This window comes from Phalangium opilio, unplaced genomic scaffold (assembly GCF_054372755.1).
Source record: "Phalangium opilio isolate 3A_F unplaced genomic scaffold, DU_Popi_V2 ptg000054l_1, whole genome shotgun sequence".
NCBI lineage: Eukaryota > Metazoa > Arthropoda > Arachnida > Opiliones > Phalangiidae > Phalangium > Phalangium opilio.
This window is the reverse complement of record NW_028324173.1, coordinates 5,393,889-5,514,315: the sequence shown is the minus strand read 5'-3', so window position 1 is coordinate 5,514,315 and position 120,427 is coordinate 5,393,889. Positions and strand designations below refer to the sequence as shown.

At 39.3% G+C, this 120,427-nt stretch overlaps 7 protein-coding genes and 2 long non-coding RNA genes across 22 annotated transcripts; 5 read left to right on the top strand and 4 right to left on the bottom strand.

Moving 5' to 3' along the window:
• The first annotated feature begins 12,790 nt into the window (after nt 1-12,790).
• LOC149670969 (uncharacterized) lies at nt 12,791-22,047 on the top strand. Of its 9 annotated transcripts, none has more exons than XM_089840400.1 (10): nt 13,748-13,852; nt 18,655-18,961; nt 19,049-19,320; nt 19,391-19,605; nt 19,674-19,742; nt 19,799-19,894; nt 19,974-20,097; nt 20,149-20,278; nt 20,433-20,780; nt 20,925-22,047. In XM_089840400.1, exons 3-8 carry the CDS (start codon nt 19,315-19,317, stop codon nt 20,269-20,271), a joined length of 633 nt encoding a protein of 210 aa, XP_089696526.1. In that variant the 5' UTR covers nt 13,748-13,852; nt 18,655-18,961; nt 19,049-19,314; the 3' UTR covers nt 20,272-20,278; nt 20,433-20,780; nt 20,925-22,047. The 9 variants fall into 9 exon arrangements, with proteins under 9 accessions (XP_089696521.1, XP_089696526.1, XP_089696524.1 ...); XM_089840398.1 differs by having other exon boundaries at nt 20,350-20,780; XM_089840399.1 differs by having other exon boundaries at nt 20,344-20,780.
• A 20,176-nt stretch (nt 22,048-42,223) lies between these two features.
• LOC149670968 (uncharacterized) lies at nt 42,224-43,957 on the top strand. Its single transcript, XR_016367191.1, has 2 exons — nt 42,224-42,880; nt 42,981-43,957. It is a non-coding gene; the product is annotated as an uncharacterized LOC149670968 (long non-coding RNA).
• A 13,587-nt stretch (nt 43,958-57,544) lies between these two features.
• LOC149670967 (uncharacterized) lies at nt 57,545-62,713 on the top strand. Of its 2 annotated transcripts, XM_089840391.1 has the most exons (4): nt 57,545-58,093; nt 58,152-58,201; nt 58,265-58,899; nt 59,550-62,713. In XM_089840391.1, the coding sequence occupies exon 4, from the start codon at nt 61,304-61,306 to the stop codon at nt 62,372-62,374; it is 1,071 nt and encodes a 356-aa protein (XP_089696517.1). In that variant the 5' UTR covers nt 57,545-58,093; nt 58,152-58,201; nt 58,265-58,899; nt 59,550-61,303; the 3' UTR covers nt 62,375-62,713. The 2 variants fall into 2 exon arrangements, with proteins under 2 accessions (XP_089696517.1, XP_089696515.1); XM_089840389.1 differs by having other exon boundaries at nt 57,545-58,201.
• Nucleotides 62,714-63,734: 1,021 nt separating this feature from the next.
• LOC149670966 (uncharacterized protein F54H12.2-like) lies at nt 63,735-65,039 on the top strand. The gene has a single exon (XM_089840489.1). The coding sequence runs from the start codon at nt 63,735-63,737 to the stop codon at nt 65,037-65,039; it is 1,305 nt and encodes a 434-aa protein (XP_089696615.1).
• A 632-nt stretch (nt 65,040-65,671) lies between these two features.
• LOC149670965 (uncharacterized) lies at nt 65,672-66,511 on the bottom strand. The gene is made up of 2 exons (XM_089840488.1): nt 66,493-66,511; nt 65,672-66,411 (listed from the first exon to the last, which is right to left on the bottom strand). Exons 1-2 carry the CDS (start codon nt 66,509-66,511, stop codon nt 65,672-65,674), a joined length of 759 nt encoding a protein of 252 aa, XP_089696614.1.
• LOC149670964 (uncharacterized) lies at nt 66,498-68,629 on the bottom strand. Of its 2 annotated transcripts, XM_089840385.1 has the most exons (4): nt 68,510-68,629; nt 67,527-68,394; nt 67,120-67,440; nt 66,498-67,008 (listed from the first exon to the last, which is right to left on the bottom strand). In XM_089840385.1, the coding sequence occupies exons 2-4, from the start codon at nt 68,335-68,337 to the stop codon at nt 66,920-66,922; spliced, it is 1,221 nt and encodes a 406-aa protein (XP_089696511.1). In that variant the 5' UTR covers nt 68,338-68,394; nt 68,510-68,629; the 3' UTR covers nt 66,498-66,919. The 2 variants fall into 2 exon arrangements, with proteins under 2 accessions (XP_089696511.1, XP_089696512.1); XM_089840386.1 differs by lacking the exon at nt 68,510-68,629 and having other exon boundaries at nt 67,527-68,481.
• A 1,320-nt stretch (nt 68,630-69,949) lies between these two features.
• LOC149670963 (uncharacterized) lies at nt 69,950-73,143 on the bottom strand. 2 transcript variants are annotated; one of them, XM_089840388.1, is made up of 4 exons: nt 72,636-73,143; nt 72,528-72,577; nt 71,830-72,464; nt 69,950-71,703 (listed from the first exon to the last, which is right to left on the bottom strand). In XM_089840388.1, coding segments are annotated over exons 3-4 (681 nt in total). In that variant the 5' UTR covers nt 71,832-72,464; nt 72,528-72,577; nt 72,636-73,143; the 3' UTR covers nt 69,950-71,024. The 2 variants fall into 2 exon arrangements, with proteins under 2 accessions (XP_089696514.1, XP_089696513.1); XM_089840387.1 differs by having other exon boundaries at nt 72,528-73,143.
• Nucleotides 73,144-75,805: 2,662 nt separating this feature from the next.
• On the bottom strand, nt 75,806-119,058 carry LOC149670961 (uncharacterized). 3 transcript variants are annotated; one of them, XM_089840384.1, is made up of 6 exons: nt 116,409-119,058; nt 116,087-116,343; nt 114,626-114,880; nt 82,895-83,018; nt 82,616-82,833; nt 75,806-75,866 (listed from the first exon to the last, which is right to left on the bottom strand). In XM_089840384.1, exons 1-4 carry the CDS (start codon nt 116,670-116,672, stop codon nt 83,015-83,017), a joined length of 780 nt encoding a protein of 259 aa, XP_089696510.1. In that variant the 5' UTR covers nt 116,673-119,058; the 3' UTR covers nt 75,806-75,866; nt 82,616-82,833; nt 82,895-83,014. The 3 variants fall into 3 exon arrangements, with proteins under 3 accessions (XP_089696510.1, XP_089696508.1, XP_089696509.1); XM_089840382.1 differs by lacking the exons at nt 75,806-75,866; nt 82,616-82,833; nt 82,895-83,018 and having other exon boundaries at nt 114,508-114,880; nt 116,409-117,223; nt 117,344-119,058; XM_089840383.1 differs by lacking the exons at nt 75,806-75,866; nt 82,616-82,833; nt 82,895-83,018 and having other exon boundaries at nt 114,508-114,880; nt 116,409-117,426; nt 118,930-118,972.
• LOC149670962 (uncharacterized) lies at nt 84,470-84,777 on the top strand. Its single transcript, XR_016367163.1, has 3 exons — nt 84,470-84,496; nt 84,597-84,658; nt 84,717-84,777. It is a non-coding gene; the product is annotated as an uncharacterized LOC149670962 (long non-coding RNA).
• Nucleotides 119,059-120,427: the final 1,369 nt, after the last annotated feature.

Sequence of the window (120,427 nt, the reverse complement as noted above, 5' to 3'; positions counted from 1 at the left end):
GGAAAAATTATACGCGCCCCTCGAGCATTGAGGCTCATCTAAAAGCCACTTCCCTTGAGACATCTGGAAATGAGTTAACTGATAATGCAGTGAGACTACGATCACCTCTCGAACAATTTGACTTTAAGACCAACTGTTTATTTTGTGGAAAGATTTTACTTAGTGAAAGGCAAGAAAAACAGGAAATACGGTATCGCATACCAGTTTAAGAAGTGACAACCATAGAGATAGCTGACGCTATAAAGAAACGCGCTCTTGAACGAAACGATGAACTTGGGGAAATTTAGTTGCCGCAGAAGCAAAGTACCATAGGTTATGCAAGCTCAAATTTTTCTTGCAAGAAGAATCATCATGACATATAGGACGACCTGAAAACCCAGAACTAGGGGAAGCCTTTTCCAAATTATGTTCCTATTTGGAAAATAGTGAGATATGTCAATATTCCTTGGATGATTTTGAAAAAACATTTAAGGCATTTTCGCCTTCAAAATGCATGTACACCACCAAACATTTAAAAAACAAGCTGAAAGAAAGATACGGCGATAATATTACGTTGACTGATATGAAGGGGGCAACCTGTGGCGTCTCTTTTAAAGACTCAATTGGCATAATTCTACACGAGAACCTTGATTCGTATTTTCTGTGAATGTATACTCCACTGCAGTTGGCAGCTTTGGTACAAACGACCTAGGCCTGCATATCGATAATATACACTCCAATATTGCATGTCGTTGTCTCTTATAAGATCCAGAATCATTTCTCATCTTAGTTACTCGGTCAATTGAATCTTTAAAAGAAACGACGCATTTTGAAGGCGAAAATGCCATAAATGTTTCTTCTAATCATCCAAGGAATATTGACTATCGTCACTATTTTCCAAGTAGGAACATAATTTGGAAAAGGCTTCCCCTAGTTCTGGGTTTTCAGGTCGTCCTATATGTCATGATGATTCTTCTTGCAAGAAAAATTTGAGCTTGCATGGCCTATGGTACTTTGCTTCTGCGGCAACTAAATCTATCACCGAATTTACATGCGCATTAAAAATTTCCCCAAGTTCATCGTTTCGTTCAAGAGCGCGTTTCTTTATGGCGTCAGCTATCTCTTGGGTTGTCACTTCAGAAACTGGTATGCGATACCGTATTTCCTGTTTTTCTTGCCTTTTACTAAGTAAAATCTTTCCACAAAATAAACAGTTGGCCTTAAAGTCAAATTGTTCGAGAGATGATCGTAGTCTCATTGCATTATCAGTTAACTCATTTCCAGATGTCTCAGTGGAAGTGGCTTTTAGACGAGCCTCAATACTCGAGGGACGCGTATAATGTTTCCTACAGAAAGTGTGAACTGAAATACTTGCCACATCTTGTAGTTTTACATGTAATTGATCCTTCCTTTTCAAACTGCATTCGATTAATGTTTTAATCCCCCTTGTCACGATGACATTTTCGCCACTCAAAGGTTCAGAACACAAAACGCACTTATTCGCCTCATTCATCTTAAATTTTAACTAACGTTAGGTTAAATGGAATATTTTTCAAGTACTTTTAAAAAAATAGTGATGCTATAGACATAGCTTACGCTATTGGGAAATTGGAACAGAAACTAAAACTGAAAATCCACCCTGAAGCTAAAAGAATCGATAACGCTTGAGGCACCATGCAGTTCCATGAACGGCTACCAGGCTTAAATTACTAGACGCGCCAAAATGTGCGTGGGGTCTCAAACGATTCAATAAATCTCGAGATTAATTTGATTGATTTTAAAACAGAAAACTTAGTATGATTGAGCGTAAACAAATGTAAATAACGATGATTTTAGAAAAAATTAAAATACGTTGAACATTTAAGAATTTTGGAAAGCAAAATATTTTTGAATTTTTTTATTATGATAAGCGTGAACACCTCTGTAATAACAATGTAAGGGCTACAAAATTGCATCTGTTTGGATTGTAATCGTCAAAAGTCATCGTTTAAAACAAACTTCATGTAAATCGGTCTATTAGATCTCGAGATATAGAAACATCCGGTATGGCGGCCATTTTCCAATATGGCGGCGAAAGCCGGCACCGGAGGCTTGGGGACTTTTGGGACGTTAATTAGGACCATAAGCTCTTTGGATTCTGAAATTTTCAGCTTGGTCATATTTAGTTCCTTTCTTTGGCCAAAAAATGCGTATTTACCCTGTACTATAGTGAGCAGCGACGTTTGTCGAAAATGGAAATAATGACCCAGTGTAAAGTTTAGTTGATCTTTTTTTTTAGGTTTAAAAAAAAGTTATTTCCAAACCATGCGCCAGTACGCGCACATTTCATTGAAAGTTTGTGATTTAAGAATTTTCCCTTCTATATACTAAGAATCTTCATCAAAAATAGACCTCGAGCTTTCCAAGACTCGAACCTGCAGCGTTTTGCGGTTTTTGTCTCGAATGCAAACGCGTTATCCATAATGCCACATGCCCGTACTTCGTAATAATAAAAAAATATCCAAACATTGTATTTTTAGGATTATTTGTTTTACGATGTATAAAAGATCTGTAAAAATAAACACCGAGCTTGCCAGGACTCGAACCTGCAATCTTCTACTCCGTAGGCAGAGTGGCAGACGCGTTATCCTATGCGCCACAAACCCGTTGGAGGCTGAACGAAATGCAATGCAAACAGTGTAATAATGTAACGGTTTTACCATGATTTATAAATTTATTAAATTAAAATACTTAAACCTAATTATTTTTAATCAAACTTCAGAAGTTCAACATTGCATAGTTGCTTGATAATTCAAAAGTGTTACGAACCTTAACTTCGCAGTAGTTTGTGAGTTATTCGATGGAGTGGACCACCAAAAATCCCATGCTTTTTCTACGGCACGCTACGCCTAAAAACTGTGAATTATTTCTTTAACATTACGGGAGGGTGTGGGATATTATCTATAACGGTGTACCGCCCCTTTAGAATTACGACCGTGTTAAAAAATTCATAGCCGCGTGTATAGCCACTTCGAGCATTTTCGAAGATTTTTCAAACTTAGTTCGTGACAAAAACTTGACGCGTAAGCTACAATTATATAATTTATTTTATATTTGCTTACGTACTGTACATTCGCGAATGCATTGGAATTTTCTTGTGTTCTTTAAATATTTCTTTTACAACTAGCATAAGCCCGTCTTTTCAATATCTACCATAGCATAATCTGGTTTAAGCATATCTTTTAGGATAACTTAGTATAAGCCGACCTCTTTTCAAGATCTACTATAACATAACCCTAAAATTAGCCACGTGACGTCATCATCAAAAATCCACTACCAAGGACACTAAAATTCAAGTTTCCCGCCACAATGTCACGTGATACGTGACGTCATCAAAAATCCACCACCTGAGGGCGCAACAATCGACAACAATCAGATTTCCCGCCAACACCGTCACGTTACGTCATCAATCCCCACTCGCGAAACACTCCCCGCAACGAGTATGATGTCCCTGACGTTATACCCCCCCTCGCGACACCCTCTCCCCCAAAGCAAGGGATGTCCCTATAAAGCAGGTTTTACCCCCCTAAATGGGGGAAGAATGGGGGGTAAAACCTGGTTTATAGGGACATCCTTACTCTCTTCGGTGATTTGTTTCATTGATATTACGGGAGGGTGTGGGTTCTTATCAAGAAGCTTGCCTATCGGTCCTCTAGAATATGCTGGTATTTGTAAAAACAAACGCTTTGAACATCAATAACGACCCTTAAGGTCAAGACGTCAACTTCGCAATGCTAAAAGTATAGCACCAGAACATACAATTTATATCGACTCTACACCGTGCGTATTTTAAAATCAATAAATATCACCTGGCCTCTCTTGTAATCTGTCACGTAAAACGTAGTCTTTCAATAGTTGGGACTAATTGCCTCGCTGCTGGGGTCGAGTACCTTTCCCCTAATTGCGTGACAGTGTCAATTATACCCCCATGGTGAACATGTTTGCAGGGCCGGCGGATGCTGTGGGTATGGTGGGTAGGCCTATTCACCCGGGAAATTCCGGGTGGGTAAAATACCCACCCGGAATTTCACGGGAGTTATGTCAGAGAAAAAGCCGAGACTCTTGAGTATGTGTTTAATATTAAAAATACACATTTCATGAAATTTTTCAATTTATGTTTTTTTTTACAGATTTAGAATAAATCTCTTAAATCAGTAAGAGCGAATTATCAGAAGCTTATGGCATTTTTATACGATCGTTCTGTGGACTCCCTTACAAAAATCTTCTTAAGAACTCTTAAGAAAATTCCTTGGGAAAATTCTTTGGAAATCCTTAAGGCGTTCTTTAGGAAATTGGGGAATATTGGCCTCTTCTTTGGAAATTACTTTGGAAATATCTTTGGAATTTTCTTGGGAAATATCTTTGGAATTTTCTTGGGAAATATCTTTGGAATTTTCTTGGGAAATATCTTTGGAATTTTCTTGGGAAATATCTTTGGAATTTTCTTGGGAAATATCTTTGGAATTTTCTTGGGAAATATCTTGGGGTAATTTTCTTGGGAAATATCTTGGGGGAATTTTCTTGGGAAATATCTTTGGAATTTTCTTGGGAAATATCTTTGGAATTTTCTTGGGAAATATCTTGGGGAATGTCTTTGGAAATGTCTTTGGAATTTACTTAGGAAATGTCTATGGAATTTTCTTGGGAAATATCTTTGGAATTTTCGTGGGAAGTTTATAGAGAAGTGGGTAAATTAATTTAGCCACTTGAAACGAGGATAGTTCGCACATGCAGAACCATATAACAATACAGGAAGTGTAGTTCTTATATGGTGAACTAGACCCCTTATATAGAGGGAAGTTCTCGCATGCAGTGTGAAATTGCTTTTAAAGTCAGACATTTAACGACTTAAAAACATCCGTAAACGGCAGAAAGTTTTAACCTTGTGCAATTGTTTGGAGTACTAAGTGGGTTTTGGAGGCTTTAACGGCCAAGCAGTAGATACAGACGTCGTTGTTAAATTTAATAATGTATATTCACTGAGAGTTTTTCGAGTATCAGAAGCGCGTTTAACCTAATTTTCTCTACAATGTTTTTTAAAAAATATTTATTTTGGACTCTAATTACTCTCGAAATAAAGATAAAACATGCCATTAGAGAATTAAGCAAAAATTCCGACAGCTTAGATTCCGTGTAAATCTAAACATAACGATTTTAAGTACTCTTATTTTACTTTTAATCTATTTTATCCTTTACCAGGGATAGATTTTCCCTGCCTTTACATAAACACCTCACGGATTATTAAAGGCAAAAAAAAAATAAAAAATAAAATATAACATTCCATTTCAGTGCTTGCTGAGCCTTAGCTACGGGGACAAGCCTTCGTGAAACGTTTTTGCTTTCGCGATCTAGATCGTGAAAGGTTTGGTCTGATGCCTTGCGGCTGGGCGCCCCCTTCTTCCCCCTTTCCGCCCCCAATTTTTGGTGTAACCTGAGAGAATCCATCATAAATAAAGTTACTTTCATTTCAAACTTCCCGCTTGAAATTCGAACCTCAGCGACATCCATACGAGGTCCTGTAAACTTTTCGCTATTGAAGAATTAATTTAGTGGCACGGCCGGGATTTGAACCCGCCACGTCTGTATCCACACAGGCACCAGAGCCTAACGCCTTACAGACTGAGCTATTGAGGCTTAGTACCTATCAGCGATTTTCACCAACAGTATCTCGCTCTTCTCTCGACGGGCTTTTTGCCAGAGAGCAAGAGAGAGAGGAGGGGGACCACGTGACTCTCGTTACTAGAGTCAAGAACGGGCGACGGCTGCCGCGTCGCAATTTCTTTTTAGTGCAAGGGTGTTTTAAGTATTTATCGGCGGCACATAGCTGTTACTAGAAGTACAAAGGTTGTATGAGGCGTTAATATTTAATTTCGGTTTAGGGTTAGTCTGTAACGGAGCTATTTAAGCTAAATTTGTTGTACTACACTATGTTTCTTGAGCTATTTAAGCTAAATTTGTTGTACTACACCATAGAGAATGACTACACTATGTTTCTTAGCGCTATATTAATTGTTTTTGTTCAATCTGATTTACATCTCCTATTGTATCCTATGTTCGTACGTAAGCCACTCTGCTGGCTTCACGAACAGTGTGTTTAAATAAATAAATAAATAAATAAATAAAACGTAATCATAAGGTTAAGCGATTGCAGATTCAATTTACTTCCTTGCAGAGTGCAGAGTGCAGACGCTTTTCTATGCCTACTCTACAGAGCCGCAGTACCGTCGTTGCCCTATTGTAGCGTCATCTACGTACATACACTACTATTTTAGCAACAATTTCGAAGTAATAATTATTAATTGTTAACTCTATATTAAATTTAGTTTTTTAATTGTAAATTTTATGTATGAGCAAAAAAGTTGAAAATAACATTGCCATATGCATTTAAAATTAGGCCGACATGAATCACATGATGGCGCTAAATATAGCCTAGATCTGACCAGGGAGGAGGGAACTTTAGCTTGGTTTCTCTGCGTCTGCACTGCGAGGTACTTTTTCAAAAATAATAAAAAAAAACCGTTTTCCAAACCTCTGTGTTTGTGCGACAAGCGAGATTTTCTGATTACCCTGATTAATTCATGATTTAAATATTTTTCTTCAAGCTAAGTATATATTTTGTGTTTTAAGGAAAACTACTCTTTTTATATTTAATATTTGATACTTTTTTTAAAATACTAACTTTATGTTCTTTAAATAAGGGGTCGTATAATTACTTGAAAGCTTAAGCCTTTGCTAGATTTGGGTATCATTGTAATTATATCATAATTTATAAGTTAAACGAGTGCATGTTGCTTTTAGTTTTTAGTTTTAACTCAAGGTAAATTTTAGCAAAAAATCTTGTAACATAATTTGCGGGTAATTAACTCTCATTCAATAGTAATATTAGTAGTAAGATTTCACATACATTTGTGCATATTTTTCAAAATTTTAATATCCAAAGAATATTTTAATCAACAAACTTCATAGTTTAGAGATGGCTTCATATGTAAAAGAGTCACCGAAAGAAAAAATGAGAAGATTACGTCAAAATCCAGATTTCCGATTAAGAGAAAATGCACGTAAACGAGAAAGATACGCCGAGAAAAAAAGAAGTTGCGAGCAGTCCTTTGATGGCTTTTCTGCTTTAGCATGTCAAAGCAATTCAATGTTTCAAGGCAATTCAACAACTGTGAACCCTACATCTTTTGAGGGGTCTTTAGTTAGTCAGAACCCATCACATTTTGAGGGTTCTTCAACAAGTATGAACCCTACAACTTTTGTGGTTCTTTCGTCGAGTTTGAATTCATCACATCTTGAGAATCCTTCAACTGTGGAGGACCCTACATCTTTTCAGGGGCCTTTAGCAACTCAGAACCCATCGCATTTTGAGGATTCTTCAACGATAGAGGACCCTACATCTTTTGAGGGGCCTTTATCAGGTCAGAACCCACCATATTTTGACGGTTCTTCAACATGGGAGCACCCACCAATTTTTGACGGTGCTTCAACGAGTGAGAATCCAACTTTTGAAGCTCATTCAGCTAGTGAGGCTCCTAAAACTAGTGAAGACCAGTCAACTAATAATTCTGCTCAATCTAAATTGATAAGGGATAATGTTTCTAAAAAAAGAAGAAGAGAAAATGAAGAGTATGCTAGAAATGAGCTACAGCGAGACAATGTTACAAGACAAGTTCGACGACTTGATGAAAATTATGCTCATTTGGAGCTGATAAGAGATAGAGCAAGAAGAAGCAGTAATAAACAACATCCACAATATTATGAAAACATCTATCTCCAAAATATATCAGAGGGTCCAGATCATAAATGCGAATGCTGTTCTGGACTATTTTTCCGTACTTCTGTTAAAAAAACAGAGTCGGTTAAATACTTATCAGTTGAAGGAATAAATCATAGAGTGCTTCCGTCACTTATTTTGTTGTGTGCTTCTTGCTACAACTATGTTTCTCGAAAGAAAGTACCACCCTTGTCCCAAGAAAATGGGTTTTGTTTTCCTGATTTGCCTCTAGAGTTGAAAAATCTAACGGAACTGGAGTGTAGAATGGTTTCTCCTCGATTACCGTTTATGCAAATAAGAAAACTAGGAGTTGATCAGCAAAGAGGAATTCGAGGTAATGTCGTAAATGTACCAGTTTCAATCGACTCTTCGGTTTCTATTTTACCAAGGAATCCCACTGACACTCAAGTTGTTCAAATTAAACTCATGAGGAAGAAGGAATATCAACACCACTATATGTTTGAAACAGTTCGTCCCAGAAAAATTATGGATGCCTTTATTAATATTCGGAAGGATATATGATAAACAAGAAAAGAATAACGGCAAAAAAATAAGCGGGATTCATACTAGTTCTGTCCGCGTAATCTGGCCGATAGAAATATTTTTTAGTTAAAATTGAACAACACCTTGGGACTTTTTTCCTGCTAATGCTAACAGTGATCGATCTCGTTGTTAGTTATTTAAAATGTTAATACAAATATTTTTAAATGTCCTACTGTTTTCGACTGCCCTTCAACAAGTGGAACAAAAATAATAATTTGAAGTTCAAATTATAACAGATTGTAACTGAAAATAATCTTAGAAAGTGTTCGGTCAAAATTATCATTAAGTTTTTCAAACGGCAATAAAATATAATGTGAATAAAAAACAAATGCGAATATAAAAACCAATAACTGTACTTAATTAGTTTTCTTAAAACATTTGTTTTAAAAACCAAGTTATCATTAATGTTTATGTGAAAACAAAACCACACTAAATTAATTTCATTCATAATCGAAAGGATATTTAATAAATAAGAAAAGAATAACGCAAAATAAAATTTCCGGGGTCGTATCAGTTTTAGCCGCTAGAGGGCCCGCGAAAGCATAATCTGGCCGGGGCCATCTTGTTAATTCCCTAGACATTGTTTGGAAATTTATCTGTAGAATTCCTAAAGAATTTCTTTAGAAAATAATCCCAAGACATTCTTAGGAAATTTATCTCTAGAATTCCTAAAGAATGTCTTTAGAAAATAATCCCAAGACATTCTTTGGAAATTTATCTCTAGAATTCCTAAAGAATTTCTTTAGAAAATAATCCCTAGACCTTCTTGGGAAATTTATCTTTAGAATTCCTAAAGAATTTCTTTAGAAAATAGTCCCAAGACATTCTTTGGAAATTTATCTCTAGAATTCCTAAAGAATTTCTTTAGAAAATAATCCCAAGACATTCTTTGGAAATTTATCTCTAGAATTCCTAAAGAATTTCTTTAGAAAATAATCCCTAGACCTTCTTAGGAAATTTATCTTTAGAATTCCTAAAGAATTTCTTTAGAAAATAGTCCCAAGACATTCTTTGGAAATTTATCTCTAGAATTCCTAAAGAATTTCTTTAGAAAATAATCCCAAGACATTCTTTGGAAATTTATCTCAAGAATTCTTTAGGAAATTCCAAGGAAGTCTTTGGAAATAGTTTCTTTAGAAAACGATCCCTAGGGCTCCGTAAGGTTCCAAAGAAATTCCTTTAGAACTCTTAAGAAGATTTTTGTAAGGGCTAAACCGACTAAATGTATTTTCTGCATGGTATTTATGGGGCGCGTCACTACACCGACTTGAAACCTTTTCGATGTAGACAACCCTCTGTATTGGGGCATACTAGGGGTTGATACCCTGCCATCTCTGAGCATTCTCATGATTCAAAAGGGTTATAGCACCGGCGTCTAAAAGTGAAACGGAAAGCAAAATTTTAGCGCCTTGCATTTCCCTCTTAATTATATCGAAAGGGTCTATTACTCATTCTCTATTAATGTTGAGACGAAATTCAAGATTATATTTAATATTAAGTTAATATCATACATTTTCTTCGTTAGTTATTCACATCATTGTGCGTTACATCGTTTTAAAGAAAAACAATAAAAAACATTTGAGACACTTCTGTAAAATTGAGGTTTGAAGTGCAGCGTATGCCACTTATTTCGCCTCACAGAAATCGGTAGTATAAACGGGTTTCGAATCACAGCGAAAGGTAGCTATGGAGGAAACCCGCCATATGGAGACTAGATGTTTCTCATAACCATACCCAGCCGTAGAAACCAATCGAGTCGGGCGACGCGCCCACCCCGACTCGTCCATACCGCATTTTCTGGACCAATAGGTCGCAAGGCTTCCGTCCCTGCTGCCACCACCCACGGTGTAACTTTTGTGCATATTGTGTAACTTATTAATTCTGCTCCGCTCCCCCACTTTTTGGGAGCCGCTCTGATTCAAAAGGGCGTACCATTGTACGGCGATCAATTTAAAGGTTACGTCGGCGACGTTTATTACCGATCTGGAACGCTAGATGGCGCCAGGAGAAGACAGTGTTGTATAGGATTTCCAAAAAAGTCCATACCCCACGATTGGCTGAATTATATGACGTCATACAAAGACCCTATTCTGGACTGTCCAATACAATATCAATCATGGCTTGCGTAGGGCGTCCGTTTAGGGTATATTGTCGCGTCTTTTTCTTTCAGGATTCGGTTTCATCCGGTTTTCGCAACGGTTTTCTAAGTTTGAATTCATTCGGACTTTGCTGTCGTAGAGAGCTGTGCTAGTTAGTTCGTTACGAATATAAAGTTGACACGAGTTTGTTGCTGTATTTATAACTTTTTATTACGTTTATTATAATTTTCATAACATAATTTAAGAAATAATAGTTCTAGTGGCATTAATAACGCTAACTGAAATATTAGAAATTTTTTTGTAGTTTAGGAAAATATCACAGTGAAACGTTTGTTTTGACCAAGGCTTAGGAAACTTTTGGAAATTTGGCTTTGGAAATTCATTTATAAGTAAAGATACTATGGCGAAAAAAGGTAAAAAATTTAACAAAACCAATTACTGTCTGACAAATTAGAAATCCATTATGTTTTGCAGAACCTATCCATAGAATAAAGCTTAGTAAAGCAGTTTTTGAAAGATGGACAACGGAGAAGAATCGGTGGGGTATGGGATCACAAAATGATAAATTTGTGACATTCCTACTTGACAAACTGCAGTAAGTTTTTGAGGCCCCAAACCCTCTTTTTCACAGTAATTATTATGCTGTTAGCTAATATATATATATATATATATATATAATTTTAATGAAATAGTATAATTTTAATTGCAATTAGGCTTTTTTAATCATATAAATATAAATTAATATATTCAAAATAAAAATACGCTATAAATTCCTAAAGCCAGTTGCAGACTGAAAATTTGGCCTTTCAAGCCAAAAAGCATATGCATTTTACACACAAGTGATACATTGGTGTTAGGCGGACGACCTTGAAATTCATAAAATGTCTCAGTGTGTCACTGGGTTTAGAGCCTGAGACCAAAAATATTGTAGTTCTACCCCATCAGATTCCATCAAAAGCGTGGCTGTCAAAAAATGATGGGGGGGGGGCTTAGTCTGCCGGTCCCTTTTTGAAATTGGCCTTTAAAAAAATCCCTATGTTGCTGGGGGAGGAAAGCGGAGTTCATGAAAAGACTCCTTTTAACAAAAATTAAATTCTCAATTTTTTTAGCCCTCTTTTTGAAACTATTACCATGGATAAAGAATGCGCGTGAGGAAATTTGTTTTCACTCTACAGGATAGGCAACTCCCTATTTCCGACGGCAGCTTATAGGGTGTTTCCGCGAGAGTAAAAAGGGAGAAGAAATAGGGGGCGAAAACCGGTTTTCAGGGGATGTCAACATGGCGTCCTAACGTGGCCAGAGCGGGCAGCCGGCAAGGGGAGAGGAAAGGGGGAAGGTAACTTGACGTCACGCGCAAAGACCCTATTCTGTATATACTCTGTTACAACATCGGTTGTCAGCACGCGCAAACCCACGTCTGTATGTGACGTAGCTTTGTACGTGCTGTCAAGAGACAAAAACTTCAGGATCTAAAATATCCGCCAGTTTTTTTAGCTCCAGTGCACTCTAGGCCCTTGTTTCAAATACGTGTGAAATTGCCTACAGCCTATTACACGTATTTGAAACTAAGGCCTAGATGTCCGTGCACTCGTGCTAAAAAAACTCGCGCTTATTTTAAATCCTGAAGATCCTCAAGTTTTTTGTCTATTATCAGCACGCATAAACCTAGGTTGCATAGAGACCTAGGTTTGCGCGTGCTGACAACCGATGTGGTAACAGAGTATATACAGAATAAGCTGCCGTCCGAGATAGGGTGTTGCCTATCCTATAGCGTGAAAACAAATTTCCTCAAGCGCATGCTATTACTACCGTGAATTGATAGAAGGCCGGAGTCCAAGGAGCCTGTATAATAGGCGATTTAAAAAATGACGTTTCACATGGGGCGCGCGCAGAAACGCGGGAGGGGAAAATGCCATCCATCTCCGCTTTCCTCCCCCATTACATCATTTGTACAGGGAACTTTTTAAAAAGGCCTATTATATATCCTCCTTGCTGAAAGCTCTCTCTCCCAATAAACGTGTTTTTCCCCTACCAACCTCCCCCTCCCCAAAGACCCTTCGCTCGGGAGAGACGAAAGGGGAAGTAGTTTCTATCAATTCACTATGCCTCTGCATTCAAAAAGCCCGCGAAATTAAAACTACATTTCTTTCCTCTCTCTCCTCTCCGGGCGAGACGCCCGTCTCCCTCCTCCCCCTCTCACTATATACCAGGCACGGCAGGCAGGCAGGCAGTTCTCTCTCTACGTCGCGCTTTCAATTCGTTTCTCGGAGAGACCAAATTCTCCGTCAGCCCCCCTTTCAAAAACGTTACCAGTGCCAGTGGCTCTCTAAGAGCGTGGCGCACATGCGCAATCGGCGCAACCGAGAGAGAAAAAAGTCAGAGAAGTTTGTTTACATTATTACGCGGCCGAGGCTTGAGTTTTACGGTGTCGTGTCGGTGTCTCGGTGATACTCCGATACTCGAGCCGCTTCGCGAATCTTGCGTGCCGCGTGCGTGCCTACAGTGCTTCGGCGACGGTAATTATCAAATTTGTTTCTTGTTTTTAATCTACTGACCCTTTCCAGTGTTTTAGTTTTTAACCTCTCAATATTCAAAGAAAAATAATAAATATGGTTATAATAAAGTACTGTTATTACCGTGGCTGTCGCAATAATTCGAGGCATTGGACACTGCTCTGTTGTTCAAGGGGCGCACATGTGTCCTTTTTATCTTTTCCGTGGTTAAATCAGTTCTACCATACGAAATAATCCATCTTTACATAGGTCAAATCTAGTTTTATGTTTGGGGAATGCCGGAATGAAATGAATTTAATATCGGGGCTACAGTTTTTCGTATTATCGTTACAGTTTTTGTAACAACATTTCTTATAGGAAACCATTATTAGGCTTACAAATTATTAAAAATTGTAAATTAACCGTAGACAAAGCTACAGTAACCACGCTGAATGCTGATCTTTAGTGTGTAATGTTAGCTTCTCTCTAACCGCATTTTCGGGTTTACCCTTTTTGAATTTCCCTCTCAAAGGATCACGTGACGTCTTACTCCTCGGCGGTGCGCCGAGGTAGATGCGCGTAAGAGCCATGGTGCCCGGCCGTTATAAAGTACCTTCCCCCTTCTATCTCTGACTCTCCTTTGGATAATGTGCTCCCTGGTTTCTCTCTCTCCGTATCGTGTAGGCGTCTGGTAAAATAAAAAAAATCAGGGGTTGGGGGGGGGGTGGCGTGGGCGTCGGGTTTTAAAAAATTCCGAAAAATTATAAAAGAAAATGAAATTTGTATTTGGAAGGACGCTTATTTTGTAATTTTCTTCAAAACTATAAAAACGGTACAACTTTATGAATTCCGAACTACCCAGCAGCGGTTCCCACGGATGGGCCATGCCATTACAAAAGATGGGGGAGGGCTGCGACAGGATATAGGTAAAAAAGGGGGGGGCAGCTTTCGTGAACCTAAAAATTTTAATCTTTACCCGGGATTTGTTAGTAAGCATGGTGAATGATGTTCATTTAAAAATTTCGTAATGGCAGTTCTAAGTATGCAAACGTCACACCCTTCTATCTCTTAGCTCAGTGTAATCCCACTACCAAGAGCGTAAGTATCCACTCTCATAAATGCGCGCCCAGAGGAAGGGATACATAGTTTACACCCCCTCTCTACCGCCACTAGTCTATAGGCAAAAATGTTATTTATATAAGTGAATTGCAACAAATTTACAAAACCTGTATGAATTCAAATAAAGGTTTACTAAGAAATCATTAAAATTATAAACATATTTACAAAACATAAAAACTTTAAACATATTTACAAAACATAAAAAGTATAAACATATTTACAAAACATAAAAAGTATAAACATATTTACAAAACATAAAAATTATAAACATATTTACAAAACATAAAAATTATAAACATATTTACATAAATCTCCCTCTTTAACCTCCCCCCCCCTCAGGCAACTCTTTCAATTACCCCGGAAATCTTCCCGGTTGGAACCCTCGGTATTCCCCATCGGGGCTTGGAAATGATTCACGAATACGCCTTACACAACAGGCTGGCAAAACCATCCTGTTGCCAAGGCCGAGGAACCCAAACAGGGATAGACATAGATTCGCGTAAGCTTGAAATCTCAAGTTTGCGTTATCTATGTCTAAATTCCTCTCTAGGATTAACTCGCCCCTGAGGCGCATCGTCAATATGAGTACCATTGGTTCCAAACAAAATAATTGAAATTGTGGCCTGAGGGTTTCGCATTGAATGGTGCCCTGGATGGTACGACAGCACACATTCTCAAGCGCTGTTGGCATAGGCAGAACTGTTGCCCCTGCGCGGGGGGTGAGGAAGGAGGGGGACATTCCCTCAATCTATCGCTAGTTTGTGTTTGTGGTGCGTCTCCGAGGCCAGGGTGGTCGTTTTCACGTAAAACTATTTAATTAAAACATTGAATATTATCAAACATTCATATTTTAGGCTTTGCAACTAAAATTGCATGAAAGAAACATGGAAGTTTGAAACTGATTTTAGTAGAAGTGTGTGCGTGTTAGTTAGGGTTGGTCAAAGAGCGTTTACCCTAGGTTCGGGAACCTTATTCAAAGCAAGGAGGGTATAATGAAGAGGTGTAGAAGGCTGAGGTTGAGAGTTCTCGCTTTGTGCATTTTGCAGCATGCGGGCGTATCTTTCACTGCCCTCACATTGGTTGAAATGTAGTAACCGGGGAATTTTAAACTTCCCCCTCTAACTTCTGTTCATTCAGCACGCCATCGTTTTCGCCTCTCTCTTTCTCTCCAAATCGGCCACTGTCTTCCCTCTTAAATTTACCTTTAGCTTCTCTCTCTCCAAATCGTGCGCGCGTCCAGGAAAGGCCAGACGTTTGAACCCCCTCTTAAATTTTACCGTAATTATAATTCCGTGTAAAATTAAAAACGAAAAGCGAGAACTCTAAAAATGCCTTGTCAAAGCCGTTAGCTTCTACTTCTCTTCTTTCTATCCTCTTCGTTTAAAGTATAGGGTCCTCGCCTGTGACGTCATTTCATTCCCCCCTTTCTTGTCCCCTTGCTGTTTCCAGGAGTATGTCCTTTCAACGCCATATTCACTAACCCGTAAACCGGCTTTAGACCCCTACTTCTTATCCCATTTTTTTCACGCAAAGACCGTATACATAGTCGTGTTCAGTCAGAATGTTATATAGCATAGAAAGTAGGACTACTGAAGTCCAACTGAACACAGCTATAAATGTCTATGGAAAGAGACTTGGAAAGTCTCTGTTATTAGACAGTTAGAAAATGTCTTACTTTCTCCTAAAATGGCTTCCGTTTCTGGAATCAACCTGGCCAATCTTCGGAGAAGTCTATCTTTAGTGGTGATATCTAGACCGTCGATCAAATCCTACAAAAAATGTTGTTTACCTTTGAATTTAATTCAATATATATATATATATATATATATATATATATATATACGTGCATCAACGGCTCTAGATATATTTTCACTAATAGACGGCCCTGCCTCGGCAGGCACTACCAAAACCGAAAATGCCCCCCTCATCGCCGGGTCTTGCGCTTGTCGCACCCTTTTTAGAGCCGGTTGCCGTCTTGCCTGGGCACCGCGACTCCTACGTTTTTTAGGAGCAGGGGTGGGCTATAAAATTTATATTTTGTCCTTTACATCATATGAAAACTAAAAAAATGGGGCTGTCATTCAAATCACGCGTGCATGCAATATTTATCCTCGGATGCTTTATAAACTTATGTTAAAATGGTCTTTAAAGAAATCTGGCCAATGAACAAAGAATGACTTAGGCTGATTTCACGCTATGCCACGCTTGATGCGGCGGTCGCAACACTAAATGTCCCGGACCGTCAAACTGGCCTTATTTTATATTAATTTTAAAAAGTCAAAACCTAACCTCCAGCTCGGGAAGTTCTTCTGAGGAAGTATCTTCCTTGGGATCCTCATCTTGAGAATTCGAATCTTCGCTTCCTCTTTCCAATTCTTCGATGAGGTCCCGAGTTGGCTCCCCTACTCTTCCCACAATTATTTGGGGGTCTGGGGCGCGGGAGGTGCTAGGTCTTTGCTGGTTTGTGCAAACTAGCACCTTTTTGCCCACAAACCCGCAGCTACATCGATCGGTGCACTCGACACCATTTGCCCTACATGGGCACCCTAGGCACCCATGGGTTCGAGCACACACGGACCGACACGAACAACAATTAGAAAAGGGGTCGGCTGAACCCGATTTCATTGCAATTGGGAAGTCTTCCATATTTTTGAACCTTTGTAACGTTGCCCGGATATGTACGTTACAGGTGTCTCTACGAGCGCGATTTTAAGTAGCGAATGTAGGAGATGTTAAAAAGTGACTCTTCGTTTTGAGGGTAGAAATAGAACTGATATTTTATTATTCGGAACAACAGAATCCCCCAAGTCAACCTGTCATAAAACCATTCGGAGAGAGTTTCTTAACATCTCTCCGCCAAGTCCTCAAGCCATAAATTTAGGTAGATTATCGGAAACTCCAATTAGTGCCTAATGGCATCCTAGTCCGGGAGGTCAGGGTCACGAGGACCACCCCAGCTAAGATGACAATAGGACACCCTAAAGGCATAGAGGGTTGGAGAGTATGGAGACGCGCGGCTTTTAGCGACTATACGGCGAGTGAAGTAGCCGGCCGTTACACCTTCTACTCTCAAGAACACAATTTTTAAAATTAAATGAAATGGTAGAGTGTTGGTTATGCCTGATTCGGCTGTGGGAAAAAGTGAAGCGAGCAATTTTAGCATGTTGGCGTTAAAATCAAAGGGGGTGATCACTTTTGGTTTCGTGCCTAATAACCAATGGATAAGGAAAAAAGTAATCGTTGTAGACGCTGTACCTTTTACTACAATATAAGGATTATGCTTAACCTTTAAAGGGAGGGTGAAGTAGAAAATGAAGTGATTTTTTATCGATTCTTCTACCAATTAAAAAACCAGTCTGTATGGTGTAACATTCGGGAAATATTCCCGAGTGATTTTAAAATGAAAATTAGGTTCAGATTTTAATAATAATTTTAATTAAGGACGTCCGACCAATCGCGTAACGCCCTGCCTTTTTGTTAACCAAATTCTCGTGTCTCGCGCAACGATTGTCACGTCGCGCGGAAATTTTATCAAATCTCGTGATAAATTTCATTCGACACGGAACGTGTCACGAGAATTTTGTTAACAGAAAGGCACGGCGTTACGCGATTGGTCGGACGTCCTTATTTAAAATTATCCTTAAAACCTGAGCCTAATTTTAATTTTAAAATTTTTCTGATGTATTTCCTAAATGTTTCACTATGAAGACTGGTCTTATAATTTGTACAAGAATCAATAAAAAAATCACTTCATTTTCTACTTCACCCTCCCTTTTTAAGTGGCGTGCACTTGATAGCGCTAACATCCTTACATATAATACCTTTGAACACGAAATCTGATAGTGATTAGCCCCTCGATATAATTATAGTCAGGCTTATCAGCTCCTCTTGTTGGTTGCCCCAAGTTTTTATTGTTGTGCTAAAAGCATTCACTTGGTTATTTTGTATACGAGAAGCTATGGGAAACCTTTTACTTTTAGAAGGACAGGATGGTTGCAATTTAGGGGGGGGGTTACAGAGTCAGGACCAATAAACTTAATGACTCATGGGACAGACAAGGAGATTGGTTAAAGAATTTTTAGCTTTCCGATGCTTTTGAAATGAAAGCAATGTCTTTTTACTGTTTTTCTACTACAAATTCGTCATAGCGTTGGTGTTGGGTAAAAAACTGAAGAAGTACAGTCAAAACAAAACTGGAGACTTCAGTTACGGTTTTAATATCCATTAAAAGCACTCAAAACGGTGTATACGTCCCTCTAGGCGCCTGGTAGGGGGATGACACTGAGCTAAGAGCAAAGTAGTCCATACAAGAGCGCGACCAGAGGGAGGGATACACCGTCTACACCCCCTCTACCGCTAGTCCCGTTACTAGTCTATAGCCTTAGATCGTTGTTGGGTGATGTACAACCTTAGCGCATTGGAAAGCACACGGACTAATGCAAAATGATTTTTGCCTTGTTTGAGAATGATAAAATAAAGGGGCTAGATAAAATTCATCCCCTCTCACCTTTAGAGAAAACGATGTATAGACATGGAGACCGGGGAGTTCTCGCTAGCGAGCATATATCATTATTATTAAATTGGGCATGAAATTGTTTTTCACCATCAGCTATCAGCTTCATTTTTTGAAGCCAGCTGTTGATGTTTTCTGGGAGAGGACGCAAAAAGAAACTTTCGAAGAATTGTCGGGAAAAGAACTTGTAGTAGCTGGAGATGGAAGGATGGACAGTCCAGGGCATTCCGCCATGTTTTGCACGTACACTTTGGCAGGGGAAACGCTGAAGGGAAAAGCCCGAACATGGAGCTCCTGGCTTTCAAAGGTGCTTCCAAAGAGGTTCTGGAGCTTGGCGCCCAACACAATGTCAAAGTGCTGGAAGTCGTCACAGATGCTCATTCGGCAATTTCAGCTGAGCTAAGTTAGTTTGAAGCACGACATTAACGTTTGTCGATTTTAGAATGCATGGTATATTTATGAAAAAAAATTTATTTGCGACTATTCGTAGGGAAGGAGGATTCTTGTTTGCCAGGTGTAAAACACTCGTGGGACACGTGGCATGGTGGCAAAATAATATTAAAGAGATTGAACGAAGTAAATATGTTTCCATTTTTAAATCTCTTGTCACACCCTTTATCAAGTGAATGAAACAGAACGTGTTTCATGTAAATTGGACTGAAATCTAAAGAACATAGAGATTTATGTCACTGGGCTCCTCTACTACGTAATCATTTCTGGTGGTGCTCCAAAAATTGTCAAGGACAGGTCTTCACTATGAAGGTATTGTGCTATGATTACCTTGAATGAATCTTGAAGAACAGGTGGTCAATTGAAATCCAAATATTTATAGAGTTTGTGGTTGACTTGTCTCCACCATGTTATCAACGAGCATGAGTGGCACTTGGAGATAGGCATGTTCAATCATTGCGACCATGAACCTTTAACTGAAGAGCAGCTGGAAAAACACCCCTGGTTACAAGCCAACTCTCCCACTTTCTTAAAATTAAGAAGCGAAGTTATGAGGAAGTACCTCTTGAAAAATATGGGATACTTCACAAACTTTAGGTATGCGTGAGTACATAGAGAGATAAACTGTACCACCATTCATCACGCGCAAATCTTGTTTGTTACAGGCACACAGGCTTTCTTGAAAGTTACCACAGTCTAATTCTAATGTATGCCCCAAAAAGAATCGCTTTTGGGTATGTCTAACTTTGTTTCCATCGTAATCACACAGTAATTTTTGTCTGTGATGTAGCTACTGGGGCTACCAAATAAGGATTAAATTAGCCGCCATAGACCACAACAAGCACTGTGGAAGGCCTCGGGCTTATAGACAAGATGGACAGCCAAAGTAAAATTTCATTAATATACTTATTATAGCCTATGTGTTTGTGAAATAAGCATAACGGTCATAAATGTGTGGATTCCAGAGATACACGTGCCTACAGTAAACGAACGAATTCGTGGTACATTGTGCCAATATATGAGAAGAAAAAATATTCTTATATTCCGGAATTAATGCGGATCATTTTTGAACAGAGGGAAAACTTCAAGGTAAAAATAAAATCTGTTCTTTTTCAGCTATAAATTTATTATGATTTCTAGGGGTCATTGAAACAAAAAGTACCACTGGATGCTGATCACCCGTTAAGGATTGCCAAAACCAGAGGAATGGTAGAAGCCCCTTCAAAGGAGGAATTAAGAGAGAAACAGATATCTCGATTTTAAATAATAAGTAATAACTAAATTTCTTGGGAAATGACCGCAAAGCGACCCCCCACCACCCTAATAACTCGTAAGTCATAGGAAGGGAAATTTGCGGTCATCGTGCACTGTCAGTCCTTGAAGGGAAATGAAATCACTTTTCTAATGTCAAAAATAAACTTCAGCAATCCACGAAATAAGAGGTTTCGACAGTTGGAATGCTGAGGAATCAACGCTTATTAGGCTTGGGATCCTAGACATAAGAGACCCAACAAAGGCTTGGGATCCTAGACATAAGAGACCCAACAAAGGCTTGGGATCCTAGACATAAGAGACCCAACAAAGGCTTGGGATCCTAGACATAAGAGACCCAACAAAGGCTTGGGATCCTAGACATAAGAGACCCAACAAAGGCTTGGGATCCTAGACATAAGAGACCCAACAAAGGCTTGGGATCCTACACATAAGACACCTGAAAAATCCATCACCACCCTCTTCTTTGGACCAACGTTAGTCGTCCTCATCACCAACGGGTAGGTAAGATGGTGCCTGCATGACACAATCACTGCTATTTAGTATCAGTTCTGGCTTGATATTGATGGCCTGAAACTGACGAAACAGTTTGTTGATGGTCCTTGCAGGTCTTGAGCTAGGGACCTTGTTGATGGTCCTTGCAGGTCTTGAGCTAGGGACCTTGTAATGGATGCAGCGAGATGGCGTCATTTGGCATTAGTGACCTTTCATCCCGCATATACCCGCTTAGTCGGTATCAGTTAGGGACGGCATGGTTTGGGCTGACTTGGCGGTATACCGGTGTCTCCTTGGTCACTTAGATGGACAACACATCCCCATACGATAAAGGACTTCAACCGTTGAAATAAAAGAGAACCAAAGCACGTAACGTATTATTACTTATTAGACTCTAAACTTGGCCTTAATACATCAGTTCATATTTCTTGTTTTATAACCCTCAGTATCACCACCATGAAGGGGCCGGATACCTTCCCGCAATTGGAAGCGCCTGAGGAGTTACCCACATCGGAGGCATCAGCGCGGAAGGACCTGTATACCAATGTACCGTTACCATATCTGGATGAGGAATGTACCGAACGCCCTGGAAGCGGAGTCAACATGATGCGCCAGTATCGAACGAGAAGCCTAAGTTCCTGTGCCACAAGCAACCAAGAAAGAACCCGAGTCGTATTGTATCTTAAGCGATACAGGCTCGAGAAGAGATGCTGTAAAGGAGTTTTCCTCCGCGGTCTAACCCGGTTTCTCCTTTCCATAAAAACTTGTAGTGGTTAACGGTACTAGTTAGTATGCTGTGGCATAGGGGCTAGCCACCACCCCTCTATGCAAAGTAAAGGGACCCACCCTAAAACAAGCCACAGGCTTGTTTTAGAAATCCCTTCATAGACAAAGCCTAGTTATTATTATTAGTCCATCAGAACATATATATCAACCAATTTTTAAATTTAAATTAAATACAAAATTTTACTTCCTAATTTTTACCTACTACTATTTTGTTTAATAATTATATATTTGTTATGCCTAATAGGATTATCGATTGTAACATTTTATATTTCTGTATAATTATCATATGTGAATGTGTTTTTTGGGGAACAAGTAACGAACGCCGCCACGAGGCGTCGTTTTCCCTTTTAACCTTTGATCCCGAATATACGCGCTTAGTCGGCCTAGTCACTTTTCGTTAAGGTGCGGCATGGTTTGGGCTTAGTTGGCGGTATACGGGTGTCTCTCACTTCGATGGAAAACTGTTGGAATAAAAGAACTAAACGACGTAACGTAATATTTAATTATTAATTAATGGACTCTATAGTAGTAAGATGTTTTCTCTGGCCCGCTAACTAGCTTTAATGTACGGATTGTAGCATTTGGTCTGTTACAGCCTTACTGGGCTCAGCAGATGGGATATTAGGCTTAATAGACACCTGCATTTGATAGACGTTGATACTCATTCTTTATCTCCTCTTTGCTGCAGCTACAGTGAGGGTGCACAATATGTATTTGGCATCAGTGGTGGGACGTGACTCCTCCCAGAATAATAATGACTATAATTAAAGGGTTCCACATCCACAAGTCGCTTGGTAGGGATGAAATGACACTACCTAGCTTAAACCGCCCTAGGTGAAAGTAGCGCCATTGTCGCGGAGCAAGATTTTTCCAGTGGAAAGTATATAAAAGGAATGGCCGACTGACTTGTGCAAAGTGATAGTCTTCGGCACATATCAAAATATATTTCCACTGCATATTTTGAGTTTCTGTTTTAGAATCAGATACCGCGGTGAACTTCTTGCAAGGTTTTATAATAATTTGGAATTTTGAATTTGAATTAGTTTATTGCGTGCATAACAACATACATAAATGTACTTTTCATAGTTATACACGCGTTAAATTATATTAATTTAAAATATTTACTAGCTAACAATTATATTTTTATCCTTTTAAGACAAAAGTTATTCATTACATAAATAAAAGAATTATATAAAGTTTTAAAATCCTATATCTTTGACTTTCAGAAGAATCGTCAATAAAATGTGAAAATAATAAAAATTTTAATGTCAAAATTTAAGTTTTTAACAATCATGTCCGTGTCTAGCCTTCCAATAGGTATTTAGTTATTTAAAATCTAATATAGATCATTAGTGGCATTATAGATAAGAATAATAATAATAATAAAGGCTTTTTATTGGAACAATCATTAAGGTGGAGTCCTTATTTACAATGATGTCCAGAGTTAATTTAATAAATAAAAGTAATAGATAATAACTTAGATTAAAAGTATAGAGCCTGTTTACAGATAATTGCAGCCTCATTGGTCAAAGTAGTAGTTGTAGTCCGTGGTATTTATATTTGCGACTTCCGTCGCGGAGGAGTATTTTCGAGTATTGGATATAAATGTATGTATATTTTTGAAAGTAATTGGTTTATTTGTTCACTTTGTTTATATATTGGAAACAGTAAGTTGTCCCTTTGATTACGTGTGGCAGAATTGGGCTCAAACATGTTTATTTGCTATTACAATTATGAAACTAAATTAGTCAAACGCAAAGGTGAATCTATTTCTTTCCAACGTCAATAAAGGATCAATGTATTGTATTTGTGGTTTATCATTATAATAAGCACACAGTAAGACCAAGTGTAAGTCACTGAACTAAATTAAATACTTACTAAAATAGGACGAATGCATTTCAAGGTAGGATTGCACTTTATCTAACTAACTCAACTAACAGCAGTTACTGACTAATTAGACCTCAGGGAGTTCGGAAAAAATAGTAAAAAAATTCTAAACCCGCCGCAAGTTGGTCAAAAAATTTTTTGAAAATTTTAAAATTGCATGTACTTACCGCTATAGACTAAACGCATTATGCACTCAATCTTTCATAATATGCCGGGGGGGAGGGCAACTATAAGAACTTCAAGGACTAGAGACGGAAGTATAGCTATGGAATTTTTAAGACCTACTGAATTTAGCAAAACCATTAATTTTTGGTACTGTGATCGTAAAGTAATCTGAGAAATTTTCAAAATATTGCGTAAAGAAAAATTAGAAATGCCAAAAATAAGGAAAAGGAGAATATAAGCGAGAAATGGCGAAAATTACATTAGCGATATTTTAGTTTCTAAAAATAGCATTAAACTTTTGGGAAGTATTTAAAAGTTAACTAGGCCTAATCGCAAACAGAAATTTTGGAAAAGGTGGTAAATTAGCTAATAAGTAAGCTAACCTAACCTAACCTTACCTTTAATACCTTTGAATTATATGGTATTCCTTCCCCGCTAAAACTGTCACTGAATCCGCTGGCCGCCCCTTAACGCCTCCCCTCGATTCGCGCCTCTTCCCGCCTCGCGGGTTGCCATGGAAACGAGAACTTACTGAGCAGAGACTCGTTGATTTTCAACGTGATTAGACGGGTTTTTTTGAAGAGGCTTTCTTGAGAGATAATTATTACTGCTGTCAAATTATATTTTCTGGGGGTTTATTAGGTTTAATTTCTAAATGGCTCATGCTAATTTGGAAAACGAGGCGTATGAAAACCCAAATTTTGGGTAATGAGGAACATTTTTTTAAAATGGTTTCCTTGAAGAATTGGGGAGGGTTTTTTCCCGGGATGGATGATGGCCTAAAGGCGCGGTCAGAGAGGGATGCCATTGCCCTAGTACTTTCTTTGGAGCTTGTCCCGCGTCTTGAATCCTTCAATGAAGGAAAGACACCTTGCGGATGTGGGAATAAAAACGATGATGGGGAATTAAATGGATATCTTGTTGGGGTTGGCAATGCCCAAAGCCGATTTGGCTATTCGATAAGATGTTCCGCAGCCCAGTCTCGCGCAAGGCCTTAAAAGCATCCAAAAAGAAGGTACCAGAGTATTTGGCGGTCGAGTGCACGAAGGCTTTCGTCCCCTCGAAAAACACCTGGTTTTACAATCAAAACCTGTCGGTTACCGACAATCTCTTCCTCGTGTTCCTGTGGGTTTCCAAAATGAGCGTATCTGACGCTCTAATCCACAGTGAATGTGCCAGCCATACCGTCGTGGATTACTTTTCCATGTGTCGCGAGGTGGCTGAGATTGTCATTTCGAACAGGGCCGACAAGGTGCAGATTGGAGGACTAGGATTGTTCGTAGAGGTGGACGAAACATACTTGCACTCTAGAAAGTACCACCGCGGGGCTCAATTGGCCGGAGAGACCATTTGTATCTTTGGTATCTATTGCAGAGATACGAAAGATGGTCTTTTTTTGAAGGTCAGGAATAAGTCCAGGGCCGTTTTGTGGACCCAAATGGCGAAATACATAGCTCCGGGGTCAGTGATAGTGTCAGATGGCGCCCCGATGTACATGAATTGAACTTTGATGGGATTTCGGGAGCATCTGACTGTTTTGCATAAGTATGGGTTCGTGAATTCGGAAGATTCACATGCTCATACGAATAACATCGAAAACAGAAACCGACATTTGAAGGCGAGCATTAAGTCCTACAGAACTGACCGGGCGTTGAATAGTTATATGGCCACATATTGGTACAGGTGTCTTTTTTTCAAGGACCAAGATGGCAATTGGCATCCTCCTGGAACCAACTTCCGTCGGTTCCTGGAAGACGTCAAGGCATGCTATCCTGGTCCAGGGAAAAAAGGCCTTGAACTAATTGAAATTGGCGTGTCGGAGGAAGAGTTGAACGCTCTGAATCCAGAGACACAGCCGGCGTTCCTTATTGGTGGTCAAACCGAAGAAAACACGGTTGAACTCAGCGATGAGTGAGGTCGGTTTTCTTTGTTTAAGGCTGTAGGCAAGGGGATTCAATATCCTGGGGAGTTTTCATTTGGCAGGCCCCCCTACCTATATACTGTCGACCTCAATGTCCTGAGGAGTTTTGATTTTTTCAGGGCAATGAGGTCGACATTATATAGGTAGGGGGGCCTGACAAATGAAAACTCCCCAGGATATTGAAGCCGGCAGTAGGCAAGGGGACCTGCCATAAAAAACTCTCCATGAGAAACGAAGTGTGGCCACCTCCAAGTGGTGTTTCTCGGGTAACGCTAAGTGCCACACATTACTGCATAACCATAAATATATTTGGAATTTCTAATTGTATTTAGTTCTTCCCTGGTAATTTGAAACCCTTTCCAAAATATCGCTGTTTGTGTTTAGATATTTCAAAAAGAATAAGACGCCTTTTTCAAAATATTGCTGTAAAATTTGACGCCTTTTCCAAAATATTGCGTTAAAATATGACGCCTTTTTCAAAATATTGCTGTAAAATTTGACGCCTTTTCCAAAATATTGCGGTAAAATTTGACGCCTTTTCCAAAATATTGCCGTAAAATATGACGCCTTTTCCAAAATATTGCCGTAAAATATGACGCCTTTTCCAAAATATTGCCGTAAAATATGACGCCTTTTCCAAAATATTGCCGTAAAATATGACGCCTTTTCCAAAATATTGCCGTAAAATATGACGCCTTTTCCAAAATATGGCCGTAAAATATGACGCCTTTTTCAAAATATTGCCGTAAAATATGACGCCTTTTCCAAAATATTGCCGTAAAATATGACGCCTTTTCCAAATATTGCCGTAAAATATAACGCCTTTTCCAAATATTCCCGTAAAATATAACGCCTTTTCCAAAATATTCCCGTAAAATATGACGCCTTTTCCAAAATATTGCCGTAAAATATGACGCCTTTTCCAAATATTGCCATAAAATATAACGCCTTTTCCAAATATTGCCGTAAAATATGACGCCTTTTCCAAAATATTCCCGTAAAATATAACGCCTTTTCCAAAATATTCCCGTAAAATATGACGCCTTTTCCAAAATATTGCCGTAAAATATGACGCCTTTTCCAAATATTGCCGTAAAATATAACGCCTTTTCCAAATATTGCCGTAAAATATGACGCCTTTTCCAAAATATTCCCGTAAAATATGACGCCTTTTCCAAAATATTCCCGTAAAATATGACGCCTTTTCCAAAATATTCCCGTAAAATATGACGCCTTTTCCAAAATATTGCCGTAAAATATGACGCCTTTTCCAAAATATGGCCGTAAAATATGACGCCTTTTCCAAAATATTCCCGTAAAATATGACGCCTTTTCCAAAATATTGCCGTAAAATATGACGCCTTTTCCAAAATATTGCCGTAAAATATGACGCCTTTTCCAAAATATTCCCGTAAAATATGACGCCTTTTCCAAAATATTCCCGTAAAATATGACGCCTTTTCCAAAATATTGCCGTAAAATATGACGCCTTTTCCAAATATTGCCGTAAAATATAACGCCTTTTCCAAATATTGCCGTAAAATATGACGCCTTTTCCAAAAATTGCCGTAAAATATGACGCCTTTTCCAAAATATTCCCGTAAAATATGACGGCTTTTCCAAAATATTGCCGTAAAATATGACGCCTTTTCCAAAATATTGCCGTAAAATATGACGCCTTTTCCAAAATATTGCCGTAAAATATGACGCCTTTTCCAAAATATTCCCGTAAAATATGACGCCTTTTCCAAAATATTCCCGTAAAATATGACGCCTTTTCCAAAATATTCCCGTAAAATATGACGCCTTTTCCAAAATATTGCCGTAAAATATGACGCCTTTTCCAAAATATTGCCGTAAAATATGACGCCTTTTCCAAAATATTCCCGTAAAATATGACGCCTTTTCCAAAATATTGCCGTAAAATATGACGCCTTCTCCAAAATATTGCCGTAAAATATGACGCCTTTTCCAAAATATTGCCGTAAAATATGACGCCTTTTCCAAATATTACCATTAATTTCCAAATAATTCGCGTAATTTTCCATAATTTTGTCTTTACGTTCATTTGCTTCCCAAATTATTTGAAGCCTCTTGCAAAAACTAGATGATTACTTCATTTACAACCCAAATAGAATGCAACCTTTTCTGAAATATTTCTCAACTAAAATCCGCCTTTTCCAAAATATTCCCGTAAAATATGACGCCTTTTCCAAAATATTGCCGTAAAATATGACGCCTTTTCCAAAATATGGCCGTAAAATATGACGCCTTTTCCAAAATATTCCCGTAAAATATGACGCCTTTTCCAAAATATTCCCGTAAAATATGACGCCTTTTCCAAAATATTCCCGTAAAATATGACGCCTTTTCCAAAATATTGCCGTAAAATATGACGCCTTTTCCAAAATATTCCCGTAAAATATGACGCCTTTTCCAAAATATTGCCGTAAAATATGACGCCTTTTCCAAAATATTCCCGTAAAATATGACGCCTTTTCCAAAATATTCCCGTAAAATATGACGCCTTTTCCAAAATATTCCCGTAAAATATGACGCCTTTTCCAAATATTGCCGTAAAATATAACGCCTTTTCCAAATATTGCCGTAAAATATGACGCCTTTTCCAAAAATTGCCGTAAAATATGACGCCTTTTCCAAAATATTCCCGTAAAATATGACGCCTTTTCCAAAATATTGCCGTAAAATATGACGCCTTTTCCAAAATATTGCCGTAAAATATGACGCCTTTTCCAAAATATTGCCGTAAAATATGACGCCTTTTCCAAAATATTGCCGTAAAATATGACGCCTTCTCCAAAATATTGCCGTAAAATATGACGCCTTTTCCAAAATATTGCCGTAAAATATGACGCCTTTTCCAAATATTACCATTAATTTCCAAATAATTCGCGTAATTTTCCATAATTTTGTCTTTACGTTCATTTGCTTCCCAAATTATTTGAAGCCTCTTGCAAAAACTAGATGATTACTTCATTTACAACCCAAATAGAATGCAACCTTTTCTGAAATATTTCTCAACTAAAATCCGCCTTTTCCAAAATTTTGATGCTTACTTCTTTTACAACTCAAATAAAATGAGACCTTTTCCTAATTTTTTTCTCAATTAAAATCCACGTTTTCAAATATTATTAGCATAAACCTCATAATTTTTGTAGATTTACCTTTTCTTAGTAAGATCTAGAAATAAGCTATAACACTATTTTCGTCGCGAGTCCATTTGGTTAGATCGAGCTCGGCTGCAGACGACGGAGTTTGGTTTTTCTGGAATTCTCGGGGCCCGGGGTTATGGTAAATACATGCAATTTTAAAATTTTCAAAAATTTTTTTGACCAACTTGCGGCGGGTTTAGAATTTTTTTACTATTTTTTCCGAACTCCCCGTGGTCTAATTAGTCAGTAACTGCTGTTAGTTGAGTTAGTTAGATAAAGTGCAATCCTACCCTGTAGGGTCATGGAAAGAGGAACGTAATAAAGCTTTATAACATAATATTGTGAACGTGACAGTTGTTTTATTTTTCTAATCCGTGGTTGAATTGTTACAGATATTTCTGGAATTCTGGACTATGGCTCCGAACTCTTAACGTTTTGCCTCACGCTACTGTACTCAATTGCAATATGGCGCTGTGACTATCAAACTTTTGTGACAAATCATGTGCTAAGAAGTTATACAATCCTGCTTCTCATCTGGTCCCAAGCAATCTACTGGAGTGGGGTCTGCGTAAAACAGGTGTGCGGCAGTATAGTATCGAGACAACAAAACATGTGTGGTGTTTATAAATCGAATTGGTGACCGTGATCCAAAACCGTATGTGACTGTTCTACCATTATGACAACATTAAGTGTGCTTCAAGTTCTATCGTGGAACTTTGTGATCTGTTACGCTTATGGAACAGTCTCAACTTAATTGGAACACTTTGATGTCTTCGTTCTATCGCTGGAATAAATGGGTAAGTCAAATTTTATTTTATGCATGGTTAGATTTTTAAGATTTGTTAGGACGATAAGTCATATTCAGTGCACATTAAATGGTTTCAAATATTGTTTGCGATGACTAGAGGTTCCGAGTTTTTGTATTTTTACGGGAAAGGTTAGACTTTAAGGTTTATTGAGCTTGAATCATTAATTATGTAAATGGTGGGTTTGGTAATTAATAAGTGTCAGCGGAAAGCTACGTCATAGCGTTGCCTACGTTAATCAAGGCCTGTGTGGCGTGCGCCGATTTTTATTTTTATTTTGGCAATTTAAGTTGCCAAATTCCCTAACCTGAGGCGGTATTAGCTGGACCTAAATAATTTGAAATGTTAATCTTCTCGCGCGTGTCGGTCCAGCTATCAATAGAGAGTTTAAGCATCCCCTATACGCGTACGTGTAGCCACCTTTGACAATGCATTGGTCTAATGCACAGTGGAAGGTAGCTACACGTACGCGTTTAGGGGATGCTTAAACTCTCTAATGAATTCTCGCGGTAAAATAGGGAGAAAATATGAAGTCTCGTTTCTTAAAAGTCGCCCCCTTCGAGACTACCGCGCACAGGCCTTGATTAACGTAGGCACCGGTCACGGAGAAAAAGACGGGACTCGGTTCATAAGGTACTTACAGCTGGTTAGTATTGAGGGAAAGCGAACGTCCAGGGGCCATAGGAAATGCGTTGCAAATTGTCTCTTTTGTTACTAATTTAATTATGCTTGGAATGTAATTGCATTTTAATTTAATTCCCTAAAGATGGTCTACTTTCGCTGATACTTTGATTTAATCTCTACCACATTTAGTTTAAAAGTTAGGAACGTTTTTAGAATATAGTATTTTAATTTAATACACCAGTTAATGCATACTTTTATTTGATACTAATAAACTAAATTATTTTTGAAATCATAAAATTATAAGATATATTCCATAAGTATGACACTACCTATACTTCGTAATACTAGAGATTTACTAAGAGGTATTTTGAGAACGGCCCTAGAATCATGGATTTAGTATAGAAGCTTAGGTTTCATGGATATATCACTGTAGCCTTCGGAAAGGCAATTCGATTTTAACCCCATTTATGTCGTAAAAATTCGCGAGGGCAGGTTACAAGCACGCTGATGACGTCGAATTTGAGGCAAACTTCCTTTTTTTGCTTTGTGCACGAGCTATTCACCCAGTGGCGTAACGACGTTTGTTGGGCCCGCCCGCAGTTCGACAATTAGGGCCCCTTCTTGAGTGTCGAGCTTTCAAAAAGTATGAAAGCATCACGAACGTTACAACTTTTCCCTTTCATAATTTATAACAATGCGTCTGATTGCGGCTCTCGACTAAAATTTCTGGCACATACATGGCTCACTCCGCTAAACTGCAATGCAGGGCCTTAAAGTGTTAGTGACATAATTTTCGTCATCCACAAACTTAAATTGCGAAAAAAAAAACTTGAAAATTCTAGTTTATTATATTATATTTACTTCTTTATTTGGTTTCGTAGCAATTTAAAAAACTGCAATCAAAGCAAAAGGCCTAGATAAAATTTAGTTTCGTTTCATAACGTAGTAAGGAGCAATTTTCACTCTAGATGTCGCTTGTTAGTGTCTCAGCGCCGCCTATTCTATTCAGATTCGCGTGGCATTAGTAGACTCGGCAGTCTCGGGCGCTCGCGCTTGGCTTTCCCGCGAGAAGCCGTGAGTGACGTATCAAGGAGAAAAATCCGCCAAAAATCTTCTCCGCAAATTTGCTTTTGCCCCCCAAAATTTCAAGTTTTCGAAGTGTTTTTTCTGTGTTTTCCCTCATATTTAGATATTTATCAAGCATATCTTTGAAATCAGAAGAGTTGAAACTCTCAAAAAAGTAAGGTTTTCTTTAGATTTGAGATAATTTTTAAACCACGTCACTATTCCTTTAACTACTTGGGAGCATTTTTAAGACAAACAAGATGGTCTAGCCAATGTTTAAGCCACATCGTTTACGTACTCTTCCTATCCCTACTACAATAAAAATACTTCTAGTGAAATATCCCCTAATATACCGGTCAGGGGAATAATTTTTCAATGGCTTACTAATACTACTACTACCACTACGCTTCGGGTAAAACTATTAGTACCATCGATACCTTGTGGCTAAGAAGAAACAAAAAAGTTGCCAAAGCGCGCTGCTAGAATTCTCGGCCGCTCGGACCTGTTCTAAATCATTCCTCTCTCTCTTGTAACTCATGAGTCACTAAGCACAGCTCCTACATACATTCTTTCTCACTCCTACTATCTCTGCAACCCTCTTTCAACAAGCGGCTGTAGAGGAAGTATCAGGCTGGCATGCCGTAGGTCCTGGGTTCGAATCTAAAAATCGTTCAAAATAAATTATGGAGCCAGCGCCACCTAGAAGTAGTTCTACGAAGTACTATTTAAAAATAACGAACGAAACATCATCATATTCTTCTTCTACACACTATGTCAAACTAATAGGCCATCGTATATACGATGTGCCTAGAAAAAGGATACTCTTCGCAAAATTATAGCATTATATTGGACCAGGTTAATCAAATTGTAGTATTAAACATGACTCATAAGTGACATGATTTAGAGTGTAGATAATTTTATTTTATTGAGAACGTAAGATTCTTCAAATGAACGTATACCTCGCACCTAGATCTAAACAAATGCTAAATGGCTCACACAGACATACATTTTGATTTACTTGAAAAAGTGACAATTAAACTGTAAAAAGACCAAATGACCAAATCAAGCTATTTAAAAAGGTCAGGTAGGAAGAGAGGTTTTCAGAGAAAACAGATTTTCAAAACTATTTTTTACAATTAAACATATGAGCAATAATTCAGCGAGCGACGCGATTTTTTGATCTGACCAATTGAGATATCACTAATTCTGCGTTTAAAACGTCATACAGCTGTGATTATAAAAATTACTTTGAAATCTCAAAAATATAGGACTTTATTGGACGATTTGGGGAAGTATAGGACACTTTAAAAAAATGGGACAATCAGTCTATAAGCAAAATTTGGAAAGGGCCCCCAAAAGCCTTGGGCCCGCCCGCAGTTGCGGGCTCTGCACCCCTGTAGTTACGCCACTGTATTCACCCCCTAATCCTCTAAATTTGCTTCAAATTCTACGTCACAAAAGCGCGTGCCACTCACCCCTAATCCTCTAAATTTGCTTCAAATTCTACGTCACAAACGCGCGTACCACTCACCCCCTAATCCTTTAAATTTGCTTCAAAGAATGCGTCACAAACGCGCGTGCCACTCACCCCCCTCCTCCATTGCATTTGCCTCAAATTCTATGACACAAACCAGTTCGCGCCGAGACGAGAAATAAATGTCTTGCGTTTTTTAAGGTGAGTGAAATAACCATGAAACGTAAGCTTCTATACCAAATCCATGCTCGGTTTTGCAGTCCATCTTCCTATTTAGTCTTTAGTAAGCCTTTGACAGCGCCTCAACAGGCGTTTACGAGAATCACCTACGTCCCTTCGTAACAAACTCTCAATAACCAGTGACAAACTTATGGTACATATCTTATTAACTTATGTTGGAAAGTAATGGTATTTTAATGTAATAGGCCTATCATACATTTATTTATTTATTGAATGTGTTGTTCACAAAGTCAACAATGTGACGTATGTGTGATAGCGTACTTTCATTTGTTGTTTCCATATTTGGGACCGTCCATAAATTACGTCATGCCAAAATAGTATTTACTGACCGCCCCCCCCCCATCACGCTTCGTCACGTTTTCTCAGACCCCTTCTCATTTCTTTAAACCTCTCGAAACGCGCTATGATTTGTCTTAATTTACAAGTTTAATTTGATTAATCCACCGTATTCTCTTTCGCCGGAAGTTAGGCTTAGCTCTGGATTCATGGGGGTGAGTCATAGAGATACAAGAGGAACAGTTGAATTTTCAGCTTTGACTCGGGTTCAATGGAAGCGCCCCTTCGCGTGTGTGATAGGGCGAGTTGCTTGTAGCGCCATCTACATGCAGAGAGGCAAACTAAAATATTACTAACCCCATGTTAACACTCGAAGTTAAGCAGCTTCGAGCGCGGTCAGTACTTGGGAGGGAGACAACGCGGGTTCGAATCCCGCCGGGGACGTTTTAAATTTAATTAAGTTTTATTAATTTCCGTATTAATTAATGGAAGGAAAAGTGTCTGTAAAATAAGGAGATGTTTATTAACAGAGAATTAAAAAAATTTCAAGATGAAACATTACGGTATTTATTTTTTGTTCAAATTGAATAGCTCCTTCGCTCGCCGATAAGGGCGCTACGTATCAAAAACCCTATCACACACGCGAAGGGGTGGGATGGAAGTTTTCGTAACAGAATGTCGCGAGACCCCCTCGCAATAGTTTGTCTAGGTTCTTAATAGTGTTCTAATGTCTATGGGGTGAGTAACGGGAAGAAATTTTTCTGTCGTCTGCTACAAAAGCCAAAATTATGTACTGTAGCGGACAACAGACAAATTTCTTCCCGTTACTCACCTCCATGAACACCGAGCTAAGTCTAACTTCCGGCGAAAGGGAATAAGGTGGATTTGAAAAGAGACTCGAGAGAGAATTTTAACAGGGACCCCAGAGCCATTATGGTATGTTTTTTTTTACGGAATGAAAACTAAATAAGCCCTCCTGGTATGTATTTTAGCTCTAGTAGAAGGTAGCGTGACGTTGCATGACGTAGTCCCTATCCCGACGCGTACAAGATTTGGCGGGAGAGAAAATTTCTCAGCGTTCATGCGTAGAGAGAGAACAGCCTTCCTCGTAGGGCGAAAGAGGGGGGCGATTTGGAGAGAGAGATAGACGCGATCTTGGGAAAGCACCGGGGCCCGTGTAGAGCATGAACCGGCAAGAACCCAGGGTACAGCGTGCCTCCTATATATGTGAGACGGGGAAGAAAGGTAGAGAGAGGAAGGGGGGGCGTCCCGCTCTGAGATGAGAGAGCGGAAGGTAGTGTATTTCGCGGCCTTTTTGAAGGAAACAAGATTATAATTCTCCTAAACTTTGTGCACGTGATACATTAGATTACGCTGGATGGTTAGGTTATTTTTCGTTAAATAGACGGGACGGTTTTCGGTCGTAGTGCCTTCCGGTTTAGTGGATCGAGGATTTTGTGTTTGGCTTTTAAAAATTATACTTGAGTGGGGTCCACAATTTCGTTTCAGTAATGTTATTTGAGATGTGACGTTCTAAGAAATAATACTTAGGGGATACAACGATTGTGTTTCAAAGATGTTTTTATTTGTACGATTTATTTTAGTAATACCTTAGGCTTAAAGAGGCGCGCTTTATCGGTTTCGACATTGTCACACGAAACCTTAGTCTAATCGAGCGTGGGACTCAGATTTCAAAAATCCAGGGAAGCCCAGTGGTCCTAAATTCCTTTAAAACCGTATAGTTTTGAACCTGTCCTACATGATCCTATAATTGCATGAAAGGTCCTATAAAACCCTATATCTTTGAACCTGTCCTACATTATCCTATAATTGCATGAAAGGTCCTATAAAGCCCTATAGTTTTGAACCTGTCCTACATGATCCTATAATTGCATGAAAGGTCCTATAAAATCTTTTAGTTTTTATTTGTACGATCTATTTTAGTAATACCTTAACAGGGTTCATACAAACCTGGAAAACAGGGAAAATCAATGAAATAAATACACTGTTAAAAAGTGAGGTTCATCTTTGAATGCTTAGGCGTGCATAGCCCCGACACTGTGGTGGTACGCTTTAACGTTCAAATTTGAATAATTTCTTTGCGTTAAAATTTGAACAGAGCACTATTGTTTAAAATTAAACGCTCACGCACTCATATTTGAACGGCGCGTAAGGGGTTAGTATATCGTGTAAATTTAAGCAGAAAACCGCTCAAATTTAATTGGAAAATTAAACGTTTAATAGTGAATTTTTATGCATTCATTTTTGAGCAACATCGGAGAGTTTGATCAAGCGTTCATATTCAATTGCTTACGTTCAAAATTGAGCAATTCACCATTTAATAATACATGGTGGACAAGCGTTTGATGAAGTATTGAAATTTGACAGTTATAGCGTTGAATTTTGAATAGAGAAATTTGATTTCAAATTTCATCGCTGAATGCGTTATGGTAAGGCATACTATATTAAATATACGCACTGATAAGGAAGATATCTAATGTGCTTAAAGCTTGTACATCTTCTGAGGGCAGGTAAATTTGAAACACATAAACCATAACCGTTGTGTTAAATAATAATTCAGTTACATTAAGAAAGTCTGAACTTAAGGAAAGTGTTCATTATCAAGTTCTTTCCGATTATAACCTTGTAGCAATAAATTACATTATCAAACTATTTGAAGGCCTTTGTAAATATAAGGGAAAGGTGAAATACGCAATAATCCGTAACATTTCCTTTGATATTTGTATAATTATGATTATACAGACAAATATATATTAAATTCTCAGTAAATAAGCAAGTTATAGTAAATTGTTGAGAAGTTATTGTATTTTTAATGAAAGCTTTGTTTGTAGTACAAATTTACAGCAGCGGAATCAACTAATTTTAGGGCAGAATTAATTTTATTTTTCACACCTTTTGCGATTGAACAATTTCGTTCATATTTGAATACCCATTAAACCCTTTTTTCTTAGAGTGTTGTTTTAAAGCCAAAAACAAATCCATTTGAACGCCCATATCGCTGTCGTTTGAACGCCCATATCGCACTCGTTTGAATGCCCATATCGCGTTCTTTTCAATGCCCATATCGCGTTCTTGTCAATGCCCATATCGCGTTCTTTTCAATGCCCATATCGCATTCGTTTGAACGCCCATAATGCACTCGATTGAAAGTCAAAAAGTTCTTTTTTGAACGCCTAAAACGCTCTTCTTTTAATACTAATACTAATACAATTCTATTAGAACGCCAAGACTACCATATCTGAACACTTCATTAGCGCAAGGCGGTTATTCAAAATTGAATGGGATAAGGATTCATTTTTGAATGGTAATATATAAGCTGTTCAAAATGAATGCTAGAGTTAAGTTTTGATTCAAAAATGAATGCTCATGGTTGGGTTTGAACGCCTAAAACACTCCTTGTTCAAAATTGAATGCCTCTGGTTAAATGTGAACGCTTCAATACAGGCTTGTTCAAAATTGAACGGTCCCTATCATTTTTGAATGCCAAAAGCACGCTTATTTTTTCCAGTGTAGTTGACAAAAACCTCAGGGAAATTACGAATTTCAAGTAAAATTCAGGGAAATTTGCGTCAAACAGGGGCCGAGTAGTTAAGCGAAATGTCCGTGAACATACCCTCCATAGGATTAACATTACGCTATACTTTGGAGGCTCATAGCTCTGAGATACGGAGATGTCCTTTGAATATGTTATAGTCTAATTTGTCCCCATCCAACTTTACTAAGAGCTAGGGCCTACGACAAACAGGGGCCAAGTGATTAAGCAAAACGTAAACAAACACCCCCCTCCATAGGAATAGCATTACACCCAACTTTGGAGGTTCATAACTCTCGTTCTACTAGAGATACGGGGATGTCCTTTGAGTATGTTATAATCCTATTTGCTTCCCATCCAGCTATACTACAGGGAGCCCAGCGGTCCTATAATTCCTATAAAATCCTATATTTTTGAACCATTCCTATATTATGGTATAACTTCATGAAAGGTCCTATAATATCCTATATTTTTAAGTTTTCGTATAGTTTAGTCTCAAATTTTGCTGTTTTTATCGAGATCATATTTGAATTGAAACCGAAATTGCGGAGCTCGCTTAGGATTTTTTATGTGTTAGATTTAATTTTTTGTTGAGATTTTTCTACATAATTTAAGCCCCAAAATTGTTTTATATATGAGAAGGGATAGATTTAATTTTAGAAGTAGGAATGGAGAACAGAGTAACGTGGGCGCGCGTCCCGGACCCCCTTCCAATGGGTATTATCCCATTGGACCGAATCCCATTCGACCGAAACCGCTTTTTGGTTTTTTATGGAGAATATATTTAAATTTCCAGCCCAATGGCGGGTTTCTGCTGAATGGGAATTTATTTGAAAGAATTAGTTAATTAAATGTCTGTGAGGATTTCGAATCACCGCAGCAGCATGGTAGAATATCAGGCTTTTAATTCAGAGGCTCGGGTTCAAACCCAGAGAAGGAATTTGGAAGTTAAGTTAGGTTAGGTTAATAATGTTTTATAAATCATTTAACTATTCTACGCCTTTTCTAAAATATTTATGTTTAGCTTCATTGACTTCTCAAATAATATGCCTTTTCCAAAACATTACTGTTATGTTTGGTTAGGTGTGGTTTGGTTAAGTTAGGTTAGTAACATTTTATAAATCATTTAACAATGTTACGCCTTTTCCAAAATAATGATGTTTTATAGCTTCATTGACTTCTCAAATAAAATGCCTTTTTCAAAACTTTACTGTTATGTTAGGTTAGGTTTGGGTTCGTTATGTTAGGTTAGTAATATTTTACAAATCATTTTACTATGGTATGCCTTTTCCAAAATGTTCATGTTTAGCTTCATTGACTTCTCAAATAAAATGCTTTTCCAAAACATTACTGTTATGTTTGGTTTGGTTTGGTTAGGTTAGGTTAGGTTAGGGTTAGGTTAGGGTTAGGTTAGGTTAGGTTAGGTTTAGGTTTGGTTTGGTCAGGTTTGGTTAGGTTTAGGTTTGGTTTGGTCAGGTTTGGTTAGGTTTAGGTTTGGTTTGGTCAGGTTTGGTTTGGTTTGGTTAGGTTAGGTTAGGTTAGGTTTAGGTTAGGTTAGGTTTAGGTTAGGTTAGGTTAGGTTAGGTTAGGTTAGGATAGGTTAGGTTAGGATAGGTTAGGTTAGGATAGGTTAGGTTAGGATAGGTTAGGTTAGGTTACTTCTATTATTCGAACCTTACAGGAGGGATTTCTACAATTATAGTAACTAGTTTTATCCTTTTTCTTATTCAATTGAAACAAGTAGCCATTATTAATGTAAAGAAAGCCGCCTTTATTAGCAATTCTCTCCGTTATCAATCACTCTTAAAGTTAAATTTTGCATTTCAAACATCAATATATATACACAACGAAAACTGTAGGGTAAAAAAAATTCTTAAAAAAAGTGAAAACGTTTGCTTTTTAAATTTTGATATATATTTTCCCAAAACCGCACATTTGGGCTGTTTTCGGTTGAATGGGAAACGCGTCCGGTCGATTGGGATTCGGTCGAATGGGACACAAGCTTCCAATGGACGGAGGGGCACGAAAGAAGAGGCGGGTCATAGCGACAGAGGTAAAAAAGGAATTTCTTATTTTTCGCCGACCCCATCAGCAACGTCATCAAAACGTAGTTTAAGTGAGCCAATAAGATAATTTAAACTTTTTGTTACGTGTTGGAAGGAGGGCCTTTATACTGGGCTTTGAGTCGGACTGAAGTAAATACTAACCGTTCTCCATTCCTACTTCTAAAATTAAATCTATCCCTGATATTTTCCCATAAAAACACATTTTCTCCTATAAAATCCTATAATTACGGAAAAAAATTCCTATTTTTCCTATAAGCCGGGCTCCCAGAGTACCCATAATACCTATAAATGCCTATAATTCCGAGATAATCCTATAAAAACCAATATTTCGTAAATTTATAATATCTCTATACAGGGCTTTGAGTCGGACTGAAGTAAATACTAACCGTTCTCCATTCCTACTTCTAAAATTAAATCTATCCCTGATAGTTTCCTATAAAAACACATTTTTTCCTATAAAATCCTATAATTCCGGAAAAAAATTCCTTTACCCATAATACCTATAATTCCGAGATAATCCTATAAAAACCTATAATTCGTAAATTTATCCTATAATACCTATATTTTGGTTATGTTGGTTTAAAAACACTAAGAAAGTTAAAAACAATCGAAAAGTTTTGATTATTCTTTAAAAGAGGTGACATTTTAAAGGGAGGGTGAAGTAGAAAATCAAGTGAATTTTTATCAATTCTTTATAAGACCAGTCTGCATAGTGGGACATTCAGGAAATATTTCCGAATGATTTTAAAATTCAAATTAGGTTCAGATTTTAAGGATAATTTTAAAGAAGGTCCTCCGACCAATCGCGTAACGCCCTGCCTTTTTATTAACAAAATTCTCGTGGCGCGTTCTGTGTCGAATGAAATTTATCACGAGATTTGATAAAACTCGCGCGCGACGTCATAATTGTGGCGCGAGATATGGAGCGTGCCACTACAATTTTGTTAATATAAAGGCAGGCCATTACGCGATTGGTCGGGGGACCTTTAAAATTATCTTTAAAATTTGAATTTTAAAATCATTCGGAAATATTTCCTATGCAGACTAGTCTTATAATTAGTAGAAGAAACGATAAAAATCGCTTGATTTTCTACTTCACCCTCCCTTTAAACGCCGTTTCAGCGAGATCACGTTTGACCAGAAACCAAAATGGCGGAGCTCGCTTCGCAATGTTTTACGTTCAATATTCAAAAAGGGGATTGTTTGTTGTTGGGCCTAAACATGTCCTGGAAAATCGTAATAAAAGTCAGACAAAACCTGAAAATGTCAGGGAATTTAAATCTAAAAATTTCGTGCTTAAAGTACCTGAGATTTAAGATAATTAAACGAAAAATGTAAGGTAGTTAACTATAAAAGTTTCATGGTAAATAAATTAGTTACTACACTATTACCTACTAGTCCAAAGTAGATTAAATAATGATCTTATTTTTATAAATATGTTTAAAAGTTCTAGTCTACTCTCCAATGTATAATTTACTTCCTGTAAATTATGGTTTTCACTTGGCGTAAATCACGACTTTTCGCGAAAACCGCTTGAAATTACGTTGAGTGTGGCGATATTAGCTTTCTATTTTTTCGGCCGCGTTCAACGTTAACGCTCTGCGCGAGCCAATCAGCAATAAGCTAGAGTCGTGACGTCATTTTCGACCACGCGTGTTTGGAAAAACGACGTCTGAGGTCCGCCATGTTTTTATTTATTTCGTTCCTAATCGAGTCAGTAACTAGTACAAACCCCTGAGAATGCCGAAGTTCAATGCTGAAAGGTTTATTGAAGAGGTTAGGACTAATACAAATGATATTAGAAACAAAGATTGCAAAAAAGAAAGACAATAGATGGACCGCAATTAGTGCCGTGTTCAGTTTATCTGTTAAGCCTTGGTTCCATTATTTGCAAGAACTACGCTAAGTGAAAACGCTGTAACGCAGGGCGACAACGTAAAAAACAGATCTGACGTTTGACGTCCAGCTGCAAAGTAGTTTTTTCCGGCCAAGTGAAAACCATGCTTAAAACTCCAATAATTCGTAATTTTAAAAGTATAAAATATACATAAGTTTGAACGGAGCCTACGTTAATAACGTAGGCTACGGTTTGAACCTATAAATATCCTATAATTTTGGCTTTTTAGACCCATAATACGTATTATTTTTTGTGCAATAAACCCTTTGAGCCCTGTATAAGGAATTTAAATTTATGAATGGCGCCCAGCGAATGTGTTTTTTAATTAGTTACAAATAATTGTTCGTAGAACTTCGAAATTACCAAAAAAATTGGGAATAACATGGAATCTGGATAAAATTTAAAACATCGCATAATTTTGGTAAAACAAAATTTATTGTATTTATTTAGGCCTAGCTTAATTAGTTTCGAGTTGAATGACAATGGTTTACGCTAATTTTAGTGAAAAGGTAATTTTTGGCATTTTAGTTAGGGCCGCTTATATGGGAGGAAAATGGCGGCTATATAGTTGGAGATGCGCGCCTTATTTTTCTAACTCGAGAAGAAAGAGATTTGTGGAGCGAAAGGCAGGAAGGTGAAAAGGGCCATGGTAACATCGCACGTGACCCAGAGAGAGCCAAAGCTGCTGGAAAATCCGGCTTAGGGGATAGAGGAGGAAGAAATGAAATCGACCAATCGCGCATTCGGAATTAGCTGCCACCTTTTCCAAAATATCCTCCTAATAATTAGTTGCCACCTTTTCCAAAATATATTCCCGGTGTACAACACATAAAGCGACAAGTAAATATTTAAACCTTTTCTAATTTAATTTTAAGTAGCTCACTAAAGACTTAAGTTTTAGAAAGCGTTGTGGTATTACTAAGGAAATGCTTGGCTTGTTATTTTTATATATACACCACAAATTAAAATAATAAATACATCATTTAAAATTAATTTAACAAAATTTAAAATCCTCGAAAAATTAGATTCTAATTTAATAAATGGCATTCACGAATTTTTGAAAGAGCGTAGTATTATCGTAAACTTAAAAATTATGGTGTGAAATTTTTTACAAAATGTGTTGTGTTTATTTTTTTTCTACCGTTTAAAACAATACAAAATTTGAGCATCTTTGAGTTCATGTCATGAGGAATGAATTGCTAGGCTTAATTGAAAAACAATTCTTTAAATGGAATTAACAACAACGCCTAAAAAATCTTACATTTATATCATTGTGTAGAAATAAATACTTGTAAGCATATTGAATTAATTTGGTTTTATTTTTATTATTTTTTCCTTAGGTTTTTGGCACAGCCTTATTTGATAATTGTCGTTACTGTTTGGGATCGTAAGGATTCGACTTTTTGGAATTTGCTGCAATTAAAGTAAGAAACAATATATTTTTTTTTTAAATTGGTGATGGTTTTTCGAGGGACCAACGCTTAGATTACTTACCCCGCTGTCGTAGTCGTTATACCCATCCTGTCCCGGTTTTAATTCCTCTTGGAATGTTTTCATTTCGTGTCGACCTTTACCGTAAACCCTGGAAACAATGGTCCCGTCCCTAGAGGGTATACAAGCGTACGCGGCATAGGTTGACCCCGGGGTTATTGTTCCTGGTTCTTGGCACGCAAGGACGCCCGGTGGTAACATGGGTCGGGAATATAGACACACGCTCTATGATCTTAGTGCTAAATTTTCTGTTAGTTTCTTCAACTTTATAGTGACCAAGGGACCAAAACATGGGTTCTTTCATTGGACTAGCATTACGTAAGACCCTCTCAAAAATACCATATTTTTTATCATTCATATATACTCCAGAGATAAAATCAGACTATTTTTAGACCAGTTTGTATTTATTTTCCCATCTCTTACTTCGAAACTGCTTCTCTGCTTTTATACATAACGTTTTGGTTTTTAAATACATCATTAACCAGAAAAGTAAACCAAATAATCAAGCTGTGCTAACTTATTCAAACCTCTTTGTATGATTTAGAGATGGATCGAGGTCTACCGTAGTGTACCGAATATGCCACAAGTGACAGGTCATCATGCAAAAGCTGTGAAAGCAGCATAGCTAAGGATAAGCTAAGAATGGGGGCAATTATTCAGCCATTAGCTTTTGATAGAAAGGTAAATATCAAAATTGAGCATCTGATGACGCGAGTGAGATTAATTTCTTATGTGGAAACTGGTTCCAAATTGGTACCATTTTCGGTGCTTTTTCTCAAAGTTTAAAGTGTCAACTGAGGCTGACATCTCACACTTTGAGGCTTTACGTTGGGAAGATCAAGAGAAAATAAGGAGTGAAATTTCGAGTGGGTCTCAAGCAGCACCTGCTGCTTCAAGCAATACCCCATCTAAAGGAACGAAGAGAAAAAGCTCCTCCAATGAAATTCAAGACTTCTCAACTGAATATGCCTAAAGTAATCGGTCATCTTATAGAGGTTGTGAAGAAACAATCGTAAAAGATCAAGTTCGCATTTTAAATCTTGACAGACAGAGTGAAAAAGCTAGACGATTTGGTCCATATCCAGCGTGGTATCATGTTGATTGCTTTGTACAAGCGAGAGAAACTTTGGAGTTTTTTGAAGATGATTTTAAAATACCAGGATTTAAGAAACTCGGTGTTGAAGATCAAAAGGCGCCATCAAAGAAAAAAATAAAGAAAATAGAAGTGACTCCACTAAAGAAGATAAAGAAAGAGGAAGTCCCTAAAGAAGATCTGGGCGAGAAGAAAATTCTTAAGGAACAGTCTCAGTTAATTTATAAACATCGTGACGCGCTTGAAAAAAATCTTAAAAAAAAAGTAATGGTGGAACTTTTAGAATATAACGAGGAAAAAATTGCTACAGGAAACAGCGAAATTCTAGATAGACTTTCCGATATCATGACGTTTGGATCTCTTGAACCTTGCACAGAATGTGACAGTGGACAATTTGTTTTCTCAAATGATGGTTATCACTGTACTGGAAATGCGAGCGAATGTAACAAAACTACCAGCAAGAAAGCCTTTCCAGATTCCAGATGACCTAAAAGAGGAATATCCATTCTTAAACAGCTACAAATACAAAAAGCGAGACCGTTACTTTCCTACAAACTGCGTTCCTTGGTACTAATAACGCAAGCTGTAGTTTTGTCAATTTGAGAGACAACATTGCCTCCTAATCTCGCTATGGTTTTCTTCAGAGCATCTTTGGAACTTTTGAGATTACCAACTAACACTATTTTAGTATGGTCCAATGGTTGTGGCTTTCTCGAGTTGATGGCAAAATGTTTGGTGTACTTGGAGCCCAAGTACACCAAAAAACTTGCCATCAACTTCGGGTATCAAGATAAAGCCACAACCATTTGACGATGCTAAAATAGTATTCGTTGGTAATCTCAAAAGTTCCAATGCTCTGAAGAAAACCATAGCCCGATTAGGAGGCAATTGTGACAACGCAGTTTTAGTACACGTATATAAAATATTTAATCTTTTAAGGATTGTTTAAAGTGAAGAGTTTGAGAGATTAATAAGAATAAAATTTGTTGAACCTTAAACCGATCAAAATACATGTGTAGTAGTTAAGAGATGCTAAAAATGAGTGTTTTAATTGACCTTTTATTTAAAAGTGTATGGTTGATGTCAAGAGATGTTAAAAAAAGAGTATAAAAAGAAAATGAATGTATTAATAGAGCCAGGGCGAAATCAGAGAGAGAATGGAAGCGGAGAAAAATCGGAGAGCTCTTTAAGAAAAAAGAATGATTGAAATTGTTAAAATACAATCTCTCTGAACAGTTAATTTTTGAAATAAATGTTGTTACTTGTTAAAGAAAGAGTTGGATTTATTTTACAGGTCCATACCAGAGTCCTAGTAATCAAGTTAGAGTTAAAATAGGGAAGTTTTAATTGAAGTAAGATTACTAAAGTATAGAGAAAGAGGAAATAGAGTTACTTCATGGTGCCGAAAAAACGGGATCTGTGGATAAATCCATTTTGATTCTCTAATTAAGTTCACGTTATTTTTTTAAAACTTTTTGGGCCTATTTTTTGTCTTTCTAAGCCTAAGGTTAAATAAATAAGAAATAGTTGGAGAATTTTTATTTTTTTCACATGGTTTCAACGAATATTAGCATAGTGTGTTTTTATACAGAACATTGTATTATCCGACCATTCCAATTTCCAAATGTAAGTTACAATTTAGTGATATACTATATAATTAGTCTTAAAAAATTGGACGATTGAGTTTGACTATTCCAGAACTAATTTATTCCCAAATAAGGTTTCTCCCCAAAAAGGAACAGATATTATACAAAAACGAGTTTTGCTTCGCAGTCCTTAAAAACTGCATTTATACACAATCCGCGACACTTTTTCAAACCCACAAAGGGCCAGAAACTAGAAATTATTGTATGTATTGCAATTTGAAATGAAGTTTAATCGATATGAGAAATTTGGTTTTAATTGCGTAGTTCAAACATTTGTTATGAATCGAAATTTTACAACAAAAACGGGTATAAATGCGGCGTTTGATAAAGGGAACTTAGATTTTCACGTATGAAATTATATAGAATCTGTTCCCGTAAAAACTTATCCCTGTCAAATAATTAAGGCGAAAAAATACAAAATGAGCTTTTAGCATTTTAATTCAGTGTGGAACAGATAAGAAGAACACTTATTTCGAGTAAAATGTCGCTTTACTTTACTACTCCTAAAATGAGGTCCCTCATTGTGAATTGTGGTTTTAAAAGCAGTGTCGTATTTCTAACATTTATCATACATTCAGAAAACATGTTCATATGTGTGTTGTTACATCTTGTATAAGTTTTAAACTTCAGTTCAAACTCGAGTCATAATCGTCCTTGATTTAGCTTTTTGTTCCGAAACGCCGCATTTATACCCGTTTTTGTTGTAAAATTTCGAATCATAACAAATGTTTGAACTACGCAATTAAAAGCAAATTTCTCATAACGATTAAACTTAAAATTTCAATACATATAATAATTTCTAGTTTCTGGCCCTTTGTGGGTTTGAAAAAGTGTCGCGGATTGTGTATAAATGCAGTTTTTTAAGGACTGCGAAGCAAAACTCGTTTTTGTATAATTGACTATGAGACAATTGTGGTTGAAAGAATTTCAATCGCCTTTTATAAGTTTAGTTTTCGTTTTCTTTTAGTCCCCACTACCAGGAATACATAGATTAACTACTTGGAATCTTTAAGAGGCCATATACCCCACACAAATATCTGATTGACTGTGAGGGGAAGCGCCAAAAACCTTTAAACCGCCTGCTCCTCCTTCCTCGCGTCTCATTGGTTATGCGAATGTTTGGGACCAGTCTGGGAAATAAGGATATTTTTTAAACTAGTCCTTTGGACCAGTGACCACCCTAGTATCCTAAATGATAAACTGGTCTCAGGACTATTCCCCACCTTTGCTCTCCTATAGATTTCCAATTAATAAACTGGTTCTGAGGACCAGTAACCCACACTTTTTGAATTAAAAACTAGTTCAAGCATTAATAAACTGGTTTTGGGCCAGAGGAAGTGTGCTTTTTCCAGACTCTTTGGGACAGATCGAGATCATGACCTTTAAGGTGCCATCTGCATCAGTTTCGGCTCCGAAATGGTCAGGAAGTGCGAGAACTTGGAACAGTTTGACACTAACGACGTTTTTGAAGAGGAAATTTCTCTAACTGTAACTAAAGTCGACGATTTAGAAGTTTGTGTGCGGATTATTTTGAGGGGGCTAACTTTGAAATTTGCGGGCGCTATAGCCGCCATAAAAGGCCTAGCGACGCCACTCCAAGAGTGTCGCCTAACACGTTTCCGAGTGTCGCCTAAAGCCTGGTTTTCACTGGTCCAAAACGAAGGAAAAACCGCGTTCCGCGTCGTTTTTTTAGAGGTAACTTACCGCAAAGTTTCGCGTTTTCTGTGCGGCAAGCACGGATTTGGTTTTCTATTTTTCCGCAAATTTTTACGGAAAGGAAAGCGGTGGCCAATTGGAATCGACGAATGCGTGACGTCATAGGCTTGGTTTTGGTCAGCTCGCGAGGCTTTTTTTCGACGCCATTTTTTTATTTTCAAGGCGCTTCTGTTGTCGAGTTAAATGTCTAAAAATTTATAGTTAACGATTTGCTAAAGAAATTTGGCTTAATCGTTATTTATATGATAAAATTGAACGTTTTTACAAAAACAATTAAGTCTAAGAAAATAAATAGGTTGCTATTGGTGCATTTTCAACATAACAGATAAGCCTTGGTCTCCACGAAGTCGCACTCTTTCATAATTACAAGTGAAAACGTTTTGCCGCCGCTTTTTAAGGAATTTTCCGCAAAATTTTGCGGATTTTTCTTTTCTGTTCCGTGAAAATTTCGGCAGTGAAAACCAGGCTTAACACTTTTCAGAGTGTCGCCTAACACGTTTCAGAGTGCCGCCTAACACGTTTCAGAGTGCCGCCTAACACGTTTCAGAGTGCCGCCTAACACGTTTCAGAGTGTCGCCTAACATGTTTAGCATTGTTTTATAATGGTACAAAATTCCCTGATTACGAATTTCTTTGTTAATTTTTTTGAACGGATAAAAATATATTCTTTCAATAATATCATCTTTAAAAAATGTTTAACAATTAAGTTTTCAATATTTTTTTACTGTTCGGATTGACTTTAATATTAAAACATTAATGAAAATGAAAGACCTTATTTAAGAAACCCTCAGTAGTATCATATTCCACTTTAAGCCACACCGTATAATGAACATCACCGATGTGGGTCTTAGTTTGACCTGGCCTGTTGTTGTTGGTACCGCATTTGGCAGTATAAAATTTTTCGTTCGTCGTTGAAGGGAGAGTAAATGGGAGTTGAGTTTTACGTTTGCTCGATGTATTTAAAGCGAGAGAGCTTTACTTTATTGCCTTAATTTAAATGGAAGGTTTCCTACTCCCTTTAAATTTTCCGTCACCCGTCGACAATAAGGATTTTACGCTTTTAATCACGCTCCCCTATCCCCTATTTCAACATTCGAGGAAATCGAGGGAAATTTTGAAAGCCAAGCAAGTATTTACTGACGTTATTTTTAAAATGGTCCTAAGGCACCGGAATATTACAATTATTGGGTGTTTTACCGAATTCTTTCTCTTTCTAGCGCTTCTGGCCATAAGTTCATTTTAGAAATTTATAAGATGCGAAAATTATACGTCAGCATAAGTCTATGTTGTAAACTAAAACTTTCTGTACGTGTATTAATTGAACGTTAAGCACGCTATCATTTTAGCACTGCTTATGGTAACTCGATCATCGAGGGGGTAATCACTAAAACTTTATGTTCTTCTATTAAGGGTTACTTGTGTGTAGTCATTTTATTTATTTATTTAATGAAGTATACATATTCGCTAAGCCTTTTTTATGTCTAGGCTTCTATGCAAATAGGAAAAAACTTATGAATGAAAAATCATGTATTTAAGTAGCAAAAAAAAGGAGAGGGAGTGGGAGAACAAAAATTTTAAGAAGTTGAACTATAAAGAATAGAAAGTTTTTGACGAAACGTATGACGATTTTGAATTTGAGCTAAATTAGATGGTAGATTATTCCAGTCATGAATGGCAGTGAAGGTGACATGATTGAGGGGAAATTTGATTTAACGAGAGGCTTGATTATTTTGAGGGCGTGACCACGGGTGATGGTGGTGGGTTTGGTGAAAAATTCACTTGTCTCCAAATCGAGGCGGCCGTGGAAAAAGTAGTGTAAAAGGCATAGGTTGTTCACGCGATATCTTAAAGAAACTGATTGAATCCGCAATGCAGTTAGGCGATCGGGTGCGGGAAGTCTAGATAGGCGTTGCGGAAGCTTCTAAAAAGCATTTTGAGCCTTTTGCAGGATCTTGGCATCACCTAAGAGAGATGGTGTCTAAATCGGCGATGCATAGTCGAGTATCGGAATAACCAGAGAGTTATATAACCCACGAATAAGTTTCTCCGATCGATGGTGTATATTTCGTCGAACCAGTCCAGTGGTGGATTTGAGACGCTTGCAGACTTTGTTGGATTGGCTTTAAAATTTCAACTTCGTGTCTACAAGAACCCCTAGATCCTCTTCCGTCGCGATCGAACGAATTGGGGTAGAATTTATGAGGTATACGTTGTTCGGGTTATGACGACCAAGATGAAGAACCGCACACTTACTGGCATTGAAGCGCATATCGTGGTCAAGTGCCGAATTCGCAACAGCGTCCAAATCATCTTGTAGGAGGCCATATTGCGAATGCGAAAGGATAACTTAGTGTCGTCCGCGAATAAATGGACAAAAGCATGTCGCACGACAGATGGAAGCGAGTTGATGTAGATGTTGAATAATAGGGGCCCAAGAATGGAACCTTGTGGAACCCCGCGCTTCACAGCACCCAAAGAAGACATTTCGCCGTGGAGAACCACTCGCTTTGTACGACCGCATAGGTACGACCTCAACCATTCCAAAGCGTCTCCAGTGACGCCCGCTAATTCCAATGTATGCAGCAAACCAGTATGAGAGACAGTGTCGAAAGCCTTTGAAAAGTCCAAATATATAATGTCAACACGCGAACCATCGTCTAGCCATTTCGTCCACGTAGTGGTGGCAACGAGCAAATTGGTGATGCATGACTTCCGAGGAAGAAACCCATGTTGAGCCAGGCTGAAGAAGTTGATGGCTTCGAGATGAGCACGCAACTGAATGTGGACAAGTCGTTCGGAAATTTTAGGAATGTGATTCAGCACACTAATCGGTCTGTAGTTCGAGGGATCATTACGCAATCCATTCTTATGTAAAGGTGTGATGTTGGCCTCTTTCCACTGGTCCGGGAGAGTGCACGTAGAGAAGGAATGATTTAATAGCTGATGAACTGGTGCCAGTAATTCAAGTGCGAGACGCCGTAGGAGAAGAGGGTGAATACCGTCTGAACCAGGAGACTTATTCGTAGGTAATTGATGCAGTTCGACGAAAATAGCTTCAGGTGGACAATCAAAATGGGCCAGAGTACGGGTAGTAGTAGAAGGAAGCATAGTGCGGTCGACAAACGAGGGACAAGAACGGTGAACAGAATCCGAAACCACCGATACGAAGAACTCATTTAAAGCATCAGCCGAGTCCCGAATAGTAGTGGTTTGAGAGCCATCAGAACGAGTTATCTGCGTAATTTTGTGACGGCATTTTCTAAATCGATTTATGTAATTGTAGAAACTTTTTGGATTATCCTTTATACGGGAAGCCAACCTTGCAACCACTGCTATGCCTCGACGACCCTCTCTATCCGCTTCAGTTATCTCCAATATCGCAGATTCTGACCTCGATTGCACCATTATGACCCGGGGTCGGTCGGTTCGCAAGGCGTTGTCGTCCGTTAATTCCACGACATATACTACCACAAGCGACCATCGAGAATCTCTCGCTGCACTTCAAACTTTGTGTACCGGACCCAAATCGTGTTGGATGCAACGCATTTCGGCGGAGCTTCTAAAGCTATGGTTGTTTTAGAATGGTCTTACGGGTAATCATTTTGGCAATTTTAATGTTTCGTTTCTCTTTGTCCCACATTTTATAACATAAATAAATTTATTGAAGTAAGGATTACGGGTAATTATTTTAGCACTGTTTAACGGTATCAGGTCAAAATATCGTAAATAAAATGTCGAATGCTAAAATAGCGTGTTCATTTCGTCTAAACAAACAGTAGCGAAATGCAATAATAGCGAGAACAACAACTGTTAAATGCAATAATAGCGAGAACAACAACTGTTAAATGCAATAATAGCGATAGCAAGGCTAGCGAAGTTTAACAATATCGAGAACAACAACAACGAAATGAAATATTGGAGAGAACAACAATAGCGAATTTCTTACGTTACCTTAAAATATTTTTTACAATGCATACGCACTCCATACTAAAAGATAAAACACCGACCAGGGAATGCAAAAAAGAGCGTATACGGACCAAATACCCCCAAGACAAAAGACCCCCGGTCATAATTCCCCATTTTTGAAAACGTACAAAATCCCCGCTCTCTCATGACAAAATCCCCCAGTCATTTTTCCCCCCATCCGAGGAAAGAGAACAAAATCCCCCCACGCTCTAGACAAAATCCTCCGGTCATAATCCCCCCGACAGTGTTTAATAAAAAGGTCGTAAAAAATACAATATCAAAATTATCTAAAACACTAGCAGTGTCAGGGATCTGGTGGCGTAGTGGATAAGGCGTTGAACAGCGGAGTGAGGGATGGTGGGTTCGATTCTCCGAAGGTAAATAAAAATTATTATAATTAAATTTGACTTATTTCTAATTGATTTGTGACTTTCATTCAGTTCTAGGGCAAAAATAGGTTTACGTAAAAGTTATTAGCGTAAATATGGTGAAAATTTGCAAATAAGAAACAATTTTTGTTTGGATTGGTTAATTGGTGGTGTCAATGACATGCAATATTTACGTTCAGTTTGTCAATATTTTAAGTTTATTCGGGTTGGGTTGGGTTGGATTAGGTTAGGTTTGGTTAGTTTAGGTTAGGATAGGTTGTATTAGGTTAGGCTAGAGTTAGGTTAGTAATATTTTATAAATAACTTTAAAATTTTACGCCTATTCCAAAATATTGTTGTTCTTCTTCATTGACTTCCCAAATTAACATGCCTTTTCCAAAAATTTACATTTTGTATTTACTTCCGATATAACATTACTCTTTTTTACATAATATTGTGCTTTATTTTGTATACTTACTATAATAGAGATTTCCCTGCCTATCCATCACAGTTTGGGGGGAATTTGACCTGGGGCCGCGGGGAATTTGTCCTCGACATCCATTCGGGGGAAATTGTCCGGGGGATTTTGTCGCCTACGTGAGGGATTATGTCCATTTCTTCTCTGATGGGGCGGGGGGATTAAGTCCTACATTCAATAAAGAGCGTACAAATACATCATCAATATTACCTAAAAGTTAGCAGTTGCTTGCGTCACTGACATTCATTAATGCCTTTCAATTTTACAATATATTTATTCGTGTTAAATCAGGTTTGGTTAGGTTAGGTTAGGTGGAATTGTAAATACATTTAAATATAACCTTAGAATGTGAAAAATTGGTAAGGAATTATGGGAATGCATTTTTAGTTTTATTTTTGGTAAGGTTTGTTGTGTTAAGATTATTTATTTTTTAAGCATTCATAGATAAAATTTTTTTGCGGCCAGTTTAATTTTTTATTACAACCATTGAGTGGAATCGTGCATATCTAAAACAGTGCCTTCAAAAATCTTTCACTAATAAAAAGAAAATTCTATAAACTCAATATTTCAAGATAAAAAATATATTAGTCGCATTGCGTTGTTTCATTGTCCTAAAAACCAGAGATCAAAGGTTCGAAAATGCATAGCTATATATTTGAGGTTCTTATGTCAAAACGGCAGTAGTATCTTACGATATCCTGAATGATAGAAGGTATTTTGTAAGTTGAGTATGGCTTTTACGTTAATGAAAAACCAAAAGGGTAACAATTGTTTAGTGTTCGAGGGCTTTACTTTCCGACGTGAGTCATCGCGCAATAATGTCGAGTACTGGAAGTGTACTTATTATGATAAAGGCAAATGCCATGGACGAGTTAAATTGAAAGACGGGATTATTTCCTTTTTCGGAAGTCATAATCATGTCGCTGATGCTGCCGAAATTGAAGTAAAGAAGATCGTAAATCAAATGAAAGAACAAGTTGAATCTACGGAAGAAAGCACTCAAAACATACTTAGCAATAACATAAAGTCCATTTCACCAGCAGTAAGCGGCCAACTTCCATCCGTGTCCTGTCTTAAACGAGTCATTCGTCGCACTCATTATCAACGTTTCGGTCTTTTGCCAAGTCCAAAATCTCTGTACACAAAAACCTTGGATGGGAAACAGTTTCTTCAATACGATAGCGGTCCATCGCAATCAAGAATGATCATTTTTGCCACTGAAGACAACTTGCGGGTGCTGGAAAATTCCCTACATTGGTTTGCTGATGGAACATTCAAAGCAACGCCGCAATTATTCTACCAAATTTACACCATCCATGTCTTGAAGTTCCACACGGTCATTCCCGCCGTGTTTGTCATCATGCGGGATAAAAAGCAACAGTCATATGAAAAGTTTCTTGTGGAACTGAAACGCTTAAAGCCTTTGATGAAGCCAGAAACAGTTATGACGGATTTCGAACAAGCTGCTATCAAGGCATTTGAAACAAATTTTCCTGATGCCACTCAAAGGGGTTGTTTTTTTCATTTTTTCCAATGCCTTTGGAGAAAAATTCAACAAGTTCAAAGCGTGAGAGAGAAATACCAAAATCATGCGAACTTTGCCTTGGAAATTAGGAAGATTTGTGCATTGGCCTACGTTCCCGAAAATATGGTAATTGAATGCTATTAGGAACTTATAAATTCGTAATTTTACGTCGAAAATACGATTATTCTGGCCCCTATCTTGGAATATTTTCAGTCTACTTGGATTGGTTTTTATGATAACAAAAATGTTAGTCAAGCCAACCTTTCCCATTCAGTTGTGGAATTGCCATGTGGCGTCTAAAGCTGGATTGCCGAGAACAAACAACAACGTAGAGGGGTGGCACCGCGTGTTTAATGAGACCTTGGCCTGCTCTCGTCCAACTTTGTGGACGTTTGTAAAAGCCTTACAAAAAGAACAAAAACTAAACGAATTGAAGATTGTACAGTACATCGCTGGAATCGAACCCCCTGCGAAAAGGAAACGCTACAGGGACACGGCTACTCGAGTTGAAGGGCTTGTTTCAAACTTCCAAAATCTGGATAAGTTAGAATTTCTGCGTGTAATTGCCCAAAACTTCAAACTACAAATTTAAATACATTTTTGTCAAACTATTTAAAATTTCAATGTGTAAACTAACATGAAATCAATAAAAATAATTGCATTCAATTTGGTAGTTTTCGAATCTTTATTATACTTTATATTGGATTTCGTTGTAAAGGTATTTAGCTGTTATTAATTTCGCTAAAAATGTATTTAGCGCTTAAAGATTTTGAGGTAATTGTAATTCGCTAACTTTGTTCTCGCTATAATGATATTTCGCTATTTTTGCATTTCGCTGTTGTTGTTTTCGCTATTTTGACCGTCGATATTGTGCCTTCGACATTTTGCATTTCGCTATTTTGACCTACAAGCGTGTTCTTCAACGGATGGAGAAACGAGACCGCCGAAATCAACGCCGGCTGGGAACTTCAACAGGCGCCTCCATTTCAACTCCGATCATCCCATCAAGCCCTACTCTCGCCGAGGCCCCACTAGAGTCCGACTTTATCACCGGCTACATCTCCGACTCCGACGCCGTTAGCCTTCCAGACGACGAGCGGGTTCCCGACGCTATATCCGGCAAGGCCTACGCACCGGCCACCGATCGCCGAGGCACTCAGAAAGCATTTGATTAGGCGCTGCTCCTGCGCGCGGGGGCATCTACAGCGCCCCCCCTCCTGCCATCATCCCTGTGCCCAAAATGGTACCTGCGGAACCGCCGTCAAGGCACACGGGATCGGCCAGCGGGCCCGGCAACGCCCCTTAAGCAGGTGACAGAGGCGGGACACCGTCGGCGGCGAGCCCAGCCAGGAGGTGGTCGGTGACAGGGCTCGGACCAAGGCAGCAGAAGGCTCGAGGGGCCGGGGGATCGCCCTCCGAGCACAGCAGTGCCATACAGTCCAAAAATGTATCCGCGACCCCCAGAGGGTTGCCAAGAGCTGGGGATGAGCCATAGCAACACCTGGGTGGGGGCGAAGCGGCCGAGCAAAACGTTCGCGTAACGGGGCAGGGAAAGGTCCGAACCAAGGGCGAACCCAAGGAACCATCCTAACCGGCACACCGAACTCGGGCCCCCTCCGCCACGACAAGGCCTTTTGCTCTACTCCCAAGGGGGGCGATCGCCGAGGCGGCTCTTGTTCCGAGGGGGAGCTGTCGCGCTCAAGAAAGAACCAACATTCAAATATCGCGCCAACGGCGCCAAAGCACACCAACGCCATCCCGAGTAAGAACCAACATTCAAATATCGCGCCAAAGCACACCAACGAAATCTCACGGCCAAACACAGGATGGAAAACCCGACCCAAGAAACCAGCCTCTAGTCGCGGGGTATAAAAGGCGAGGAAAGGCCGAGAGAAATCGTATTTTCGCCTCGGAGCCTCATCCGACCCGGGATAGACTAGTAAAGCTGGAAAAGTTTAGCCCGCTAGGTAAACGAAACCAGGACGTAACTAGCTGATAAAGCTTGCCCTGGCTAGTTTAAGAGTCTCCCCGACGAATACTTCTCCGCTTGCGGCCGCCTAAACTCGCGTTCTCCGGCAATCAAGTAAATAATTTTATCTGTATCATTTTAAGTGAATAAATAAACCTAAGTCTTGTTCCAACCAAAGACCCTCTGTGTCATTTACTACTCTGACAATATTGATCCCTAAACACGTACTCCCTTCCAAAAATGTACTTGTTCTTGAAAAAGCGTAGATATGTAATTTTTTCCATTAATTTAGAGGGAATAGATTAAGAGTAAAATCAGTTGATTGAATTTAATATTGACTAAGGATTAAATGGATAAAAATAACTAAAATAATTGCAATATCTGAACTTCAGTCAAATGATAAACCTTACACATATCGTTTGCTTTTTCGGCCTTGGTCCAACCAAGACGTTTTTTATAATAAGATATACTGACTTATCATTATTATATTCACGCTAATTTATGAACGTACGATTCATCGTTCAGATAATTACTGTTTCCACTAAAGTAGAACTTAGAACAGCTTATTAAAATATTCAAGTTCCCAAAGGTAAATAATTGTCATAAATTATTAATTCACCAGTAAGATTGTTAATTTATTTATTTTAATAATGCTGGGAAAGGCGGGTTATTATGGCAGCAGAACAATCTACAGGCTACAGCGGGACCTCAGGCCTGGCTTTAATTGTTGTTTTGGTCCAGGCTTAGTAAAATCTAGCGAAATCGATGAATTTATAAATTATCGGCTAAATCCTACTTTTAAATAATTTTGTATAAAATTATAATAAAAATACTTAAGAAAAATTTTAAACTCAGACCTAATTAGAGAACCTTAATTTCGCGAAGCTTAAAAATGGCCTTTAAACCGGCAAACTGCCGTGTCCTACGTTACCTTCATACCCTTAACTAGTTTAAGTCAACCGAAACATGGATTTAGTATAGAAGCTTACGCTTCATGGACTAACTTTAAAACACGCACTACATTAAAGGTGGAATTCTTAATCAACGGACGGAATGCAATTAAGTGCAGGCAAAGGCAGGGCGTCGTGCGCAAACGTCCTGCCTTTTGCGCACGACACCCTGCCTTCGCCTGTACTAAATTGCGTTGCGTCCGACGTTTATGAATTCCACCTTTATACCTCGTCTGAAATGGCGCAAACTGGTTTGTGACGTAGAATTTGAGGCAAATGCAGTGACACGCGCGTTTGTGACCTACAATTTGATATATATTCAAAGGGGACGCGCCGAGAAAAAGAAAGTTTGCATTAATTTTTACGTCATCAGCGAGCTTGTACCCCCCACCCTCTTGAATGTTTATGACATAAATGTAGTTAAAATCGAATTGCCTTACCGAAGGCTAAAGTGATATATCCATGAAGCGTAATGTTCTATACTAAATCCATGGCGGTCGTCTCTATTTTTAGCCACATCGTAGTATACGATGAGGCTCTTAGTTTGACCCGAACCTTAGTATTAATAGTAGTCGTAGTAGTTTTGACCGGAGTTTTCGCTTTCGTTAGCGTTATTTTTAAGCTTAAAAGCAACTCTATATTACCACAACCCACCTATAGGGGCACGTCTTAATCTGTGGGGTCGGATACTTTTGAATTTTTATCTGTGGGGTCGGATACTTCTGAATTTGTATGTTTGGGGTTTTTAGCCACATCGTATCTTTGGGGTCGTATACTTCACCAGACTTCATTAATTAAATTGAAAGTGGCGAATTTAATTCTTAAAATAACCATTAATAATCTCTAATTTTTTCCTTCGATTCACCGGAATATTACAATTACAGCATAAATAAATTTATACGCTTATAATCTTATCGAGGGGCTATTCATTCTTATTTTATGCACGTAAATCATTTCAGCATTGTACTCATTAGGGTAAGGTATAGAGGGATTATCCATTCATTTGGGTACGGTATAGAGGGGCTATTCACTCGTACGTTGTGGCTACTATTACGAGCCCTTGGGTCGTCTTGTTATAATCTGTTCTATGATATGTGATAATACAACGTAAGTCCAAGAGTGGCTTTAAGCATGACTTAACCCATGACAAAACATCGTAAGTTCAATAGCATTTCATTTAGGGTAAAACAACGCAAGTCCGAGTATGTAATTAAAACTGTTAAAAACAATACTTAAACTTAATTGTTCTTAATGAAAACAAAATATTTGCCAACTCTAAAAATGAGGCTTTCATTCAAGGCTATTTTCAAATCTAAGAAACGTATTAGTAGGTAGAATATGCCGGTTCTGAAACAGTGGTATTCAATGGTATCGATCTGGGCGCCATTTTTTTCTGGGCGCCATCTTGTTTTTCTCTGACGTCATCGTTTCTCGGCGCCATCTTGTTTTTTCTCTGACGTCATCGTTTCTTCTCGACGCCATCTTGTTTTTCTCTGACGTCATCGTCTTTTCTGGCCGCCATTTTATCTCTGACGTCATCGTTTCTTTTCGACGCCATTTTGTTTTTATTTGGGCGAGAAATTTGAAAATGTTAAGTCTTATCTGACTTCAATCAAGACCAAAGTTCATTGCGATATTTAAAATCCTGAATTTGCTGATAAGGCAAGCAATCAAAGATTAGGTAGATATACTACAGTTATAATAATTTAGGAACTGAACGTCTTATATACTAAGATATTTTGAGAATGGTGACAGACGGCATACCCTCGAATTCAAACCTTAATATTAATTAATGTATACCATTTATAATAATGGTATTGACTTAACAGGGTGTAACGCACGCTAACGTAAATAATTGTCGAAGAAAATAATTAATATTAATTATATTTATTTAAATATTTAAGAAAAACTGGAAACTCAAAAACACTTTCTTCAAAACTTTGACACGAAATTTGAAATTGTTAAGCCTTTGCGTGGGTAATTTTAATCTCGGGTATAAAACCAAACCGAACCTAACCTATTCTAAGCCTATCGCACTGCGAATACTCTATTTAAATCTCTACACTTGATCCCTAAGTTGATATTTTCAAATCTCGCGCCAAAGCGGAAATGCGATCGGAATTCCTGCTGTCTGTCCAAAATGTTTGTTTAAGAGACTCTAGTCGAACTCGGGATGAAGCCAAGTAACTAATAACATAGATTTTAATTAAACCACATATTTTAAATTAAGCATAATTTAAGTGAGCGTTGCTTGTCTCCGAAACGAAGCACACGAATAATAAGAAAACTTGGTAAGAACTGGTTGTAAATAAAAGTTACAAGTTGAATATTAAGCCTCGGATCTCTATTTACAGTATACGCTAGCCGATATGCATCATTTCACCTATAAAATAAATTCAACTTACTATTTAAGACGAAGTGTATCCTTAAAACCATTCCGGAGGAGAATTAAAATGCTAAGACTGGTTTACACGTGGTGGTGGTTTGAAATATCTAGATACGTGAAGAGACACGTTGCCGGTGATAAACAAGAACCGATAAGAAATCTGGAATCTTTTATCGATAAGATATGTTTCCACGTGGTAGGAAAATTTCCAGATAGTAAACTAGAACCTAAACTAGAACCATTTATAGATAAGATATCTTTCCACGTGGCGGGGGTAAACTATAACCGAAACAAGAACTGTTTATCAAGCGGGGGTAAACCAGAACCGATAACCGATATCACCGATAACCGATATCACTTACGCTATTTCCAAACTTATCGATGCCTGCATCGAAACTAGAAATCTTATCGGGCTTATCGATGCCTTCATTGATACTAGAAATCTTATCGGTCATATCAAAGGTCTCCGGTTTATCATATATTAAAACTCGTGCAAGTGGTGATAAAATCATTTTACGGCTAACCAAGCTCTCTCCAGCAACTAAAGTACCACAGCAGCGGAATTCAGCAACTATAGTCCCGCAGGAAACTCTACGTTATAATGTAAGTACACTCTCTGGAGTTTTAAATTTTTGTTTCCATTATTCGGAATTAGCTATATATATATAGAGCATGATTATTGTTATTAAAATCATTTAAAGAGATGGATTTAACTTTGCAACACCCATTTACTGGGCTCGTAGCCGGGGTCACTGGCTGTGGGAAGAGTGTTTTTGTAGCTAAATTAATTAAACATCGTGAAATATGTATTTTACCGTCACCCGAAAGGATAGTTTGGTGTTACACGGAATATCAGTCGAATCTTTTTAATACTATATCCTCACATTCGCCGATGGTAGAATTTCATGAGGGTTTATTAGATGTTAGCATTTTAGACGCCAGTGTGAGGAATTTTGTTATACTGGATGATCTATTATGTGAAATTGCCAATAATAAGGATGTGACGAACCTCTTCATACGAGGTTCTCATCATAGAAATACCTCGGTTTTCATATTAATGCAGAACTTGTATTATCCCGGAAAAGAAATACGTACTTTAAACCTTAACGCTCATTACTTGGTTATATTTAAAACACCACGCGACCAGTCGGCCATTATTCATCTTGCGAAACAGATATACCCAACCAATAGCAAATACGTGGTAGACGCGTTTAAACAGGCCACCTCTGAAAGTTTCGGTTATCTTTTTGTAGACCTCAAAGCTAGTACCTCGGACGATCGTAGATTACGTACTGGAATATTGCCTGGAGAACAAGCTGCAGTTTTCGTCCCAAAATGACTGCCTTCATCGAGGTTAACTTCTTTCGAGTTAGAGGTGAATGGATAATCAAGGAAATGGCCGCATACTTTGAGGAGACGAAGGACTACGAGGTTTGGATCTTCAAATCACCTTGCCCCTTTGCTGATCTATCGCGTAGCGATAAAAGGCAATGTTCTTGGCTAACTCGGAACATTTGCGACCTGCGATTTGAGGAGGGTGATCACGATTTTGAGGAATTACCCAAAATACTTCGGGAGATCCGTGAACGAGCCAGCACCTTTATAACTAAGGGAATCGAGAAAGCGGCGGTGTTATCGCGTCTCTTAAAAACTGAGGTCTTGAACGCCGAAGATCAAGGGTGCCCCCGACTGACGTCTGTCGTGTGCTCTCATCCCAGAGCTTGCACTTTTCACCGGAACAACAATAATTGTACCCTGGTCAAGGTGTTCCGTTTGGCGGCATGGCTCCGTCACAGAGAGTGCGAAAGCATTTAGACTTTTTGAAATACCTTATTAGTTGCAACGCGTGCCAGAGGAACGCCGCAATTAAGCTTGCCAACAAGGAAGCGATAAAGGCCATAGCAGAATGTTGTATAAATGTTCTTAGGAATAACGTACCACTCTCAGTGAGTGAGAAGAAGAGCTTGAAGAAACATCGTAGTTCTATACGGAGAGTTGCCGATAATATTCCACATTCTAAAAGAAAGAAGATACTGACGCAAAACGGTGGTTTTTCCCCCTACTTCTGACCCCCCTTCTATCCATCATAAGTTCTGTCGCTGGTGCTGCCATAAGTCGAGCCATAAAGTAGAAAAATGGCGAAAAAAATGCTATTAATTTCGCAAGACGTGTACCAGAGACTGAATAAGGCTCAAAACGATTTCAAAATTGATACCACGCTAGAGTTGGAGAAGGACGATAAACTAAAAACCATTATCGACGATCCAAAACTAAACAATACCGAAAAACTCAGTAGATATAATCACGTCTTATCAAGACAAATACATAAAAAAGAAAAGAAAAGGAAGACCAAGAAGGTTAAAACGGGTAAAACGCGAAACTGGTCCGCCGAAATTGCATCATCGGTTCCAGCCTATACGGCGACTGATTGTTTAAACTTGTACAAGTGGATGGAACTAGCCTCCGATATAAAATGGACGGACGCCGGTGAATTAATTTATGAGAAGCGTAGAATAATCGGTTCTAATATAGTAGACTTATTAGCGTATACCGCTGTGAAATCGAGGAAAAAGACCCCCGTCTCTGGTTCTGACCAGTTTTACGAACTTTTATATAACTCTAATGTTCCAAGAACTTTAATTAAACTTAGAAAAAGTGATTTGGGCCCTCCCGAAAAGCGTGAAAAGAAGGAAGTTGATGAATTTAAGTTAGCTCCCGAGTCAATGGATGGTGAGGGTTTCAGAGATTGGATTTGTTTGTAGTATTTTTGCCATACTGAATAAAATATGTTTCATTTATGATTTTTGTTTCATTTGATTAAAGTATTAAGCCATGGAAGGTTGTGATAGCCAGGTGGCTGCTTTCAGCCTGTTAACTAGTTTACCCGAGTCATTTTTTAAATACCCTAAAGTCTTAAGCGTTATATTAATAATTTTTATTATAATAATTATAGAAGTTAGTGATTTTCTCTTCTGGCATTATCAAAATTCCCTCAATTGCACCTTTAATGGATAACTTAAAAGAGATTTATTCTAATGTGTCCGACCCGGGTTCCTACGGTAGCGTGCAGGGTTTATATAGAGCGGCTAAAGAGCAGGGTTTAAATGTTTCGTTGAAAGAGGTTGAAAATTTCCTGAAAACTCAAGATACGTATACTCTACACAAGAGTGCTCGGAAAAATTTTCCAAGAAATAGAACAATTGTGTATGGGATCGACGAACAGTGGCAGATTGATTTGGCGGATTTGAAAAGCGTAACTCGTCATAATAATGGTTTCCGATACCTTCTCTGTTGCATAGACGTTTTCAGTAAGTACGCTTTTGTGGTAGCGACCAAGGACAAGAAAGGGCCAACCATTCTTTCTGCATTTAAGGCGGTTCTAGAGTCTGGTCGGTCACCTAAGAGGGTGCAAAGTGATCATGGAAATGAGTTTATTTGCAAGGACATTCAACGTGAATTAAAAAGGAGAGGGATAGAATTCTTCGCCCCTGATTCCGAGCAAAAAGCTACGGTAGTCGAGAGGTTCAACAGGACTCTAAAGAGTCGTATGTATCGTTACTTTACGGAAAATAACACCTTAAAGTACATTGACGTGCTAAAAGATTTGGTGTGGGCCTACAACAACAATTATCATCGGTCCATAAAATGCAAACCGATTGAAGTCACCACGGAAACCTCGAAACGCGTCTGGGAAAACCTCTACGGGGGAGTAAACTTTTCACCCCCTTTTAAGTATCCCTTTGATGTTGGCGATGTGGTTCGGATAAGCAAGCATAAGAATATCTTTGAGAAAGGATATTTACCCGCATGGACGGAAGAACTCTTTAAAATAGTGGAGAGATTACCTCGAAGTCCGCCGGTATATAAGATCCATGACTTGAATTCCGACCCCATTACTGGAATTTTTTACAAGGAACAACTACAGAAAATTGGGAAAGACCTAAGTACCAGCGTGTTTAAAATAGAAAAGATCTTACGGAAACGTCGCAGACCAGACGGGACACTAGAGAGATTAGTTCGTTGGAAAGGCTATCCACCGTCCTTCGATAGTTGGGTTCAGGAAATAGATATAGCATGAGTTTTTACGTTACTCTACCTTCCGATTCGTCGATGGGATATTTCCCCGATAATACGAGAAGTAAATTTAGGACTTATCTGCCCGAACCAGTAAAATTACAAGGACCGTATGAGGTCGGCCTAGCGGAGATTTCATATCCACACACTTGGAATAACATGAACGTTACGTGCACGTCCACGCTCACTGGTATTGGGAAGGATCCGTCCTATTCTAGAATGGTGGAATTACCCGCAGGGTATTATGGAAATATAGAGGATCTCCTAGAACAACTTAATTACGACGAGGATGACGTTTCGGATATGACTATTCTTAAAAACCACGTCGGCGATGATGACGATATCATAGAGTCCGAAAGCCCTTCGATAGCCAAGTATAGTTTCAGTTACATTCGACGTATACGCCGTGTGGAAATTTCCGTGGCAGATAATTACATGTTAACTATACCGGGACAACTCGCCGTTATGCTGGGATTTTCAAAAGACCCATCGAAAACCTCAACCTTTGTTTACTCTAGAACAGCTACGTACCCCGTGGACTTGGACGCGGGTCTCCATTCTCTCTTTGTTTATTCGGACATTGTCGAAAGTAGACCGGTTGGAGATGTGCACGTACCTTTGCTCAGAATCGTGAGCATACAGGGTAATGATGGTGAGACGGTGGATAAAGACTTTCCCAGACCGCACTACCTCCCCGTTGCTAGTAACACTTTCCAGTCGATTGAGGTTAACATTATGAGCGAGCTCGGTATTCCCGTGCATTTCGAGCGAGGTAGACTTCACGTTACCTTACACTTTAGGCCTCGTAGAATGTGGGCGCCATTATAAATAGGAAAGTGACGGTGATTCAAGTATCATTTGCATTTAGAGTGTTAAAGGAAACGCGTCACGAGTACGAAAATGTCCCAATCGGACTACGATCATCATTTTCTGAACCAGATTGGGCATGGATCAAAAGTTGATTTCTATAAGCACTTTCACTCACAGCTGGGTGGTTCTTTGGCTGTGTACAGGGGCGTTCCATCGCAAAACGGCTATGGGTTAGGGAATTTTATAGCTTCTGCTTTTCGTCGAGCCATGCCACTAATTAAAAAGGGGGCTATATTCCTTGGGAAAAAGTTTTTAAATACGGGTGCAAAGGTCGCGACCGACGTGGCTAGCGGTATTCCTATAAGATCATCCGTAAAGACCCACGGTAAAGTCGCTGCGAAAGACGTAGCCCTCAGCGCGGCGGAAGAAATTCGAAAAATGACGGGAAGTGGTAATAAAAGGAAGCGCAAAACCAAACCCCTAGTCAGTTCAGTTGTGAGAAGGAAGAGGAAAGCATCATCTTTCAAACGGCCTGATATTTTTTCTAAAATATAATGGCGCACATTCACCCCGATTCGCATGGATCCGTCAGTTCGGAAGTTGAACTTTTCAACGTACCTCTAACCAATACCAGTATTTTGAGTGGAGAATGGGTCGAATACAGCCCAATCTCTAACATTAACGAAAATTCCACCATCACGTTCTCCGTGGCCGGCAGTACCGACGCTTACTTGGATATGTCTAAGACCTTAACGCATTTTCAAGTTAGGATCGTCAATCCCGCCGATGGAACTACATTACCGGCGGCAGCGGAAAATGTGGGACCCGTCAATCTGTTTCACCATAGTCTATTCAGTGAAGTACACCTTTCGATGCAAGAGAGATCCGTGACACCGTCACCGCAAAACTACCCTTACAAGGCCATGTTTCAAACGGCTGTAACATTTGGGGGGCCGGCCAAAACCAGTTTTCTTACTAGTTCTTTGTTTTACAAAGACACGGCCGGTAAATTTGACGTCTTTGCCGAGAACGAGGGTTTTAAGACGAGGGCGGCTTTCGCTAAAAATGGCACGATCGATATGATCGGAACTGTACACTTGGATTTGTGTCAACAATCACGTTACATTCCAAATATGACGGATCTTAAATTCAAGTTTGTTAAAAGTCCAAACGAATTTTGCATACACGCGGAAGGCGCGGTTAAATGGAAAGTAGTTTACGAGTTGGCATCTCTCTATGTACGTAAAGTAAAATTACCCTCGGAAGTACTTATAGCCCACGCCAAATGCCTCGAAGTGGCAACTATGAAATACCCCATTATTCGCACAGAGTGTAACTCCTTTTCTATTAATAGCGGTACAAAAATATGTGTTAGAGATAATTTATTCATGGGACAACTTCCTAAAAGGGTACTTTTCGCTCTGGTAGATCAGAATGCTTATTTGGGTGAATACAAAAAGTCCCCCTTTAATTTTAAACATTTTGATTTAAATCATATTGCCTTGTATCTGGACGGAGCTAGCGTCCCTCATAAACCCCTCACTCCGAACTTTGCTGGCGGTCAATATATTAGGTCTTATACCAATCTCTTTTCCCAAACCTCTCAATGGTTATTGGACGAAGGGAACTATATTTCGCGGGGTGAATACCCTAATGGAAATTGTATATTTGCTTTTGATTTGAGTCCCGACCTCAGTAGTTCGTCTTCACAATTTCAATTGATAAGAAACGGTAACTTGCGTCTGGAATTAAAATTCGCCCAAGACTTGCCCCAGACCGTCACGGTTTTGTATTACTCTGAGTTTCAGAATTTGGTAGAAATTGATAAGAATAGGACTGTTATTTACGATTACAACTAAATATGGACACTAGGCAATTAACTAGAATTATGCGAAGTGATAAATTCACCAAGGGGTTATTTCGCGGAGTATTCGCCGCAGATACTTTACCGAAAACCGTAAAGACTTTTCCCTCTCTGTATATTGTAAACACTGGATTATCAAATACCGACGGAGAACATTGGACGGTTATCTATTTTTCTCGAAATCGGAACACAGAGTTCTTTGACAGTTTCGGAAACCCTCCTGACATGTTTAAATTTAACTATTTCGTTGAAAGAAATAGCGTGACTGTAACTTTTAATTCGAAACAACTTCAAGACAATAAAAGTAGGACTTGCGGAGGTTTTTGTGTATATTTTGCTCTATATAGGTGTAGGGGTATTAAAATAAGAGATATATGCTCTAGATTTGGAAAAGATAAGTGTTTAAATGATAAGATGATATCGGAATTTATGTATAAAAGGTTTTCAATAAAGTTTTATTTTTAAAATTTGTTCTTTGATTTTTCACATACATAAAAATAAATAAATAAATAATAAGAAAATAATTTTGAATCGCGCGCGCCGCGTGTTGATTCGCCCCGTATTCGCGCCGCGTGTTGATTCGCCCCGTATTCGCGCCGCGCCGGGCAGCCTCCCCTCCTCCTCCGGTTAAATTCTGTAGTGACCGTGGGCATACGTTGACACCCCGTCGATGATATACCTCTTATCATCGCACGGGTTAAGGCAAAGTTTCATTTGCCTCACGGTGTAAAGTTCGTGCTTATTACTAGTGATGCGCTTCATTTCAGCCATCGTTAATTGTCTATTTAATAAGCACTCTTTATAATTAATAAAGCGTAGCTTATTTTTGACCACGCGTCGGCATATCCCCTTCGCGGTTTTCTTTTCTCCTTTGGCGGACAGGAGAGCGTACATTTTCGGCCGTAGCCCACAAAAATCCGAAATTGGGACGCCATCCAATTCGTCCTTGAATTTACCCAACACCTTCTTGTTTTCATCGCTGAAGAGGCGATGGTTTTTGGGGTATCCCGAAAAGTCGTACATGCTGCTCTTCTCGGAAAAGTCCTGGTAGAGGTCGGGGGTCTCAATGTGGTATGTCAACGAGTCCGTGTCCGTGAACAGCAACTTGGCTCGGTCTCCGTACTGCTCCCTGATTACGTCATAATGAAACTTGTACATCAACAGTTTTGATAGGTCGAGAACTGTGAAGCCGGTGTAGATTGGACGGTTGAGTGTTAGGGTCTTCTGGACTCGGTGAATGCCAACCAAATCGTTCTTGAAGACGGTGAATCTTTCGAAGGCAGGGGAACTTGACATCTTGATGGCGCGTTCGGGCGTGTTGACGAGGGTGAAGTCAATCCGACTTCTTAGATTCTCCATGGTCTTACCTATAAAGAAATAAATAATAGTACATATTGTAAATTATTGTTATTACAGGTTAGGTTAGGTTTGGTTTGGTTAATACATACCGTAGACGCTGTTGTTCATAAGTTTGAAAAATGACTTTTCAAACTCATTGGCTGCCTCTTTTCGCTTGTCAGTGTTGAAGTCGATGAACGGCTTCAACCACGCTCCTTGCTTGAAAGTTAGGATTCGGTGAATTCTAGCAATGGTGAGACCTTTCGCCAGGTAATATTTTAAGTTGCGGTAGTGCAACACGTATTTTTCCTTTCCATTCAACGATGGAACCAGCTTTGGACAGCTGTCCTTCTCTTTAAGTCCCAGTTCCCGAAGTTGGTCCTTGGAATACGGCGAAAGTTCATCGGTGGTTATGACTCGTTTTTCGGGTGCTAGAGGGTAGCAATTATGCACGTCATGTAGGTGTTGCGGGTACTCCAAGTCCACCTCTAAGATGTATCCGAAATCGCTGTCATCCGGATGGTTCAGAATTACTTCCTAGGTGAAATCGAGGCAAGGCCGAATCCACTTGAAGTCCCCCATTGGCAAGTAATCACACATCACCGTACCATAAAGATTGTTGCAATCTGGTGAGAGAGAGAAGAGATAGAAAATAAATATATGTTAGATTATAAATATATGTTAGATTATAAATATATGCTAGATTATAAATAAGACGCTAGTTGACTTAGTCTTACCTAGGTACGTGATGTAACTGCTGGGTTTTTCGTTGTCGAACGATTCCGGCAGATCCTTATTATTAGCCTGCGCTAATCTGTGGCTAATCATCGACACGCCCCCTCGTATCCCCTTCTCTATAAATAGATGCATGTCGGGGTCAACTAAGAGGTCCAGTTTCACCTTAGTCATAGCTAAAGCGCTCTCCCACGCAAAGCCGGGACCGGTAAAGGCGTGCGCGCAATCCAATTTATAGTAATCCAGGCACATTTCCCTGAAGTTTTGGAAAATGTCAGCAAGGAGTACAACGTCTGATGTCACATACAAATCGTGATAACCGCCTAGTGGGAGAAAAATACATATTTTTAAAACCAAACCCAACCTAACCTAAATCTAAGACCAAATAAAAATGAGACATTAAACTTACCGAGATTCTCGATTTTAAATTGATCCCACACATTTTGGGCGTGTTCGTAATCTTCCGCGGTAATATGCTCGTCCGTCAGGCTGTTGTAGAATTCTTCTTGGGTTGGGAGGCTCCTTTCGTCGAATTTCTGGACGTTGTCCATATAATTATATGGATAAACTTGCTTCCTTAGCAAAAGTTGAACCTCTTCAGGTGTATAAAGTTCTTTCATGCATCCAAACTTATCTATCCCACCGTTGGATAAGTTTTTCGCTAGTTCCTCAAGGGATGCTGGCATGAAACGCACAGTGTCCAAAAACCGCAGATTCCCTAAACTGAACGAAATGTACGTTTCCGAATTTGAGGGTATACACTTAATGTTTTCGTCTTTCACGAGTCCGATTTTTTCCATAATTAAATGGGCGTCATATCGCGATAAGTTGTGTAGAAACACGGGGATGAATTTGGGCGTCTTCAGTTTCAAATTGCAGACGTTGTGGGCAGCTCCCCGATAGGCTCCGCTCGAATGATCGTGGTCGCGTACTTTAACATTGTTGGCCGTAAATTCCCCACCGCAAATGTAGCATACTCTTGCCGAAATGAAGTCAGCGACGTCCCTGGGCGATAAATCCATAGGGGCATTTTCTTTCAGTTTTTCGGAGATAGCTTCCTGTTCAACTAGGAGACTTTGAAGGAATTTATCAGCGGCATCTTCTCCACGGTACGTGACGGGCTTGGAAGGTTTCCCATCAGGGCCCACGACCACGTAGCTAAACCCACAGGCGATATGGCTTGTTAAACGCGTTGTCGAAGATAGGGCGGAATCCGGCATGCAGGTGGCAATTTTTGGTAGTATGGCCTCGAAATCAGCAAAAATGACTTACTTCAACTGGAAAATAGTTTAAATATATATAAATTAGGGGATTTTTAATAACTTGATTAGTTTGATTTACAGAGCCTATAAACTAATATATTATGATAGTCAAATGCATTTAATATCTCACCTTTTCACGCCATCCGTAATTTTTGAACTCCAACACGGGATCCTTCGTCGGCATAAGGATTTTTTGCGGTCCATGAACACCGCAGTCGATAATATGTTGGTCCCTCCGCGTTTCGGAATCACGACCGGCAAAACGATGAAGACAGTACCGACAGTAATGAGTCGCGTGTTCGTGTCCCGTAATGCTGCCTAAAAGTCTACTTAAATTACGAATGAGGCAATAATGTCTGGTTTGCCCTTTCGTTAATAAAAGCAAGTCTATTTGGCGATTTTTCTCTACCCGATTTGTACTTATGTACCGTGGGAAAACCTCGTTTTCGTAGCAGAATACGTTTATGGACAAGTTATTATTTCGCTCAAACTTCTCCATTTTATCAACGCTAAGTTCAAAGGGAAATGTGACCCCCGTTAAATTGAGTTCGTCCTCAAACTCGGTGTATTTCTGTACACGGGAGGGGTTTTCGTTAGCAGGGTGTAGATGGGCTAGGATTGACCACATAAAGCATCGGTTATCTTCATTTTTCACATTTACCACAGCCTTTTTAACAGCGAGTTTCTTGGGTAGTTCTATAAAAGTTCCACCGACTAGCGGTAAATACGAAATGATGTTCACTTGGAGGAATAAAATCCTATCAAGAACCCAGCCACTGCCAGTGCTTTGAAACTCGTCGATTTGATTTTTTATAAACAACACACACGCGTCTAATTGTCTGGGTAAAATGTCCTCGGAAAGGGTTTGTTGGGTCCGACTCCTATGATACGCTAAGAACTCAACCTCTTGAGCCTCGTTCGCTAATTCCCGAGCGTTACGCGCGCGAATTGTTAGGTACCACTTGATCCCGTGATCTCGTGTTAACTTATTTTGCAAATAGTTTTCAATATTTACGCGGTGTCGATGAACTAATCCTTCAACGTCCGTTTCCACCGCTGATGGAGTTATCCTCGCGCAGAAAATCGCGTGTCCTAAGACTTCCAATTCCTCTATCACGTCGGGGACGGGGTTGTTTGGCGGGGTAGCGATGATCGGATCTTGCCGTTGAGCCTCTTCCGCTTCCTCGAAATTATCCATGAAAGCGTGCAGATCAGCGTTTTCCTGGGTGCTCAAGGGGTCCAAGGAGGGTTCCGGGTCTTGTTCGGATGCATCCATGAATTTATGAATGTCGGCATTTTCTTGGGTGCTGAGGAGGTCCAGGGTGAATTGCGGGTCTTGTTCGGTAATTCCATCCATGAATTTATGAATGTCGGTGTTTTCTTGGGTACTCAAGGCGGGCAGGGAATCATTTTGGACAGCTACGGGTTGTTCCGCGGCGGACGTGGAGGGTTCCGATGTAGAGAGCTTAGACCTTTTAACTAGGACATCTCTATCATCGTCAGCTCCACGCTTCGATCGTGAGGGGCGACTACTCCCTGCTTCAGACACTACTAAACTATGTTTTCTATCTACGTGATTTTTTAAAATATCACGTCTTGTAAAAGTTTGCGAGCAAACCGAACATGGAAAACTAAGTTTCTCATGTTTTTCACGTTTATGTCTAAGAAGACTACAATTCTTAGAGTATTTAGCGCCGCAAATATCGCACATAACCATTATGACTAGTTTAACTTTAGAGAAAATAAACTAAGAACTTACAATCTGGAGGAATCTCTCAGAGTCTGGTGGTATTCTGTCAGGGATTAGCTGAGGAATGGTATTGATGTATAAAATTCCCGGCTATTTATACTATTCTAATCTCTGTCTCGACCCTACTAAAGTTCACCAAACCCGAGTGTTGGTTTATTGTTTAAATAAAACAATCCCCATTTATATTTCCCAAGCACTGATGTTGACATGGGTAGTATCAGGGGTCACAAGCAAAAGAGTGCTGATTACCCCTACTATCATGTTTGATTTCTTTTTTATTGTTTAAATAGAACTATCATCATTTATATTTCCCAAGCATTGATGTTGACATGGATAGTATGAGGGGTCACAAGCAAAACCAGAGTGCTGATTACTCATGCTCGCATGTTTGCTTTCCTTTTTATTGTTTAAATAGAACTATCCTCATTTATATTTCCCAAGCATTGATGCCAACATGTTTAGTATCTTTAGTTCACCTCATGTTTGATTTTCTTTTTTATTGTTTAAATAGAACTATCTTCATTTATATTTCGCAAGCATAGATGACAACATGTTTAGTATCTTTAGTTCACATACAAGACGAGAGATTACTCTTGACTTCGCGTTTGTTTGCTTTATTGTTTAAATAAAACAATCTCCATTTATATTTCCCAAGCACTGATGACTACTATATCTAGGGTTCAGGACCTTTATGTCCTCATGGGTAAATACTTTGAAATAGGAATTTCACTATTATGGGGGGAGGAGGTTTAAAACTTACAAATATTTAAATAAGCCTAATTTTAACTAACCTATTTAATTTTCATTAATATGAAGAAAAACCCAAAAATAATTAAGTTGGCCTTACATACTTAAGTGTCTAAATGACAAGAATTAAATAGTTTTCCAGTTTTATTCACAAATCAAGTTTTGAATTACATACTACTATTGTAGCAATTCTTTTACAAAAATCCAAACTAAGAAATGTTGAATTATGAAACAGTTGAGTAATTAAATTAATATCCAAATTATTAACAGCATTTTCATAGTGAATATTCACACGTTCAGCCCAGTCCATAGTCACACACTCATGCTGTAGCTGAGATCCGTGGGATATAATACAACCATTGCAAGCATCTTTAATATATTTAGTCAGTTGCTGATTAACTATGCTTTTAACCTCAGTGGACACTCGTTTAGCCGCGTTTAAAAATGTTACCACTTGATCGTGCTTCTCTAAAAGTTTCTTCCAAAGTGTGGCTCCAATTGTGAACCCGTTCCTTGTAGGGTATAGAGTTCCATAGTTTAATCCACTGCCAGCCTTCATTTCACGAATGTTGAGAACTTTCCAATCTTGGTACATCTTCAGCTCGATACGCTTCAGGTTTGACTCCTCAAAGATCATAGATGACGGTGTAGCATCGTCATTCAGAAAGTAGTGGGTAACCCGTTCCCGCATTCCATGGAGTTGATAATATTCCACCTCCGTCAATGTGATCCCCATTGTACCGTCTGTTAGTCCTAGTCTAACCTTACAGTCAGGGGTAACCGAGACTGACTTTGTCGATGAGATTTCGAAAATATTGGATGTGTCCCTATAATTATAGAAATAAAACATAATTTAATATATATTAATTTAAGTAATTTAAATTACTATGGTCATGCACTATATGTATGTAATTACAAACTAAGAAATTTAAAACTCCAAAGAGTGAACTTACATTATAACGTAGAGTTTCCTGCGGGACTATAGTTGCTGAATTCCGCTGCTGTGGTACTTTAGTTGCTGGAGAGAGCTTGGTTAGCCGTAAAATGATTTTATCACCACTTGCACGAGTTTTAATATATGATAAACCGGAGACCTTTGATATGACCGATAAGATTTCTAGTATCAATGAAGGCATCGATAAGCCCGATAAGATTTCTAGTTTCGATGCAGGCATCGATAAGTTTGGAAATAGCGTAAGTGATATCGGTTATCGGTGATATCGGTTATCGGTTCTGGTTTACCCCCGCTTGATAAACAGTTCTTGTTTCGGTTATAGTTTACCCCCGCCACGTGGAAAGATATCTTATCTATAAATGGTTCTAGTTTAGGTTCTAGTTTACTATCTGGAAATTTTCCTACCACGTGGAAACATATCTTATCGATAAAAGATTCCAGATTTCTTATCGGTTCTTGTTTATCACCGGCAACGTGTCTCTTCACGTATCTAGATATTTCAAACCACCACCACGTGTAAACCAGTCTTAGCATTTTAATTCTCCTCCGGAATGGTTTTAAGGATACACTTCGTCTTAAATAGTAAGTTGAATTTATTTTATAGGTGAAATGATGCATATCGGCTAGCGTATACTGTAAATAGAGATCCGAGGCTTAATATTCAACTTGTAACTTTTATTTACAACCAGTTCTTACCAAGTTTTCTTATTATTCGTGTGCTTCGTTTCGGAGACAAGCAACGCTCACTTAAATTATGCTTAATTTAAAATATGTGGTTTAATTAAAATCTATGTTATTAGTTACTTGGCTTCATCCCGAGTTCGACTAGAGTCTCTTAAACAAACATTTTGGACAGACAGCAGGAATTCCGATCGCATTTCCGCTTTGGCGCGAGATTTGAAAATATCAACTTAGGGATCAAGTGTAGAGATTTAAATAGAGTATTCGCAGTGCGATAGGCTTAGAATAGGTTAGGTTCGGTTTGGTTTTATACCCGAGATTAAAATTACCCACGCAAAGGCTTAACAATTTCAAATTTCGTGTCAAAGTTTTGAAGAAAGTGTTTTTGAGTTTCCAGTTTTTCTTAAATATTTAAATAAATATAATTAATATTAATTATTTTCTTCGACAATTATTTACGTTAGCGTGCGTTACACCCTGTTAAGTCAATACCATTATTATAAATGGTATACATTAATTAATATTAAGGTTTGAATTCGAGGGTATGCCGTCTGTCACCATTCTCAAAATATCTTAGTATATAAGACGTTCAGTTCCTAAATTATTATAACTGTAGTATATCTACCTAATCTTTGATTGCTTGCCTTATCAGCAAATTCAGGATTTTAAATATCGCAATGAACTTTGGTCTTGATTGAAGTCAGATAAGACTTAACATTTTCAAATTTCTCGCCCAAATAAAAACAAAATGGCGTCGAAAAGAAACGATGACGTCAGAGATAAAATGGCGGCCAGAAAAGACGATGACGTCAGAGAAAAACAAGATGGCGTCGAGAAGAAACGATGACGTCAGAGAAAAAACAAGATGGCGCCGAGAAACGATGACGTCAGAGAAAAACAAGATGGCGCCCAGAAAAAAATGGCGCCCAGATCGATACCAACGATACCATTGAATACCACTGTTTCAGAACCGGCATATTCTACCTACTCGTATTGTTAATTCTGTAGGGGTAGTTACAAAATGGGTAAGTTTGGAAAATTTCCCATGTTATTTCTATGGTGATTTTCCAGTTTTTCGTCAAAAACTGTGATTAATTTTATGCAAATGAAAACCACCCTTAGCAATTTTATGGTTTATAAAATAAACTATTGGAAGGATCTCCTTGCAATTTTAGCCACATATTAGACGCCTGGATTTTAGTTCAATGGGAAAATTTCAAAACACTAAACATAATACGAAAAAATTACATCCAATCAGAAAACCTTCCTTATTAGAGATGGCCCATACCAGGCTTAACCCGATACCGATCGATACCGGTACAAACATGAACCGATACCGATCGATACCGATATTTACTCACTATGATCCAAAACCCGATACTTCAACCGATACCGATATGGTATCGGTTCATCCCTAGAGTAGTAGGCGCGTTCTAAGAAAGATTTTCGCTTATTAGTTGTTAGATAAACTGAATTCAGGTACTTTTTATATGAGAACTCGTCACGATGGAAATTCATAGAAATGAGAAATTATCACCATAATTACGTTAATAAAAGACCTAAAAATGTCATGTAGCGCCATATAACGCATTTTAAACGAGTATCGGTTTACTATCGGTATCGAACAAACCGATCCGATACTATCGGGAAACCCCGAGTATCGGTGCCGATACCGATATGGTATCGGTACCGGTTCATCCCAATTCCTTATACATTAAAGCCGTCATCAGGCCTTGTCTAAGGGAGCTACTGCTCCCTAAGAATATTAAGAATTAAAATCAAGTGGTTTTTATAGACGGAGATAATTGGGTTCATTCTCAAGTTGGCGCATACTATCTAGAAACGGCGCAATGTTCAATTGACACCAAGAGTTGAATTTCGTTTAAATGGATCGATCCCCGTATACGAACGTAAACAAATCTATTATGAGGAAAATTATACGTGTCCTTTTCCTACTTAATTGACTAGCTTTCGCATTAGACCGTTACTTTTCATCATTTGTGGCAGGAATGAGTATTATTATAGCGTCGCACAAGCTGTTTTTCGAAGTTCTGAATAATTTATATAGATTTCTCTCTGTCTTAATTTTTTTCTTTGCGGACAATTTATACGTTCACTGTGAGTCCATTCAAGAGTTTGTTATGTCAAATTTTAGTTATGATTTGAAATGACAAATGTTGAAATCTCTTCCTGGAGTATTTTTAAGGTAAATGTGTCTTTTAAAATTAATTTTCTTTGTATTTGTATTTCAATTTCTGGTGCTGTTTCTTCAAAAATTCCTACCCTGTAATTTGATTTCGATATTTGTGTGTTATTTGTTACAAAATGTTAATTTATATTTGTTTTGGCTATTGATTTACAATCAATACTTCTTCAATTGAACATTCTCGTATATCTTATATATTTGTAAATCAATAATCATTCAAGGCTATAGCCTTACACTTGTTTAAAAATAAGTTTATTAACACTATTTAATAACAATTTTAACATTACGCACACTAATTAGTTCAAACTTTCACTATTATGTGATGGTCAACATGGAACAGCGAAAAGTGGTTTCTATTTTGGTTTATAATAACAATTTGTAAAGCTACTGACCGTATTCTATATTGTACTTTTGTTTAAGGTGAGCCCGGCATATTTATTCTTCTACGGGGTGAAATTAGTATTACTAAAATAGTATCAAGTACTTTCCTAGAGAATTTTGCAATAAACTAATGTATTACGGATATCGTTAGGTTTTCCTTCAAAGGCGCAGTAAATGTTTTAAGATGTACACATGTGAACTTTCAATGTGTTCAGGTAAATTTCGAAAAATAGAGCGATAAAGGAGGCGGAGAACCCCAGGATACAGACGCGAAAAATTGCCTTAAAAGCTTTCAAGTTGATAACGACGAAAGCATCAGGTGATTCGACTATCTGACAAGGATGCGATTCCACTTTGTGAGATGGAATTAGGTCCTCGTAGCAATCACCCTCAGTCAGCTGGCGCAATTTGAGAATTAAGTAATTTAACTCTATCATAATTAACGCAGAACTTAAGAGCGGGAACTAACCTTTTGTTGACAGTCTCAATCAGGGTTTGCGAAATGATCTGTTGAAATACAAAGCCAAGTAGGCTGTCATAAAAGGCTTGCTCAATTTCATTTTACAAATTCCCGTCTTGCCTTATCTGGCTTTAATTACATTCCAAAGAACGGTCCTAGGAAAAACGCTGAATTTCTCTCGATTTTCGATTGCTGCATGCATTTTTTAATTTTTTAATAAGTTGCTTATTTTCTGGTAACACGTATCTGGTTTCGCGTCAGCTCGCTTTGTTACTTCCGCAAATGCGGGCCTAGTCAATGCATTTTTCTGAAACAAAAATTTAAAAGCAATGAAATATTGCTTTATCTTTCTTAAACTCCTTGAAGAGCACTGAAGGAGACATGTCTTGTAAGCCCTACAAAACTGGTAGGCTTACCCTAGAGTAATACAGCACTGTTTCAATACAATAATTTATTCTCACTCACCCAGTCATCGTTTAAAGTTTAAAATAAAAAGTACAAAATAAAATACAAGGTAAAAAGCAGAGCTTCCTCTCCTCGGTGAGCAGCCAAAAGATAAAGATCTCCTCCTGGTCCCCGGCCCCTCCTTTTATAGACACAGGGTCTCGAGTCGGGTCTAAGGGTTCCTTCCCCCTTGACTTTTGGTCAAGGGGTTAAGTCTCTGTCGGGATTCCGACGAGGACAGTTGCACGGTGCACTAGGACTTTCTTAGACCCCCCTGATAGTTTTACAAGCGTATGCTCGTTCCGCTGAACCCCAAGCTCGCTAATTTTAACGTTATGAGGAGCAACGGCCTACCAGGGGTAACGCCATTTCGCGTTTGCGATATGGCCGTTACAACTCACCCACCCAAAAAATACTTAATGGGTAGGGCTGTGCTATTCCAACGCTGGGAAGAAAAGCTCTTCCTCCTCCAGCATTGGCGACAAATCCAACGCGTCCGAGAATTCGGACGGGCCGGACTCGTGGGCCTCCGGCAGAGATGGAGCTGCGGCTGCGGCCCCAAAGTCGGTCCCACTCACCCCGACGAGGTCGTCAGGGGTGAGGGTCTTCCCCCTAAATATATTGGGGGTTGGGCCCCCAGCACGGCTGGTCATCTGGCCAGCCGGCCACCGGGCGTCGCTGTAATAGATTTGGCCCGAGTGGCACCAAGTGGCGACGCTTCGCCTACTTGGCTGTTGGGGCGCCTTTGCTGTCATCTTTGGTGGGACGGGTGCCCTTCCCACCAGCTTCCCCACGGCGCCCTGTTGTTTCTGCGGCTGGCCCTGGCCGCCCTGGGCCACCGCCACCACTGGTCCGCTTCCCTGACGCCGGGCGCGACCTCTATTGCTGGTACAGCTACATTTGGTACTACTATTTAAGTCGCGCGTATGCGCAAGATAAATTAGTCTTTTGGTAATCGTAAGGTTTCTTACAATTCCCAAGGGTTAAATGAAAAGAGTGTCGTGGTTTCCCCCACCCAAAAACGTTACAGAGGGTTTCCTCTGGTGGAACGTAAATTGTACCTATGGCGAGGAACACTCTTTTCGCTCTCTCTCCGCTCTCCCCTCCTACGTTTAGGCTTAGCTATATCGATAGGTGAGTTTTCACCTGCGATTTCGCTATCCTGCGGAGAGTCTCCCGTCCAAGGTGGAGTGTACCGTTTCAGGTTTGAAACGTGAGAGATACCAGCGAATTTTCGCGTAGTTTCCTCCTCCAACCTGTACGTCAACGGGGTAGTTCTTTCCTGCACTACGAATGGGCCGTCGTACTTTTTCGCGAGCGAAGCCGTGAAACCACGACTCGCATCGGAAAGTGGGTGCGTACGGCGCAAAACAAGGTCGCCACGTCGAAAATACACGTGTCTCCGACGCTTGTCGTAGTGCAGTTTCTGCTTCAGCTTCGAGTCCTGCAGGTTATGCCTTGCATGATCGATAACATCATGAAGTCTAACCTTCAGTCTCTCAGCAAACAGATCTGGGTCTCGGTTCTGGTAAGTATTTACCGGTTCCAATTCCCAATCTAACGGAGCGCACAGCTCCCTACCGAAATTCATTGCCGCGGGCGTGAACCCAGTCGAGCTGTTTTCAGCCGACCTTAAGGCGAAGCCCAACTCAGGAATACGAGCATCCCAATCCCTATGTTTCTCAATATAAGAAATAATCATAGGCTTGATATTCCTATTCATGCGCTCAGTAATGTTTGCCTGAGCATGATACGGAGATGTATTTTTCGGGCGTATACCCAATCTTTTACATGTCTCCTTGAATTTCGGACTGGAAAACACAGAAGCATTATCAGTAATCAGTTCCTTTGGGAATCCAAATCGACAGAAAACTTCAAATAACTTCTCCCATATTTTCTCCGTAGTCATTTTTCGTAAGGGATAGGTTTCTACCCACTTAGTGAAATGGTCTACGATGACGAGCAGGTATTGATTACCCTTGGAGCTGCGGGTATAGGGACCCATGAGATCACAGGTCACTAATTCCCACGGCCTTTCGCTACGAACGCGTGATAGCAGCCCGGGCTTTAATTGTGCAGATGGCTTCGATTTTTGACACATCTCACAACCCCGAACATACTTTAAAACGTCGCGCTTCATACCCGACCACGTGACTCGGGATTGTAAACGTTTATACGTCTTACAAACTCCCAGGTGGCCGGCAAGGGGCTCGTCATGAAAATATTTAATTGCCTCTAGCCTCAAGCTTCGAGGTAATACTACCTTCCAAGCTTTCTCTAGGGCATCCTCATCCTCTTCGTCCCATGGTGCGAAGTATCTTAATAGAAGACCGTCTTGATCCATTACATACTGATCCAATACTGCCCCGGCCTTTATTGCCGTTTCCGGGTCTACAGAGCTTCTAACACGCTCTAACTCCTCGATTAAACGAGATAACTCTGGATCAGTAGCTTGGGATTTTATTATCGCCTCTCTATTAAAAGGTAAACCCAACTTGGGTGTGTTACCCCCCACTACTTCATTTGCAACCAATATGACGGCTTCTTTATCGGCCAATTCGGTTTCGATTGGTGCCCGACTTAGAGCATCGGCTACCAAATTTAATTTACCAGGGCGGTATCGCACCTCGTAATTAAATGGTTGGAGGCCTAGAGACCAGCGGGCTAATCTTCCAACTGGCTCTTTCATCTTTTTAAGCCATTGAAGGGCCTGATGGTCGGTTTCGATTACCACATCAGTACCTTCAACGTACATTTTAAATTTCTTGAGAGCGAATACTACTGCAAGACATTCTAACTCTGTAGTGGAATAATTACGCTCTGCTGGAGTCAGCCCACGACTTATAAACCAGATAGGCATTAATCCTCTATCTGTCTCTTGTGCCAATACTGCACCCAAGCCGTGGCTACTAGCATCGGTTTGAATAAGAAATTTCTTATTCAAATCCGGGAGGGCTAATTCCGAGGTACTCTTTACCTTTTCCACTAACTCCCTCATAGCGTTGGTATGGGTTTCCTCCCAACGCCACGTGGAATCCTTCTTAAATAGGTTATACAAAGGACGAGCTATTCCCGCAAAGTTCGGTATAAACTGGCGGTAATAACCTATCATGCCAAGAAATCTTTGTAATGATTTCACGTCTCGAGGGATGGGGAATTCCTCAATCGCTCGAAACTTATCCGGGTTTGGCATACAGCACCCTGGACCAACCTTGTAACCGAGAAGATTAACGGTATTCGTGCAAAGTTGCACCTTGCTCGGATTAATAGTTAATCCGGCATCTTTAAGGCGGCCTAGAATTTCTCGAATGTGAATCAAATGATCCTCAAACGTCTCGGAATATATGGTGATATCATCATAAAAACCGAGAGCGAAATTCCATTTACAGGGTCCTAACACACGGTCAACTAATCGCATGAAAGTTGCCGGTGCGTTTTTAAGTCCAAAGGGCATCTTTACGAATTCGTAAAGTCCCCTATGGCACACGAAAGCTGTCTTTTGTATATCGCTATCTTTCATCCTCACTTGGAGGAACCCCTTTGTGAGATCTATTGTCGTAAAATACCGCGCCTTCCCTAAGTACGCTAAAATATCAGGTATAGAAGGCATTGGATACCTATCCGCGGTAGTCACGTCATTTAACCTCCGCACATCTACACAAAGCCGTTTGATCTCACCTGGCTTTGGGTTAGCTTTCTCAACAAGAACTATCGGGGACGCCCAGGGACTATTGGATGGTCGTATAACTCCCAGTTCCAACAACTCATCAAAAGCCCTGTCTATTTCCTCCCTCTTCTTATTGCTAACCGGACGGGGATGACACGCTATAGGCCTAGCGTCGCCCGTCTCTATAGAGTGCTCAATTAGCGAGGTTTCGCCAGGTTTCTTTGTGAATATACTTTGGAATTCCGAAAGCATATCCACCAACCTAGCTCTTTCATCTTTGCTACAGGTCGATTTCGACGCCAAAGCTTTTAACACATTTAATGGGTCTTCTTCACTTTTGACGATTTCGCCAAAGCAATTAGACGCCCCTTTTTCCATATCTTCGGTATCGAACGGGATGACTTTTTGAGGGAAGGGGCCGATTGACCACCCACCTTCACTTAACCTAATGTCTATCCCAGTTCCTCGAAGAAAATCTCTCAAAAAATAACTGAGGGTGTAAGACCTCGGACAATAAGAAAGCGCTGCCTTCTTTTCCCTCCGGGCCAATATACCTGGAGACGGATATCTCCGGCTACGCGGCATGTGCCGCGACCGAATCTAACCATTGTCCTATTAGCTTTTATCGCCATTTCTCGTTCTTCGAATATGGGTATGAATTCATCGCCCAACAAAGAAACTGACGATCCGCTGTCTAGCAAGCCAAGGAACGATTGCCCCATAGCTTGAAATCTCAACAATGGGGGAGTTTTCCCGCCAAAATCGGAACAGCGATTAACCGATGGCGCGAAAATTCGAGTTTTCGAATTTCTTGCCTGGTTTTTGGCCCTCGTTATTTTGGTTTCTATTTTATCACGAGGCCCCTCCCAAGAATAATTCGGATTTCCGATTATCTTGGTTGCCTCGTTTGCCCATTTCCCGGATTAGTACAATCCCTTTTGAAATGGCCGGGTTTGTTACACTTGTAACAGCGCCCAATACCCCGATTACCTTTCCTTTGGTCTGGATTTCCGCCATTGGAATGTGCATTAAAAGTAGCATCTGCCCTTTTACCCGAGCGAGTGTTCATTCCGCTCAACGCCTGTCTCTGTACTCTAAAGTAAGAGTACGGATCTAAGGCTGCTAATCCTACGCCCACCTGATTTTCGGCAAATGCGTTTACATTTGAGGAAACTGACATACTGACGGCATTATTAACCGATTGAAGCGATTGCTCAATCGAAATACCTGCCCCATATGCCAGACCAGGCTCTAAAGACTCCGCCATTGACGGTGGGGGTCTGTACATTACCTCGGCTAGGAGATCAGATTGAATAATCTTTGCCTCCTCAGCCAATTCAGTTAGGGTAGCGAAAGCTTTCCCCCTTAGCATTCTACGGTATATCGGATGACACTGCCGTAGGACGCGCTGAATTTGTACCGACTCAGACTCCAGTGTTTCTAATCGGTGAGAATACTACGATAAACAATGGATGTACTGAGTCAACGGTTCATTTTCTCCTTGAGTTCGGTTATCCAACTCAATTTGAATGCGCCTAGAGTAATCAGTTGCCTGATACTCTTTTCTAAAACAATCTCGGAATTCCGAAAGGTTTTTGAAAGCGGCTGAACCCCCCACAAATTTAAACCAGCGATCGGCCGGCCCTTGTAAAGACAAAGGGATCACGTGAAAAAGGATATCCTTATCACTATAGCCGGTCGCTGATTGATACCGCAGAAGAGCCTCGAGGAAATCCATCGGAGATTTCTCATCTGCGGGTCCTAAATAGGTTGGAGCGTCTACTCGCAACCTTACCTGGGGAGTTTGCGTTGGATTTCCAACGTTAGCTGCCCCACTACCTGAGCCAAAACCTTGGAAGGCTTGACGCAGGGCATCACTAATAAGTTGACTCATTTGTAGCGCCGGATCTCCGGACACTGCGCCTTCGTCATTATTAGTGGAAACCCCGGATCTAGTTTCCGGCATAATTCAATATAGTGGTATCACTATACTAAAATCACTAAACTAAACTAACTCTCAATCAGTTAAATCGGCTCGCGACCTCAACACTCTTTCAAATTAAACTTAGAGAAAAATTAAACTAAGTACATGTATTACTCTATTATCTCAAAGCCCCACGTTGGGCGCCAGTTTGTAAGCCCTACAAAACTGGTAGGCTTACCCTAGAGTAATACAGCACTGTTTGAATACAATAATTTATTCTCACTCACCCAGTCATCGTTTAAAGTTTAAAATAAAAAGTACAAAATAAAATACAAGGTAAAAAGCAGAGCTTCCTCTCCTCGGTGAGCAGCCAAAAGATAAAGATCTCCTCCTGGTCCCCGGCCCCTCCTTTTATAGACACAGGGTCTCGAGTCGGGTCTAAGGGTTCCTTCCCCCTTGACTTTTGGTCAAGGGGTTAAGTCTCTGTCGGGATTCCGACGAGGACAGTTGCACGGTGCACTAGGACTTTCTTAGACCCCCCTGATAGTTTTACAAGCGTATGCTCGTTCCGCTGAACCCCAAGCTCGCTAATTTTAAAGTTATGAGGAGCAACGGCCTACCAGGGGTAACGCCATTTCGCGTTTGCGATATCGCCGTTACAGTCTTCACAGAAACCTTTTTTTTTCAAACTACCAAATTCAGTTTCTGGCAATATCTAACAGGCTAGCAGCGTTTCATACCACAAGGTTTAGTTGACAGTTTGCAACGTTGCTTTACGTTCCAAACCAAACTCTAGTACAACGATCCGTCCACCAAGACAAAAATATTGAGTTTGGCTTGATACATATGCCTAACCTGTTAATTTGTAGGCCTAATCGTAAATATTGTACAAGCTAAGAGGCTAACCGCGACGAAAATTGTCCATCCCAATCGATAATTAGGCCACTTCGGTAAAAGGTTTCATTAACTAAGACACTATCCAGGTATAATGTTCATAAACAACATTGGTTTTTAAAATTACCCCAATGAAACTGTAGATTGCTTCGTTTTTCATCAAATAAGGATCTGCATTCGGAAAGTGAAATATATCGTCGATGTTGTCGAAGGGAAGGGCTTCCAATTTGTTCGAAAACTGCGATGTCATTTCCGAAGATACAAACACCCATACTACGAAAGGAGCCAGACTCCAGACGACTGAAAGTAACAGAGGGACTCCCTCGCACTTCAAACTTTGGGGACCTTATAACAAGGCACGGTTAAAACTTTAAAACTAGCGAAGAGTTTCATTTAAAGGTTTTACTTGTTCCCAGAAGACATTGCAACAAAAACATGGGAGGAAGTTCCGATTTCATTTTTCCGTAGTTGGAGCTCAGTTTCCCCACTATGTAAATCAGCACACCTAGACCACAGAGAACGACAACTATCTACATTAATAAAAGATCAAGTATGACTTTCGATGCTTTTTAGTATTGTCAAAAATTTCAAGGCAAAAAATAAACTGTCTAATCAGTTCGTGCCATTATCAGCTTTTAAAACTTCGTTTACGATTTTATTTAGAAATTAATAAAGTTATTTAGTAAGTTGAATGGCTTATGCGGGTACTTGCGTATAATAATATTAAACTTAAATCAAAACTACTTTCATTACGCAATAAATATTTTCAAAACGTTTTAATTAAAACGGAGACGACTAGTTCGCTCTTTGTTACAAAGGCATCTTCAGGTCTGATTTGTCACTCGCTAAAATGCGCTGTAGGAAACCGCGTCATTCGGGTCACGTGTCATCCGTTGCGGGAACTTTGTATTCACCCCTATGCCGAAATTCATCTAAAAAACTGGTGGGTTCGTTATATCGATTCAGACATTTCTTAGGTTTTCTTTTTTTAAGGATATTCATAGATTGGTTAAGTTTAAAATAATGGTCTAACATTATTAGGTTTTTTGCATTATTAAACAGTATAGAGTGGCTAGTAGTACAGGGAAATTAGCCGAAAATACGACCAAACCTAGAACAAATTAGTAACAAGCTAATTCCAACGGTATTTGGAAGTAATAGTGGTGCTTATTAAGGGAAAAAAATTCCCAGGATTTCCGGTTGGTGGAAGACCACCAAAAATGGCCGCCATCTTGCAAAATTTGGTTTTTTGTGATTTACGGCCGAACGGTAGGTCCAACATAACAACGTTCAATTTATGAAAGAAAGTTCTTCCAATTATCTATCTATTGGTTTTTAAATCAACTCTTTGCGACTTACCGTTCAATAATTACGATTATTTTCTTGAGATACAAATTCGATTTTAATCACTTTGTATATAAAATCTACCATATATTTATGTGACAGAAGCCATTTTCCTAATAACAGTTAGGCCTAAGTAAATTTGAAGGTTTAAAATCTTTGTGCACGTGCATATATACAAATGTTTTGCATGGTGTAGGGGGCACGAAATTGCTTTAAAGCCATGTTCACACTTGCACAGGGTAAACCGGTTTGAAGTGATTCAAACCGCTTTCAAATCGTATAGTGCCGTTCACATGTCACTTTGAAACCGTTTTGAAGTGCTTCGAATCGGTTTCTGGTGTAGGTGTGAACATGGCTTTAGAAGAGTAGCTAGCTTTTACGACCTGCGAAATCAGAGTCAGCCGTGGCCCGCGTGGGTTTTAGATGCCTTTAGGCTATATTTACAAGAGTTTTGAAGATGGAACCAAAACCAAAACAAACTTTAACTGGTTCGACACCCATTCACTCTTCAGTCCTGATCTAGGGGCGAATCTAGTTTCTCTTTCAAGCGGCAGAGTAGCTGAAGCGCTGCGATAAAGTGTTACAAAGCGAAAGTAGTGGGTGACGTTCTGATGGAAAATTGTAAGTGGAAGTCGGCCTTTAAGGTTTTCTTTTTGCGTTTCAGGTTTGACCATCGATTTGGGCTTTTAATTCCGAAACTTTTACTGAAATCTTTGAAAACAACGCCGCGAAATACGCAATTCACAACAATTTACATATTCCAGATATCGTCGATGACTATGTGGAAATCTTTCCAGACGAAGCTCATCTCGTTCGTTTACAAAAAGTTCGTTGCTTCGATTATTTTATGGTTGAAATTTATGCCAATTAACTTGTACCTATAGTTTACAACGATTTCTTTGCCTAATCCTTTTCGCACCAAATGTCTTGGAATGGAAAAAGAACAATTCACAACCAGTTACCCGAGACGTAAGACAACAGTTAGGAAGTTTATCTAAGTCCTAAAGTTATATAAACTTATATTTTTTTCTTTTCAGAATTGCGTTCAGAAATGTATTCACGACAACGCTTTCCAACGTTACAATAAATGTTTGCATTACATGCTTGTAATTCCCGAATGGAAATTCGATCAGAAATGTACAAATCCAAAAGGACGGTAAGTTTGAAAAGAAAAATCAAAGATAGATTTAATTTTAGAAGTAGGAATGGAGAACGGTTAGTATTTACTTCAGTCCGACTCATAGTCCAGTATAGAGCCCCTACCTCCAACACGTAACGAAAAGTTTAAATTATCTTATTGGCTCACTTTAACTACGATTTGATGACGTTGCTGACGGGGACGGTGTAAAATACGCAATTCCTTTTTACTTCTGTCGCTATGATCCACCTCTCCTTTCAAGGGACTTTGATGCGCGCCCAGATTACTCTGTCCTCCATTCCTACTTCAAAATAAAAATTATCCCTGGTAAAATTTAGGCTGTGCTTTTTTTTACTTTTGCACATTTAACGGTTGAAAAAGTATCGCGTCGATTATTTTACTACTGGCTGGTTTAAAAATGTGGCACCTTTTAGTTTTCATTTCAACTATCATATGATCAATTAAGAATAAGAAACGCAATTTTTGATAAAAATAATGTTTCGAAATTGAACGTATAATAAGTGATTTGAATACCGACAACATTTATAGTTTCTGCAAACGAGTTACATCGATGGAAGCTCTCTGTGATGAAGTATAAGTGTGTCAGGATTAGTGTCCCAGGGAGTGCAAGTAAGATTAAAATGAGAACTGGTTTTGATACGCATGGTTAGGGCATAGTGGTACGTAAATTTAAAGAAAGTGGTTTTCAAGAATTTCGCTTACTTTCACAAATGTTTAAGATAAATTATATAAAATAATTTGATAAATATTTAAGAGAGGATACACACACAACAAGAATTTCTACAAGACGAATGTGGAGTCAAGATTACGTGACTTCGTAAGTATTTTTATACAGTGTAGCTTACCGATTTGAAGCCAATAGAAACTGTCCTGAAATATAAGGGTGCTACGGAAATGGGAAGTGCCTCACTTATTTTTACTATGTTCTTTACGATATATCTAAAACTCAACTGTCACAGATCGAATACGACCGAAAAAGAAAGCAAAATAATTCTGTCCTACACGCAGAACGAACACACCATCTGCGAATACAATTCCAAAATTGAAGTCAGTTTTTCGTTTTTCGATTTTACGAGAATTCAAAGTGAAATGCCGATATTTTACTAGGATATAGTTACGTCGGTGGATTCACGGGAGTTTGGCTTGGAGCCTCGTTATTTTCAAGTTTGATTTGGTTCAAAAAAATCGTTCTTTTGGCTTACGATCGGTACGGAAAACCGAAAAGAAAAATTAACAAATTGCTCCTTTCTACTGGCGATGGAAAGGATTTCGTAGATATTTGACAAGTTAAAAGTTTAAAGTGTTTGTCCTGCTTTAACACCTTAAATAACAAATTATCCTTTGATTTAAACAATGTTTTCACTAATAACGGATTTTGATGTTTTCTGGAGTGTGTCTTAAGTTGCAACTAATCACAGTTAGCTTTGACAACCCATTTTCTCGAATAAAGAAATTTGATTTTAATCTATATGAATATAGTTCTCATGATAAATTTATGTTCATGCGCACTTTACACAACAGCTAAAACTCTCAGCAAAAAATATTTAATTTTAGAAGTAGGTATTAGACATAATGTTTTTTTGTAGACTAGAGATAAGCTACGAAATTAGACCCTTGACCCCGGTTGGCCACGCCCCCTTTGTTTACTTGATGTTTCCCATTTTTGGGGTGTAAGGTAGTTGCTTCCGAGTTCTGGTGTTTGCCGGTTAGGCTATGGTTAGGCTTAGTTAATTTGTTATTTATTTCTACTAATGTTATACTTTATTATAATTTAACTTGAATTAAATAAAACTCATTCATTAACAACGACACTAGAATAGATTATTTCAACATGGTAGCAGAGCGTGGTTCGAGCGCGGAACCTCGTTGTTAATGAACCCAAGGCCCGGCTGCATGCAAGAAGTTCTCATGTCAAGCGGTGGAAGTAACTAAGAGCCACCCCCCCCCCAAGCGGCACTCAACAAGCAAGCCCAAACAAGACCGTGGAATCATGGCGGAACGGTACGATAGTGGTAGAGGAATGCCTGCTTTCGAATTTATGAAATTATCAGATGACAATTATACGGATTGGAAGGTAGACATGAAGAGCGCCTTATTGGATCAAGGACTTTGGGGGATCGTTGCCGACACAGAAACTCCTCCAGCGGAGACGGCAAGAGCAGACGAGAGAGAGCGATACAGATTACGGCAAGAGAAAGCGTTATCCAAGATCTTACTCGCAGTAGATAGCCAACATAAGAGAATCATAGCACCATGTACGACAGCGGTGGAGGCGTGGGAAAGGCTAAGAAAGCAACATGAGCCAAAGTCGAAAACACGCATCTTGAACCTGAGGGTGGAGTTACAAGGACTTAGATTCACCCCGCCAGAGTCTATGGCAGGGTATCTGGCAAGGATGGAAGAAGTCGTGGAAAAATTAGCGCAAGCTGGTGGAACTATCCCATCAAAGGAGGTGGCTTACCAGATGATTCATTTACTTCCCAGCGAATATTCTAATGCGAAATTCAGAATATGCAACTTAACGGACGAAGAATTCACTCCAGACAACGTAAAGACCCTCCTCATTGAAGAATTTGAAAGGCAGAAGCAAGAGGCGATAGCCGAAGAAATGGAGGAGGCAACGACACACAGCGGATTTGCATCAAAAATGAATCAGCGAGGAGGTGGACGACCAAGAAGAAAGAAAAAGGAAGTGGAATGTTTCAATTGCCATAGAAAAGGTCATTTTGCAAGACAGTGCCCAGATCAATATGACGATACGAAAAAGAAGAAGAGCGTTACATCATCCAAAAGGGAAGGAAAATCTTTTTACGCGTCTGCGATGGTCTCCAAATCGGAAGAAGATACCTGGGTACTCGATAGCGGTGCTACACACCATTTTTGCAATAGACGAGAATGGATGATTAACTACAAGAGTACAGAATTGAACGTGGATACGGCCGATAACGAAACCCAGGCCAAGGGGACCGGAGACGTGATTCTGAGGGTAAAAACGAACTACGGCGAAGAGGACATAACGTTACGAGATGTTTACTATGTCCCAACCTACAAAAGGAATTGTTATCCGTAAGGAAGATAGACGAGCAGGGATACAAATTAACCTTTCACCAAGGCTTAGTGGAAGTATTCAATAAGGAGGATAATGAGGTATTCATGACAGCTACACTCCGAAGGAATAATCTTTACATGGTGGACGCCCGAGTAGAAGGAAAGGAAAGTAAAACGCCAACATGTAATGCCAGTACCGCAGAAGAAACGGAACTCTGGCACAGGCGACTGGGACATCCAAGTATCGATAGAATGATCGCCCTAAGTAACAAGAATATGGTGAAGGGATTGCCGACATTTCAGAGGAAATTAGGAGTATGCGTTCCATGCAGAGTATCAAAATCAACGAAGGCCCCATCAAAACTCATTGACAAGATCGTAACGACAAAGACCTTAGAACTGGTACATAGCGACTTGTGGGGACCTGCACCTGTCCAATCAAATGGAGGAGCAAAATACTTCGTGAGTTTCATAGATGACTTCTCAAGAAAGACAAGAGTTTATCTTCTCGCATCGAAGAAAGACCTATACAAGACGTTCCAGGAGTACATCGCTTGGGCTGAGAGACAAACAGGACATAAACTCAAGAGAATCCGAACAGACAATGGGTTGGAATATTGTTCCGGAAAATTCGAAGAAATATGCAACGGTGCAGGCATCCAAATGGAAAGGACCAATACCTATACTCCACAGATGAACGGCGTGGCGGAGAGATTTAACCGAACTGCGTTAGATGGCGTACGAGCACTTCTAGAAGATTCAGGCTTACCGCAACATATGTGGGCGGAAGCGTTACAAACATTTACCTACCTCAATAATCGCTTACCACATTCCAAGGTGATTGGAGTGGTTCCAGAAGAGCAATGGATTGGTAGGAAGTTGTCGGCTAGTCATTTGAAGCGCTTTGGTTGCTTAGCGTTCACCCATTTGCACAAACCCCAGAGGAGCAAATTGGAAAGGAGATCAAGGAAGGGAGTTTTCGTTGGGTACGCTGTCAAAACAAAAGGGTATCGCATATGGTTTCCTGAGGAAGACTTTACCGCAGAGACTAAACATGTCAGTTTCGATGAAGGCAAGAGAGGAATTGAAGCCATCTCACCCACGAAAAGAAAAAACGACAAGGTCACGGTGTACAATGACTATTGGCCAGAATTGCACAATGTAGAAGCCGAATATGAAAGCTCGGAAGACTCATCAGACACAGCATCAGAAGAAAATGACGGCACCTCGTCAGAAGAAAGCGGGGAAATAGGGTCCACAGAAACCAGTCAGGAAGAACTTGAGGACGGAAATAACACTCCTACCACGATATGGAAGAGGGAAATACAGCCAAGCAAAACAGGAGGAAGAACCTATGTATATTATCGTCCTGAGGGAGGAACGAGAAAATACAAATGCCTGAAAGATATTCAAGAGTATTTAGAAGAAAGGGGAGAGGTATTCGATGCTACGAAATTCGACTTCAGCACTACGAAGAAGAAAGCAAAAGAAAACGTAGAGGCAAACCTCATAGAAATCCCAAGAAGTTACGCTGATGCCATAGAAAGTGACGAAAAGGAACAGTGGAAAGAAGCAATGGATATGGAAATGAAGACTATTAGGCAGAGGAACGTATACGAGACCGTGAAGAAAACGCCGGAAATGAAGATTATCGGGACCAAATGGGTGTTTGCCATCAAGAGAAAATCGACGGGCGAAATTGCAAGATACAAGGCCCGGTTGGTGGCGCTGGGATACACGCAGAGATACGGCGAAGACTATGACTTGACGTATGCTCCAGTCATAAATTTCACACTAGTCAGGATATGCGTGTTCCTGTTTGTCACTTGTCTAGAATGGCAGCACAGACAGCTAGACATAAAGAGCGCATATCTCTACGGTAGCCTTGAAGAAGACATCCATGTTGCCGAACCAGAGGGTTATGCTACAGAAACAGGAGATACCGTATGGCACCTGAATAAAGCACTCTATGGGTTAAAGCAGAGCGGCCACCAATGGTTCAGGGAATTGGATGCCACATTGGCCAAACTTGGATATACGAAAGTCTTAGGTTGTAATTGCCTATACCGATATGGATCGCAAGCGGTATTAATAGTCTACGTAGATGATATCATCCTCTTTACCACGACAAGTGATACGATGAAGAAGCTCCTCTGCCAACTCAACTCCGTATTTGAGGTCACGGATTTAGGAGAGCTCCACTATTTCCTCGGAGTAGAATTTGAATTTCCCAGATCAGGCGAAGCAAAAATACATCAACAACGATACATAGAGATAATCAAGACACAATTTGCAATGGAAACATCAGACAAGAAATTGGATATCCCACTCCCGAATGGAACATGCTTAACAAGAAACGAACACCACCAACCAGGAGAAGAAGATGGATATAGGAGAATCATTGGAACCCTCCTTTATCTGTCGCAGCGAACGAGACCAGACATAACATTCGTAGTGTCATGCCTGGCAAAATTCTCTTCGAATCCCGGGAAGCGTCATAGTGCATACCTAAGAAGAGTCCTCCAGTACGTGATTGACACCCAAGATTATTCCTTGCATTATCACAAGACATCGGATGCAGGTCTAATCGCATATTCTGATGCCTCTTGGGCTTCGGATACAGAGGACCGCAAATCCACCAGTGGGTTCATTGTCAACATCGGAAACAACCCAGTCCAGTGGCGATCAAGCAAGCAGTCCTGCGTTGCCTTGTCTTCAATGGAGTCCGAGTATATAGCACTAGCGGAATTAGCGAAAGAAATAGCCTGGTTGTCTCCGATCATGAATGAACTTCACAAACAATGCTGCCCCGATGAACTGAAATTAAGCTTAACCAGAGTGTACTGTGATAATCAAGCTGCAAATGACTTTGCCAAGAATGTAATTGAGAATAACCGCTCTAAACACATAGATTTGAGATTTCATTTTGTTCGTGATTGTTTAAATAATAAGTTGTTTAACCTAACAAATGATAATATTGCAGATATTTTCACAAAGTTGTTACCGAAAAGAAAATTTCTAGAATTTTGTGTATTAATGAATCTATGTTAGCTTAATTATGATACCGTTTCGTAAGATTATCTTAGTCAAAGGGGAGTATTAGACATAATGTTTTTTTGTAGACTAGAGATAAGCTACGAAATTAGACCCTTGACCCCGGTTGGCCACGCCCCCTTTGTTTACTTGATGTTTCCCATTTTTGGGGTGTAAGGTAGTTGCTTCCGAGTTCTGGTGTTTGCCGGTTAGGCTATGGTTAGGCTTAGTTAATTTGTTATTTATTTCTACTAATGTTATACTTTATTATAATTTAACTTGAATTAAATGAAACTCATTCATTAACAACGACACTAGAATAGATTATTTCAACAGTAGGATTGGAGAACAGAGTAATGTGGGCGCGTCAAAGTCCCGGACCCCCTTCCACGGGACGGAGGGGTATGAAAGAAGAAGCAGGTCATAGCGATAGAGGTAAAAATGAATTACGTATTTTTCGCCGTCCCCGTCAGCAACGTCAGCAAAACGTAGTTTAAGTGAGCCAATAAGATAATTTAAACTTTTTGTAACGTGTTGGAGGAGGGGCTCTATACTGGGCTATGAGTCGGACTGAAGTAAATACTAACCGTTCTCCATTCCTACTTCTAAAATTAAATTTATATCTGCTATTGTTCTACTATTGATTGTCATTTACCCTGGCCAAAGATACTCAAATTTTATTAGTGTCATAATATGGACTCTATAAATTTATCTACCACAGATGGTTATAAAGAAATAATATCTCAGAGCTATATATATTTCAAGTCAAATACTTCCATTAATAACGTCATCGCGCAAACATACTTAAATATTTATTTTAAAGAACGCGACGTATACTTTTAATCCATTGATTTTCTGCCTAACGAGTGTTTTAACAAATGTCGCAATTCCCAGGTAAGTAAGTTGTCATCATCGTTAAGTACTTTACGATCTCTGTCGCAACCATCTCAGAAAAATTAGGATATTGACGTTCGTAATGCGTCAGTTTTAAATATGAACTTGGTCGCCAAAATCCTTTTGGCGTTTCCATGCCTTTTCGGATGTCTTTACCAACTGCGACAGTTTTTTATCCTGTACAATAAGTTCGAAACTAACGTTCAATTATCGACTGAATATCCCGTGAATATCAGCTTTCCCGCTATTACAATCTGCGCTAATAATAGGTAACTAACTTAGGTTAGAATATCTGTCATTTGTGTGAAAATTACCTACAGTTAACTTTACTTTGAAGGGTAATCAAGGATGTCTTTTGTCGTAAACCCGACAACGAATACTATTGTTCACCGAGTGGCAAAGGGTGTTTGGTAATTCATGTTTATAGGATGGGCCTTTCCAAAAAAAAGGAAGGAATTCTGGGAAAATGGTCCGATGGCTATTTTGTGTGACTCATTCAATTCTTCCGCCAGCTCTAGAGCAGTTACCCCAATTTAATGGCCGTTTTAATTTTCAAAATAAGATCTAACCATGAATTTATTATGTTAATGAATAAATTCATGACCTAACCTGATGAAGAAAATGAGCTTTTATTCCTCTAAAATTACAGAAGGGTGTCATAAGACCTAACCATGAATTTATTACGTTTATGAATAAATTCATGACCTAGCCTGATGAACAAAATTAGCTTTTATTCCTTTAACATTACGGAATGAACCCCAATTAAAAACCTCACGCGCTCCCGTTTTAAGATTTGTCCACATTGAACTCGCGTTCGCATGTTCGCGCATTCGTCTATTCACATCTTCGCAACAGATCACGAAAAACATTTGCACTTCTGTTCTGATACACGCAAAAAATTTGCTTTTCCCATTCTGAGAGCCAATAAAGTTTGAGCAATCATCGCGCCATCTGCCCTTCTCCATCGACGTTGTTCAAAGAGAAAAACGAAACTAATCGCCCCTGCCTTTCTCTCGTCTGTGATTGGTGCTTTTCTTGCGAAGGCGCGAAATTTTTGGCCTTGTCAGTAGAAATTTGTATCTTCGCGAGGTGAGGACGCAAAGTAGCGAAAACCCAATGTGAACAGTAGCGCGATCTTGCAAACAAGCAAAGCGAAGATGCGAACTCGCAAAATTTGTCAGTCTGTTTGTGGAAAGGTCATGAATGTTAAAAGAACAGTAAGTTTACACGTTCTTTTGAAAATTAAAATATGGTTAACACCTACGTAAGTACGTAGAAGTAGGGCGCTTTGTGTTGCGTACATTTTTTGCAAGACAATATCTTAACCCCTCTATTATCCGCTTTTATTTATGGTTTTTCAACGGGACTTCAATCTCAGGATAGGCAAATCCTCTGGTACCTAGAAATATCCACTTCAGACGATTGAAAAATCTTCACACAGCTCGCATCCTTACAGTTTCCATAACCTTTGTACAGAAAGACCTTGGAGGGCTGGAGACGTTATGTGCAAGTGAGTATTTTGAAAAATTAAATAAATTTTAACTTAAGTTCATTTTCATTTACAGATATGAGAGCTCTTTCAATGGACCATACACTGCTTGCAAAACCTACAATTACAGAAATAACTAGAGATGGGCCGATACCAGTTTAAACCGATACCGATACGATCCGATACTTGGGAAACCGATACGTACCGATACCGATATTTTACCCGATCCTTCGATTAAACCGATATCAAACCGATACCGATATGGTATCGGTATCGGCCCATCTCTATTGATGATTCTCGATCCGATTTCGGTACTTGAAACTATAAAACTGGCTTATCATACGAAAAACCCATTTTAGACACTAGTTACGTTATCCAAAAACAGATGAAAAACTGTGCTGTCTCAGAGTTTAGGTCTTATGGCGTCATCTACTCTCAACATAAGTATTTATTTTCTTCCAAAAATATCGGGTAGAAATATCGGTTCATTTTTAACCGATACCGATATATCGGTTAAGGCCAAATATCGGTACCGATACCGATATGGGATCGGTATCGGCCAATCTCTAGAAATAACCCTCTCGAAGACCGTGTTAACAAAAGCAGATGTTAGTTATTTTAAAAATTGGGGACGCACCCATGGTGTGTTGGATAAGGTTTGGTTTGGGTTAGGTGTGAATTAGTTCAGGGTGGGGGGGTCAGGTTTCCGTCTTTTATATAATGTTTCAATTAGTGATGGCCGATATCGTATATCAACCGATGTCGATATCGGTGCCGATATCGAAGTTTAACTCTTACCAATATTAACTCATTATTTAAACACAACAAGATAACCGATTATTAATTTGAGTTCGAAGCGAAAATATTGTTAAATTAAGCTTTTTCATATCATATTTGGAACAGTGTTGCAAGTAGCTGTGCGTTTCTTTAACGAAACTTTCCTGGAACCTAACGAAAACAACGCCCTTAAATATAGGGTTCACAGTATTTTACAAATACCATTTGTAAGTGAGGATTTTGAAGAATTATTTACAGAAACAACTCACGATGTTCATCTTACAAAGGTACTTAACGATAAAATCCACGAGCGTGAATTGTTAGATAACAACAAGAAGTGATGTCTAGTTAATTAGGGAGAAGGTATAAATGCGCCACATTTCCAGCTTTATCTCCAGTCCAAACGTAGGTCCAGAGTTAATCCCCGCCTCTAATTTAAAACCAGCATCTCACTGGTTCTTGAAAACTCACGTCAGTGCGACGCGAATGACGAAAATTACATATTTTCCGACTGAGGAGAGGCGAAATAGTTCGGCCTCCTTTTACGTCCCCCCTTTTATTTTGAAAGAGGGACTGGCACTATGGTGCACGAATACTTAGGAATCTTATACCTTCTCCCTAATAAACTAGATATAACTTCTTGACAACAACTCAGCCTCCTTAGTCTCCACACTTTCTCGTTAACAATCTGGTAACGAGCCTTTAAAAACAATTTTCTTAGGTGACCACGATTCTTTTACCAAAACCTTATCACACAAATTGTACCGACTACTCGATAATGTGGAAAAATAACAAATCTTTACCAACTTGCAGAGAAGCGAGTTATTATTTGAAAAAGAAAAAAAAATGTTGGGAAGTTACTTTTATATCTAGTTTTTTTTTCTTCTAGAATTGCGTACAACAATGTCGTCATGATTATTACATGGAAAAATTTGGTTGCCTGATTTACATGTTGGTTATTCCTAAAACAAAAAGTCATCTGAAGTGTTCTTCAAACATGGGCGTAGGAGGTAAGAAACTTATCATGGAATTTAGCTAAATCAGGGATAGATATAATTTTGGAAGTAGGAATGGAGAACGATTAGTATTTACTTCACTCCGACTCATAGCCCGCCCAGTATAGAGCCCCTCCCTCCAACACGTAATGAAAAGTTTAAATTATCTTATTGGCTCACTTAAACTACGTTGTGATGACGTTGCTGACGGGGACGGCGAAAAGTACGTAAAGCATTCCTTTTTACCTCTGTCGCTATGACCCGCCTCTTCTTTCATACCCCTCTGTCCCGTGGAAGGGGGTCAAGGGACTTTGTCGTGGGACCCACATTACTCTGTTCTCCATTCCTACGTCTAAAATTATATCTATCCCTGGCTAAATACAGTGATTAAGATTATTTTCACATATTTGAAAATAATTAGGCTGGTATATAAGAATATTACTTAAACTAGTCCTTGGGATTAGTGACCCCTAGTGGCCAAAATAATAAACTGGTCCTTAGAACTAGTCCCTCCTCAGTTTTCCCCATAGATTTGCAATTCGAGACCAGTAATCCCCACTTCTTAAATTAAAAACTGGTCCAAACAGTTAATAATCTGGGTTTGGACCAAAGGAAGTATCATATTTCCCAGGCTCACTACTACTTGCTTCTAGAATGTTCGGCAGAAAAACCAGTTCCGTCTAGAAACATTTACGCTCAATGTCAAGCCATCTGCCCACGTGACTGCAAGTAAAGTATCTCAGTTATTTTTACTAGTAATTTAATATCTCAACAGATAGTAAACTGATCAAGTTTAAAGGTTAAATTTCCCCCTGATCTACTTATTAATTTACTTATACATGCCTTACTTAATTAGGGAAGAAACTTTTACCAAACATATTTTGAAAAAGAGATTTTGGAGAAATAAACATCGCCAAACGTAAGCATCGCGAAGGTTATTAAAGGAGAAGTGTATCAAAATAACATCATACCTTAAAAGACAAGCTTTTTTCTAAGTAAATAAGGAAAAATATTAAAAAATAGATGTCTTATTACAAAATAATTAGCATTTAATTAGTCTTAAAAACGAGGACTACTGTTCCGTCATTGGTTTAGTGGGGGTTGCTAAATCCCTACGCGATTGGTTGAATTCTCACATGCCGAGAGAGGTAAGGGTGAGGTAGGTGTCTGGCTAGCAGACGTCACTAAACTAATGGTGGATGGCGCAGTAGTCCTCGTTTTTAAGACTAATTAAATGCTAACTATTTTGTAACAAGAGATCATTTTTTTTTAATTTTCCTTTCGTATTTAGAAAAATTCCGTTCTTTTAAGGTATAGTGTTATGTTAGCTATCCTTTTCGTTTAAATACTACAAATATATCAGTCGTGATTAAAAAATATCCCAAGAATAACCAATGTTCGTTGCTTTCTCTTAGATATTATATTACAACATCTGACGTAATATTTTGATTTATATAGAGGCTTCTATGACGACATGGTCGCTAGAAGTTTGGTTGTTTTGAAATATCCTAGGAACATACATACCATTTACGAATATATACCTAAAATTGACGTGAGTTCAAATTGGAATTTCCTCGCGTATAGAAGGAGATTCGGAGAGACCAAATTCTCCGTCAGCACTCCCCCTCCCTTTTTTTTCAAAACCGGCACAGATCAGTGGCTCGGTATCAGCACATGCGCAATTGGCGTAACAGAGAGGGAAAAAATCAGAGAGATTTGTTTACGGCCAGTGCGGATCACGTGACGTCTGGCTCTCGGTGCGTGAGAGATACCCCCCTTCCCTCTTCGATCTCCTTCTTATGTGCGCTCACTGCGTATTCTTACCACATTGTCGTTATCAAATATGCTAGATCGTACTAGTGAAAACGTGACTTTACCTAAAACGAAGTCAATAAACGGGGGTAAAATAGAGTTTGTTGTTTGACCTATTTCTTTTCTTAAGACGGAACATTAATGGCGATGTGGACAAAAAAAGACTTAAATTAAGATAACTCACTTTTGGAAAAGGATTTATATATCAATCATTGCATTTTTAGCCACATCGTAGTATACGATGAGGCTCTTAGTTTGATCTGCCCTGTTGTCGTTCTCGTAGTAGTAGTAGTAGTAGTGCCACAGTCCTGCCTTTGGCAGTATCGTTCGTCATTTTTGAACGTCGAGAGAAAATATTTTTCTTTTTAGTTACGGTACAGTTCACAGGTGGAGTTTTAAACTTGATACAGGGAAGAGATTATATTTTTTAAATTTTCTTCCTCCACGGAGAATCGAACCGCGGACCTATCGCTCGCCAGTCCAGTACTAAGCAGCCTCGCCTAAAACCGCTTGCTAAGAAATGCTCGCGAATAGAGGACTAGTGTCGGAGAGTTTGTCAGAGACAGGGTCCCCTTCCTCTCTCTCTCTATCTCTTCAACTAGGAGTCATGATCTTATTTGAGGCCAGGAGATATAACGTCGCGGTAGGAGAGGCAAAAAGTATATTATATAAATTTTAACCGACCGGTAAGAAGTTTTTCCAATTGATCTCGTTGTTCTAATTTACGTACTTTACGATCATACGATGTGGCTAATATTTTTGTCTTGACAAACTTGTTTTTTTTAGAGCATTCAATTGCTTTCCTGCATTGGTGGTTACGTGGGCGCATGGTTGGGAGTTTCGTTTTTGTCAGTTTACGAATTTTTAAAGACTGTCCTGCATTTTTACTATCACCGTTATAAGAGACTTAAATCAAAACCTAAGGGAAGCCCGTTGTTTGTGTTACGAATACAGAAACAAGACTATTAAAAGCAATCAATTGGAATATATACAGCTAAAAGGAATAATTGTGAAACCACCATTTTCTCAACTTATCTATATAGGCAGATTAGCTGCTACCCGCGGCGTCGCTCGCGTGTAATAAGAACTTCCATCAAAATGATAGAAAGAATGGGTAGATTTTACTGGGACTAATATTTTTGTAGCACCCTAGGAGCGAAGGCACTCGGCATTTTCCCGTCAGCCCTTCGGGACATTTTTTATTACTTTTCACGCGGACATTATTCCATAAAGAAGGGTTTTTAAGTTTTTGGCCGCCATTTAAAAAGATGGCAACAAATCGAACCCGAAAGACCATTCAACCCGTCTATAGGTTAAAGGAAACCAGTGTACTAAATTTGCGAAATCGGTTGAAACGCGCGGGCTTTGTTGCATAGAGAAGATTTTTTACATTTCTGGGCGCCATTTTTTAAGATGGCGGCGGATTGGAAAAATCTTTCTTAGTACGCGCCTACTACTTATGAGTAACGTTCCTGCAAATTTTCAGCGTTCTAGGGCAAGCGGTTTGGGCTGGGCGTTGATTATCAGTCAGTCAGTCAGTCAGTCAGGACTTTGATTTATATAGATATAGATAGACTAATCGAGATGCATTGTGAATTCTATTTTTGCCAATAATCTCTCGCACTGCTGGACGTTGAACCTTTTGCGCAGTGCGCACGCATCTAGGATCTCGCATTGACTAACAACCAATGAAACCACAGTTATAGGGGAGCCATGTTTTCGTGACACTCCTGTGACGTGAATTTTTAAACCAGTAGCAAACCTTGTTATCTGTGTAACGCAAGTTGTTCGTGCTATATTTAGGCCGAAGCAGCTTACGTCCGCGAGCGCAGCAATCGAGTTGGCTATGCTACCACTAAATAGGCTCCGAGTAAGTGGCGACCTAGGGTAAGCCTGTTAGTTATTCATGTTAGTGAATAAATTTACGATACAACGCGTATAAACTTTTGAAACTCCACGCGCTTGAACAAAAAAAAACTTTGTGTTTAATGTCACGAGTTTTGTGAATATACCTATTAAATTATTAACTGTTTTACTTTAGGCTTTTTGTAAACTTTTACACTTTTTAGTGAACTTTAGCAATTATGATGTCACGTGAAATGTGAACGCGTTAACGGGTTGATTGTGTGGGGGAAAAAGCACGGTTTTCTGAAATCAATATAATTGTTGTTGCGTGCGTACTCGCAAAGGGCGTGTAGTTCTTGATCATTATTGAACAATGCAAATAGTTTTAAGAAAGCTTACTTTAATACTCTCGAAATGTTGTTGTGTGTCAACACCATACGAACCGAATGCGTTAAAAGGTAAGTGTTAAAGAAAACTATTAAAAGGAAAATCAAATCCTATGAAAAACATTAACATGTACAAAAATGGGCCAAGCCTCGCTTCGTGCCCTCTCCGCCGTAAAACGTTCTGAGATCCCATGTAGAGCCAAGTCTGCCTTTTGTTCTCATTCAATCGCCAATTGAACAATTATGTTATAAATTAAGTCCTTTTCCTAATTAATAACCAATATTATTTGACTCTATCATTATTATACATCTTTGTTCGTATCAAAAATATCGTGACTTGGCAATCGCAAATAAGTAATATTAAAAGGAAGTCGAGGGGATATTCACTAAATCGTTGCCGATTTTAAAATAATCGAAGGGATATTCACTAAATCGTTTATGGTCGAGGGGATATGTACAAGTTAATAAGATGAGTCATGCACAACCCTATGTACAAATTATATGGTGAGTTATGCATAACCCTATTTACAAGTTTATAAGGCGAGTTATGCATAACCTTATGTACACCTGCGCTTGCCAAGTCACGATATTTTTGATACGAACAAAGATGTATAATAATGATAGAGTCAAAGAATATTGGTTATTAATTAGGAAAAGGACTTAATTTATAACATAATTGTTCAATTGGCGATTGAATGAGAACAAAAGGCAGACTTGGCTCTACATGGGATCTCAGAACGTTTTACGGCGGAGAGGGCACGAAGCGAGGCTTGGCCCATTTTTGTACATGTTAATGTTTTTCATAGGATCTCACTTCTTTTTGTAGACCCTCTCGTTATACTTCGGTAGTTATATTAAAACAAGACCCTCTCGTGGTACTTCGTTTGCCAATATAATCGCTAACGTTTGTCCATATTTACGTTGAATTACCCCTTCGACCCGCAGAGAATATGCAATAAAGATTGTACGCGATATCCCAATAAAAGAATGTAGCATCAGTTACGACACATTTCTTTTAAACTACTACTCCTAGTAGCTTTAATATATATTCAACTTTCGGTTAACTTTGCACCATTACGTCCTTTCATCAAGAACACACACTATTTCTGTTGAAAAGACGGCAGCGCCATCTAGTTTTAAAATAAAGAACTAAAGAACAATTTTATAAAAATTTAGGGATGTTTTAATTTTTCTGTGCTTTATAAAATAAATGAAAACTAAATCCTGAATTTTAAGTTTCTATCTCTTCTAGAAGTACCTTAGAATTTTGATGATCGGTGAGTGAGTGAGTGAGTGACAAAATAAGGTATATTTCACCTGCGATATTTCGAAAAGTATATAGTGTAGGAACTTGAAATTTGGAAACTATAGCTACGATTGACAGTCCTCGCGGCAAGCAAAATTTCAGGCTTTTACCTGTACCCATCACGAAGTTACAGTGGGCTTAAAAGTGCCACGAGTTGCTTCGAGAAAAGGATGTCAGTGCTCGACTAGGCTGGGAGCGCCGTGCTCCCAGATTTTTTCTTTCGCAATGACTTTATTCAGTATAGTTTGAAGTAAATTTCCTTCTCGAAACTTTGGTTATCTTTAGCTGGACTCAGTGTTATGGATAAGCCAATAATAATTAACAATTTCCAATTGAAGCAGTAAGTGTATCTGGCGTATAAATTTAAAATCAGTCGATTTTTTAGATCAAGTTTAAAATACTAGAATGTTCATTTAATGTAACAGAAACTTAAACCAGGATAGAGTATTACATTCGAAGACTCATTCAGACGTACCTTACACGAATAATTTTTAATCAGAACATTTCTGTTTCATTTCAGAACTGAAAGTCTAAATAAAACTGAAGTCCTATTATTGTTGAATACCGTAAGTCAGGGGGTGGCCAACATTTTTGGCTAAAGGGTCAAATTCGAAAATTCAAACTATGACGCCGGCTGCGAGTTTCAAATTTAAAATCAATAGCACAGAAATAAGGAACAAAACCACTCTTAAATATATATAGCTGATTACACAAAGCTCGGGAAATTAGCTTCTCAAGTTATTGAGACCAGCGATAGATTTAATTTTAGAAGTAGGAATGGAGAACAGTATTTACTTCAGTCCCACTCATAGCCCAGTATAGAGTCCCTCCCTTCAAAACGTAAAGAAAATTTAAAATTATCTTATTGGCTCACTTGAACTACGTTTTGATGACGTTGCTGACGGGAACGGCGAAAAATACGTAATTCCTTTTTACCTCTGTCACTATGACCGACCTCTTCTTTTATTCCCCTCAGTCCCGTGGGAGGGGGTTCGGGACTTTGACACGCGCCCACATAACTCTGTTCTCCATTCCTACTTCTAAAATTAAATTTATCCATAGAATATATACTACTTACTAGCGGTTACCCGCGGCGTCGCTCGCGTGTAATAAGAACTTCCATCAAAATGTTATAAAGAAAGGGTAGATTTTACTGATGACTAATATTTTTGTAGCACCCTATGGGAGCGAAGGCACTCGGCGTTGCCCGTCGGGACATTTTTTATTATTACTTTTCACGCGAACATTATTCCATAGAGAAGGGTTTTTAAGTTTTTGACCGTCATTTAAAAGATGACAACAAATTGAACCCGAAAGACCATTCAGCCCGTGTATAGGTTAAAGGAAACCATTAAACTAAATATTTGCGAAATCGGTTGAAACGCGCGGACTTTGTTGCATAGAGAAGATTTTTTTAAATTTCTGGGCGCCATTTTTTAAGATGGCGGCGGATTGGAAAAATCTTTCTTAGTACGCGCCTACTACGTATGAGTAACGATCCTGCAAATTTTCAGCCTTCTAGGGCAAGCGGTTTGGACTGGGCGTTGATTATCAGTCAGTCTGTCAGTCAGTCAGTCAGGACTTTAATTTATATATATATTAGGGATGAACCGGTACCGATACCATATCGGTATCGGCACCGATACTCAGGGTTTCCCGATAGTATCGGATCGGTTGGTTCGATACCGATACTAAACCGATACTCGTTTAAAATGCGTTATGTGACGCTACATGACATTTTTAGGTCTTTTCGTAACGTAATGATGGTGATTATATCTCATTTCTATGAATTACAATCGTGACGAGTTCTCATTTATATAAAAAGTACCTGAATTCAGTTTATCTAACAAGTAATAAGCGAAAATCTTTCTTAGTACGCGCCTGTAGGGATGAACCGATACCATATCGGTATCGATCGGCATCGGTTCATGTTTGTACCGGTATCGATCGGTATCGGGTTAAGCCTGGTATCGGCCATCTCTAATATATATAGATAGAAGATAGATAGATAGCAGTTGGAGCACGTTCACGAAAGGAGAAGGAACAGGTTTTTTATGGAAACAGCTTTAGCAATTTCTGAAACTTAAGCGCGGACCGCAAAACATCGCGGGCTGCAATTTAAAACTCGGCGGGCCATAGGCGGCCCGAGGGTCGCGTGTTGGCGATCCCTGCTATGAGTTCACGAAAATTTTGTATAATTAGCCACATCGTATGATGAACATCTACGATGTGGGTCTTAGTTTGACCTGGCCTGTTGGTGGTGGTGGTGGCGGCGTCGCGAAAGAGAAATGCCTTAGACAGTATAAAATTTTTGGATCGTAATTGAAGGGAGAGTGAATGGGAGAGAATTGTGGTGAGGTGATATTTTTGTTCGTCTACTTAAAAGGAAGGAAATTATGATAGTTAGGTTAAGCCATAAACCCTCCCTTAAAAATTCCTCTTACCCGTCGGCAATAAGAGTTTCACGCTCCCCTATTTTAACATTCAAAGAAATCGAGGGAAATTTTGAAAGCAAAAGCAAGTATTTACTGACGTTCTTTTTAGAATGGTCTTAAGGCACCGGGATATTACAATTATTGGGTGTTTTCCCGAATTCTTTCTCTTTCAAACTCTTCTGACCATAAGTTCATGTTAGAAATTTATAAGAAGTGATAAGTGTGCATCGGCATAAGTATATGTTGTAAACTCATCGAGGGTATAATCACTAAAACTATCTGTTCTTCGATTCGCCGGAATATTACAATTACGGCATAAGTAAATTTATACGGGTAATAATTCTATCACCGTTTAGGGTAGGGCATCGAGGGGCTATTCACTCTGATTTTATGCACGGTAATTATTTAAGCATTGTAAAAGATAGCGCTATTCACTCATTAGGGTAAGGTATAGAGGGGTTATCCACTCATTAGTGTAGGGTATAGAGGGGCTATTCACTCGTACGATGTGGCTACTATTACGAGCCCTTGGGTCGCCTTGTTTTATTTAATATGTAACTTCATATTAAATATCGTTGTCGCAGTGTTAATTATCATACATCGTAAATTAATTTAATACTAATAAAATAAAACCTAAACCTTGTCGAATTATGGTTTATAATTTAAAGCTGTCTGTTGTGTAGCTAGTGTTATTCACTGCTTTTTCAGGAAATAAATAAATTATATTATTACCATAAGTTTATCATGCCTCTATGTACGTAAACATGGGTTACGGCTGGGCATCTTCCGCAGGCTACTGTGACGTCAGAACTCGTCTCCGAAGAGAGAAAGATTTGAAATTCCTTTCACGGTGATGCCACCAAACGGTCAAGACGATTACTAAATGGGTCACATGAAAAAAATCATCCAATGGAATAAAGGAGATTTTTACATTTCATATAGGCAGGGGGGGTGAAATAATTTTTCTCAAGCAAACCCAAAATCCCTCTCTCTCTCTCGTAAGATAGAGGCGGTTTCAGTCCTGAAACATTCTAAAAGGGATAAAAGAAAGGCTACCCTGGGCAGTACAATTTTGTGTTGAGGTTGAGGTGGTAAATGATAGGAGAGGGTATAGGGTTTAAAAATGGGAGCAAGACAAACACTTTTGCCATAGAATTAGCAGCCATATCTTTACTTAGAGGCATGATAAACTTATGTTATTACTGTTATGTATTATATTCTCATTATATATATGTATACTTGCACAACCTACAGGTGGCGCCTAAGTCACATAAATAAAGTATGTTTTTTGTCTAGAACTTCAGTAGTCATGACGTGTAGAATTCTAGTCTCGGTATTCTAATTAACTTCCACTTAAATTACTCAAGTCTAATATACAACATGGTGTCAGAATAGTGATAATGAACCCTGCCTTCTCGCCTCTTACTGTGTTTTAGCTCGCTCCCTGGGTTTTTTTTTCTCGCTTTGCGGGTAATGGACTTCGTCTAGCCTCGCCCTAACTAAGGCTTAACTTTTCGATCTCACGCCGCACCTCTCTGAGCGTCGTGCTCGATTTGACTCAACAAAAATGGCAGCGAATCTCCCCACAATTAAAGTAACAGGCGGCTCCATTATCACCCCTAGCATGCTGGCTAATCTTCTGGACACGAATTTTACCTTGCCAAATGCAGGAACCAATCAGACCTAATGCACTAGGTCCCATTGGTTCCTGCCTTTGGTTTAACTGGCCTTTGCCAAGCTTAGCCAACGTGTAGCAGAAAAGGCATCTTTCAGGGGCATCAACGGAGCCGCCCTTTGCTTTGAACCGTTTCTGGCGGGAACTAATCCATCTGAGTCTTGGCGTTTTTGGAAGCAGGACTTTCAGGACTATTTACAAGCTCTAAAATACAATACTGAATCTGCTGCAACACAAACGGCTTTATTTCGTCACGTCTGTGGAGACGAATTGAAACAACAATATCGTGGTTTTGCACTTACTCCTATTGCACCTGCTACTGATATCACTTTGAAGCAAATACTGGATGAATTTGACAAGCACTATAAGGATTATCAGAATGAAATCTTTGCGGCATTTGTCTTTCTTGAAATCAAACAAAAAGAAGGTGAGCCATTTGATGATTTTTATGCTCGACTACGACGTGCAACGGAAGAATGCAATTATGGGAACCTACAAGATAGGCTGTTACGGGATAAGATAGTACAAGGCCTACGTGATGGCGCTTTGCGTGAACGTCTACTACGTGATTTTGGAAAACGGGCTACTTACTTACAGGACCTAGTCAGTACTTGTAAGGCTGCTGAACATTCCCGAGCTCATGCCGATGCTATGAATGAGACTAAAGGCAATCTACACGCTGTACACTGGGGTAAAACCAAGGCTAGGCCCAAGTCTCGATCTGAAACTCCTGCTAGACAACATAGCAATGAATCCAAGCACGAAAAACCACAGCAGCAAAAACTCTGCAAATTTTGTGGGCAAAACCATATCTTCCGTAAACTTAAATGTCCTGCTTTTGGTACAACTTGTGGCAAATGTGGTTGTAAAAACCACTGGGCTAAATACTGTCAAGCAAAAGGCTCCACTGACTCCAATAAACATTTCGCTTCAAAAAATCAACGAAATCTTACTGCCCTTACCACAGAGGAAGAAAATGACATGCCAAATGTTCCTGAAAACTCCGATATCTATTACATTGGAGAACTCAAACACGTCAATAACCTCCACACTACTGACCCTAATTCTGAATGGTTCCAAGATCTTTCCTTGAATGGCAACACGGTCTCTGTCAAGCTTGATACCGGAGCTCAGGTGAACGTCTTGCCAGCAGCGATTTTGGCCAATTGGCCTAATCCACCTACCATAACGGCAACCAAGACCCGAGTCCAAACCTATAATGGGATGAGTGTACCGATAGATGACGTCTGTACCCTAACTGCTAAACTTTACAATACAGAGGCAACTGAAAAGTCAGTACATTTTCTCGTCACCCCATTAAACACTGTTCCTATTCTGGGACTGACATCCTGCGTAAACTTTGGCCTCATACAAAGACTTTCTACGTTGGATACAAATGCAAGCGACACTCCCGAAGGGATCATAGACGAATTTAAAGATGTCTTTACTGGCACTGGCCGTTTAAATCGAGTCGTTAAAATCCATCTCAAGGAAAACGCTGTTCCACATGTTGCAGCCGCTAGAGAAATTCCACTAGCTCTCCATGCTTCTGTACAGTCTGAATTACAGCGCATGCTTGATGAGGGTATAATTGCCAAAGTTGATAAACCCACTGAATGGGTCAACGCAATCACAGTTGTTGAAAAACCTAATAAGGATCAGCAAGACAATGAGATCCGAAAAGAAACAAAACTTAGAATCTGTCTGGATCCACGGCCTTTAAATGAAGCAATTAAGCGACCATACTATCCCATTCCAAGTCCAAACAAGCTCTTCGCAAGCTTTCAAGGTTGCAAGGTTTTTACTCTATTGGACGCGAAAAATGGCTTTTGGCATTTGCCTTTGGATGAAGATTCGACTTATTTAACAACATTCGCGACTCCCTGGGGCCGCTATCGCTTTTTAGTATTACCATTTGGGCTAGTGAACGCCCCTGAAGAATTTCAGCGAGCAATGAATGAAACGTTCGAATCAGAACCACTAGTCAATCCTTATTTTGATGACACTCTCGTCGGATCGAAGAATAGTGAAGAACACTGTCAGCTCCTTCGACGTACCTTGACAATAGCGCGTGAAGCTAATCTGAAATTCAATCCCGACAAACTCCAATTAGCAAAGTCATCGCTTTCCTTTCTTGGACATGTAATTAATGAACATGGAATCACTCCTCATCCGTCTAAAGTCAAAGCTATACTCGAATATGCTACCCCACAATGCCAAAATGATCTCTCTCGATTCCTTGGAATGATTACGTATCACTCTAAGTTCACTCCGCATCTTTCGGACAAGACACACAATCTCAGACAGCTCCTGAGAAAGGACACTGCATGGATCTGGGATGAAAATATGGACCGAGATTTTCAGGCGTTGAAGAAAATCCTAGCTGAAACTCCTTGTCTTCAGCTCTTTGATGACAAGAAAAGCGTCACAGTCGCTGTTGATGCTAGCAAGAATGGCCTTGGTGCTGTGCTCCTTCAAGATGATCGCCCTGTCGCATATGGCTCCGCAGCTTTAACTACAACTCAACAAAAGTATGCGCAAATCGAAAAGGAATTACTCGCTGTCATATATGGGTTAGAACACTTCAATTACTATGTCTACGCACGTCCAGTTGAAATTCTAACAGATCATAAACCATTACTGGGACTAAGTAAAAAACCCTATGACACCATTTCTCCACGGTTACAACGTCTACTACTAAGAATGAATCGCTACAACGTAACACTCACGTACGTTCCGGGAAAACATCTAGTCATTGCGGATGCCCTATCTCGCGCTCAATTACAAGACACGGTTTTGACATTCCCATTGAGCGAACTGCTGCTACAAAGAACTGTCTTTTAGTACAGGCTTCGCCATCTAAATGGACCGAACTGAGTACGGCTACCGCCACCGATCCAATACTTCAGCATGTACTTAACTATAAAATATTTGTAGGAAGGTTTTTCCTGAAATTTCTTTAAAATATTCTTTGTACGTATCGATAAAATATTCTCAGGAAGCTTTTTTCCTGAAATTTCTGTAAAGTATTCTTTGTAGGCATCGATAAAATATTCTTAGGAAGGTTTTTTCTGAAATTTCTTTAAAATATTCTTTGTACGCATCGATAAAATATTCTTATGAAGGATTTTCCTGAGATTTCTTTAAAATATTCTTTGTAGGCATCGATAAAATATTTTTAGGAAGGTTTTTTCTGAAATTTCTTTAAAATATTCTTTGTACGTATCGATAAAATATTCTCAGGAAGGTTTTTTCCTGAAATCTCTTTAAAATATTCTTTGTACGCATCGATAAAATATTCTTAGGAAGGTTTTTCCTGAAATTTCTTTAAAATATTCTTTGTACGTTTCGATAAAATATTCTTAGGATGGTTTTTTCCTGAAATTTCTTTAAAATATTCTTTGTACGAATGAAAATAATACTCTTAGGAATATGTTTCCTAAAGACTCTTTACATGTTTCTTAAAACGACTTGAGAAATAGTTGTTAAGAAAATTATATTGGAACAATTTTAAAGAATATCTTTAGAAAAAACTACGAATTGTTTCCATAGAGTTTTATCTATAGGTCTCTGTAGATATGTCTTAAGAGTATCTTTATGGAAGATCCTTTCGAAATTTCTTAAATATTACAAAGAATGTTTACGTAAAGGAAATCTTTAGGAAGAAAGAGGTAAGACACATAGGTCTAAATACCTTGGCCTCAAGATAGCTTGTCTTCCCAGGTTTGGGAATAAAGATAACCTTCGAGCGCTTCCAGATATCCGGAATATACGCCAGAGCAATGCAGGCCCTAAATATCCTGCACAGATAGGGGCCAATGGCGTCTAGACCTTCCTGAAGGAGGGCATGAAAGACGCCATCTGGGCCAGGGGACTCATAGGGCTGAAACGAGTTAACAGCCCACTTAAGTCAAGGGTATGTAACTATCTTCTTGGCAGTGCCCCAGTCTTCCTTGTGGGCTCTCCGAAAGTGCACGGGGAGATAATCGGTGCATGTGGGGTCAAAAACCTTGGAGTCCGGTACCTTAAGCATATACTTTAGGGTATCAGTCCCTGACTTGGTAAACTCACCTTCTGCCACCTTGATGGTGCTAAGCTAGTGAGTGTTATCATGAGCCAGGATCTTCACGATCTTGGCAGTAGCGGGGCATCAGAGATGCTACCGCAAAAGTCCCTCCAGGAGTTCCTCTTGGCCTCCCGGATGGCTTAATTGTACTTGTTAAGGGTCTGTCTATAAATAGTCCAGTCCCCAGTCTTCTTGGCTCTGTTAAAGAGTTTACGAGTGAGTTTGCGAAGCTTGCCAAGTTCCGTATTCCAACAAGGAACGAGAGTTGGCCGGCTGGCAGGCTTCGCCGGACAGTTATGGTGGTGGGAACTGATAATGGCATGTTGCATGAGATAAACCTCCAAATCAAATTCCCGCACCGAGGAAAGCTTAGGAGCATTACCTCTGAGTAGGAAGCAAAGTTGCTCCCTGTAGCCGGACCAATCGGTCCGACGGGGGTTACGCAGTTTTGTCTTAACCGAAGTTGTCTTGACCGCGACCGAGAAGCAGATGTACCTAGGGTCTGAAAGAGACGGTTCATTAGACACATGCCAGTTAGATACCGACAGACTGATATTGTCTGTGGCAAGGGTGACATCAGTGACGTTCATCACCACGTTTGTTGCAGTCGCTGCTGCCCCACGTGACATGATGAGCATTGGCATCACAGCCTAGAATGAGCCTGTCCCCCTGCCGCTCACAGTGGTCGACAAGAGCCGCAACCTCCTGTAGTGGGAGGGAGTCCGTGGCATCATTGGCAAAGTAGGCAGACGCTATGATAAGGACAGTTGCCTCTCCAAAAGAGGAGGGCATTACCCTAACCACAGCAGTATCCCTAGTGAGTTAGTTCGGAAGCGAAAGGGTGTCGAGACCCTTCCTAGTTAGAACACACGCCCTGGGATTGGGTGAGGTAAAGTCAAAAGAAATGTTATCTGCATTCTTTAAACCAAGGATTTTGCCATTATGAATCCATGGTTCCTGAATGAGGGCCACATCCAGGCCCTCTAAGGCAAACCTCCGACATAGAATTGCCGAGGCTGCTTTGCAGTGATGCATATTGATCTGGATCACCTTGATACACATGTCTCAGAAAGAGAGACGGCCCCGGCTACCGCATGGCAGCAGCGTGGAGTCCCGATCCAGGACCGGTATCTCTTTCGCAACCGCCAGCAGCAACCTCGGCCTCCATCTCCATGGAGAAGCCATCAATTAGGAAGATCCAGCGACTTCAGGCACCGCCAACAGTCGGTCAGTAACCTTCCGTTGTAGGCCTTTAGTCGCCAGAGAAGAGCCGCCGGATCAGTGGTGCGACGGTCCTTGGTCCAGGAGGACACCTTGAACGGCTTCGGGAGTTCACAGGATTTCATCACTGAAAGCCGTGTTCCCCCTAGAGCACGCTTATTATGGTGCAACTTCTTCACGAGCCATTTACCGGTCGCAGAGTTCCCACATGAATAGAGCATGGCCCCAGCCATGATGTGGAAATTCAGGGGACGCGGCAGCGAGCTTCCCGAATAAATCTCAGCTTCCAATGCGTCAAGTATGGTGTCCTGGATGGGAAAGACGTCCTCATTCGTGACAGCATTAGTCGGATTGCGATCTTTAACGATGGCCATCTTGACAGTGCTGGTGACGTCGCAGTAGAATCAGTCTTCTTTGGCGACGTGGCAGTAAGACTTAGTCTTCTTTGGCACCGCCGCTTGTGAGCTAGGCGAGGGATCAGGGTCCTCAGTCTTAGATCTCTTTCCAGTAAAGGTGGTAGCTTATCTTGCACCAGGCGTAGAGTTCGTGCCCGGGACGCTACTCCCAGCACCCGCAGGTACCGGAGTCCCATCTCGGCCCGTATCTCTTGCACCCAGTGCAGAGTTCTGGCCACCCTGGTGGATTGTTTTCTTCGACGGTTGGTTTTCGCCTCCTATTAGCCTCACTCAACCTGGTAAGACCCTGTTGAAGGAGCAGGAGGCGACTTATGGCCTTAAGCCGATTGCGGGTGGGTGTCCGGGTTTGTTTTTGGTTTTAGTTTTGGTTACAGAATCCATGGAGATCCCACGAGTAATGAGGCAAATAATAGGTCACCACCTGGTAGCACTCATCCCGGGTGGAAGACTAAGTTTAACGGGGTTTCGCCTGGTACCCCGAGTGGATTGTTCGAGATACCGTAGATTAACTTCACCGGTACCACACAGCCCTCAGCTCGATACCTGCACACCTTGCATTGGGAAGGGCGCATATCAAATCAGCCCACAAAACGCAGTGGTTGACCAGCTCTCACCACCGAGGAGGTGTGATACAACGCACTGTTGAGGACCCAAGCTGGTGGTCGCGCAAGCGAAAACAAAGGCAGAGCAGCAAAACAAGGGGAGGAGAGTAAATGTGCCATCCAGCTAGTGTCCCTAATTTCGAGAACCCTCAAATACATTTAGTAGTTATTTATTTTCCCACAAATACATTTAGAAATTATTTATTTTCCTACAAATACATTTAGTAATTATTTATTTTCCCACAAATACATTTAGTAATTATTTATTTTCCCACAAATAAATTTAGTAATTATTTATTTTCCCACAAATAAATTTAGTAATTATTTATTTTCCCACAAATACAATTACTAATTATTTATTTTCCCACAAATACATTTACTAATTATTTATTTTCCCACAAATACATTTAGTAAATATTTATTTTCCCACAAATACATTTAGTTATTATTTATTTTCCCACAAATACATTTAGTAATTATTTATTTTCCCACAAATACATTTAGTAATTATTTATTTTCCTTTTATTACTTAGAATACATCAATCAATATTGATGTAGTAATTTAAATATCTCGTAAACAAATTTTTACGCGCATATTCGTTCTGAGAGTCATCGCTTGTTTGCAAAAATATTAGTCTATTAGTAATTCCAATAAGTAATTATATTAGTATATACTATTAACTTTGGGTTCCCTAATGGGAACGCACAATCACTAGATAATTCTTTTTTTTTTAAATTTTGAAAAAGACTACTTTCATTCCCAGACAGAAGAATTTGTTTACGGTTAGGACTACATTTGCGTAAAACCTATTTAATTTCACTTAGTGCTTTGGTTAGTTGAGTCTTTGTTTAAGTTTGCTTTAGCTATTTGCACTCGCCATTATACCTTATGGTGATTCCCAAGTGTCAGCAATTTAAATAAACTGAGTTTTATCCGCGAACGACAATAAGATATATAGTAGCTTAGTATCAGTAAAAGTGGACGAGGGGACAAAATGAAAATGGCCAATCAGATTTTCGCCGTAGTTAGCCGTTGAATCGGCGTAGCTATATTAGGTTTATTTACTACCTAAAAGTAGGTCTTGTGCTGGTTCGCGGTTACCGTCGTCTGCTATTGTGTATGCTAGAACTTCCTCAAATGTGTTTTTCTAGACTCTGAAGTTCTGGACAGTGTTGGTAACTGGTAAGGTTCTGGTTACCTCTGATTTAGAGAGGATTGTATTTATCCCTCATTATTAAAGACTCGTTTGGTTTATTTTGGCAAAGGCTTAACGTTTTAAGTGAATTATCTTAAATTTTTCCCTTATTAACTTTATCATTGTCGTCACTATTTCCTCGGAAAATTCATAAATGCCCTCAATTCAGCAATACGTTGTACTTTACAATTGTTATCACCAATTTCTTTCTGACGTTTCTGAAGCATATTGTAATGAGAAATCAACCGAAGTTACTATCGCCTCTATTTTCTTTTGTAATCGTGTCGACCGCGATGGTTAAACCAAGGAGTATAAATGTCTGATAAAATTTCAGTCTCGTGTTTGCAAGTTCATCTGTCACTAATAAACGCAATAGTGGTCGGTGAGACTTTGATGTCCGCGTTTTTCCATATAGGTTTTATGGCCATTTTTATACTTTCCCCTCATCCACTTTTGGTGTCACTTGGGATTGGACCTAGAGTTGTTCCCTGAGGGGCTCCATGTGATACCATCGCTTCCAGGCTTCTACATGAACCATTTGGTATCAACAGAAGTGAGATGAGACTAGAAGTACTGAGCTAACCAAATTCTTCACTCGGCGAAAGTGAATATTCTTGATAAGACCCCAACGGTTGGCCCTCTGGTGGCGGTTTCAGAGTTTTCCCTCCAAAACGTGAGACGCTCGCGGCGGTAGACAGCCGAGCTAGATTCAAGCACCCGTGTCCGTGTTCCGCGGCTTTAGGTTGAGGGGAAGGGGGTTGGAAATGATTTTGGAACTCGACCAATTTTTTTCTCTCTAGTGTAGGTGCGATTGAAGCGGCATAAAACCCTCAAATTTGTTCACTAGTCCCAGGATCTATTACCTATGCTAGAGCCCTTCACTTCTAGTCTCATCTCACTTCTGATTATATCGAAGATCTATTTGAAACTTCAGCTGAATCGAAAACTACATCCACAGCGTTTTGTTATTTCCGAGTGTTTTTGATTTTTACAAGTGAATTTTGATTTTGTCTAAAATACAAGCAAGACTACCTTAAGATCACCTCCTTTGACCCAAATTAATTTCAGCACTTTTCCAAAAACTTTATTTCACCCAATAACTGATTCGTTGGTTCCCATTCACCCAATTAAATATCTCCCGATTCGGGTAGATTGAGGTACATCGTTTTATTCTTCGTTTAAGCTCTTTTTCTTAATTCCCTTTAACAGAACCAAGCGTTTCAAACCAATCCAATTCAGCAGAACATAAGCTAACCTTCCCTCTCTTAACCCATAACTCCAAAATAGGGTATTTACAGACGCACTTTGGTAACAAAAACCGGTGTCTCCTTCGGGACAGATGGCAATTGGGTGAATGAAAGTAGGAGAAATTATTTCTTATCCACCGTTATGTAATCCACCAGAACCGGTAAATTATATCAATCTTTTCTTTGCATGCTAATAGCGGAGTTGTTTCTTAATTAAAGCAAAACTGAAACGCAGGTCATTTAACTGTATAGATTTTTAACATTTTTAGGATACTTAACACTTATTTCGACGTTTTCTCTCTTTATGTATTTGTATAATTGATACATTGTCAAAAATATATATTTTTTTCAGAGTTAACTACCGTTTTATAAATCTAGCTTCTATTCAAACTAATAACTTAAATATATTTCAGATCTGAGAGTTATAAAATTTTATAACATTTTCTCAGTAACTGCCTCGTTATCACTTATCAAAGTAGTATTAAAACGCTTCTGCATGGTGTATCATTATTGTGATATCAAGTGGAAAATCACTTTCGTGTTATTCATTTGCATTTGAGTCTGACCTGTTTGTTCAGATCATAATCGTTTAAAATCAGATTCCAGTTTCAAGCCCAGTTACAAGTGGTTACATGCCTGTAGTGTGTCGTTTCATCGTCATAACACTCAATGTTTAGAGGTCCTACATCGGTTACAGCAACTCTGGGATCAAGCAAATCCAAGCATAATCCCTCTCCCCCACCATGCTTATATCACCCCAATTTATTGAAACGGGGTTCATTAAAAGGGAAACTCGACACTATACCACGCTTCTTCGGTCACTCAAAAGCTTCTCTTAAACCAACTTACTAATTCTTTGAAAAATATTCCCAAATAAGTGAAACACTCCATTGGGCTGGAAAGTTAAACACCCAATAAAATTTTTCGGTCGAAAGCGGCCTCGCTCCAAAAGTAGTATACCCTTTCTATACCATGTCTTAAAACTTGTAATCATCTATTATCTGTGCAGGATAACTTCGTCTTTGCTTATGGGTGGTGTACAATTTTGCATGTGTGATTTAACTATGAAGATACCTATGTTTCGTGCAAATACTAGACTGAACCTACTCAGCGTGATGTGTTTGTTCAGATCGGAATCGTTTTAAATCAGTTTACGGTTTAAAGTTCTGTTACAAGGGGTTTCATTCTTACAATCTTCGTTTCATCATAGTGATGTTCAGTGGCTCTCGAAACTGGAATCCTGTCAGCAGCTCGACGGTGAAGACGAAAGAAGCGACTCCAAGCATTGCCGCCCACAATCGGAACTTCGCTTCAATGTCCCTGAACCCGAGTACGTGGACTTCATTCTCAGCCGTCGAATGTTGAGCTTCCAACTCGATGTGAAAGTCTCTCTCGAACAAGCGGTTAAATGCTGTGATTTGGCTGGTTTCCACGAAAGACCGCAATCTACAATCATGAAAAGGTGACACAATTTAATTTTTCAATTCAGTAACTTAAATCAGGTTGCAATATTTGTCCGCTGATTAATGCTGACTTTTTTGATAGTTTCAAGGTACACAAGACACTTTTGGCCGGGACTTGAAAAATGATATTCTCAATAATTTCAAGTGACACTATGAAGAGTACACGATAATCATGGATAAAAAATGCGCGTGAGGAATTTCTTTTCACTCTACAGGATAGGCAACTCCCTATCTCCGACGACAGCCTATTCTGTATATACTCTGTTGCAACATCAAATGTTAGCACGCGTAAAGCTAGGCCTCTATGTAAAGTGGCTTTGCGCGTGCTGACGAGGGACCAAAAAACTGGAGGATCTTCAGGATTTACAATATCCTCGAGTTTTTTAGCTCGAGTGCATGGACCTCCAGGACTTAGTTTCAAATAGGTGTAGTAGGCGGTAGGCAATTTCAAACGCATTTGAAACTAAGGCCTAGAGGTCCGTGCACTCGAGCTAAAAAAACCTCGCGGATATTTTAAATCCTGAAGATTATGAAGTTTTTCGTCTCTTGAAAGCACCTACAAAGCTACGTTACATAGAGACCTAGCTTTACGCGTGCTGACAACCGATGCTGTAACAGAGTACATACAGAATAAGCTGTCTTTCAATATAGGGAGTTGCCTATCCTATAGCGTGAAAACAAATTTCCTCACTTGCATTCATTATCCATGCGATAATTATGACGATTTCAATTAAATTACGCGAGTCATTAAGTAAATTCGCGTGGACTTCACGGGCTTGTAGCGATATGAACATTTAACAAAAGCCGTAATTTTAAGCGTGTTTCGTCATTTGCACGCTTCTAATTTGGACTTTGTTGACAGAGGATTTCCTAATGAGCAATTGATTGGTTTAGCGGTGTCAAATTTAAGCGGTGCTATGAAAATGGTCTATTGAATCAATCGGCAGTTGGAAGTGGAACTGCCAAAAATTTCCATTTTACTACGCATCGGTTCCACGAGCAATAACGTAACTCGATACGTAGCTCTTGAACTCGCCATTATGTGCTCGAGAGTAGTTGTATAATATTTAGCAGCTATCCAGCGTTATTAGTCAATGCGCGTGAACGCCAGTTGAGGCATAGAATTATTGAAGAAAACTCAAGTAGCACGACAACGCTGACGATTCGTTCATTAAGAAAGTTAACGAACCTTTGGTTGATGTACTTCAGAGCTTTAGGATTCATTGTTGCATTGTTAATTGGGAGCACTAGCGGTTGTTGCAAGTACTTGGCCGAACCAAGATGAAAATGCAATGCTTTCAGCTTTGGCTCATCGAAGTGCATTAACAAGCCCATCTGTAAAGTAGGTAAATCTCCAAACCATATTTGCTTTCCTGACTGTAAGTCTCTCGCTTTAAGAACTTGTCTTTTTGTCTCTCGCTGATGCCACAGAGTTTTCATTTCAATCTGTTAGAATTGAAATTTTACTAATGGGCTTTAGGAATGAGATTAAAGTGTTCAAAAATCTCTACCGATGGTTTAACACTGTCTTCTACTAACTCAGAAATGAAAACTTGGACGTCGGGTACTTTCAATAAATCCGGAATTCCGTTAATGTTTTCCTTCTTCTGAGACGAGAAATTGGCTTTCAAGACTCCGTTGAACAAATTGACGAAAACCACAATTATCAAGAGATAAACTCCAACGCTGAAGCGAATCGCCAAAGACGAAGGAACGTCGAAGCCAGCACCGACACAAACCAATAGAAACATTGACTGGTTGAAGGCACTGTTCATTTTGCTTGACTAAAACCATTCACTGTACTGGACGTGTGGGTGTGTCTGTGTGCTGCATTCTTACAACCAAGGGGACCGCGTTCGCAGTTTGCAAATGGAAGCAAACGTGTTCGCAAATTCAATACCGCATTCATGGTTCAAGGAAGTTCGAAAAATTGTATTTCACTACCTTAACTATTCCACGTTTAATTGTGGCTTTAAAGTATAATGGCGGTTTTTTTAGAGCTCCGCATTATGTCTCCATGTTATGAACGCCATTATCCACAGAACTTGCTTGTTAAATCGTATTATATCCACAACTTTGTTTATAAATAACCGTTTATCCACTAATTTACCGAAAATGGATAGAAAATAACGAGCTGTAAGGGTTTTGTTTTTCTATTATTTTGATTGGATGTATTTTTAACATTGCGCGTCCATCATAGATGGCGTGCAAAATTGATAGATTTATACGGCATCTTTCGTGTTTAGTATTTACGCGTGCGACGGTGCGTGACAGGCAAGGGGGGCTCACGCTCGCTTGTGTGACGTCACACTAGACCACCGCGGCTCTGCTTGGCATAAGAATCAGGGCGCGCGCTTTAAAATTTTGTAACTGACTGCCCCCTTAATTTCCAAAATTTGAAAAGCCCGACCCGGCCCGATAAAGTTTTCGACTCTGGAGACTCTACCTTTTCCCAAAATGGCTCCGAAATAAAGAAAGAGTTTTTGAGCAACGACGGATATCAGTGATCCTGGAATTCTTTTCACTCGCCTGTGAATGATATCAATCATCGTTAAGACTCCCATGACGCAAAGCAATCCGCTCCAAATCTGGAAAAGTGTTTTCAGAGAAGCAACGTTTAAGAATTAATTTGCAAATAAATAGATGGCTCTGAAGCAAAGGGCTTAACCTTAACATCATCGGCACTAACAACAGAGTTCTTGAATACGCTTCACATGCTTAAAGATATACACGAAGAGTCAATTCTACATATTTTATATACACTCCATTCTACATCATTATTTTGAAAAAAAGATTTAACACGAACTGCAGATAATTTGGAACTGAAGGAAAATGTTTTCCCTGAATTGAAACTCGTTCCTCGACGACTAAATCTGATTAGTTGGAGTTGTTTGACATTTCGTAACTCTAATTGTTACGTTACGTTTGGTCATAGCTTACATGAAGGGAACGATTTCAAAATCGCGGTGTAATCATGTTACACCAAAAGTCTGATAAGACTTTTATGAAGTCTTATCAGATTTTTTGATACACCACCCTATACTGTAATGATATGTTTATTTAGTATTTGTAGACGATAACCTTGTTTTTCATGAATTAAAGTTAAGTAATTAAGATAAACAAAGGGTGAAGTTCTTCGCATTTAATTCTGACACCCACAATTGCAACACTAATCATGTAAAGCTAGTTCAGGAAAATAGCCTACACTTAGAGATGTGAAATTACCGTAATTTTTAACAAGTCACGAAAAAACATTTACGTATCACCCAAGTGTGGTTGGGAGTGGGGAGGGCGTGTTAGTTTCGTATGTGCTTTTTAGTACGGTATTCGTGTTTTTTAACTCGTTTAGGTAATATTCGGTTGGGGTGCATTAAGGTCTTACCACACATAGCTGAAAAGGTCTTTTCGTCTACCCAACAAACACAGCAACCCAGCCTTCACACATAGTGCCCTTTCCGCCTAAAAATGAATCTCTCACACTAGCTACATTGCCTGCATTCCGTATCACCCTCCCCTAGCTAACCCTAGAAACCGTAGTAAAGAGAAAATATTTTAATTTGAAAAGCTTTCAACAAATGAGCTTCGCTACAGCTGTCCATCAAATTAAAACAAATTGGAGGATTACCGCGATACCAATGTTGTTTACCAATAGTCCCAAGAGCCGGAGCAGGGGTCGCGACTAATTAGTTTTACGTCCGTCCGAAGTCAGTTAAACTGCTGCAAACGCAAACAAAAGCCCCAATGTAATTTTTTTGAACGAAATTCTTTCTTAATCGGTATCTAGCCACACTTGTTCATGGAGTACCCGGCCACAAACACACGTACAGATCAACAGTGCAAAGCAAGGTCCGGTTACATAACCACACCTAGCAAAATTACCTGTAAGTTAGCGATTAAAATTATGGAATAACAAAATTAACCCTAATTTGTGGTATTTTATATTATAACAGGCTTATTACTGTGGTAATTTACGTAATTTACCGGTAAAATTTGTTAAATTACCGTTATTTACGTCGTACTCTCTATACTTACACCAATGGAAATAGTTTTTAAATCTTCGAAGGCTCCGACTGGAGCAGCGTTGAACGTCAGATTTTTGGCAGACATTAATCTTTGATGGGCGTACATGAATGGCACTGTGAATGTTGACAACTTACTATCTCGCATGGCAAATTCGTAACTCATTGGCAATACTGCCAGGTTCTCTTTCTGGAAATGCGTATGAGAAAAACAGTTTGTAGTTGGCCCTTAATGGGAGCATGAAGGGTTGAAACAAGTTGAACTCATTCGCTTTAAAATTATACAGTTAAATATAAATGTTAATGAATAACAACGCCTTCCTTTTAAACGATTTTCATGTTGCTTGAAATGTATTCTCGACCATTTTTACTCTGAATTTCCAAGCAAAGCTGGACCATCCAATTTAAATAGGCCTTGTCAAGAAAAGTAGAGTGCTCTCAGGTTGAGAAGATTTAACCTTCTAGAGTTTTGGCGGAGAACGCTGCGTCAGTGGAACACGATCTAACACGCTACTACGTCACACTTGTCATGTATTTTACTTATTAAACTTTGCGGGTCAATTTTTTTTGTATTACTCATCGCTAGGGGTCGCTAACGAACAAGTCAAAGCAGGCTACAATAAATCTTAGAACAAATGTGGCACCCGAGCATCGTGGTTGTTGTTTCTCATTGTTAATTAACACTCGAAAGAACCAGTCACTATAATTAGTTAAAAGTGAAAGAAACCGAACTAATATAAAAGAACGTAAAAACACTCGAGGACCGTCGCTCCGTCGAATTTTTCAGAGCAACAAAGAGCAATTCTCTGGCAGTATTTGGGGCCAGTGGAAAACGCGACTCTGGGCGAGTGTTGCACTCGTGTTCCCAGTGACAGATGAAATCTGGCCCAGAGTGCGCTTAGAGTGTTCTAGTCATTGAGTTGAGAAAATTACCACTAGAGTGGCCTTTGCGTTAACCTGCCTATTGGGGGAACGCGGGACACTTTTAAAACAACGGGACGGACGGACAGCCACCAAGTTAATCAAACGATGGTGTCGCCATCTAGAAAACGAACTTGAATTTCGGCCATTTACATGTATTCTTGAAATTCGTCAAATTTCCCGCCTTCTCTTTTAGTTCCCTTTTTTGCACCGGGATGGCGCTACAAGCGCGTGATAGAGTTCATTGGTCTATATCCTTGTGGATGAAAGGCCACTCTAGTGGTAATTTTCTCAACTCAATGGTTCTAGTGCAGTCGGTGGACATCGCTATTAAGTTTACCCAGTTCCTCTCTTCAACCCTTCAAGCTCTTTTTAAGCCTAATCGATCAGCGAAGTGAGAATATAATTTTTCAATTCACGCGTAAGTGCAATATTTGAGCCCTAAGTTTTTTTAGTCAAGGCGTTGCTTGTTGCAATTTCGTTATCAATAGCGTTCTCTGGTTTCATATTCTCCTAGCGAGATTTGCCAGAAGTTAAAGACAGCCTGCGCAGAACGAGTTGCGCCAATTTCCAAATTTTCCTCTCTTGTG

What these genes read in the sequence shown, in the direction of transcription:
- LOC149670967 (XM_089840391.1), top strand. Translation starts at nt 61,304, where the DNA reads ATGGATAACTTAAAAGAGATTTATTCTAATGTGTCCGACCCGGGTTCC.
- LOC149670964 (XM_089840385.1), bottom strand. Translation starts at nt 68,337, where the DNA reads ATGCCGGATTCCGCCCTATCTTCGACAACGCGTTTAACAAGCCATATC. An exon ending in ATTTAAAATCGAGAATCTCG is followed by an intron (nt 67,441 to 67,526) that starts GTAAGTTTAATG and finishes TTCTCCCACTAG; the next exon opens with GCGGTTATCACGATTTGTAT. An exon ending in CAGTTACATCACGTACCTAG is followed by an intron (nt 67,009 to 67,119) that starts GTAAGACTAAGT and finishes CTCTCTCACCAG; the next exon opens with ATTGCAACAATCTTTATGGT.
- LOC149670961 (XM_089840384.1), bottom strand. Translation starts at nt 116,672, where the DNA reads ATGAACAGTGCCTTCAACCAGTCAATGTTTCTATTGGTTTGTGTCGGT. An exon ending in AAGACAGTGTTAAACCATCG is followed by an intron (nt 116,344 to 116,408) that starts GTAGAGATTTTT and finishes CAATTCTAACAG; the next exon opens with ATTGAAATGAAAACTCTGTG. An exon ending in CTGAAGTACATCAACCAAAG is followed by an intron (nt 114,881 to 116,086) that starts GTTCGTTAACTT and finishes TCATGATTGTAG; the next exon opens with ATTGCGGTCTTTCGTGGAAA.
- LOC149670966 (XM_089840489.1), top strand. Translation starts at nt 63,735, where the DNA reads ATGGCGCACATTCACCCCGATTCGCATGGATCCGTCAGTTCGGAAGTT.
- LOC149670969 (XM_089840395.1), top strand. An exon ending in CCAAAAAGAATCGCTTTTGG is followed by an intron (nt 19,743 to 19,798) that starts GTATGTCTAACT and finishes TCTGTGATGTAG; the next exon opens with CTACTGGGGCTACCAAATAA. An exon ending in AGACAAGATGGACAGCCAAA is followed by an intron (nt 19,895 to 19,973) that starts GTAAAATTTCAT and finishes TGTGGATTCCAG; the next exon opens with AGATACACGTGCCTACAGTA.